At 31.2% G+C, this 139,012-nt stretch overlaps 5 protein-coding genes and 1 long non-coding RNA gene across 12 annotated transcripts in view; 5 read left to right on the top strand and 1 right to left on the bottom strand.

Annotated features, from left to right (window-relative positions):
• Positions 1 to 60,223: 60,223 nt before the first annotated feature.
• Positions 60,224 to 61,285, top strand: LOC143202027 (uncharacterized). Its single transcript, XM_076413297.1, has 6 exons — positions 60,224 to 60,330; positions 60,391 to 60,439; positions 60,518 to 60,607; positions 60,664 to 60,747; positions 60,806 to 61,084; positions 61,147 to 61,285. The coding sequence occupies exons 1-6, from the start codon at positions 60,325 to 60,327 to the stop codon at positions 61,152 to 61,154; spliced, it is 516 nt and encodes a 171-aa protein (XP_076269412.1). The 5' UTR covers positions 60,224 to 60,324; the 3' UTR covers positions 61,155 to 61,285.
• Positions 61,286 to 65,710: 4,425 nt separating this feature from the next.
• On the top strand, positions 65,711 to 70,275 carry LOC143203150 (uncharacterized). The gene is made up of 6 exons (XM_076415288.1): positions 65,711 to 65,716; positions 65,781 to 65,829; positions 69,646 to 69,747; positions 69,803 to 69,868; positions 69,929 to 70,135; positions 70,194 to 70,275. The coding sequence occupies exons 1-6, from the start codon at positions 65,711 to 65,713 to the stop codon at positions 70,199 to 70,201; spliced, it is 438 nt and encodes a 145-aa protein (XP_076271403.1). The 3' UTR covers positions 70,202 to 70,275.
• Positions 70,276 to 83,820: 13,545 nt separating this feature from the next.
• LOC143202026 (uncharacterized) lies at positions 83,821 to 88,642 on the top strand. Of its 2 annotated transcripts, none has more exons than XM_076413296.1 (6): positions 83,821 to 83,869; positions 83,930 to 83,978; positions 88,010 to 88,090; positions 88,146 to 88,193; positions 88,250 to 88,417; positions 88,472 to 88,642. In XM_076413296.1, the coding sequence occupies exons 1-6, from the start codon at positions 83,864 to 83,866 to the stop codon at positions 88,477 to 88,479; spliced, it is 360 nt and encodes a 119-aa protein (XP_076269411.1). In that variant the 5' UTR covers positions 83,821 to 83,863; the 3' UTR covers positions 88,480 to 88,642. The 2 variants fall into 2 exon arrangements, with proteins under 2 accessions (XP_076269411.1, XP_076269410.1); XM_076413295.1 differs by having other exon boundaries at positions 88,010 to 88,093.
• Positions 88,643 to 98,866: 10,224 nt separating this feature from the next.
• LOC143202025 (uncharacterized) lies at positions 98,867 to 100,805 on the top strand. The gene is made up of 6 exons (XM_076413294.1): positions 98,867 to 99,036; positions 99,095 to 99,143; positions 100,120 to 100,224; positions 100,280 to 100,327; positions 100,382 to 100,594; positions 100,657 to 100,805. Exons 1-6 carry the CDS (start codon positions 99,031 to 99,033, stop codon positions 100,668 to 100,670), a joined length of 435 nt encoding a protein of 144 aa, XP_076269409.1. The 5' UTR covers positions 98,867 to 99,030; the 3' UTR covers positions 100,671 to 100,805.
• A 6,998-nt stretch (positions 100,806 to 107,803) lies between these two features.
• On the top strand, positions 107,804 to 122,994 carry LOC143203207 (uncharacterized). Its single transcript, XR_013007290.1, has 3 exons — positions 107,804 to 107,914; positions 117,165 to 117,245; positions 122,870 to 122,994. It is a non-coding gene; the product is annotated as an uncharacterized LOC143203207 (long non-coding RNA).
• A 6,127-nt stretch (positions 122,995 to 129,121) lies between these two features.
• The window catches only part of LOC143203254 (uncharacterized), a 12,673-nt gene continuing 2,782 nt past the window's right edge, over positions 129,122 to 139,012 (bottom strand). The window contains exons 2-17 of one of the 6 annotated variants that reach the window (XM_076415413.1): positions 137,493 to 137,543; positions 135,649 to 135,678; positions 135,042 to 135,263; positions 134,704 to 134,943; positions 133,936 to 134,643; positions 133,654 to 133,878; positions 133,478 to 133,600; positions 133,266 to 133,418; positions 133,003 to 133,203; positions 132,737 to 132,928; positions 132,039 to 132,671; positions 131,696 to 131,932; positions 131,422 to 131,592; positions 131,249 to 131,356; positions 131,066 to 131,191; positions 129,122 to 129,959 (exon numbers count right to left, since the gene is read on the bottom strand). In XM_076415413.1, the coding sequence (XP_076271528.1) occupies positions 129,214 to 129,959; positions 131,066 to 131,191; positions 131,249 to 131,356; positions 131,422 to 131,592; positions 131,696 to 131,932; positions 132,039 to 132,671; positions 132,737 to 132,928; positions 133,003 to 133,203; positions 133,266 to 133,418; positions 133,478 to 133,600; positions 133,654 to 133,878; positions 133,936 to 134,643; positions 134,704 to 134,943; positions 135,042 to 135,263; positions 135,649 to 135,678; positions 137,493 to 137,543 (4,166 nt within the window). In that variant the 3' untranslated portion in view covers positions 129,122 to 129,213. The remainder of the gene's footprint in view (positions 129,960 to 131,065; positions 131,192 to 131,248; positions 131,357 to 131,421; positions 131,593 to 131,695; positions 131,933 to 132,038; positions 132,672 to 132,736; positions 132,929 to 133,002; positions 133,204 to 133,265; positions 133,419 to 133,477; positions 133,601 to 133,653; positions 133,879 to 133,935; positions 134,644 to 134,703; positions 134,944 to 135,041; positions 135,264 to 135,648; positions 135,679 to 137,492; positions 137,544 to 139,012) is intronic. The other 5 variants (XM_076415417.1, XM_076415414.1, XM_076415416.1 and 2 more) reach the window with 5 other exon arrangements.

Here is a 139,012-nt window from a genome sequence, read left to right as displayed (position 1 = left end):
TTCTTGTTTTCTTCGATTACTTTTCAAATCATTTTGATATCTCTGTATTTTATATTTCTTCTGCTACTACCTGTGTACACCATTTTTGATAAAATTAATCGCTGAATTCTACCTAATGTATGTTCCACTCTCAAAACTCTATCCCAGGATTTTTAGCATTGTACAACATTATCACTGAATTCAATTCTGAATGTTTCCTTTAGTACTCACTTTCTGAGTCACTGCCAATGTCAATCACTAAACTGTTAATTTCCAATCTATCTAAAACATGTTCACGATTCCACCATTTATCAATTTCTTCCTCTGTTTGTCTTACCGAGTTCATCTAAACCGAAGGTGTTATAGTCGACAATGCTTCTTTCCACATATTCAAACAGTTCTTTATTGAATATTCTTCTCGACCAGCATGTCTATTATAATAATTTTTTGCTACCACCCATATCAAATCGATTGGATTGAATATACAGATATATACATTGTATATATTATATATTGTGATATATAAATATATATATAAATATATATATATAAATATATATATAAATATATAGGAAATCGTAATACTATGCGAGCATATTTTTCAGCCGTCTGATCTACTGTATATCTGTTTTCGAGCTTATTTTTAAAAAAGTAAATTGCAAAAAACGCAATGAAACATTTCGTTTATATTTGCCTAGTAACAATTTAAAATGTTCATTCTTTAACATGGTTTCATCAAGACTTATTTTTGTACTGTATTTATGTACTTTAAGCCATTTCTTAATTGCAGCCTTTGTTGGTGCACTTGTTGGGATTTTCTTCACCAGTGTACTATGATATGGTGAATTGTTCATAACAATAACTGATGGTTCCTCCAGGTTCTTCAACAATTGATTTTCAAACCACAACCGAAATATGTTATGCTTCATTTCTCCATGGTAGTCGCCCTTGGATGTGAAGAAAAACACCAATTCTGCACCAGGAATAAAACCATTCTTATTCCCTGAATAAATAGCAATATATCTGCAATTATTATTTTATTATTCTAACGGAGTTTGCGGGGAAAAGGGGGCCTCCATTATCTCGTTCGAAATAAACTATTAGAGACGCAATCAGTTTGTGATCCTGACTATTCATTGTTTTCGGCATTTTCAAACAAAGTCGTATGATATATTACCCAGTGATTTAATATTTATCAAAACAATCAAAGGGCTAAAACAATGTTTGCCGGTTTATAACCTGTAGTAATTACAACTAATATTTTGAATAATTTTTCATACGTTCGACAACTGGACGTCTTTCACAGGCTAATTCGGTGTCACGTTCAAACTTATGAGACAGCATTATGTCTCTTTTTAACTAGAATAAAATGAGAACAAAAATATTGTCTGATTCTGAAAAGAATTTACAAATTGCGGCAGGCAATACATTATACATCTTGATGACGTATGTATAAAAAAATTTTTGTTAGACTATATATATTTTATCGATAATTGACTTCTGCAGATATATTAAAATTACTCAAGACTTCTTTCACTTAGTTTCAAAGTCAGCTTTACCATATATTTCTAAAAACGTTGTATATGTTTACATATATTATTAAATAAAAGAATGATTAGTCAAGTTATATTGTTTATAACTACATACATATTTTCACTTACATTTCTTCTTTTATTGTATTAGAAACACATTTTCCTCAAAATTGTAATTTTACTAATTCATTTTACATAAATAAAATAAACATATGTTTATTGACAGCCTTAGTGTAAATTTGCGTCTATACTGTTTTTTCGGTAGACAAAATTCGTTTATCATTTTAAAGACGTATAAGGATATATTTAAGTGTGTTTAATATTTGCTATTTGTACTTTAGCTTAATAAGAGGCAACTTTAATTATTATTCAGTAGTTTATATGAGAATCGAGTGAAGAAATATAGTAATAAATTGAAACAGAAATGTATTTTTATATAAACATATATAAGATAACAAATTGCTTATTAATTATTTTTAGATTATTTCTTATACATTACTTAAGCAGTCGTGGAAATATATTTATATTTTAGAACGACTAATGGATATGTAATTTGTAATCACATTTTGAATTAAAAATTATTACCAAGGTATATTCAATTTATAACAAACAGAATATAATTTAGTCAGATCTTTTTTAACTATTGTTCATATGAAACATAAACTATTTCAGAGTAATGAGAAAAATAACACACAGTTCATTACCAAATAAGCACAGGTTTATTTTAATATGATATAATCAATTTATGTTATTTATTATTAAATTACATGTAAATTATATCTATATATTTATTTTTTCTTTGCTTCTAACTCCATTCGATACTATGTATATACTAGTTTGTTTGTTTTTAATGTAGATGATCTAATATATGATTCCTATAATCCTCGTTCAGAGAGTTGGTTGTATTATATATGACTACAATGCAGAATAAATCTCAAAAACTGAAACAAAGGAAAACAATGTTTTTATAATAATAAATATGAATAAAAATATAAAATGGTCAATGAATTCGTACATTTAGAACATTAACTTTTATATTATATTTTTATAAACTAAATATATTAATTAATAATTTTATATCATCTTATTAATAATGTTATATCTACTGCATATTCTTTTGGTTTATATTTTTGAATTCAATCGCGTACTTGCATGCATATTGTTAGGTTATAATAGTGAGAAATATCAAAGTAGGAACCACACCTACCTGTTAAATTAGGTGGTTATAATACTTCTTTATATGAAATATATTTCTGTTTAGTATTATTGCTTTATTTAGTGCAGACAAACACTAATCGAGGAATGTTCTACACAGCAATTAATAACTTCTATTTTTTGATCTAAAGATATATTTTCGCCAAGCCCATCAAATAATTTCATCAAGAAACTTTTGGTTTGGTTATTGTTTGCCATATGTTGGCTTTATGTTGCCCATATATGAGTTGTCAGTTCTAGCTTCAACGATTAAAAATTGGGGTACATTAATACTAAATAGAAAACCGTTCTTACATTTCTGTTACACCGTCGACACATTGATTTTAATATTTTTACATATAGAATATAAATATTTTGAAGTTGATGTGAACATATTTAAAAATTACTGATTTGATTGGATATATCTCCATAAATATTAAATTAGGTTATTACAATAAGAAAGTGGCAAAATATATTTATGATATTCTATACATAAATGCATATTTAATGATGTAAACAAACCGAACTGATTTCGTGATCCAAACAGAAGAATTGTTATTGTTTATAAACTAAGTAATTAGTGGAAAGAAAAAGTGTATCAAAAACAAATAGAATTTGAACGAAACCGCAAGCCAATTAACAATGTATAAAACGGTAATTTGCAATGATTACTCTGCAGTAATTTAGCCGTCTAGTTTTATTTTATAAATAAAAAAGTGTTTGAACGAATATCCTTCTGTATGTTAATTATAGAATGAGGTGATCTAATCGTCTAAGAAAATAAAACAACTAATTGATTATTCTGAACACAGATGGTAGTAGAAATAGTTAAAATATACTCAATGAGTCTCAATAAAATAATTATGTAATAAGCCAGCTTTTTAGCCACACTGGTTAAGGCGGCAGGACGGTCCTCCTACAGTAACAGTAATCACTAGTTCAAACCCCGGCAGGGCCTTGATGTACTTCATATTTGTGATTGTAATTATAATTTATTAATTAATCAGATTTATTAAGTTAAAAAATTTAAAGATAATTTTCAACTTTGAACTTAGTTTGTGGTAGTAACAAAAGAAGAATCAAACCAAAATAAAACTGCATAGTGGCATGAATAAATTAAAATATTAATAAAATTAAAGAAGGAAGCTTAGAAAAAACTAGTTGAACTAATAAATAACTCAGCTATAAAATTGGAGCAGATCAACTATAAAACGAATGATGTGTGAGGCAAAGAAGAGAATCTCTATAGTATTTCTGCAGTAGACAGCAGGATAGAGACAAACGATAATAAAATTATTGCACAATTTAAAAAAATACAGGACCTTAAAACATTTTGCAGGAGGAGATATAGACATAAAAGATAAAAAAAGAGACCATGAGGAAACAACAGGGTGATGGGAGAAATGTTTTCAGAATATGCTCTATAAATAAATCTCCAGAAATATCAATTAAGGGCAAAAATAAGAGCAGAGAACAGATTAAAACAAAAGAATTAGAGTATGTGGAAAAAACTGCTGAACAAAAAAAAGCCAGGAGAAAATAGTACCTGAAGTTTTTTTTTAGATAGATCAGAAGGCAACAAAGATATTATTGGGAACCTATAATATAGTTTGAGAAGAAGAGCGAATCTCTCAGGATTAGCGAATGATACACGTTTTTCGAATATATAAAAAGTAAGACAAAGGAGACTGCATTAATTATAGGAGAATTGCACTTCTGTGTGCTTCTACGAAGTTCTATAAACAAATAATAAAATAACTCTAAAAGACAACACTAACAGAAAAACATAGAGGATTTCGAAAAGCAAAAATATAGTATATTCAAGTTAACACAACGAGTAGAAAAAAATAACTCCAAGAAACAAATACGTTTATCAATCATAAATTTGAAAAAGGCATTTGACAGTGTGAATAAGGCATATTTAATCAGTTATACTGAAACCAAGAAGAGTAAGTAATAAACTTAGAAGAGTAATTCGAGAAATTAATGGGATAATTCCAAATGGTGTAGTTTCATACAATGTAGTACTATCAGTACTTATAGGAAACAATACCTATAGGAAAATCTAAGCAGATGGAACCCGGTATTGAGGAAATATGTAATTATACTGAACAAAAGTAAAACCAAAATTATTGTAATGCGTTATGTAGAAAAAATTAATGTTCAAATTGATCTAATAAAAATAAAGTAAATTGAACTAACAAAATTAAAATGGAAGTATAAAAATGAAAGGGAAAATCAAAATCAAAGCCTTTGAGGGGCGATATGAGTAACAAAGATGGACATCAATGAGAAACGCAGAAGTAAGAAAAGACTTCAATGAGAATAATTAGAAGAGTATGTAGAAAAGAGATAAGAGTAGATGGGGGCCAATTACAGCGCGTATATAATTAAAAACATTAAAGGAAAATAATTTTTGTCACATCAATAATACGCTAGGGACAACTTATAAGGAAGAACGTATTAACATTTATAAAAGAAGATAATATACATATATAACAACCGTTGTACAACTTTTTTAGTATCTTATTGATGTTAGAATCCAGGGATGGTATGATTTTAGATTTGTGATCTGTAAGAAAGATGAAATATTATATATCTATATATAGCTAATACACTATTTAAGATATTTAGAAATAATATCTTAATGTTAATATTGTTCGATACGGTAGCGCCTTTTACTTTCTGTTTTAATTTTAGAAAGTATTTTTATGTATTTAAATAAAGAATTATTATTACACACTTAATTATTATTTATTATTATTATTTATTATTTATTATTTATTATTTATTATATTGCAATCAGAAAACTCCTCGTCCCCATTTATAGTATCAGTATATTCTATAGTATATTCTATCAGTATAGTCTATTCCAATTATTGAACCACCTTTAATCTAGACGTTAAACCTATAACATTAAACTATAAAAAAAACTAAAATAATAGGAAATAATAAAAATAACGACATTTACTGATAAAGAATATAACGAAAATTATGATTGTGAATGACCAATGAGTTTGTCCAATGGATACATGTAGAGAGGACCTATAAAACTCGTCTGAAAGATAAGGATTACTTGTCTAATTAGATTGTTATAATAATATTATTAAATACTGTGTACTTTATTGACTATTGTGTTCTTAATATCGCCCCCGGGATGGAATTAGGTGAGCATAAAATATTTTTAGATTTCCTAATTTGTTGTTAAAAGATTCTTTAGAGAATTTGTAGGTAAGTTAATGAGTTTTTGTTTATTGTTTGAGGTTTTATTTTATTTCACCTGTTTTTCTGTTTTCATTTTGACAACTGTACCTTATTTATTATACACATAATTATGTTATGTAATACGGCTTAAACTATCCGGCCATCTGTCTTTTTGTCTTCCTGAATGGTAACCGAATGAGAGGGGTTAGTCTGTTTTCTAATAGACCCTCACTGTCAGAAGACATTAAAGGGACCCAACATGCTGATTAGCCAGAACTGCTCATGCGCATTTATCTTAAACTAGCTTGACATATTTCACAGCCACACGTTGTTGTTACAAGAGTTATAATTTTAATTTCACAAAAGTTTATTAAGGGAATATAATTATTTATTATTTAGTAGAGAAAATGAACAACAAATAATGCGAAAATAAGTGTATACGGTATTAGTAAAATGTTATGTTTTAATTAAATTTTAATCTTATAATAATTGTAATACTAGATAAAACTTATAGCAACCAAGCCAAAAAGGCGCTTATGTTCATTGCATGATATAAAGAGCATTCAAGTCAAAAGAAAAATAACAAATCTGGGACTTAGAGTGTAAATGAAAGAAGAAATGAGAAAAATTGTTAATAAAATAGACAAAAATAAATTTATGCAGCTGGAGGATGTGTATATTACAAAATTACCAGAGCTGACGAAGCTGAATTTTCAAATTACTTGTACAAGTATGTGCTACTATTACTACATAAACAGTTACTTTTTGGTAATATTATTTTTGCAAGTATTACTTATAAGATAAAGAGAGAATAAAAATATGGGCTCATTGTTTCCGAAAGAATGCTGGTATCAATAAAATAATGGCCACGGAGTATGTATGGATGGAAAAGTATTTGTAGTATGGAAAGGGAATTTAGATGTTGAACGATAAAATGTTTATAACTATGAAAGTGCAATAATTATCAGAATTAAACTCAGTTTTATAGCATTCTGTCAAATTTGAAGTAAAACTTCGGAAAGAAACGATAAAATATATGTTAAAGCATAATATGTCAAAATAAATATTTAATTTATATAGTTTTGGCATGTATCTTACTTAGATTATTTTTGTTTGTTTTATTCCATTGATTCCAATAAAATATACGATGTATTATTTAAATTTTTCTGCACTATATATCTGCTCAGGAAAGTTACACAAACCGAAATAAATAATAAATCACAAAACTTCAAACCTTATGTTTTCAATTTATTTCATACTTTCTATTAAATACATCTTATATTTACACTATCCTAAAAATGTCTGACATATAATTTAAACAATTAAATAACTATTACCTTTACTATAATCTTCAAATTCTGTTTTTATATTATTAACATAAATGGCCCTGTGTTCCCTAGCAATCTAAAATATTGTTAATATTTTACTGAAAATTTAAGGTGCTAGATTTAAATTTTAATATGGCCAGCAAGCGTACATATGAACAGAATTTTCTCTGATAAATGACTAATGTGTGTAAATAGTGTGACTAAAATAGTGTAAATGATTGTATTCAAGGACAAGATTTGTACTCATAGATGCAATTACAATTAAGAAAGGACATGTTTGTAGTCGTTCATATTGTTTTACCCTCGTAAATATTGATTTATGCGTCCCTAGCGATACAATTTCGCACGCCGAACAGGGAAAAACCAGACGACATTCGAACGATTGCGCACCGACAATTATAATTACCATAAGAGCTAAAAGGGGCCGAATTTCGACATCGTTTATGCTGAACATCAGCGGCTAAGCAAAGAGAGTGAAAAAAGCCGATTATCTATTCTTAGTTCTTAAGTCGCCGCCGATGCCCGCTGGTGCCAGTTTTACCGCAATTATTAACCAACACGTAATCTAGAATCTGACCAAATCTAGTTGCTACATCATGATTCAGATTTCTTAAACATAATAAAGCTGAATGCATAAGAGCCAAGTTAATGAAAGTATATGCGCGTTTGATTAAGAACAGGTTCGATTGAATTTTAAATGGCGCATAACCCAAAAAACTGGCGATATTCGAAAAACGGGTTAGTGAAATATTTAGGACAGGTAGTTATAATATCATGGCAATGCACTTGTACGGAAAAATAATTTGCAAATGCCTTTACTTCAAAATCTTTACTTAAAAGGAAAATATATTTTTTATTTTCTATTAAAATTAGCAAACGTTACAATCAATTCAATGAGTAACATTATTACATCCTAACAGGTTAATTGAAAAGTCTGCGGCCTATCATAATAAAACACATTTTTTTGGCAAAATTAGTTTTTTATTCAACATAATTCCCTTCAAGGATGATAACACTAATTATAACGACCCTCCAACTTTTCGATACCATTTTTGTAGTACGATTTGTCCTTCGCTTCAAAATTGGCTTTCGTTTCGGCGATCACCTCTTCATTCGACGAAAATTTCTTCCCAGCGAGCATTCTTGTGAGATATGAGAATATGAAATAGTAGCTGATGGCTACATCTGTAGAATACGGTGGATGAGGAAGCAATTCGAAACCCAATTCATGGATTTTTGTCATCGTATTCACTGATTTGTGACACGTGGCGAACCAGCACTTTCTTTTTATTCAAATGCGTCGTTTTCGGCGATTTCGTCCTTCAAACAGTCTAATAACGCTATGCAATAGTCGCTGTTGATGGTCTTTCCTTTTTCAAGGAAGGTCAGTGAAAATAATCAATGAAAATTATTCCCAAAATACAGACGCCATAACTTTGTCAGCCGACTGTTGCGTTTTCCTACGCTTTTTGAGCGGGTTCATCGTATGCAGTCCACTCGGATGATCTTCGGAGTGAAATGATGGAGCCAAAAGTGAGCTCGCGCGGCACCCATTTTGCACAGAGCTTTCTCATACCCAAATATTCGTGAATGATATGATGTGCACGTTCAGTTGATATCTATCATCTATCATTCAAGATAATTTTGTCGATTTTTTAAATGTTTTCGTCGATAACAACCAATTTTGGGCGTCCACTGCGTTCACCGCCTTCGGTACTCACTTCACCACATCTAAACTTAGCATACCAATCCTTGGTGGTCGATTTTCCTGGGGCAGTGTCCGTAAACTCGGCATCAAGATAAAATTTTGTTTCATTTCAAAGTATATTTTCCTTTCAAAAAGCAATATTTTATCAACACGCGAAATTCCTTTTTATCCATTTTTTTACAGTACCAAAAGTTGCTTCACTCAAAATGCTATAATTTGATCTAATTCTATATATTGACTGCATATATAATCTATATTTTGACTAATAATCCGACAGCTGTTTACACACGCATCTTTTGAGGGTTAGGGCTAACTAAAAAACATATGGATTTAATTCTAGTAGCGCCATCTATGTGTTAGGCCGGGGAGGTTTCAATTATTTTTGTAGGTATATATACCAGTTTATAGGAAAAAATATTTTCATTCATGGTTCCATCAGCTTGTATATTAACGTCTACATTACTATTGTGACGGACTTGCTGTATATGGGCATGTTTTTTTTATTAGTTACATTTTACATTAGATACGGTTAGCACAATATTAATTTACAAATTAATTTATTACTACTGTTCTATTGTACTTGGATTAATACACAAGCAAGGGGAGTCGGGATTAATGTACCAATATGTATTTCCCACATTAAAATAAAACTAAGCTACTTAAGTTAAAATTAAGAATACACTTATACATTAAACAGGTTCGTGTGGTTTGGTTCGCTTCAATTTTCTGATTTCTTGCGCGTTGTCCATGCGATTAGCAACCTTATTTCATGTTTTAAAATGAAATCTTGGACCACTTCGTATATCCATTTGATTTGAAGGTCATCATGCAACTTTTCGTTGGTTACATAGCGATAAGCAATGGTAATTAATATTATAACTTTGTTTTCCTTGGCGACTAACCAGTACAGTAGCTTGACTTTGAGTTTAATCTTCTCTGCTTTTTGTCTAACATGATGCCGAGGTATTTTATATGGTATATGGAATATCGCAGTGTTTGGTAGAAATAGGTTAGTGATTGTACTGTTACTATAAGGGATAATAGTATTATTCATATTTATTGGTATATAAATAGTTTCGTTGTAGGTGAATTCAACATGGAATACTTTACTTGACTTTTGTTCTCCATGCCTGGGTCAACTTATTTATATTATTACTTGCCTGTTGCTATTTTTTGGTTGTTTGTTCACTATAATCTCTAATAGCAAGATCGCAGTGCCATCAGAAAATGAAATAATAGTCTATTTGTCACATGTATAGAGTAGAATAGAACCCAAAACATACTGTTTTACGTTACATATGCTTTTATATCTTTCGTTGTTTAGTAAGGTCGTTCTTGTTTAACTCTAAACATCCTGACTGAGATGTAGTAGATTATATATGAGTCGCTTTTTCTAGATTTTATCGAGGATTTACGTTACGTCCAAGGAATGGATTAACCTTTATATATAAGTAACTTTTTTCTCTTCGTATAGACCAATAACTCTTGATTTTTCATCATGATAATACAGCTTGTCATACACCATTAGTCCTGAAGTCATCATTTTGTGTTTGTTTTGATAACTACACTTGAAGACTCACAGAAATATTGAAATTTGTGTCTAAATAGGATTACTTCGAAAGTGCACAAAATAAATTAAGAAATAATAATGCCGGTTCGTTTTCGTAGCATTTTAAATTCAACCATCAACTTTAAGAGAATTCAACTTCAATAAATTACGAAGCTCATCAAGTAATCAACAAATCAAATATAAGTCAGAAAAAGCAAGATAATATCGAAAATATTATAGTTTATTTATTCATGATTGTAATTCTACTGTCAGGGGATTTTTCCCACTGCACGATCTAAATCATTAAAAATCAGACTTTATTATATTTATTACTTATTAAACTATTTGTGTACTTATGTTTTTCTATATTACAATTAAACAAATTATTGCAAAGTTATAATTATAAATTAGAAAATAATTTAGCACTACCCTAAAACCAAAACTGTTTAACTTAGATCCTTCAGGCGATAATATTCTGGCATGTTATTTTGAAATAAAATTTGCATTTTCTGCATATTGGTGCAAATACATATAAAAAAAGAAAGCGCCCAATTTAAAATTATTATTAATTAATGTTAAGTTCTAATGGATTATGTGTTATTTTTTTGTGCCTGGGAGAATTACGTAAAACCTTTTCGTGCAGAAAAGCCAGTCGGTTCAGACAGCGTTATAGTGACTAAATACGAATGCAACCATAGCTTATTAGGATTAGAAACATTATTTAAGGACTTACAAAATATATCGGGTGAAAACGCTGTTCAATTGTAACATTTAATTTCTCTTAAATTCTATAGAACACTTTTTAAAACAGGTATTTTAAAATAATTAACAATAACTATTATGAATATCTCTACTACAATAAGTCTATCTATAATTTGGCTAAATTTTTGGTATCTATTGGAGTTCGTAAACATGAACATATCAACTAAAATGTGTAACGATCTCGTACGATAGTTTTGCTGGATTTAAACAGCGTTTTCAATACAACAGAGAAGTTAACAAGATCGAGTATGTGACTGGATTGTGCTGCATATACGCATTACGATAATCTACATCTGTTTATGTGTAAAATTTTCTAGCTATTTCTCGGGATACTTTTTTTATATACTGCTCTGAAAATTCAAATTTTAGATTATTTTCTTTTTGTTTCTGAAACAAAACACTAGTTTTTTATTGGCAATCAAAGAAATAAACTAATTATAGCGAATATATATTAAAACTAAACTAAAATTAAAATGTTACAAAAAAGTTAAAATGACAATTTCAGAAAAAAATAACAACATGAGGTAATATTCGAAACTAATGTAATGGCAGAAAACTAGCTATAGGAAACTAGTTACGGTAGGGTATATTAAATTTGAATATATCAATATCATAGTTTCCAATGGTTATATTATTAAGAAATATTATGTGTAGGCAGGTACATTTGATATGAATACGTAAGGACACTGTTGTTAGAGTTTAGAGTATGCAAAGTCTAAATCCAAACATTCAAGATTCATTTAAAACACAATGATAGTGTGAAAAAAACAAATATAATGAAAATACAGCAATAGTATAGTGAATATACATATACATATGTTCAAATATATCATATTTAACATCAACTTTATTTTATTTCCTTTGTTTTCGTAAATGTTTTCAGCACCTCATTTAAAAACCTTTATTTGAATTATTTTTAAGTTATTTAGTGAAGAAAAAATATATACTAGTACATTTGAGTAACATATTAGGTACTTAAAAAATTCAATTTTAATTTTATTTTGAGTCTGAATGAAGTTTTTTAACTTGTAATTCCACTAATTGTTCTAAAATATTGATAATACTAATCGCATTGTGATGAATTATTTTTCCAAAAATAGTGGAAACGTCATACATAACCAAACTACATCGGGTTGTTATAAATGCGTATTGTGTGTATTAATATATATCTATTATAACTGCCATGTCTATTGCAAACATATTCATAATTCAGCAACACCAAAGTCAATCAATTATTTTGTGTTTTATTTAAGTATTTTAATGTGCATCGATGGTATGAAATTACCCAGTGCAATTATACACTGACAAAAACTGGAAACAAATTGTTTATTTTCTTTCATTTTATAAGCCATTAGGCTTAACATACATTTTATGCGACATTTTTTTGTTTGGCTAAATATTACTGATTCAAACTAAAAGCTCAAACTAAGAGCAATATATCGATGACCATAGATCACTAGATTGAAAAAAAGTTAAGTGAAAGAAACAAATGTAACAGTATTGTTATATAATATAAGCAGAAATGAACAAACGTTTAAATAGTAGTATTTCCGTGCGTCGTATTCTACTGATATTTGTTCAGATTATCATTTATTCTAGTCGATATCATATTGTCTGAAATCAAATTACATCTTCATTAAACCAGCCTTAAGAGGCATACTATTCTATATAAATGTACTCTTACTTAAAAACTTTCTTATATAAGCCACCATTAATACCAATCAAATATTCAGATAATTCGAGTTCCATATCAGTTTATAGATTTTATTTTTAACTCTTATTAACTTCTTTCAGCGACAACATAATGGATGATTTTGCGATTAAATCTAAACTAATAAAATCACTATATTAACATTAATTATTAAGAACTTTCCATAGCGCTTTCTATATTTAGAATTGAGATTAAAATCTGTATTGAAAACAATTATGTTAACCATTTGGTACATTTTTATGATAATTGAACGCAAAATAAATTGTTTCAGAAATATTCCATAACGGAACAATAATATTATTTTACCCTGTTTAAATTGTAGCTTCTGGGTACGAAAATTATTTTATTTTATTCAGAAATGATTATAGCTCGTTCGCTGTATTGAAAATTGTATAATATCTCATGATTAGATATGTTAATCGGTTAAATAATTGTTGGTTTAAATCAATCCTTTCACAAATAGCTGCTTTCGACGGAACAGAAATATTTTATTTATCTAAATATTGAATTAATATTCATAAGAATTTTTTTTGTTATGTTGCATCTTCCAAGGCTGCATCTTGTAACCTTTCACATTTAATGAATGGATTTTTCTTTTTCGTGAATCAGTAAAGATCTGTTTTTATAGGCTAACGGCGTTATAATAATATTCATCACTTAGAGAATTCAAGTTGGCAATCGAGACAAGTATTTGTATTGGACCAGATGGTTTTTGTGGGAGATTAATTTAGATATTTGTATGTTAAATACGTTCGACTAGTTAGGTTTTGTGATATGACATTGATTTAAGATTTATTATGAAGCTAAACTCATTTTTCACACCTTTGTGTTGGGTGTTCATGAATATGGTAATTGTTTTTGACGGTTTTTAATATAAACTAAACGAAACAATAAAATAATTGTACATCTGTTTTATAACAAAAGTGAAGAAATATGTTCTTTTCATATATATGTCAGTTAGAAACCTGTTTATATATTAGTATTTTGCTAACGACAAGTAATCTTGACTAACAATTCAGATTTAGAGTTAGTAGATACAAGTTCATTTCTTTGTAGACCTCATAAAAGCCTTTGACTAAGTTTATCATAAAGATCTGACTTTGAAGACAATAAACACTGGTATGCTTTGAGAACTTGGCAATGTAAATTAAAGATCTTTCTTTAAAAAAATTGGGCAAAAATTAAAAATTGTTTCAAACATTTTAAAAATATTAAAAATAAATTTGGATTTTTTTCAAAATATCTATATAGGATAGAAAGAGAATTGTGGAAACAGCCTTTTCAATTATTTTTTTATAAAACGTTTTTTATAAATATATAATTGAAATTTATATTAAACCAGTAAAGATGATGTTATGTAAAAACCCAGTCTAGAACACGTGGTCAAGCGCTCCAAATGTGACGTCGTTGTTTTTGTAGCAATGGACGATTTGTATGAGTAATATATTTTTTTAAGTCTCATTTTACCAACTATGTATTTATCTGGACTGGGCCTAAAGTTTAACGTGGGCTCCGAACCACAGCCCTCAGTATTAAGCCTACCGACTGGCGAGTGACCAACTTTAGAAATCAGCCCAGAAGACATCCGGTCTTATTCAGCCTGGTTACTGGCGTGACTGGGATCATTTTCCTTGTCCGAATTAACACTCTTGCCTAAAACATTCACAAATTTTAAACAATAACAAACATACACTTACGACCATGTCCCAGCAGGATTCGAACCTGCGGCTATCGCAACAGTAGGAGGACCGTCCCATCGCCTTTACCACTGCGCCACCAAGCCGGCTAGAAATTTTATTTAAATATTAATTTAATAATTTTGTGTTTTATTTAGGTAATTTAAAGTGCATCGATGGTGTGGGGTTTCCCAATGTAATCATATATGGGTAAACTCGAAACAAATTGTGTATGTTCTTTCCAAGACAGAAAAATGTTAAGGGAAATGTAGTTAAATCCTGCAAGGAGAAAAGAAGCCGATATAACTTGAACATCGATGTTTTATTTTTTCAATACTATTCTAATGTTAAAATCTACGTACTGTTCTTAAACTACCATTATCTAAAAATTATATTTAAATTCTGTTTATTACCAACCATGATTGTTTATCTGGATTCCACCTACTGCTCTACGTCGGCTCTAATCCACGACCCTCGAAATATTGGCATAAGCTTACCTATTGAACGGTAACTAACTTAGAAACCATACCAGATAACATCCGGTCTTAGCTAGCCTGATTACTATCGTGACTGGGATAGTTATTCCTCGTCGGATTATAGACTATTGCTTAGAGCTATTTGCACTTACAATTACAAAGATAAAGTTCAAGATATTTTTATATTTGGTCTTTGTTTAAAAACAAATAAAAGAAATAAAAGAAACAAGCATAAAAAATTATATTTTAATGACCATTTTAAATGTATTTTAAAATAAGGACCCTATGTTTGGAACTATCACTCTAACTTCTGCAACCAACATAGTCGAACTTTAGGGATGTGTTTAATAAATATTAACAACATCTATACATAATAATATATATTATAGAAAGAAGTGATAGTTGAAGAAGTGAAAATAGAGAATTGCCCTTTTTATAACACATATTAGCATACATAGAAATCTAGTGACTCCATTTGAAAGTGATGAGCTTATGATCATAAGCTATTTTTTAATTATCTATGTAGTTATATTATTTTTCGACGATATCTACACATGGCATATATGTATACAAAAATCGCTTTAATAACGTATTATTTTGTTAAACAAAGGTAATTGTTATTAAAAGTTGAAGATAAACTTAAAACATTGCAACCCAATAATCATAAAAATTTTACATGTATAACTACACAGATTTTATAAAAATTACGTTTATTACGTAACCAATAAAATATTGAAAGAAAAAAGAATTCATATTACTGCATGTTTTATTGACAACTACATCAAATTAACAATTACATTGACAAAGAATTATTTTAAAATTTATGGAACTATCTAACAATATTTAACATTATCGCCATGCAAATTACGGAAATATTTTCTTTAATTTTTATTTAAATTTTAGTGCCTTCTTTATTGGTAGGCAGTAAATTGCAGCTGATATAGTTTTATACATACCTGTATTAATTGCTACCGCTGTTAGTAGGTTTTTTATTAATCTGATTCCTATTTCTTCATAGTGAGAAATATCTTTAAATTATCATTGAACTTCCTCCTCTTGCGGTATTAGCTGAATGTGTCGTATGGCAAAAAGCTAAATTTAGAGAAGGAATCCTTTGTCAGGTGCGTTCCAGATATTAAACAAACAGCTATTTTTTGTAATTCCAAGAATGCCTGTAATTCATTTTGCTGTTGTTAAAACCCACTAGTATTCCAAATTCTAATTGTAATATATCTTTATTTGACATTTCTGCTACTTGAGACTAGGGTAGTCTTAATTTTGGAGCCTAGAGAATGATGCGATAATTTGTTCTTGTTTACCCACTTTTGCTAGTAATGTTATTAATAATTCGTTGGTTGTAGCTTCTGGTATTTATATCTCTATATACTCAGGCTTTTTCATGCTTTAGGCATAACTAAAATGTTATTAACTTAACTAAATTTGTTTAGCTGAATTTTTAATCACTTGCAGTTTAACTTATGTAACTTTATTTCTTCTTTCTTGGAACTTCTTTCTTGGATGTTGTTCACGGTAGTTTGTACATTTTGATTGTGTTCCTTGTAGTTCCTGGTAGTGTTTATTTAGTTATTTGCCTGAGCATTTTACCTATTTCGGTTCTCTGTAGAAAATTTGTGTGTGTGTGTGTGACCATTTAGTTGGCATCGCTTTCATTATGGTACAAGATTGACTTTCGGCCAATATTAAATAGTTCAATTTTGACTTCGAATCCTAGTATTCTTTCGATTCTATAAATAGCCTTTATATCCGTACCATGTCGGAATGATAACATAAACAAATGTAGGGGCTTCTTATGGACTATTACCCCGCTATTATTTTTGTTGAATCTCTTTTTTCAGAATCTTTACTGCATTGGCACCTGTAAGTTCAATTTGCTGTAATTCGTAGATTATATTTGTAAATTTGACTGTTGATGGGGGCCATAATTGTAATGTCTCTAGTCTATTTATATTCATATGACTGCCACTGTTCTAAAAATTCTAGACACTCTGCTATTTTGGTGAATGTTCGGATGCATTTGGCGTTTAATTTAATCGTTGTTCAAAACTGTTATTTTGAACAAGATATTATTCTTCCTCATGGTTTCGTAAAGTAAGTGACAAAATGAGTGACATTACTATAATTGTTCTATTTCATTTTTGACAGTTCAAGGGTATTTATTTATTTTTCCATATTTGCCAGAAGGATATTAAGGTTCTCCTGCATCAACTTCCCGCTCATTTACGAATTGTGTAGTTGTTGTTCATTTTGAGTTCTAATTGAAGTCTGAATTGATTTTTGTTGTACTAAGAATGCTTCACCCGATGTTGATGTGTACATTATATCGGTTTTTTTGTCGGTATTATTCATATTTGAGTTTATATTTAAATCGATTGTTAATATTTTAAACTAACAAGTTGCTTGATCTTTTCTTACTAAGCATTTGTAGTCCATGTTTCATTTTTGACTCTTAACGTTTTCTGACCTTTCTGTTTCTCCGATCGTGCTTTCATTTTTTAACACTCAGACAACAAAACTGTTATTGTTGCGTCTGTAGCGATCTTGAGGCATGTCGAATTTTGCATCATGGAATAACGGTCTACAATATACCCAAAAATATAATCCCAGATATTGAACACGGGCGGGATGCCAGCAGCTCCAACTAGTATATGATAACGAATATTTGGCAAACCGGAGACGTTTATCTGGGAAATTATTGAAGGGTACTTTAATGCATTCAGTCGCTCACCAATGTTCAGTTCACACGTGTCACCATCGATCGCCCAAACCTCGTCTATAGGTAAATCCAGCGCCGATCTCTTTTATCTATTGTTATTTCTATATCTTTATATCATTAATATATAACAGTAACATCATATAAGAATAACCGTTTTACCTCAATTCACCGAGCCATATATACTTACCCTAAAGGTCCGTAGAGTAACGGAAGTCAAACGGCGACCTATATCCTTAACTGAAAATTCATTAAGGTTGCCAACTGCTAATCTGTCTAAAAGTTCTTTGACATATAGTTTAAGCTGCTTTTCATTGAATAAGCTATGACATAGACATGACAATTTACACGACATGACATATATACAATTTGTCATTGAAAACAATTTTATTATTTTGAAAAATATACTGCTTCGTGATATATTCTTCGTTTCACTTTTCTTCCGCCAGATTCTATTAAAGCTAAATCGTATTTATGTAATAAATATTTTGATCATAAAAAATGATTAAGTTTCATTTATACCATTTTTTTGTTCTGGCCTTAAGGCGGTGGAATGCATGACGCATACTTGGTCGCGGAGACTTGCCCTGGTGTGACAAGTTCGACCGGGTTATGTGGCACTGCCTCTGGGCTTACCAATACACTAAACCGAAACCGCCTCATAGTTGACCCCTGTGGATCGCCACTGCCACTGCATTAAATTTGGGGGTATGGCACCTGCTGATCGGGCAGCCCTTATTGGGCACGAGGACCCGGCGATTCTATTGATTCGCGAACCTGCGTTAACACACAACTGGATACTGTTGTATGGGGGCAATAGTTATGACTGTAGCGACGGATGAGGTCGCTTCAGCCTGGAAAAGGGGGGGAGCTTAGCGGTGACGCGGTGCTAAGTCTCAGCATACCGACCAGCTCGCGAACAAGCGCGTTTTGAATTATTGCTATATGAAGTGCTTGATTTCTGGATTCTGACAAACCATGGAGCGTTTAATATTCTCCTGAGGAGCTTATTTTGGAAAACTTGACGCCGTTTGATCTGGTTGGGTGTAACAAATTTGAAGTAGAAATTAGATTCGTAGAGGAGTACAGACCGAGTTAACATCTTGTAAAATAAGCATTTGATGGAGATGGGTAGTCTGCTAGAAGGGCAGATCAGATAAAATAACAGCTTTGCTATCACCGAACCTTTCTGGATTGCTTTTTGGATTTGGGAATACCAACCGAACCGCCGGTCGAAGTTGAGACCTAGGTACGTGACGTTATCCAGCCATGGAATTACTGCGGCGTCGATCTTAAGTTTCGAGACGCACAGTGCGTAACGCTTCTTATGGAAAATGATGCCTGGGTTTTCAGGGGGTTGATTTGCAACCTCCAAAATTTGAACCGTTTGACCGCATGATCGAGCTGCTTCTGTAAACGTTCATGAATTCATTTATACCGTCGATCCGTATAACCGTATAACAGTCGATCCGAACTAGACCTACTGCTTAACGTGGGCTCGGTATTATACCCAGCCTAGTTACTGGCCTGAGTGGGATGGGTTCCTTGTTGGATTTTACAGTGTTGTCTAAAGATATATACAATTACATACATCCATATCCAGCGGGTTTAGAACCCGCGACTATCGCAGCAGTAGGGGAATGGCCTTTTGGCTTTACTACTGTGGCTGTCAAGCTGGTAAAATTCAGGATTTTGTTAAACTATTAATTAAGTTAACAACAATGACTTTTTCTTTAATAATTTTATTCTTAGAAGGGAACTATGTACTATTTTAATTGTATTTAATTATTAGCCATATTTATATATTTATATCATTTTTGTTAAATTGTTTTAATAACCTTTTTGCGCTCTTCAACAGCACATATTAACACATCATTTAACACACACATTATATCATAATTTTATGTAGTCATATTTGACCTGCAATTGTAAAAAGTATTTAGTCAAGAGTTTGTGTTGGATGGATTTTGCATATATCTGTTTTGAAACCGAATAGGTTGAACTAAGTTTAAATAGACGTTTTTCACTGTCTTACCGACAAGTTTTAAAAGTATATTTAGCCAACAATTGCATTACCAAATATTATCAGATTGATCGAAAAAGATTCTTAAACAAGGCACATATTAGCAATAATTAGTAACTATCATTTTGTGTAATTGCTTCGCAAATCAGTTCAAGATTGTATGTTAATTTGTAGTCACCTTCAAGCTGAGAAGACTGCATTGGTATTTTAGGTGCAGATATAGCGGAACGCTATAAAAGTTTTGTAATAATCATGAATATTCCGATTATATTATGATTATTTTTACGATTAATATTAGGAAATTATAATTTAATCATATTATTTCTTCATTTTAAAATATGGTGTGTTATTATGCATAAGACTTAATATATAATACTAATATATCTGGCTATTTTTTGTCCATGTCCTATTAAACTTATTTCCTTATTATTATACTCTTTTTCCTACCTTTAATATATTTTCCAATTAATTACATATTGCATTGCTATTGTGTCTACTTATTAAAGAAATTTTCATGAAATGCATTATGAAAAATAATGAGATTATCAAATCTGATTTTAGAAAGTGAATTAATTAAATTAATAAACAATATGAACATATTTCCCTATTGAAAAAGAAGAAAATAAATTTGTAAAAAAATAAATATAAATAATTAATATGATTAGTGATCTTTGGAATATGTGAATTGAGTTTGAGGGAAATTATACTCAAAAATAAAATATTATTTACAACTATATATACTTTTTCTCTTTTACCAACTCCCACTTAATTAGCATATATATTTAGATAGCAAATTTTTAACTATAGTTTATTCAAAACAGTAGTGAAGCGGGAGATCTTTCAAAACGTCGCAATGTTGCCGCAGCAACTCTGAGTTTTAATATAGTTTGGCTCTGACGTATAACAAAATTTATTATACAGCTACAATAATTTATAGGTTGCTTTACTATATATACATTGAACTTTTTTCCACACTAGTATAGGAGGGTTCTACGCGCGTTTTTTTTTATGTAGTGGTATCACCCCGAAAGCCTAATCCACCTAATTAACAATTGTATATCTGTTTTTTACTTTCATTAGAGAGCATACTTATGTTTTAATCTTATTTCTTGTTTCTTTCAATGCAATGTATCCTTGTAAAGTCATTATGGTATTACTATATTTCTCTTTAGTTTGTCCTGTTACTGCCTTTTTTGCTTTGGCTTTTTATGAATAATTTCCATCTTTCTTGATAAAACAACATTTAATCACTGCAGGCACTTTAATGCCTTTGCCATATCTGCAAAACAGTTAATATTATTTCTCTCCTCATACATTTTATCCAAATGTTCATGTATATTCTGAACAATATATGCATATAAATATATGCATACATAACATATATGCTCATAAAGCTTTCACACTCTATAATACAATTTCCTACAATCAAAGTATATTAATTGTCTTTGGTTGTTTCCTCTTTCATCACTCTGTCTTAGTACTTGTCAGCATTGAATCATAAGCCAAACTTCATTAAGATTTACTCAATCACTGTCACTTTCAGAAACACTAATCAAGTTAATAGCTAAGCTGTTTATTTCCAATCTAACAAAAACGTGCTCAAGATTCTACCATTTGTCAATTTCTTCTTCAATGTGTCTGATCGAGCTCATACAAACCAAAGGTGTTGTTTTCGACAATGCCTCTTTCCATAAATCCAGACACTTCTGGTTTGAATATCCTTCTCGACCTGAATGTCTTTTGCAATACCCCATATCAACTCAATTTGATTAAATATGCAGTAATAGGGAGGAAGACATAATACTCTGTGGCCATAACGTTCATGCTTCAGGCTTATTTCTAAAAAAGTAAATTACATAAAATGCAATTAAATATTTCGTATATATTTACCGAGTAAGAATTTGAAATAGTTCATTCTTTAACATGATTTCCTCGAAACTTATTTTATGTACTTAAAGCTATTCCTTAATTGCAGCCTTTGTGGATGCACTTGTTGGGATTTTGCTCACCAGTTTACTATATGTATGGTAGATATGGTGCATTGTACATAAAAATAACTGATGGTTCCTCCAAGTTCTGTAAAAGCTATTTTTCAAACTACTGCAAAACTAAGTTATGGCTCATTTCTCCATGGTAGTCACCCTTGGACGTAAAGGAAAACACTAATTCTACACCAGAAACAAAAGCATTCCTTTTTCCAGCCTGAAGAACTATATGTCTACCATGAATTATTAATAAATGCTATGACTAACAAAACCTAATTGACAGTTTTTCCAACGTTTAGCTTTTTCCATCAACTTTTGTTGTCTTTACACTATATTTATTGTATTATTGTTAAATATATAAATTGATACAATAACTCTTCCCTGATTTTGTTATATGTTTTTAAAAACTGTATTCTTTTAAAAGCAATCTCTGGAAATTCCATTAAACCCTTTCGTGAGTTATCTTTACACCACTTAAATACTATATTACCCAACAGTGTTTGAAGGGATGTTCTACATCCCTCAGATAGCTGTATATGTTTTGGCTTTTTATGAATAATTTCCATACTAACGATAATATTGATAACTGCATTAAACTGCGATAGACAGATAAGTATTAATTCTATGAAATATTAAGGTGCTGGGGATTATATTGCAATTATTTTTAGTGTGTTGCAACTGCATTGAATATATGCACTGAAAGTCACAGTCACAATTATAAAGACAGGGCAATTAAAGCGGAAATATTTCGACGTGTTGACGTCCTATATTTTGATGATACCAATGCCTGTTTTATTCCACGTCCACATCCATAATGATAATGATAATGATAATGATAAGGAAAAAGATAACGATAACGATAACGATAACGATAACGATAACGATAACGATAACGATAACGATAACGATAACGATAACGATAACGATCACGATCACGATGAAGATGAAGATGAAGATGGAGATGAAAATGAAGATGAAGATAACGATAAATATAACGATTACGATAACGATAACGATAACGATAACGATAACGATAACGATAACGATAACGATAACGATAACGATAACGATAACGATAATGATAATGATAACACATAAGTAAAGGAAGATATGTTATTTTATTTTCAGGTATAACAAGTCAATTGAAAAGTTCCCGGCATACCATGGTAAAACACATTTCTTTGGCAAAATTAGTTATTTTTATTCAACATAATTCTCTTCAAGGGTGATACATTGATTATAGCGACCCTCCAACTTTTCGGTACCATTTTTGTAGTACGATTTGTCCTTCATTCGAAGAAAATATCCAGCGAGCATTCATTTGAGATCTGAGAACAGGAAATAGTCATTGGGGGCCAGATCTGGAGAGTACGCTGGATGAGGAAGTAATTCGAAGTCCAATTCATGGATTTTTACCAACATTTTCACTGACTTGTGACACGGTGCATTGTCTTGGTGAAGCAGCACCTTCTTTTCCTTCAAATGCGGCCGTTTTTTTCCTATCTGGAGTATCATCAACCTTACAGTGTTTTTTTTGGTTACTTTAAATATAGGAGATGATATTTTATGTATTTTCTCTTTATGCTTCAGGGAAGTTCTACGGTCGGGATAATATCTACATAATACAAGTATTTCAAAATAAATTCCTGAGAAATGTTGTAGATTCGCCCAGATATTATCGAAACAACTTACACTGATACATTCGAATTACAACTGTCAAAGAGAAAATCAAAGAGATTCGCAACAAGGCATGAAAATAAAATCGGCTTCCATGTTTACACTGAAGTACCGCAACTCTTGAGCAGTTCTGCATTAAGGCGTAGAATCAAGATAATCAAACCGTGTGATCTTGTGTAGTTGTGTAGTGAAGTGTAATAAATGGTAAATATACTGAAAAGCTTTTGTTTTATTATATACTACGTAAAGACCAACTGGTTCTCCTAGATTAATGGGTCAAATTGTAAGTTAGTCGATAACGACTAGAATTAACATTTTAATAAATATATTTTAGATTGTATTGTTTTTATTCTTGTCACTCGTGACCTTCATTACAAAGAAGCTCATTATTGTCTTTTACTGCTGTTACCTTAAAAAACGAACAAATAATTCAAATTACGAATTAAATTAACGAACTTTTTTTATATGTTACATTGGTAACAAGATAATTAAGCAACGATTCTGATTTTATATAAAAAATTAAGAACAAACTGTACAAGAAAAAAATGAGAACCGATCGTTGTGATGACCTTGTTTAAAAATATATTTTAATTGAATGGATTATCTATACAACGATCGTTGTTCATTCATACACCTTCCGGAATATTTTGATCATCCTTGAATCAATATCATTCAATACATTTCGTTAAATTTTACAATAATAATAATAATGAACCAGTGTGCTCGTATATATAAAAAATCAGTCAAGGATTGGAGTGGGGATAATTACTTACCATTTGGTAACACCATAAACAAAAGTTAACGTTCTTAAAACGCCCGTCGATTTTAATGCGATAAAAAAGAGCCTATTAGCGGATTTTCCCATCACCTTAACTTAGGTTTGGTAACAGTTGAAATGACCTAATACTGAAAGTCGCCAAGAGCAAAGAACAAAGACGCGCTAAGAAATATTATTAATTAACATCTCTAGCCTTTGTTTAGTATAATGAGTTTAACACATAGTACTAGTTTATTCAAGTTTATATTATGGTTTGAAATACGTTACAAATATATTTATTCAACATAATCTGGCTAACATGAAACACTATTGTGCAAATGATCATTTTAAATGCAAACATTAAAACAAAAGAGTTTTCGCCAGTGAAGTTTTTAATTTTATTAAATACACAAATCAACATTCATAATACAGTTGTGAACACAAAACTCTAAATAAGGTAAACAATGTTAAAATTATAGAAACACAATTTTTCACAAATATTCGTCCCAATGTTTCCTTCACTTTATTGTCTCTGGTGGCATTGCCTAAAATTATTTTATTCCCTGATTAAATTTTATTATCTGATATTCCACAGTTTAATATCAATGTAAATAACAACAGCAAACTTATTTCTACCGGTAAACTAAAAAAAAAAATTAGTCATGAGAAAAAAACACAACACCGACACTGTTAGTATTAGGAACAAGATTGAAACAAAAAGTATAGGGCCTAATCATGCTCATATTTATTCTTTGATAATTCATAACTAATACGAGGATTGAGCTTAATAATTAAAAATCAGAGGTTTATTAACGAAAATGGTTTTATTGTTTTGTCAAATATTCTTCATGATGATCAATTCAATTTTGCACGGTATTTAACCAATGTTTATATTTTTTCCGCTCAGATTAAGATACCTAAAAACATGGAGTTTCCTGGAAAACATGGATCTCCTTTGAATTTATTCAATTAACCGGAATAAAATTAATTATCAAGAAAAGAAGTCAGGTGCAAGCATTCGTTGGTGTATTGAAGAGGAGTTCTTGCAAAAGTATTGCAGTTCAAGCTGTGAGATTACTAAAGGTACACTGAAAGTATTTAAAATACTCTAGTCATAACCCTTAGAATTAGGAAACATTCATGCTTTGGAAAACATCCGTAATTCATGGATTTCTGTCATAAACAGTTTAAGGTGTAAGGTCAGCAAAGCCAGACCGAACTTGCTGTAAATTAACATAGTCTACTGGAATCTGGACAAGAGCTTGATACTTAGGATGAACGGCCACTAAAACCGGATTATATTACCTCAGTTTTTCAGCTGTAGACTATTGGAATTTGGAATTGGAACACCAAAACATGAGAAACTATTTCAACAGGGATACGATGGAAATTTGAGTAGAAACAGTGTGATTTAGAAAATGAACACAAGCAAACTCTCGGACGAAGTTACCGATAGTATTCAAAATAATTGTACAGCAACTATTATATATGATTTTTTTTCTCTATTCTTGATTCGACTCGAAGGACCCACAAAGTTAATAAATTGTGTTCTTCTGTTGATATTGGAGAACCTCTTTAATAACTCCTTAGTGTAACTACCTTTGAAGCCATTTTGTTTGTCTTATTTGCATCAGTGATCTACAAACTGACGCTAAATTCAATTTAATTTCATTACTCACAGTTAACATATCACACAGTTAATATAATAGCTGTAAAATTAGAAAGATATAAATATAATAACAAATAGACAGGAAACGTATACAAACATGATCATATTTCATTCTTACCTTTACAATAATCTTCAAATAAGTTCTGTTTCCATATTATTTAACATATCCTTTGTTCCATAACAATTTACAAAATTAATGTTATAAAACTTTATAGACTTATTTTCATTATTATTAGAAATAAAACTTAAAAGAAATATTTTGAGCACTTTAACTCAAAAACCTTCAGCTTAGCAGTTGATGAATCAATTGTTTATCAACGTTTATAAATAATGGGAAAGATCCAAAAGTGATGAAATTAACTAGTTCAATAAATGACTGTTCACTGTGGTTCTATTTCTATCGTAGTTCAACTAATAAAAAAACCGTTTTCTATTGCGTATTGTTACTGAAAATGGAAAATGGATCTACTACGACAATCCCAAGTGTAAAAAAATGTGTGTTAGTCTAAGACAACCTGGGAGACTGAATAAAATCTATAAGCCATAAAGCTTGCTTGCTGTGAATATAACAGGTCAATTGAAAAGTCCCCGGCCTGACACATAGATGGCGCTACTAGAGTTAAATCCATATGCTTTTTAGTTAACCCTAACCCTCAAAAGATGCGTGTATAAATTAGACAGCTGTCGGATCATTAGTTTGTGAATTATAGCATTTTAAGTGAAGCAACTTTTGTTATGGTGAAAAAATGGATAAAAAGGAATTTCGCGTGTTGATAAAATATTGCTTATTGAAGAGAAAAACTACAGTTGAAGCAAAAATTTGGCTTGATGCCGAGTTTTCGGACAGTGACCCATAAAAATCAACCATCAAGGATTGGTATGCTAAGCTTAGAAGTGGTGAAATGAGCACCGAAAACGATGAACGCAATGGACGCCTAAAAGAGGTTGTTACTGACGATAACACTAAAAAATCCACAAAATGATTTTGAATGACCGTAAATTGAAATTGAATGAAATAGCAGACACTCTATATATATCAACTGAACGTGTACATCAAATCAAAATCAAAATGATCAAATGTAATAAACCCTAGTTTTGCGTCGATATGTGATAATGAATGAAACATGGCTCCATTATTTCACTCCGAATTCAAATCGACAGTCATCCGAGTGGACTGCACACGATGAACCAGTTAAAAAGCGTGGGAAAACTCCACAGTCAGCCGGCAAGTTTATGGCGTCTCTATTTTGGGATGTGCATGGAATAATTTTCATTGCCCACCTTGAAAAAGGAAGGACCATCAACAGAGGCTATTATATAGCGTTATTGGACCGTTTGAAGGATCGCTGAAAAACAGCCGCATACGAAGAAAAAGAAAGTGCTGCTTTACCAAGACAATGCACCGTGTCACAAGTCATTGAAAACGATGGTAAAAATCCATGAATTAGGCTTCAAATTGCTTCCGCATCCACCATATTCTGCAGATCTGGCCCCCAGCGACTATTTCCTGTTCTCAGATCTCAAAAGAATGCTCGCTGTGAAGACATTTTTGTTAAATGAAGTGATCGCCAGAAATGAGGCCTATTTTAAAGCAAAGGACAAATCGTGCTACAAAAATGGCATCAAAAAGTTGGAGGGTCGCTATAATCAGTGTATCACCCTTGAAGGGAATTATGTTGAATAAAAAAAATAATCTTGGCAAAAAAGTGTGTTTTACTATGGTAGGCAGTGGACTTTTCAATTCACCTGTTATGGTGTGTAGAGTATAACTGCAAAAAGTGAATGTTTCTATAGTGTCTACCAAGCAACCAAATCGAATTACGTATTGTTGTTACGTATAGACATAGCGCCTACAGATTATCACTGTTCAGATCTATGCAGCGTGGCTTAGTTTACCCAAACCAACATTGGTCTTCCATTTTCCACAGACTAGAAGGTAGCTCTTAAAGTGAAAAATTAATCAGAATACATACATTGCGATAACAATCTTATTGCTTGATGTTTTCAGGCTTATCGTCCGACTCTTTGAAAACAACACAATAAAGCAAAATTGAGGAAGGTACAAGTGTAATAACTGAACTAATAATTGAGCTAGGATTAATAAAAAAACTGAAGCTTTATCAATTAAGTGTATCTCATGTAACTTGATATTATTTTAAAATGATTATTGCTATCTCCTGGTCGAATTTTATATCTATATATGAACTTGTACGCCAAAAACTATATTGCTTTATATAGATTTTGATATAAAATAGTTGCATAATTAATTAAAATACCTTAACAGTCAGTTTAAAACATATCCAATTTAAATATTAAATTTGTTTGATACATCCACTTAAACACGAACCTTAATCACTAATTAATAACAAAAAGTAAGCGTTTAATTAGTTTTAAATAACGCTTATCGTTCAGATATGCTAAATAATCGTCAATTGGGCAACGAACCTGATTCTATGCAAGCGCTGAAAATATACAGGATGTGAGATTTCGTGAAAGGATGTACGAAACGACGTTTAAATCTAGCGTAATTGCAGTTCGTGTCTTCGAGCGTCTTGTCTGCATGGCTGGCGGCTAATTGTAACACCGCAAGAGATAAAAGTTACTATACGAATCTGGGAGACGCGGTAATGAGGAGGGAGTTAATTCTGACTAGACATCGAACTGTATCTTGCATCTTGAATATATCGAATGTTAGATCTTATATAATATATTGGTCTTTAGTAAGTTGAATCTGTATATAGGCTATCCTAAAATTTACGGTTGGGCTATTGCTAAGAGAACATTTAATTTATAATCATAAACATAAAATATAATACATCTATTCTCTGACGAGAATTAAACCCACAACTGTCACAGCAGTTGAAGGCTCGTCCTGTACCTTTGCCACTGCGATTGTCAAGTCAACTTAGTTTTAAATTTGTATCCATTTATATAATAAACTGTTGGCGACCCACAAACATTTTTTTAATATTATTTAATACATTGGTACTAGTGGTTGCCGACTAACATACAATGTATATTTTCACTAACTTAACTCTAGGTATTTACCAAGGAGGACCCATCGGCCCTATCTCAGTCTCTAATAATATTTTCTATTCGATAGACATCACAAAACTATACTACACAAGATCAAATGGTTTGATTATTTTAAGTCTGTGTCCTGTCCTGGTGTTCCATCTCTTACTCATTCATCTCATACTTTTTACGGAACGCCCCATAATTGACTTCCGTATGTCCATAGAGATTTCAATACTTGCTTGTATAATAGAAATTTATTATGATTAACCAATACCTTTTCCTATACTTGAATTCCAGTCTTATCCTTTTCTTTTTCTTATGCTCCTTCCAGCGAAGATTTGCATCAAGATTTATTCGGAGATATGAGCGTTGTTACTATATAGAATTATTTATTATTTTAAACGATTTTAGAAATTCAGGTATTGGACCAATTAATTGTGACTTTCCTGTCGTAATTTTCATGTGATTTCTTCGCTACCGTTTCCGACAACAATAATCGCAGTATCAGCAACTGTAGCCATCGTGATATTTTCCATATAACAGGTCAATTGAAAAGTCGCCGGTCTACCGTAGTAAAACACACTTTTTTGCCAAAATTAGTTTTTTTATTCAACATAATTCCCTTCAAGGATTATATACTGATTATAGCGATAGATTTCTGTCAAAAACAGTTTAAGGTGTAAGGTCAGCAATATAATCGAAGTCAGTAATACGATGGAAATTTGAGTAGAAACAGTGTGATTTACAAAATGAACACAGGCAAACTCTCGGACGAAGTTACCGATAGTATTCAAAATAATTGTACAGCAACTATTATATATGATTTTTTTTCTCTATTCTTAATTCGACTCGAAGGACTCACAAAGTTAATAAATTGTGTTCTTCTGTTGATATTGGAGAACCTCTTTAATAACTCCTTAGTGTAACTAACTTTGAAGCTCTTTTGTTTGTCTTATTCGCATCAGTGATCTACAGACTGACGCTAACTTCAATTTAATTTCATTACTCACAGTTAATATAATATTTGTAAAATTAGAAAGATATAAATATAATAACAAATAGACAGGAAACATATACAAACATGATCATATTTCATTCTTACCTTTACAATAATCTTAAAATAAGTTCTGTTTCCATATTATTTAACATACCCTTTGTTCCATAACAATTTACAAAATTAATGTTATAAAATCATATTTTACTAATAATTAATACCTTATAGACTTATTTTCATTATCTGCTGCTAATTTTGCCTACTGAATAATTATATAACCTCAACAAAATGTAAATACAAAATTAACCTAAAAATGACATCTAACCACGCTAAGACTGTTGTACGAAAGGCGTGGTAGTAAACAACGCTAGTTGTGAAATTCAGGTATTGGTCCAATTAATTGTGACTTTCCTGTCGTAATTTTCATGTGACTTCTTCGCTACCGTTTCCGACAACAATAATCGCAGTATCAGCAACTGTAGCCATCGTGATATTTTCCCTATAACAGGTCAATTGAAAAGTCCCCGGTCTACCGTAGTAAAACACACTTTTTTTGGCAAAATTAGTTTTTTTATTCAACATAATTCCCTTCAAGGATTATATACTGATTATAGCAACTGTCCAACTTTTTGTTACCATATTTGTAGGACGATTTGTCCTCTGTTTCAAAATAGGCCTCAGTTTCGTCGATCACCTCTTCATTCGACAAAAATTTCTTCCCAGTGAGCATTCTTTCGAGATCTGAGAACAGAAAATAGTCGCTGGGCGCCAGATCTGAAAAATACGATGATTGAGGAAACAAATCGAAGCCTAATTCATGGATTTTTGCCATCATTTTCACAGGCTTGCGACACAGTGCATTGTCTTGGTGAAGCAGCACTTCCTTTTTCCTCAAATGCGACCGTTTTTCGTCCTTCAAACGATCCAATAACGCTATGTAATAGTCGCTGTTGATGGTCCTTCTTTTTTCAAGGTAGTCAATAAAAATTATTCCATGCGCATTCCAAAATACAGACGCCATAAACTTGCCAGCCGACTGTTGCGCTTTTCCACGCTTTGGAGCGGGTTCATCGTGTGCAGTCCACTCACATGACTGTCGATTGGAGTTCGGAGTGAAATGATGGAGCCATGTTTCATTAATTGTCACATATCGACGCAAAAACTTGTGTTTATTAGGCTTGGTAATTTTCAAACACTGCTCCGAATCATCAACTCGTCGTTGTTTTTGGCCAAATATTCGTGAATGATATGATGTACACGTTCAGTGGATATCTTTAGAGCGTCTACCATTTCATGCAGTTTCAATTTACGGCCAATCAAATTATTTTGTGGATATTTTAAATGTTTTCATCAGCAACAACCTCTTTTGGGCGTCCACTTACTTCACAGTCTTCGGTGCTCATTTCACCACATCTAAACTTAGCATACCAATCCTTGATGGTTGATTTTCCTGGGGTAGTGTCCGGAAACTCGACATCAAGCCTAGTTTTTGCTTCAACTGTATTTTTTCCTTCAAAAGCTAATATTTTATCAACACGTGAAATTCCTTTTCATGCATTTTTTCTCAATAACAAAAGTTGTTTCGCTCAAAATGCTATAATTCACAAAGTAATGCTTCGACAGCTGTCAAATTTATACACGCATCTTTTGAGGATTTGGACTAACTTGAAAACGCATGGACGTAATTCTAGTAGCGCCATCTATGTGTCAGGCCGGGGACTTTTTAATTGACCTGTTACACTTCCTTATAGTACCTGCTTAGCAGCTGACAACTTAATAGTAAGTAAAAATGGCACACTGTATGGGAGAAAAATATTTTTTCTTTAAAAACTAGCTGACCTGACAGAAGTCCTGTCTGAACTATTAATATTCCATTCGAACTAGAATAAATATGTATTAATAAAAAATTTTAAAATAAATATATATATAAATATGTATAAAAAAACAAGAACCTAGTGTTTGTTGTAATGTTGATGGTTTTCCTACCTGGGAACAGGGGACATGCAAATGTTTATGTAAAAAGCATGATTTAATTGACATTTTACATGACATAATTTTGAGCAATGATTAGGAAGACCATTTCGGTGAGATCGGTCTTTGATCCATAAAATGAACAAAATTGACAGGAAATATAATATATTAAGACCATTCGGGAATTTTGTCATTACAAATGGCAAGCAATTATTTAAAAAGCTGTTCCAGATCTGTCTTCTGCAACTGAAATCGTATGTTCATATTTAACTTGAATATTGATGTATTTCTATAAAATAAACGATTTCAGACACGCATTAAGTTCGTTGGCTGGCGTTAATAGTGGAATCACTGGCAATGTTTGTTGAAAATCACCTACAAATAGAATCATAACCAACCCAAACCGGAAGTATAATCCATTGCCATGTTATAATTGAATAGAGCAAGATACCTAATATTTCCACGTTCTTGATTCCGATTCCATCGATTCCGTTCAACTTCATTTCGCGCTTCGCATTGCCCGTCAGTTTAACTTGCTCGTATATATATTTGACTTGCAGCATTGCGAATTTTGCGAGCCAATTTGGTAGGTCTTATTGGTAGTATTTTGAATTACCAAATTTGTATGATAATAAAAAATTGACTGTATAACCACATTTACTACGTGTTAGTCTATCTAAACTTATCAAAAAATTATATTACAATACTTTTAACATAAAGCGTGATATCGATGAAAGATCTAAGAGATCTAAGATCTAATAATGAATAAATGCATATTTTGATTAATCGATGCTGACCGATGCAGCTTTTAGACATTTAACATTTGTTATCTTCAACGAACTGTTAAACGCACAAGGGTTTCAATATTCTCCTCAATTTTCTTAGTTGTCCTAACCGTAAGAACCTAAGTATTCAAGCAAAATTTAACAAACCTTCTGTAGCATACTCTCTAAAGATCTTCCCCATGCGTAAAAAGTTTAATAACACAAGAACTGGAATCTAGCGACCATAAATAGCGAGGAGAATTGGTTGAATAATGCAAGTTCAGTAATAATAATTGATAATACTTCAAGTTGGTTTTTAATTCAAACGAAATCATCTTAAGCAAGGAAGCTCATCTATTTTCTTTAATTTTCGAATTTTCCGCATTTGCGGTTCGAAGAACTTGTTAAATAATAATTGAAACTCCAACGTATCACTGATTCGTGTGTATCTAGGCCTAGAGAAATTCTTGAAGCTTATTATTATTATTATTAAATTAAATTTGTCTGTTCATTGCATTATTCTATTAAGCTCTAGTACTGGCCTTTATCCATGATTGTAGTACTCCACTGGCCACTCATATATTACACTAGCAATGTTTTGGTTTCTTTTGGAATTCATCAAGTTGGAAATTACAGAAAAGTATAAATAAGCATTCTATTCCACTTGCTCAGCATCCATCATAAACTATGGAAATTTTTCGAACTATGAATGATCGACTGATAATTGGATTAAGACTTGTCTGTTTTTTATAGCGACTGAAGCAGAACTTCTATTTTAATGCTACATAGTGTAAAATTACTTCACAAGTTTGCTTTGATTTATTGAGCAAATTTTCAAAATTTTTAACTATGTCGCTTGTATTTTGCTTACGCAATATTATTAACTATTTTTGGCAGGTAATTTATATTTTATACGAAAGCTTTATTTTAAAAAGATAATTTAAAATTTGCGCTTAGTTTATTTTCAATGAATCCTTGTTCGATTGAAATTCAGAATATTAATATAGCTAATTTTGATGAAGGTTTACGACTTTCATTATTAGAATCTAAAATTCCCATTTATTTTGTCGAAATAGTGGATAAAAGTATTCACTAATGTAAAGAAAGGTGTAGAAAAGCTACATTCCTTCTTTGTTTAATGTGTCTTATATAACATTCTTAATATAATTCTTAATTGACAGGAATTTCCTATTATATATCAAAATTTCAAATGTTAAAGTTATTGTTGATATTTGCGAACCAATATTTATTAAAGCATAACGTTTCTATAGGCTTACAAATTCTGCTGAACCCTTGAACCTTTTCAGTGACAAATCTTTACGTATATTTGCAGTTTAAGGCGAAAATGTTATATGTTTTTCTCCAAGATTATGTTAAGCTTATTCGTTAAGTATATCATATTAACAACTCGAATAATCCAATATAAAAATATTTGGACACTCACAACTTCACCTACCGTTTTCTCCAGATGTGTTTTTCGTCCGATTACTATTATATAAGAGCATAAGCATATTGAATATGGTCGATGGACGACGTAAGGTCTACCGCTAAAGAGGTCAACCCCTGTTATCACCTTCAAAGGTTATGTTTTGTTTAATAATTTTATGGTTTTGTATATCCTGATGATTTTAGATCTGAAAAAGTTGACCGTTCAAACAATATTTAATAAACATTTAACTCAAAAACTTATAAATTAATAACATAGAATCATGTATTCCAAATTACACGAAGTAAGTTTCTCCACACTGAAAAATAAACACATTACAAATAGTACTTATTACATCTGAGAAAGGTGTTAATTCTCGTTATTCCTTTTATATGCATGATATATCAAAGATCGAGATCAATAGTAAATGTCATCAATTACTGCTTCTAACAGATATTATATATTTAAGAACAACCATTTAATAGGTTATTTCATCGATTATATTTAATATTAAGCGTAGTTATAGTGGCATATAGAATGTAAAGATAATAAAATATTTAGGTCAAAGTCCATCTACAGATCCAACGTTGTCGCACACAATATTTCGTAAGAGAATTGAAGAATATGGTTAAATGACCACAATTTGCTTTGTCGACATCTACCGCAATGTATATTTATTTCTAGCAACTAACATAAATAACAATATGACTACTATGTTGCTAGTAATTTGTTATTGCATCAATTTACGGACTAAATTTGATTTATTCTAGTAAGGTTCATGGATATTTTTTATGAATGGTGAATGATTTAGCCTTTTTGTAGCATTTTTGCCTTTTCTTTTATATAAAATATATTCTCAGTACTTATATTTGCTTGTCAAATTTTAAAAAGCCATAATTTTGTGACATATTAACTTATATACAGATATTTATAGAAACTGTTTTTGCCTAAACTGAATCGATTACCCACTTACCTTGCTCACTCTATCATTTGGAAATTTAACTATTTGTTTTAACAATTGATTATATTAAACAAAATGCTTGACTTCATGTTGAAAGCTTAATGTCACATTAAAATTAAATTGTTCTAAAAATATACATGGTTATAGTAAAAATCAGTGTTAATGAATAAATTAATATATTTGCGTAGAAATATTGATTTTATTTGTTAAAATATGGCAATTTTGAACAAACAAGAGTCTTAAGATACATCAAACTTTAAAAAACGTTTACCATCATTTTGGTAACCTGGTAATACTGTACCAAAACAGCTATGTTGATTTGGCATTCATTTTTTAGTCGTTTTTTACAACAATACGTCACAGAACTTGTTCAGTTGATGCAATAATACATTTTTTTGAACCGATATCTGAAATACTCAAAGAATACTTATGTAATTAATTAATATTTCACTTCGGTGTCTATGTAAATGGCTCTCCTAGATTTACTCATGAATGTATGCGCTTAGGATTGTTGTGATATCTACTTATATGGTATTTTCATCGCCAGTCACAATACGCAACCTAACATTTGTTTTTTTTCTGACAAGCAATTAAATGGATATTTTCAATGTTATTTCATGCGATAGCCATTTCCCCCTATTCATTCCCCCAACCTGTTTGGTTCTCCAGGCCTTTCGTGTGATTGATATCAAAATTACCACTTTTAAATCGTTGAAATTGTAACAGATAATAATAGAAAGCAATAGCTCATTCAAATGTTTTAGTTTAATATTAAACGTTTATAATCTAGAGAAACCTTATATGCTGATATACTAAGAATATATTAATTAAAGAACAAATTCAGAGAGACAGATTATAATGGTTTGGACATCAGACTCACAGACTTCTGTGGTAAAATCTTTCCTTTGGTCGGATGATATAGTGAACAGCTCCGAAAAATATATGGGCCAAGATCATAGAAAGTCATCTGAAAAATAGATAAGGGGTGGTAAGTTACAAAAGAAGTTAGAAGGTGGTAGGGTCAGACTTACTGTGTGAAAACCGAGCCCAAAGTCTCAAGGAACTTTCAGAAAACTTAGTAACTGGTGAATAAAATAAGGAGCTGAAATGTGGAAACATTGTGGTTTCATCGGTTGCCATATAGAAACGATTCATTTTCTATAACTTAGTGTATCTGGTGATGAAAAATGGATCTACTACGACAATCTCAAATGGAAAAACCATACGTTAGTCCAACAACCATCCACATCGATATCGAAGCAGAATATTCATAGCCATAAAGTATTGTTACGCACATGGTGAGATCAGCAAGATGTAATGTATTGGAAACTACTAAAGCAAGATGGACATGTTATTGCTGATTCGTACCGACGTCTTTTACCGACGACTTTAGGGATATTATATGGCTCTATGATAGAGGTAGGATGAAATAAAACTTTGGTGGTTATATAATGTAACCATTATTTATTAACGTTACAAAATATTAAAAAATACATATATATAAAAAGGCGAGCAGCTTTACCTTTACTTGGATGATATTCCAGATAAACATTTCGGTGTTGCCAGATCTTTGTTATCGTTTACTGGTCGTCGTTGCTGGCACCCCGCACATGTTCAACATTTGTAATAATATTTCTAGGCATATTATAGACCGTTATTGAATCATGTAAAATTCGTCATGCCTCAAGATACTCCCCTATTAGCATTTTACATAAAATTATTAACTGAAAAAAACAGATACAAAAGAGAGTATGAATAATCTACAAGGTGATACAAACTGTTACAGAATACACTGACGTCTGTGAACATTCTCGGATGCCGGTACGGTTCTCAATATCTTTCGGTTGTACAGATACTGCTGCTTCATCCTTGCTTTGTCACTTGAATGTAGTCTACGGACGACGTTGAAAATAAACTAATTTTCGAACAGGACTCCCGTAATCGACGCTGTGGGCTTCGATGTTTCGATGCCGGGGTAGCTCATTTTCTTCAATGGCGAGAAGTTAACAATTCTGGTTACAATAGGAACCTAGTTTATAGAGCTGCTCTGTAACAAATCCGTAACCACATATGTTACGGTATTCCAGAAAAATAAGTAATGACGGCATCCGACGGAATATGTTCAAGGCCTTTCAAATCCAAATATCTGCCGATAAGACTAAGACTTCGAGTGAAGGAAAACATTCTGATTTAAACATAGCGCCGCAAGTGATGGCGTGATAGTCGAAATGCAGATAATAAGACAACCAAAAATTAGAAAGATTTCAAAAGATTATCGGAATGATAACATTTGGAAAATAATTAAAAAATGAAATGAAATTTATGAAAGTTCTTTGTTTTAGTACTAAAATTAAATTTAATGAGACACTACTTCTTGTAAGAATTTTTAAATTAAAAGAAAAAAGTAATTGGAAAAAATGTTGACGTTACACGACATTACTGCAAGCGAATGAAGAATTTCTGATTTAAATATAGCGCTGAAATAACCGTCTAGTCGAAATTATGATAATTAGATGCAGAAAATTAGATATTAGTTAAAAGCTTTGGGTTTAAAAAACATTGTCGAAAAAATAAAATTTGTAAAAGAAATGAAACAAAGAAGTGAAATTTATGAAAGTTATTTGTTCCAGTACTAAAATTGAATTTAATGTGGAACGTAATTTTATAGGAATGAAATTGTTAAAAGAAAAAGTAAAATGAAAAACGAATTGAAAATGTATTAAAATCCTACAAAATTTTGAATGGGAGAAAAAATATAATAGTCACATAAAATAAAGCATGTTGCAGGAAACCTCCATTCGCGAGTACAAATCTCATTTTGCAAAAGATCACTTCAGGGTCACCATGTTGGGGGTTATAAAGTTCGATGAATGGAGGTAGGACAACATAAAAAGCTCTGATTGTTACATGATGTGTCCGTTATTTATTGAGTTAAATAAAAGTATAGTAAATACAATAGAGAAAAAGGAAGAGCAGCGCAATATTACCTAAGGTCACTTGGGCAATCGATGCTGATCCAATGTACCGTTCAAAGATATCCGAGATCAAGGTTTTGAAGTTGACGATCTTCGTTATTATTTCCTGGTCATCGTTACAGGCACCCAGGTGTTCAAAATCTGAGATAATATTCTCTGAGTATTTTGTAGGCCGCTACTCTAAGATGTAAAATTCGACATGCCTCAAGATCAGCGTACTCAAACAGACATAAAGCCCTCTGATTGCCACTTACTCAAGTCGATGTAACATGGCTGCCACACGGCTCCAAATACCATGAAAGTGCGAAAACGAATGAATGATTGTTATGGTATATGTATATATTACACGATATCAGTCTATTGCCAGGAGGATGGGAGAAAATGTAGAAAAAGATGGAAAATATTTTGATTAATATGGTTATATTGAACCAATTTATATTTTTTTTAAGTCTCCATTTACCAACTATGGGTTTATCTGGACTGGGCCTAAAGTTTAACGTGGGCTACGAACCACAGTCCTCAGCATTAGGCCTACCGACTGGCGAGTGACCAACTTTAGATATCATCCCAGAAGACATCCGGTCTTAACCAGCCTGGTTACTGGCGTGACTGGGATCATTTTCATTGTCGGATTTTACACTCTTGCCTAGAACATTCACTAATTTTAAACAATCAGAAACATAAATTTACGACCATGCCCCAGCAGGATTCGATCCCGCGGCAATCGCAATACTAGGAGGACCGTCCCATCGCCTTTACCACTGCGCCAACAAGCCTGCGCACTTTGTATTTCTAAAGTGAAAAAATGACCGAAGTACATGCAAACAACTAATATATTACATGGCATCTAAGAACAGATTTTTGTTGTCAGAAACACCATAGTAATTTTAGTTTCATTAATTTAATTTTTTTATTATTTCATTGTTTCTCATTAGGATACACAAAAGAAACAAAATAATACGTAATAACCATAAAATAAAAAATATTAAAAAATTATATTTATATTTAATATACATATTTAAAAAGTTTATTAGATATATATATATATATATATATATATATATAATGATATACTCACTAATATTTAAGAGAGACACATAGTTTAAAAATATTGAAAATATTACATGCCTAGTTCAAATTAAAACCTAGAAAAAAATATAAATCATCTGGCTACTTACTAAGTAGTATGCTAATAGTATGTTATTTTTCTATTGGCAATCGAATATAAGCAAGGAAAGTAGATACAATTTATCCCTCAAACATATTGCTTCTCACGGAATAGATCACTATGTACAAGTGGTTCAAATTTGTTTCCTTAACATCCTTGAACTAGGAAACAATAAAGGAATCCATTAATTACATATGATCAATTCCATTTACATTCATTCTATAGTTGCGACTTAAGTATTATATTTCCAATTATTTTATCTATACATATTTGTGTTCTGTTTTATCCACTTTTTATTCTATACAAACGGTCCCCTGTATTTTACCATGTTCTTGTACATTGTAATCAATTATTTTATCTATACATATTTATGTTCAATTTGCCTACTTTTTATTATACGGAAATAGTCCCTTTGTATTTTAGTACTTACGCATTCTTTTTGTGCGTTGTAGACACCAAATAACATTGATATTAAAGACTTTAAAAAATAAAATAAAAATAAGGAAAGTATATCCCTTTTTGTTCATAAAATTAGATTGTTTATGTCCAAGTATTTCAAATGATCGATCCCCGTAAATACTTAGTCTCCAGGAAGAACAACTTCGAAACGGGCGATTTCTCGCAATTAATTTGTTCGATTTTATACCTAAACGAGACAGACGAGCTACTCGAAGCGCTACACATTTTCTGTTGCTAATAACGAATCGGTAATTGTGATATATCGTGTAGAAAAAATATTAGGAAGTGTTGATCGCAGATGTGGTGATTTCATAACGTCGCTATATAGCTGCTAGTAAATAACCGATATTAAAATCGGTTAGGCAACCGTCGTTACACTGATTACTGGCTAGAATCGGAGCAGATTATATTTTGCAGGCTTGATTTAACCCGAGAACATTTGAAGTCTTTCACATTTCGTCGATATTCAGCCGTTACCCGGCTATAAAACCCGACTTAATTATCTGAAACACGGGTATCGGGTGTTTTTCGAGGAAATATGTGACATTAAGATTAATAGCATGTTGCCAAACTGTTTGCTTGTTTATTTTCAAATGGTGAACCATTTACTATAGTAAATCAGAACGCTATCAATCAATTTTCCATGTTAGAAATATTGTTTATCGGTAGATTTCTGACTATTCCCGTAAATAGCAACGAGCCCCTTTTGTGGTATTTATGATATATGAACTATTGTTTTCTTAACTCAAAATACGCAGTATAATAATATTTCTTTAAGTTAGTGTACAATAAACTATAAAATGAAAGTTGTTAACTAACTGTGTTGTCTTCTTTCTATGGACCCTTCCACTTATTTAATATTGTGGTCTCTTTATTTCTTTACTTCCCATTATGTCCAACTTACACCCTTGATTCTTCGGAGGTATTTAATTTATAAGGTTTGTATCTTGTTTTTATCCCTCTTTAATTTACCCACGAATGTCAGGGTTGATCTGCAAATTTTAAATCTCTGCATACTTCCATTTTAGTTTTCATTGATATTTCCTTCTTGCTAATTAATTTATTATTTATAGCGACGTACAAATTTATGGTTATTCCAATACTTACATTAATTTCCTTCTTCCGGCTTTCATTAACTTCTATTTCTATACCCAGGTGTTTAAGTGCATTTATTTATTCTATTTTTAATTCAATATTTAAGAATATTTTTTCAAAAATTATATAAAAAAATATTTTTTTATCTATATATCCAACATCATTGTTTTGAATATTACATTTATACATTAAATTTGATTAATGTTATGATTATTTTATAAATAATATAAGTCTCCTTTTACCTCCGAGGGTTTATCTGGACTGGGCCTACAGTTTTTCGTGGGTTCCGAACCACGGTTCTCGGCATTAAGCCTACCGACTGGCGAGTGACCAACTTAGAAATCATCCCAGAAGACATCCGGTCTTTCCCAGCCTGGTTACTGGCGTGATTGGGGTCATTTTTCTTGTCGGTTTTTGCACTTTTGCCTAAGAACAATCACAAATGTTAAACAATCACAAACATAAATTTTTCAGCTGGAGGTGGACAGTAGAAGGACCGTCCTGTCGCCTTTACCACTGCACCAGCCAAGCCGACTTATATAAAATATTATTGGTAGATGTTATTGTAAAATATTATTGGTAAATCTTCGTAAAATGTCAAATAGAAAGGTTTTAGATAAATTTTTGTAATGAGTCAAATTTTAATTGATTAGGACTGATTAGGATTGATTAGGAAGATGTAAAAGTGCAGAAAACAAGGGAACATTTTGAAATGCGAAAATTTTTACTTTTGAAAATACCAGAAAAAATAAAAGTCTAAACGAAAGATAAGTTGCGGGTAGATTTTTAAACCTACTATCCCATAACCAGATTGTGAACTTTTTCGTCAATTAAGGCAGAGGGTTGTATAGATTAGGCTCAAAATTATTTCTGATACTTCCAACCTAACGTAAGATTAAAAAGCTGGTCTATAAGTCCATATTAAATCCTATTTGAAACTAGATAAAAAGAGATATAAACATGAGATACCAAGATGGGAAAACTACTTAAAATCAAACTGCTACTACTACAATCTCCTTACCAACGCTGCAAGAGCAAATCTCTTTACAGACAGATTACTAATTATAACCTCTTCGTCAATAGAATGGTCGTTCATGCTATAACAAAACATTAAATATTATCGTGTCAGTATTAATTTTGATTTTGAGAAAAGCATTGGCTTAGCATTTAACGCACCATCATTTTGCTTGTTATCCCACCCATATGCCAATTAACATTAGCTTTATTAAATATAGAATATAATAATTATACAGATGCAGGGTTTCTAAATAATATATTATATATTAGTCTTATTGCAATGAAGAAGCATTAATATAAATGAACGTGTACTCTGTAAATTTCATGGTTCATCCTGCAGTGCGTTATTAAAAATCCTGAAATATACACGTATAAAGTAATGTTTTAAAATATATGTTGCCGTGAAGCTAAAACTTCTAATAAACACACTTTACATACAATATAACATAATTATTTGTTTACATCGATCGATTATGTTAATGCTTGAATATTAAGTGTCATGCATCGATGTCATTCCCCATCCTGATTTTTTAACAATATTTGTTATGATAACATCCTATAATTTACTCCATAAATTCGTAAACAGTGAGAACTGGAGCAAGATATTGCTAGTAATATACATAACACTTTGCTTTACATTAAAATTAATGTTATGTACGTATATCAAGATTAACCACAAACTTCATCAAAGTGATACATGAAAAATTTGGGTACTATTTTTATAGAAGCGTATGCGGATAAAACGGATTTGCTGGCTCTTTGGATGTATTGAGAACATATTTGTATATGTATTTGGATATATTAGATATATTAGAATATATCAGGTTCTATTTTATAATAATAGAATATACATTATTATAAACTTGTGATTAGACCTGGTTCTTCCAACTTTAGGGAGTTACTTGCGACTCTAAAACTAATCTTTGTAAAACCTAGAATATGCCCAAATTTCATAATACAGTAGAGTAATATACAGTATATATATATATATATATATATATATAATAAATACAAATATACAAATGTGTCTTTTTATTAATAAGCTTCAGCACTTTATTATATTAAGATTTATTATCTTACATGTAGACTATTCTAATGCACTCTAATAATTTGCAATTCTACTGTGTCCATAATGACCATATGATTTCATATTCCATATTGAATCTCCAGTTACCAAAAAACCAGCTTAATATCGTTGAAAATAAACTAAATGAATTACATGTATCTCTTTAAAGTCTAAAGTTTAGATAGTCAGCCAGAAATTGGAAACGTTGGATTTTGATGCGAATAATTTCCATGTGGATTTGTATTACACTTTGGCTAATATAAACTTTAATTCTGAAAAGAGGTCAAAAATAAGACTGATATTTTCTTAACTCTTATTTATAAAAGATCCCGTGCACATGTACCTACCGGATTTTAGAATGAATTTTCTCCATGAATTTGATCACCAAACTCAAACAACTGTTTCAGTAAAATATCAGATAAAAATAAATGCCAGATTAATAGAGAATATTGTTGCTGTGAGAAAGTGTACAAAATATCTCGATGTCATTTATTCCCCTGAAAACTTTACATTGCTAAATTATGCATCAGAACTTGATATATGACCATAGAAAAAGCCGCTTGCTGTAGAGACTGAGCTTTGGAGTAGTTAAAAGTGGATCCAAAAATTAAGTTTATCAGGCAGCAATTACACAACTAAAAGTTACATTTTCGATAGCAACGCTAATAGAACCACCACCGTCAACAAAGTACAGTATAGAACGATAATAAACAATTAATTTTAGTACAAAATTAACGATATGGACGAGAACGAGACATGCCTTGCTCGAGACATATCTCGTTCATATCACATGAGGCTATTTTACACCGCTATACGTTTTCTCATCGGGATTTATGAAGTTGGGGCTCTATCCCAGCAAGTCAAAATTAACCGGTTCTATTAAATATAACTTAATTAATAATCACAACCATATTGATTTATAATAGTAATATACTATAGAAAGACTGTTAAAAATACATTTATTATAAAATTGGTGGGATTAAACTATACCAGAAATAAAAGCAGAACATATAAAAATTCATCGTTTTAAATCAAACACCTATCAGAAGCGCGACGAAACATTGACGTCACTTATCGTTTCCTAACCAATTTCCGCAATCTAATATTTCAAGTTTTTAGCACGCCTCGATTTTAGTCAATTTATTTATCTGATATTTCACAGTTAAAAAATGATTTTGTGCAACCAAAGAGAGAAAGATAAATGAAAGAAGAAAGATAAACGAACAAAAAAAAGAAGAATACAGAAACAAAATTGAAGGGTATATATTGAGGGCTATATCAAGGAAAATAAACTAAATTTGTCTACAATCAGTTCATCAATATGACTTCTCTGTAAACGTAACTGAAATACTAATTTTAAACCGAATACTATATACTATATAGTTTAGTAAATCTAGACATACTAACTATGAAATGTGTTAGAATACTAAAGAACATTAAGTAAAAATGCTCTCATTATACCACTTGGGAAGAAAATTAATAAACGCAGGTAATAATCCTAAAGAGTGGCCAATGATAGCACAGTTGCCACTTTTGAACTGTGAGAATAGTATTATTAAAATCAAGTGCTCTATATTTCCTAAGTCAATTTTACTGCTCTACATTTCCTACTGAACAATTTTATGACCTTAATTTGAAAATACAGATGGAAATGTATTTGACAGGGCTACCATAATATACATTCTACACAGTTGAATAAAATTATTAGAGACTCATATGAACAATAAACAACAAACATTCGGAATATTCTAGAATGTAATTACTTGTAGGATATAGACCATCATGATCATACACATCTAATGAATTATTCAGCCGTAAAAAACTCCTAATAAACATATTCAATATTCAGTAGCTGAAGTTAAACTTAATACAAAATTACATGGATATAAGATTGAATCGTGTTTATGGCTCGAAATTACTTGATATAAAAACTTCACGTCATTTACAAGTCTCGAACTTGCTACTTTCACAAAATTGGTAATCACACACCACTACTTTAATTACAAAACAAAACTAGATTATACGCCCATAATTGTTTTTAACATTACTAATGTTTTTGAAATAAGCCTTATGTATATTCATATATTATATTTCTAGCCGTTTTTTGAACACTTCTTAAAAATGATCGCTTATGTAATTCATATTTTTTTCAAGCATATTAATAAGTAAATATATGCCGCACTTCTCATGCGATATATTACTTCAATTAGAATATTACTTATGAAGAAATTGCAATTTTAAAATGCATAAATCAGAGCGGACCGGGTATTGTGCAAGATCGGGATTGAAAAGTAACGATTTTTGTAAAAGTCGATGATGAAACCGATACGCTAGCAGCTGTAGGTTTATCATAATGATTTGGCGAAATTATAATAGATTATTTCTTTTAGTTTAGGCGATATGCCAAGCGTTAGAGAGTAGTGGAGATACGAATAATTCGCATTATGATTCGAAAGGGAATGAAGAATTTTTGACGAGATCGAAATTGGATTAGCTGCTATGTTGTTGTTATCTTCTGTTTTAAAAATATTATTTGAATTGGCACTGTTCGATGTCTATCCGTACCCGATTTTAGCAATAGAGAGATCTTTTTAATTGATTTACGATATCAACGTGAAGTAATAAATATTTGACGAAAACTTATGTAAATATTAGATTCTTACAGGTTCAATTATTCTTTCACTTTAAAACGATATTTATTAATAAAAATTAATAATATAATTGATCTGTAATTTTTTGCTGAAAAAGAGCTTCAGCGAGAAGTAGGCTGGATAATTGTTAAAAATAAAAAGAGTATGGTAAAATAATTCATCAGTAACTTCTAACATTTAAGCTAAACAAATACTTCCTACTATCGTAATGTCACTGATTTTGACTTACTTTACAAAACAATGAGGAAGAATTAAAAAGAAGAAAGAAGAAACAGAGAAGGCTTAAATAAATGCTGAAAGTCGTAAAACATTCACTAAAACAGCAGAGTGCCCAGAGTTTCTAAAACTTCAATAGCACTCTAATAAAGACAAGCGGATATATTAAGTTATGGCAAAAGGACTCTAAACAAAATAGCGGCACAAAAGGAATAAAAAGGAGAAATAGTTATCTAAATAAGGCTCTACCTCTGTTGTTCTCATCATTTCATTATAACTTTGACATAACGCGCTATTTATGGAACTAAACAAATTCTAGGAGTCGAAGTTAAAATGAGATACTTAATGCGAATTTCGAAGTACAATGCAGTTAATTACATCGTCACAAAAAGAAATTTTGCAATCGAGAACTGAGATGTGTAAAATGTTTAGGCAAACAACCAACTAAATGCTGGAGGAAACCACAATTAACGGAATCAAAATGTGCATATTTTGTTATATGTGTGCATAAATATAGTCGACAAAAACTTCCAACAAAGGAGAAATAAAATTGGTCAAGCTAAACTGCAATGAATAGCGAAAGTAGTAGTCAAAAATATTTATATTTAATTTATAATAACGTATAAATATTTATAAGCTAATGTAAAAATTATCTGTGCTCAATGTATATATAAAACAAGGCTGAGCACGTGAAGACAAAAAACTTAGAAACTACAACCAACGAATTATTATCAACATTCAACATTATTATCAAAAATAGATTAACAAAAATAAATTATAGCGGCATTTTCTGAAAGACTTCAAATTATCAACTCCAAGTATCAACTCACTGAAATGGTAAATAAGCATATTAGAGTTATAATTCTAATGAGGTCCAACAGCAGCAAAAAGTATTCAATGAGATAAGAATTAAAAAACTTCAGTTCGAAGAAAAGATAATAATAACACAGAAAAATAAACCATCATTGGTATATTTTATTTATATTTAAAATATATTGCAGCATATTTTTAAATACATTTATTGTAACCTATGAGAAGAGCTAAAATATCAGAGGTGAATCATTGACCTTATCGAATAGCTTTTAGCTTTGTGAGCAATTTTGTTATATTGATGGAAATTATTATTTTCTTCTGAAATTGCTTTTTTCACAAAACATTACATTCAAGTGGTCCAAAAGGTAATGTAATGTGAGTTTATTGTTCTACCAATTTTACCAATTTTTGTACTGGTGTTAGTGAATAGGGCATCTGTTGTGACACAAAATTTGTAAGAGTAAATTTTATGCAAGTTATATTTAATTATTAAATCTTGGTTGTTTTTTACGAAAGAAGATATATTAAAATGACGTAAAATTTTTAAATGTTTTAACTATTGTACCTGGTACCCAAATCAAATCAAAAGATGATTGAGTAAACAAGAAATGTTAATAGCCCCAAAGAGAAACAGTTCACCGGAAATGTTATGGCCTTCGATTTTTTCACCAAAATTAAGTAGAAAAGCGATAGCATATACGAAAGAAAAAATAACTTTCTCTTTTTCGTTTAAGAAGACAGTACCACATCACAAAAAGTTTTGGTGAGAAAATTGAATGAATGATGTTTAAATTGCTTACCTATCCATCACGCTCCTTTGTTATACCCTCCAACGATTATTAACCTAGAGAAATAACTTTAACATAATTAAATAATAATTTTGACAAGAGATATACATAATTTTATACAACCTAACTGGATCTGAAAAACATATTAGAGAATCTTTTTTCAACTTTTTGATGTTGATTTGATATTTGCTTAAAAAATTATTTAAATGTATAATCAACCGAGGACTTTTCAATCGACTTGATTCTATATATATAGCTCCCATTTATATACCGTAGTTTAAATAGTTGGAAACTCTCTGCCTGTTACTTAATGATAGGCAATCAGAGCTAATACGACAGGTTTTCATCAGTCCTTTTTGGTACTTCCTATTTTCAATTAAAAATAAAACAGAGTGTGTCAAGTTTGTTTGTCTAATTGAGTATATAGTGAAATAGTGAAGTTTGACATATCCCGAAATTATATGTTGAGGTGCCATTATTCGGATATTTAAAGCACCGATTTGATTTTCATAATATGCACCGAACAATAGAATATATGGGCAGAATGGTAAATAAATTATATAGTTGAATGCTGAAAAATATTGTTCGAAAGTTCTCCATTATTATCACTTTCATTTCCTAAAATATAGACATTATAAATAAAGAAATACGACGAAGACACTGAATCACACCTAATATTTTCAAGGTTTCCAGAAAGCAGTACTGTCTTTTATATCCTATATACAATTGATATACCGACCACAAAAACAACAGATCATTACTCTGAGGACATGTGTACACGACATGCTAATCTTAACGTTATTAAAGGCATCTCAATGCAATACCGATTGACAAACATGGAAAACATAGCATGTTGCAGCAAACGAAACAAAATCAACCCGTGTAACTTTTATTCTGCTTTTATTAACTATAAGTGATCATACTCATGAGATATTGTCATATTGTCAAATCCCTCAGCTAGAGGATGCTACATGTCTTAGGAAGAATGTAGATCAACGCCTAATTTAGAAGAAATACATGTTACCTAAATGAAAACAACTCGGATAACTGTATCAAAAGCATTGACTCATCGGACGCCAACCCAAGTAACAGATCAATTGGAAAGTCCCCGGCCTGACACATAGATGGTAATACTAGAATTAAATACATATATTTTTTGGTTAGCCCTAACCCTCAAATGATGCGTGTATAAATTTGACAGCTCTCGGATCATTAGTTTGTGAATTATAGCATTTTGGGTGAAGTAACTTTTGTAATTGTGAAAAAAATTGATAAAAAGGATTTTCGCGTATTGATAAAATATTGCTTTTTGAAGGGAAGAAATACAGTTGAAGCAAAAACTTTTTAAATTTACGGACACTGCCCCAGGAAAATCAACCATCAAGGATTGGTATGCTAAGTTTAGACGTGGTGAAATGAGCATCGAAGACGTTGAATGCAGTGGACACCCAAAAGGGGTTGTTACCGACGAAAATATTTTGAAAATCCACAAAATGATTTTGAATGACCGCAAATTGAAATTGAGTGAAATAGCAGACACTCTAAAGATAACAACTGAACGTGTAAATCATATCTTTCACGAATATTTGGGTACGAGAAAGCTCTGTGTAAGGTGCGTGCCGCGCGAGCTCAATTTTGACCTTAAAAAAGACTTTACAGTAAAATTTAGATAAAATATTCTACGTGGAAAGTCTATTAATGAAGTTCCATGCCATGCATATAATAGTTATAAGAAATACTTCAATGCCCACTGGGCAAATTGTTGTGCTATAAAGAGGATTGTATTAGAAATTGGATACTATATATCAGAAATTGGATACAAAATAACAAAAAAAAACTGAATTTTCTCATAAAGTACCGAAAAAATTCTGATGACAAGAACAGAAATACAAAAAAAACAACTTTACAAAATTTTAAAAATCTCAGATGTTTCCATTATGCAAAATTTTCATTTAACCCTATAAGCTCAGCTTGTTGTATTTACTCTTCAATAATTATCTGGTACTTAACATTATAATTATCGATAAAATTAATATTCTTGCCGTCTGATATACACAGCCTGATAGTTAATTTTTTTTCATAACTAAAAATTACCACGATGGTACATTGTTAACCTGTATCAGCAGCTGAGCTTCTTCAGTATAATTTTCATAAATTTCACTAAAGAGGCACTTAATTTACATTCTATATTTTAAAATAAAACCTAATTATCATTTACTCCAGACTGTCATCTTTTTAACCATCCCAATGTTATAACCGTTGTTATAAACCCGCTCTATAAAGTTTCACACACTAAGAGTTTTATACTTAAATCTCAAACGTATAACTGCAACTCACTCTCCAGGTGTGGTTATATGATTTTATAGTTCAATTATATTTTATATATTCAAAGATTACGTGTTACTTTGATTATCTAATTTATTTTATCAAGTTTCAGAGGTTAGTTTTTACTTTGGTTCTTTAGTTTACTTTATCAAGTTTCAATTGCCTTGTATTTATTAATTTACCTAGTATAACGTTCTATTTACCACTTCATCCACAACAGGGAAGGAGTATTGAGAAAATGTAGAATTATATTCAACGGACATCAATTCATATAATTAGCTTCGTTAAATTGTATGCATTAACTTCTTCTCATTAGGACCTTCTTTAACATAGATTCCATCGCGATAACAAATAAAAATGAAAATGTTGCATTACATTGACGCACTAATTACAATATATCTAATTATTAATTCACTGTAGCAAAAATATGTTCTTCGAAATAAGTTTTATGAAACAATCTAAACAATTAAACAACTAAAATAACTAGGCGTATGAGTAAATTTCTAAAGATTTTTCAACAAAATTAAATGAGAAAATGAAAAACGAAAACTGCGGAAAATGGCAGAAAATAGAACACTGGAAAACAAAAATAACTTAAATACATGATATGAAAGGAGAAATATTGGAAGTTAAAAACAAATCCATAAATAATTGTCTGATCTGTGAGATCAAATAGGTAACAAGGGAAAAATGTACTAACTCTGGAAAACTACGAGGAAATATTATATTTGCATAGTTCACCCATAAGAAATCTAGGTCGAAAGTGTACTCACAATAGTAAATAGAAACAAATAAAAACTAACAAAAACCTTCGTTATGGTTGGGCATGTGGAATTGACAAACGCCAGAAAATATTTCCAAAACAGCACATGAACTCCAAAACTCTTATCTCTTAAGCAGAAAGTTTAGAATCAATTAAGAGAAACCTTGGTCTACATGTGAGAAACACAGATGAGAAAGTGTGTACCAATATTTACCTATTTTAGACATATGATCATACGACACAAGAAATAGAAAATATCACCATGACTACATTTGCTGGCGCTATTTTTATACTTCCTGTTCGAAAAAATAGCGAGAAGCAATGAGAGAATTCAATGCATATGCCAATTTAAATAACTGTACTCAGACCCAGGATGAAAATTAACGAAAGCAAATGAATGCACTTTGGGTTTACAGATAATCAAACTGCACATACACCAACAATACCATAGGGCAACCTATATAGCAACAACAATATTCTTGGGATAAATCTCAATGCAAAACTTTGTCAGAAGAAGCACATTAAAAATACAAGAAGTGAAAAGAATTTAAGAGAATCGCAAAGAGACATGATGAAAGACTCCACTCTCATCATATTCAAAATATTGGGAAATATATACTGATGTATTAATCCCGTACTCGCCTTGTTTGTGTATTAGTGCAAGTACAACAGAACAGTAGTAATAAATTCATTATAAATTACGATTGTACAGTATATCTTAATGTAAGATGTAATTAATCTAAAAAATATTCAAAACAATCATGCCATTTAATATCGTAGTATAGTGAAGTGCAATTAACATACAATAAAACGACAATATATACACACTACTACTGTAGAGAATAACTAAGGACCAATGGTTATATACCTAGTTTTTAAGTTTTTATAAAAACAAATTATAATCTAGTCGGCATTGTTGAACATCTAGCATAGTTATATTGCAATATGATTTTCCAACCATCTTGTTCGGCAAATATTTTTTTCTGGTCAAGCTCTTGACTTATTAAAATATTGGCTGTGGTATTCCATGGTCACTATTTGACGACTTTTTTGAAGTTGTATTAAGGCATTCATTAAGGTTCAGATCTATATAAAATAGCTTGACCGGCATAGGGTTTCGAAGTGAATCGCTGTCAAATCAAAGTGGTTATATATGCTATGGTATAACCATGTTGCCAGAAATCTGGGATAAAGCTGTATAAAATTATATGAGAATATTAAGTTTAATATATAATGTGGCAATTTTTCTCAATAAATGCTTTTTCAAAGTGAAAAAATGTTCAACATAAATGCAAGAATCTAATAGAAAATAACAATATAGAATATACAAATAAGGGATTGACAACAGATTGCCTAACATGTTTACCATATCTTTATATTTATCGATATGTCATCTCATATGTCAATTGGAAACACCATAATTTTGTAAACACATTGTTTCTTTTTTATGCTCTATGTACCATGCTTAATCTTACATGGACAAACAGTATACAATTTTCTGGAAGCAATACTTTTTACATTTTGTTCACTTCAGTTTGAAGGCTACAAGCAAGATACAAAAATAAAGAAATTATTTTTTGAACTAGCCAAGAAGAAACGCCATTTTCGCACATGCCAGTTGCTGTTCCAAAAGCAAAAATTACAAGAAAACTTTGGACGTGTTGCAACAGAATGCCCTTCCCGCTCCACAAGCTACTTACCATGAACAATTCGTGTACGTATTTCTTTGAATAAATCCTCAAAGCTAATTCACATTGGTTTTTAAGTTATTGAAATATATTAAGACATTAAAACTGATATGGATATATCCGCTAATTCTGCAAGCGTTTCGAGGTTTCCACACCTTGTTACCTGGTGACTTTCGAATTATGTCTACCAACTCGTCCTAGACATCATGGTTGAGACTAGCAATGGCGTAGTCGACGTTGGTTACATCTGCCATAATTCCTGCCGCCCTGAATTAGGCCTATACTCTGTAGAATCATGTTTCTGATACTGACATCCAAAATTCGTGGGGCTTGAAGATTACCTAGCTTACGTGGCTTGTCTCACTTGCAGTTGTGTTGTCCTCTATTTTGCACATTGACCTCTTTCTTGTCGGGGTAACTACTTATGGAAAACTTTGTTGTTGAATTGATCGATTCTTGTTTTCCTTAACTCTACATTACTAATAATAAACTAATAAACTAAACTTTATTACTAACATTAATTACTTCAATGATAATTTGTTGATGGAAATCATTGAATATCCTGCTGTTAATATGTTGTAGGAAAACGTACATATAATACTATCTTCCTTTTTCCTGTATTTCCCTTTTACTCGAATTTTACTCTGTTGCCAGTTCGCGAGATGAAGAAGAAACCTTGACGTCACCACAATTAATCAGTCACCATTGCCACCAACTTTATGAAAAACTTTTTGCAAAACTAATGAATTTTCTATAATTTAACCCAGTTATAGTTTTTCATGTTTTCTGAGATATTGAAAATTGGAAAATATTACACACACCTTGTTTCATTCCATATCAACATCGACCTATCGTTATTGAAAACCCCTGAATTTTTTATCTAGGAATACTATTATGTGTATTTATTTGTCGTATTTAAAACACCTGTTAGAAAAAACAATACATATCGTTAACTATATGTTTTGTGCATTTTGGTGATATTTTGTGGCTTATTAAAAATAAAAAATTAAAAAGTTAAAATTATTTACCAATCAACTTAGTCAAATCATGCAATTTCATATATGATTTAAAAATTTCAATCAATATATTTTAATTCCAACTAATTACAGGTAGGTAAAAATTGAACAGTACATCATTATTACTGATATATGCCGATTGAATTTCCAAAAAACATAAATAAACTTATTATTTACTTCATAAAAAAGCTATTAAACTATGTAGAACGTAAAGTACTAGATAGATGTTCCCCAAAAAAATACATTAAAGCATAAAAAACCCAATACGGTTGTACGAAGTTCAAAATGTCAAGACCAATAACAATTTTACAGAAGAAACTGTCAAGGCTGTACTAAATTACCAGCCATATAAAGTCACGGTAATCTCTGAAGATGCCTTTTCTTCACTTTTTTACCAATTACCATTTGCAATTATGCCGATAAAAATAAAAGCTATAGCCCAGGAAATGTTCGCTTTAACTCTATAAATCTGATCAACGCCAAGGATATTAAATAATTTTTATTTTAATTAACCAAGAGCGTTATTACTCAAGAATAACAAATTAACGACTTGAGATCTTGATCGCATCTGGGTTTATATATTCTTGTAATGATCTATTAGCTTGGTTTCTTGTAACATTTGGGAATCAATATAGTATTATTTCATAATTTGACGTATCTTCGACAATTATTTTATTTCATCGGAACTATTATATTTTAGAATTGATACGATTACCACAGCACAGGTACATTTGGCAAATGTTGAAATTCGATGATTCTGTCGATTTGTAATAATAGTGTTATTAATATTAGTCTATCCAATAAAACAGTTAACTTTAATCTAATTTTATGACGTCAGAACGTTGCAACTTATTCGCATTTAACTTTAACTTTTAGGTTATTTTTACTTTGACATAACAGGTCAATTGAAAAGTCCCCGGCCTACCATAATACATACATACATAACATTTTTTGGAAAAATTATTTTTTTCTTTATTCAACATAATTCCCTTCTAGGGTGATACACTGATTATAAAGACCCTCCAACTTTTCAATACCATTTTTGTAGTACGATTTGTCCTTCAAAATAAGCCTCAGTTTCATCGATCACCTCTTCATTGGATGAAAATTTCTCACAGCGAGCATTCTTGAACAGGAGACACTCTGAGAACAGGAAATAATCGCTGGGGGGCAAATCTGGAAAATACGGTAAATGAGGAAGCAATTCGAAGCCCAATTTATGGATTTTAGCCATCGCTTTCACTGACCTGTGAAACGGTACATTGTCTTGTTGAAGCCGCACATTCTTTTCCTTGAAATGCGGCCGTTTTTTCGGCGATTTCATCCTTCAAACGGTTCAATAACGCTATATAATAGTCGCTATTGATGGTCTTTCCTTTTTGAAGGTAGTCAATGAAAATTATTCCAGACTATTCTAATTAATTATTTAATTCCATACGCATCCCAAAATACAGACGCCATAACCTTGCCAGCCGACTGCTGCGTTTTCCTACGCTTTGGAGCGGGATCATCGTGTGCAGTCCACTCGGATGACTGTCGATTGGACTTCGTAGTGAATTGATGGAGACATGTTTCATCCATTGCTACATATCGACCTAAGAACTCGGGTTTATTACGCTTGATCATCTTCAAACACTGCTCCGAATCATCAACTTGTCGTTGTTTTTGGTCAAAAGTGAGCTCGCGCGGCACCCACTTTGTACAGAGCTTCCTGATACTCAAATATTTGAGAATGATATGATGTACAAGTTCAGTTGATATCTTTAGAGTAGCTGCTGTTTCATTCAGTTTTAATTTCCAAAAGTTGTTGCTTGTATATCTTTCTCGACCCTCATGCCTATTATGGTCATTTTATAATTCCTTAATTACAGCATTTGCCAGTTTACATGTTTGGATCTTTTCCACTATGGTATAGTGCATTATCCATAAAAATAGGTGATGGTTCCTCCTAGTGCTTTAACAACAAATTTTCAAACTAAAGTAAAAAAATGTCTGCTTGTTGTTTTTACATTACTTTTAGTAACATAAAAGGTAGCTTAAGGGTAGCATACTGTTCTACTTTTAAATATCTTTTTATATACACAAATTCAAATAACAAATCGTCCTTAATTTTATTATATGCTTATTAACATTATATTATTTTAAAAGCAATGTCTGAAAGTTTTGTTAGGCCTCTTCGTAGGTTATCCTTACATTATTTACCTTACATTATTTACATACGCCCCTCAAAGAACTCTATAGAGTCGTCCTAAATATTCTATGGATACCTGATGTTGTCTAATAACTAACAGTTGTCTTTGAAATAATTCTATTAAACTATGTTTTATTGATACAACTGCTCACTGTTTTTTTACATTTCATAAATTTAATTTGCGCTATTTTAAATTTATCAAAAGAAGCAAAGCGCCAAAACAACGTATGTCGTTTTATAACCTCCTATTATCTCTTTTTAGCCAAAATAATATGTAAAGCAAAATATTGTCTCGAATGAAAACGAATTTACAAACCGCTATATATATATATATATATATGTATATATATATATATATATATACATATATATAGGTATATATATGTACGTATATATATATATATATATATATATATATATATACCAGTATCTCTTCTGTAATAAAGTATAACGTCAATGGTATCATTACTTACGTTAAGCCGTTAACGTAATCATCATTAACATTGACTTTATTTAGTTATTTGTGTAAATGAATACCATTGATGAATAAAAAAATCTTATTAAATATTGACTCAATGTTTAAGAATCAAGATACTGGTTGTCTTACGTAGATATAAAACAAAGTGTGTAAGCATATAAAACAGAAGCGGTGAGTACCCGAAGTGCTATTAAGTTCCACATCATTTTCCTGTCTGTTCACGATAAACTGAAAAACTAATAAACGGATTTTCATGCGGTTTTCATAAGTAGACAAAGCAATGCATGAGGAAAGTTTGGGTGTACGACTTCTTAAGATTTGGTCTAAGTCAGTTGAAGTATGACCATATTATAAAAAAACCCACGCCTTGAAAATCTGTCTGTCTGCTAAACACTAAAAGCTAAAAAAATACTAAATGGATTTCTACGCAGTTGTCACCAACAGAGAGAATAATTTATGGAAAAGGTTTAGCTGTATTATTTGTTACAGTTTTAAATTCAAACACTTGTTGCGATCATCTCTACGCTGTGCCACCTGTAGCTCACTATTACTACCCGTGCTTAGCCAAGATGGTTGGCAATTACAATATACCAGGTGTATCGGAAAGTCATTACCGTTTTTTTTTGTTTCGGAAAAACTACATAGTTTTCAAGAAAAATGGAAAAATGTTTTTATTCGAAGTATTGACCTATGATTCTATACATCTTGATCATCTTTCAGGCAATTTATGGATGCCGTGCAAAAAAACTGTTAGTCCTTTGAGCAATTAAATTTTAATTTAAATTAAACATTTAAATTTTAAACCTACCCTTCATCCCTTTGATTAACAACCCAAGAAGATAGCCCGAGAAGCCGGACTCTAAGCGGATTACACTGCTTTATTCACGAGATCCATAAGCTAATGTAGGCTACATTAAGAAAATGCTACAAAACTCACTGGAGAGTACAAAAATAGGCCAGGACCTAGGTCTACTTTTTGAGAGAAGGCTCAATTAGTGTCAAATTCAGCTCCCTATAGAAAAAGGTTGAGTTAGGTTAGTCAATGCGCTCTTCCCACTCCAGGGTTTATAAGATATTAATCCGATCTGCAATTCTTTACTGAGTTTTTTCTGAGTTAAAACTCTACTTTAAGTTTTGTCTCATCTTCTGAGGAGAAACGACATCAAATTTTCCAAAGCAACCTTCTCAGGCGACTTCTAAATGTTCCATGGTTCGTCGGGAACTTTCATGTTTATCGGTCCAGACGTTCAATTCCCAATTCCCAAAAAAAAACGAGACTCTCGGAAAACAGACATATATTTATAATGGTACTGACGGACCTGGTTAACATAGGAATTTTTCCATTAGCTTAGGAACTTCCGTTCGGGTTCTCGTATTCTCCCACGGTTATGCGAGTACCTTTCAATCAAGCAATCAAGAAGGAAATCAGCAAGTCCACCTGATACTAGCTATTTATGATTTTGTTAAATGTTGATTAATTAATGTTAATTGCCTAAATATATTTACAAACACGCCCGCATTTACCCAACAACGGACTATTAGATTTACCAGATATTTGATACCTCTTTCTTCATGAGCTCCATGAGCTAATGTAGGCTACATTCAGGAAACATTATGCCTTCAAAGAGTAAGATTATCTTTTTGCACCTGCATTAATTCTATTAACCAGTGTATTTTAAAGTTTACAAATATATTGAAATTGAAAGGTGTAATGTGAATAATAACCGAGATTATGCTGTAGCAGTAAAACAACAGAATGAGCATGACTAATTTTGAAAAACTACTTTATGACAATGACGGATTTGGAAGAAAAATTGACATTTGAAATAAAGTAATTTTAAATTAGTGTTAAAACGCCCCAAATATGTGCGTGACGTAGTTGTTTTGGTCGCACTGAACGCTTTGTATGGTTACGAGCTTTAAATATGTGTTCTAATACGTATCGATGATGTGAGTTTCTTAATGTAATTATGGACCGGTAAAAACTACAAACAAGTTGTGTATTTTGAAATAAAGTAGAAAAAATTGGTAAATGTGGTAAAATCTTGCAAGGTTCAGATATCCGCATCGATAATTTATTTCTGTATAATTCTAACTTTATAATATTTCTCATAACAGTAACAATATACACTGTTGACAAAATTTGATATTAGGCTTCATTTATGTTGCTATTATGTATATTTTTTTTATTATTTAATTAATACATTGTTACTAGTCGTTTCCGTCTAACCTACAATTTGTCTTTATGCTAACTTAAATCTAGGTATATAACTAAGAGGACCCATCGGCCCTAACTCAGTCTCTGGTGAAATAATGTTTATACATGTCACTGCTGAATTTTTGTAATATATGCACCTCACTACACAACACTGCACAAGATCAGATGGTTTGTTCCTTTTGAGTCTCTATCCTGTTCTGGTGGTATCCAAAAGTTGCAATATTTCAATATTAGTATGAGAATGGAGTCTTTCCTCGTGCCTCCTTGCAATTCTCTTGAATTCTTGACTGACTGTGGGTATCTGAAGGTCTCGATGTAGGTAATCAGTCCTATAGTATTTGGGTGCACCCACAATACATCTCAGGACTTTGTTCTGAAAAATTTGTATTTTATTCATGTTACTCTTTGCAGAACATCCTTATAATTGAACTCTGTATGTCCATATAGGTTTCAATATTTGCTTATATAATAGCAATTTATTATGTACTGATAATTGTGATTTTCTTCCAATTAGTCAGTACATTTTCCTATATTTCAATTCCAGTTCTTTTCTTTTCTTCTTTATATGTTCCTTCTAGCGAAGTTTATTATATATATGATTAACAATTTTAACCTTATCTCATTTAGCAAATAATATGGAAGGTTATATTTAATATCTGTAATAGATTTAGTATTACAAGTGAGCATATAATTCGTATAAGATTTGAATACCATTAAAAGAATTTGATTTGTTAAAACATTTCTAAACACAAAATTTACTACTAAACACAATACTTTAAGAAGTATTGTAATACATCTACATCCGCTACGCTTAGTATACCTACCACCATCGCTGCCATCATGCCAACACATTTATAATTTGTGTCTTGATCTAGCGCTCCCACATAACAACAGATGCATCGACCTGTATTTTTTTAAATTGTGAAAACCAATTGAATTAATATTCACGTACCATATCGTATTAAATATTTAAGTGTGATCTAAAACGCTTAACCGTATTCTGCATCAAATTAGCATTGAACCAATTCGACGTAATAATTGACAATATAAACAGAATATTGTACTAAAAACAATTTAAATTAAAAATACTGTGATTTCACTTCATTGTGTACTTACAAATATTTATTTTTAAGTGTATCGTCATGGCAAATTAAAAGAAATCCGACTCTCATTGACAAGTAAGCTTAAATATGATCAACATTCTGGATGTTTAAATCGTTGTTTCTTTATTCGAAAAAAATTTACCTAAAATTTTTGGCTTACAATTTTCTTTTAAATTGTTGTAGTAACACCAGTGGTATTTAATAAATCCAAAAAAAAACTAATTGCGCCTATCAGCAAACATTGTAAATGAAAATTCCCAGAGGAAAGTTTTTTTTACTTTTTATATTTGCTCTATCTTGGTAAAATCGAAACTAGTGAAAGTTCAAATAATCTGATGTAAAAGGCTGGCTGATACAGAGATAATTATAAAAATCTTTAATATAAAACCTTTTTAGTTAATTAAATCATATAATATGAATAATAACATATAACAAAGGCTTTCATATATTCACCAGACTGGATACTTCATGTACTAGTTTACATTCATAATCTGATGGTGGTTATGAAATATATGTTTTTCTTTATATAATGTCTTATTAAGAAAGGTTTAATTCAAATGTCTCGAAGGTTTAATAAAAAATTAAACGAATTGAAGACATATTGATTCAATAACTTTGTCATTCTATTATTTATATATAAAACTATGACTTATGATATGAATATGATAACAAATTCCGAATATAATATTTTTAATAACTGGACCAGTGAATTTTCAGACGATATGCAATAAATCGCCTAATTATAAATAAACAAACCCATAAATTCTAATATAGAAGAAAATTAATAACACATACATATTATATAAAAAAAATATAATGAAAATAAATTATATCAATTATAAACCCATATTAGGCTTATTCCGCTGTTCTTTTATCTAAGCCCATAAACTAGATAGACGTTTTTTATAACAAGTTTATTATTGTGGAAGTCTAAACACGGACTAAGGAAAAGTTAACCGTAGTTACGTGTTGTGTAAAGAAGCATTAGAACGTAAAATGAAAAAGATTCGGCCGACAAATTACCCAAACGGTACCGTACCCATTGCGATAATTGCCGTTGTTATTTGATGGAAGATGGGGGGATGAACTGGCCGATGCGAGAGGGATTTTGGAAAGGGGGATTGGCGAGCACGATATTCTCGGTATAAAAACTCGACGGACATCACTCACCACAAGTCAGTCACTCCCTGAACTTGAACATGAAGGTAAAACAGCCAAGAAGAAGCCCCATAAAATACGTATTATTTTATTTTACCTTTTTTCAGGCTTTCGTCTGTCTATTGATCGTAGCTGCTGCAGCCAACTACGCCCAAGGTGAGAGATACTGAAAGCCTTAACGAAAAAATATGTCCATCACCGTACATACTAATTAAAAATATTGTTATTTTTCAGCTGGATTTCTCGGTGGCGGCGGTGGCGGTGGCGGATATGGAGGCGGCGGATTCGGAGGAGGTAGTTATGGAGGTGGCAGCTTAGGCGGCGGTACGGTTACGTTAAATTTGATCCGCCTTATAATCGAACGACAATTTTCTTTTTAGGATTCAAATCCGGTGGTGGATTTGGAGGTGGCAGCTATGGCGGCGGCAGTTTCGGAGGTGGCAGCTTCGGCGGTGGTGGCTATGGTAACCCAACTGAGTAAACAACCAGCAACTTGATTCGTTACACACCGATTATTTACAGGAGGTGGATTGAAATCCGGTGGATTTGGAGGCGGCGGTTTCGGAGGTGGTGGCTTCGGAGGCGGCGGCCACGGAGGCGGTTTCGGAGGTGGCAGTTTCGGAGGCGGTAGCGGCGGTTTCGGAGGTGGTAGCGGAGGCGGAGTCAAGATCATCAAGATCATCAGCAGCGGAGGCGGTGGATTCGGAGGCGGCGGTATCGGTGGCGGCAGTTACGGTGGTGGCGGCTATGGAGGCGGTGGTTACGGTGGTGGAATCGGAGGTGGATATGGAGGTGGAAAAGGTAAGACCAGTTCTATTTGTTATAGAATGAAACCGCTAAAAACGTGTTATTTTATTTTTCAGGGTGGTAAACAAGTTTATCATTAATCACTTCAAAACAATCAGCATTTCAAAAAACAAATGTATAAAAAATGTTCCCACTGTTATATACATAAGAAACTGTACATAATTTGTAAAATTTTCTGTAATTCTATTTTGTAATATATAATTTTTATATATAAAAACGTGTATCTCACTTATACCTAAATATTATACTGGAGTATACTGGAGAAAAATATACAGAACTCATCTTAACTAATCATCCAAAGCTTATAGTTTACCTATAAGAAATTAGTTAATCTTAATACAAACAATATTTTTTAAGTTACTAAGGCAAACGTGTTCAAAATAACAATTATATATTTAGTTTGATGATATCTGTTTACTGTATATGAATTTAATTAACATGATAAAAATTATGATACTAAAATAATAGTGTAGCAGATGAGTTTTATACCAGACCAGTTGTCACTAATAGTATTAACAAATCGATTTCATTTTAACATTTCATCATTTATGAAATAACAATTTATATTTGCAAAGAATAGAAGAAAACATTAAAAATTTCGAAAGGATTTTGTACACCATTGTATTACTACGAATGAGAATGGGGTTAAAGAAACCAATAGGCTGACACTGTATTGTGAGACTCCCAAAATAATTCGTCTTCAGATATTAATCAAGCAATAACCAGTGTCTATTTTGGTACATAAAAGGAAATTTGTTTGTGGATTATTAATACTAAACTAGTCAAATCATATAGTAAGATTATTAACGTAACTTTTAAATCTATTGGATGCAAACGTTCGTTCAAAACATACACCATTAAAAGTAATTTTATTTAATTACGGATTCTTTATTTAATTTATTAACTAAAATTAGCTCCTTCTGATAATTTTTTTTTATCAATAACTATTTTCATTAAATACAAACGTAAAGAAATAAATTAGTTTTTTATGGTTATGTTCAGGATCCGAGAAAATCGCTACAGTGATGGCTGTAATCTATAAAATAATTTTTGCTAATATAATTCTATTTTTAGGAAATCTCTATTCTGTTAAACACAAACATATAATATAAATATCTTTTTTAAAGTTGTTATAATAATGATTACTGATATTGTAATGACTAAACACTATTAATTCCTAACGTTAATGCAATTAACCATAAATGGTGGTTTTCTATATTTTATTTTATATGTTTATGTGTCTTTTATACTTTGAATAGTTATTGATCACCGGGATTTGATCAATTTCGATGAGAACGAAAGATGTAGCCTTCACATTTTGTATATTACAAAATAAACTAATGTTTCATTGAAAGGTTTTTACTTTCTGAACAGATTACCTACAAGAGATGGCAAATGTGTGATTGATCATGATACAATCAACAGGGTGGATGTTGTTGAAATTAAATATCACTTTTTATATATTACATTCAAATCTTAATAGTAGATAACAGAATTAAGCAGGATTAATATATGATAATATAGAATAGCATCTTAGGTTTCAGACTAATAAATTAAATAAAATTTGTAAGCAAATATATATTTATTTTTCCTTTAAAAAAGTCACAATATTTATACAATCTTCTAATATTTCCACGTTTTTTTGTATTCAGCTTGTTTCCATTAGTCGTGTATTTTGCCACTATGGTTCATTTGGTTCAAATAAAAAATATCGGACCTAATTTTCCTGTAAAATATAAATAACTAGCGTATTCGAAGCATTTAGAGTTGGGCTAACTCCTTAAAATGGATTCCAAATCACGGTGCTCGTTTTCCCGACTGGCCCGTTCACAGAGGCCATCCTAGAAGGCAACCAAACTGGAATCTTTAGTCCTTGTCGGATTTTACACCATTGCTTAGAGATATTTACAAATGCAGTCAGAAACATGTTGTCAATTTCTAATTATAATCAATTAAGAGGCGTTAAAATAACTAATACTACTTATTTTTTAACATCAAAAAAATTAATCGGAGAAAACTTCTTCTTTTATTACTATATATAGCGTTGATAGATAATTATAATACCCTCACTACCTGTCACTTATACAATAATAAATCTCTAAATATTAGAAAGTATTTTTCTGTAGTTTATTTTTTCTTAAGAAACTTTAATTGTTCTCTTTAATTACTCAGGAATATGTAGTTTAATAACTATATAAATTATAACATAATATTATTATATGAAAAATTATAATTATATACATTATTTCATTATTATTTACTAAATTTTGATGGATTCATAATGTTTTAATAATAAAAATATGGTTTAAATCATGAAACTTTTGACTCCTAAAATATTCAGTCCTAAATTATATATGGTAAAATGAGTTAATTTAATATACATATTTTGATAACCTCTGAACTTTTATATTATAGCACTTTTACTTTTAACTAGCATTCTGTACTTCTGTACTGAAAATAATAATTAATGTGTCAGTCAATTGCACACTTTAACTGTTTCTCTATTAGTGATAACTGACGGAGATCCTTCCCGTACTAATTTTGAGGGAGAACAGGATGGATATAATTAATTTCAAATAATTTTAAATTGGCAAGTGGCAGTGTGAAAACAGGAATTGACTAATGATCCCGAATATATTTAATAATTTAGTCGTACATTCGGAAAGTAACAATGACATATTATAATAAAAATAACTGGTTTATTTCTATTCCATTTCAATATGTGCTTATTATTTTTTTCAAATGTGCCATAAGTAAGACGATACGTAGTTCTTTTCGAACTTTTTTAAAAAAAAGGGAAACAGATAATTGCTGTAATGTATTAGCTTCAAAATATTTCATCAATTTTATTTTGAATGTTATAAAATTATTTTTACATTTTATATATTTGACTTGATTGTATAGAGAAATGGAGTAATGACCACTAAATATTTGTATCGTATCTTCTCAATCAATCTTTATTAACTATATAACCATTGCACGCCTTTTAAATACAGTAATAACTTTTATCGTTAATAATAAATATTTTATTATTAAGAATATTATTACTCGTGGAAATTTAAATGAAAGAAGTTTTAACATTCAAAAGGCTTGAATAAACAATGAGAGACCTAGAAAGTCGAAAAAGTCATTAAAAAAAAGACCCAATAGTTTTCAACATAACATGATTTGAAGTAAAAATTATTTCTCTATTTATCGATCAAAATGTAATAATTTTTCTTCTTACACTAATAAATAATCTTGAAATATAGTTCCAAGATGCTCCTACGTTAATATGCAATATATTGCTATTTCCAATAATACTACAAACAAAATGTAAAATCATATATATTACATATAAAACTATGTAAGCTTAAATTCGGCACATTACTAGAACATTATGAAGAATTTTAAAAATCAGTCGAATGAAAATCATAGGTCCGAAAATAGTAACTGAAAATACATAACTGAAACAATCGATAGTAAAAAGTAGTCAAATCAGTTGATCCAAAAATAGCGACTGAAAGTAGTTCACTGAAATAGTCGATAGTAAATTACTAATTAATCGATAGCCGTTTTCAGTCGATAGTTCCCAACGCTATTTTTAACAATTCTGTTTTCTCATATATAACTGATATGGTAGCTTTGTCATACTCTAACTAATACCTAATAATTCGAACAATAATTTTCAAAATCTCTTTACAGAAATTTCAGTAATTAATATTTGCAATAAATTGTGACACAGAATAAAAAAAGGGATTACTCGAATATAGTTTTTGAGTATTAATAATTTGAATTTGCACAAACGTTAACACAATTGTTGAATATTAATTGAATAGTATGTAAAAAGTGCATTCTGGGATAAGAAGCGTTTTTAGGACTTTTCATACAACATAAGAATATATGTTACGAAAAAATGTATATATATATACATATATATATATATATATATATATATATATATATATATATATATATATATATATATATATTATTAATTTATTTTATATATAACATATATTATATTAGTAATTAGTATTAGTAGTACTATATAAATTCAATTTAAAAACAAACATGCAAAACGTGATAAATAAATAATATTTGGATGAATAACTAATTAATTGTTTTAAAATTTTTATTAAGGAATATATAAAAATTAGTTTTGAATCATTTGGTTTAACTACAAATTCAGTGCTTTACACAATACAGTACATTATTATATTATTTTAGGTATCGGCATTTTATATTAGAATTCACTTTTACTTACAAAAATACATTAGCAATTCCAAAAACCATTTAAATAATATCTAAAATATACACCATTAATATTGCTCAAAAACCAAACTGCAATCGTCTTGTTAATATGTTACTAGATTCAATGCGAAATAAAAAAAACCGCGACCAGGTGTTGTGTAAAGATGCATTAGAATGTAAACCGAAAAAGATTCGGCTGCCAAATTACCAAAACTGTACCGCACCAATTAAAATAATTATTGTTATTGTTCGATGATGAAGGATGGGGGGATGAACGGATCGATGCGAGAGGGATTTTGAAAATGGGGGTAACAGATCACGATCTGGCCGGTATAAAAAGCTGACGGATCAGGGATTCATCAAGTCAGTCATCATCTGAACTTGAACATGAAGGTACAATAAAAACAATTTAAAGTATATCTTCTAGTAGTGATAACAAACTATTCATCTTTTTCAGGTATTCGCTTGTTTGTTGATCGTAGCAGCTGCCGCCAGCTACACTCAAGGTAAGTAAATTGTACTTTTGAATTATACGGAATTATGTAATATATTTTATTAAACATCATATATCCGTTTCTCTTCTTTCGTTTTGATACATTTTATAGCTCATAGGCGTTTATCCGTAACGTTTCAATGAACACTTTAATATATATACTTTGGTTCTCCCCAAATATACTCTCGTTGGATACAATGTTCCAAATAGTTCCTTAATTATATTTCTAGAATACTCTTAAAAACCTTCTTCAGTGCTGTTTGAATATACTCTATCAAATTGAAATAATGCCCTCGAAGCGTTTTTTAGCCAAATAAGGCGAATACCCTGTTTACTGTCGAGTGTTTCTTGTTGACTTTTTTTAATTTAAAAATGGATAAAAGTTAACAATTTTATTCAAATATGACAAAACACACAGAATTATATTATTTGTGATTTCGCCAATGCCGTAAATTTCAATAATTATTCTTTTTATATTATATGTTTACATGAATTATAATAATTTTTCACACTAAAGAAGCGTTTACTGAGAAAATATGAAGCAATGTATATTAATCAAAATATTGTCGTGACAATACCGTGTCGAAAGAAATAGGTTGGTTTGCCAACGACCCAATCATCGATCTATTTTCGCACTCTTCAGCATTTCGAAACCGAATAATACTACATCGATCTGATCAAATGCTAATCAGAAGTTGCTATGTTTTATGGATATACTAGGTGCAGCAGAACTATCCATCCGAGCTGCATAAGTGTATCCACATCTTTTACAATGTGTGGCTGAACTTTGTCATGGAAGACAAGAAATTTGCATAGGTTAGTCGCTATTGTTGACATTTTTTTGCACCAAAAGTAGTGGACAGTGTGCAGTAACAGTTCGGTTCAGTTTAGTAGCTTAAAGTACCATAAATGTTCCTTTCCTGAACTAACCGTACGACACAATACAACTACTTTCTTACCAGGCAATTACTTAACACTGAATCTATGATCTTGAAACGGTTCGAGATGGCATTTTTGGTCAATTTGTGTGGCAGCTATTTTCTTTACCTTCTGATCTTTTTCACCGTATATAAATATCTGATTCACTGCTAAACTACCTGAATATTCTTTGAGAATTTAAGTTGGGTTTTCGTTCAATAATATTTGATTTTATTCGTTATTTTCGAAGTTGCTTAGTATTCCAAACCGTTTTTTTTTACTGTTTTATTTTTATATATCTAATATGAATATTGAAACCGAAACATGAATTTTAGAGAAGTATACTTAAGAGGAAAATTATACATTAGAGAAATCAAGAGACAAAAATCAAATAAGTAAGAGTAACTCAAGAAATATTAATATAGATATTTTAAAGACAACATTACAGCGTATAAAATGTATTTAAATAGCAACCATATTTTTAGTGACCACAAATTACTATTTTAATATATACAGCAACTTAGATAATTTTGAATGTAAAATATATTGAAATCCAGTTATGTTATGTTTTATTATGTGTATTTACCAGTTTACTACATTCATTTCTTGAAACTGAAGGTAATTTATTATCATATTTGTCATTTATTATCACCAACAGTAATTTATTAATATCTGTTATAAAATCATTGAATTGAGAAAAGGCAACGAAATTGATTTTTGGTATTATTAACCAAATTTATATAGTTGTCGTGATATTTTAAAATGATATATTGCAATATAATTCCTAAAAGCAAAGACAATATTTAATTTGATACATACTATCAGTTGTTTATTACAATATATTAAAAAGTTCTCCTTAGATTTACGGAGTTTATAACATAATTGAACATATATTAAAATTATAACAAAGTATTTTTATTTCGATAGATTCGATCTAACTTATAACTTTACGCGAATTAATGTAGTTATATATGTTCTATTTTTCTCAGTTTCAGTCCTCAGTTGGTGCAATAAAGCTGGGCAATACTAGATATTAATATTAGGCACTTCTGTGTCATGCGGAAAGTTCACATTTTACTCATTTTATCTAAATTTTTCATCGTCGGGTTTTCAAGTCTGTTGTCCATCAATAATACAGAAATGTTTGTTCGTTCTCTTACAAGATGCCAAACATTTCTGATTGACTATGAGCAAATACTCTCTAGAAAAATTCCCGCATAGCCAAATTTTATTCAAAAATCTTCCTTCCAATACTTTGTGAATTTAAACTGCCTCATGTTCATCCATACGCCTTCTCGAGTGAAATTAAATGGCAACTTAAAGTTATGATCGTTATCGGTGTTCATGTTTAACCCAGTATATCGGTAGATGACCTTCATCATTTTTATGAATCATAATAACCGAAATTTAAATCGAGCCATTTCTTTGTTTAGCCTGTATTGTTTTCACCAAATGCTTTTTCTCAGTTAACGATTTTCGGATATGTAGTAGTGGACTCATTTTTCCTCCATTTTCATAAACCAGTATAAAAAATCCTTTTTATTTCGCCTTGACAATACCAAGCATTCTGGGAGATCCCGTGTTGTTGCCTTCGGTCGAATTTTTATACAAAATTGTAAACAACTTCTGATTTTGGCTCATTAATTTGGATTTAGAAATAAACGGAAGGAAATTTGTTCGGCTATATCTATAGACGTGACCCAATCAGTTATAACATTAGTGCGAATGTAGGTGGTTCTCTTGGAGAAATTGTATTGGTACATTATACCAGAGATATTCCTATGAAGGAATAACGATGATAATTTCTGATGATATTGCACTATTCGTTACAGGCAATAACAATAAAACAACTGTAAATAGATCATGATATATTTATATATGTGAATTTCACATAAATAACATAAAGTCATTTCGTATACGAATACAGAAAAAAACGTGGGTCAATTGATGCCAAACACAAATGGAAGGAGAATTTAAAAAAAGAGCAGAATTTTGTAAGAGGTTCAAAAATGTGTGGTAGTTGCTTGAACGACAATCAAAATTATCACCCTCCAACAATTGATTGTTAAATTAATTTTTATGTGGGAACCTATGGTGTACAACTATTGGGATGCACAAAGAAATTAAAGATCAATATTATCTAAATTTATCAAAACAAAGTTCTTTGCAGCATTATTCCATGTCTCTATTAGAAAGAAGTACGTACCCAAAGGCTTAAGGATATGCTTAAGGTTAACGAAACGATTTGCAAAAGAAACGATTGAAGAGTGAAGAACAAAAACCATTTAAAATTAATTATAATTGCTATATGTGAAAAGTGTGCAGTGTTTTAAACTTATGTGGAGTGCACAAGCAGGAGTATATCTATCAAGCGCTAATTCTGGGTCAAAAACCTCAGATATTAACTTTAAGATTAATATGAATTACTTAATGAAATTACATAGTGGATAACTAGTCGTAATGTACCATGTGCTTTGTTAAATTAAAACTTTTGGTATCCTTACGGTGTCAGATCTCTCACGAAACTTCACATAAGGTTTTTTAAGACTACTTTATATACTTTTTAATGATTCTTGAAACAACGATAGGAAACAGTAATAATAACCATTGCTGTTTGTTCCATATCTGTTGTCAAATACCTGTTTAATTTCAACCATCAAAAAAAATCCTAATTAATACACGAAATTACTATCCAATGCTTTTAAAAGATATTTACTCTCCTAATATTACGATAAATGAATTGTTGACAAGGCAAGTATTCTATAAAGATTAGTGTTAACCACAAATAATATGAGAATATTATTAGTAGTAACCCGGCGAGTGCCAAACACAACATTTATTGAGTAACATGTAATATAACATATTAATTTAATAATGCGTTATTTCTATATTAATATTATTATCATTTCAGCTGGATTACTTAGAGGAGGCGGCGGCGGTGGATATGGAGGAGGCGGATATGGAGGCGGCGGTTTCGGAGGTGGTGGATTTGGCGGCGGTGGTCTAGGAGGAGGTACAACCTAAAATTATTATATCAATATCAGAATAACAATATTTTCAATTCCTAGGATTCAAATCCGGCGGATTCGGAGGTGGTGGCTTCGGTGGAGGCGGTTTTGGCGGTGGCGGCTATGGTGAGTCAATACATTTTCTAAAAATATCAAACAGTTTTAACGATACTTAATTTCATACAGGAGGAGGACTGAAATCCGGAGGATTTGGCGGTGGCGGTCTTGGAGGAGGCGGTTTCGGAGGTGGTGGTTATGGCGGCGGCATCGGAGGAGGTACCAGAGTGATCAAAGTAATCAGCAGCGGAGGTGGTGGATACGGAGGCGGTGGATTCGGAGGCGGTCTCGGAGGTGGTTACGGTGGTGGTATCGGAGGTGGATATGGCGGAAAAGGTAAGGGTTAAAACAGGTTTTCATTAATAATGCTACAACCATTTTTGATTAATTTTAGGATGGTAAATTAATGAGCAACCAGCAAAAAGAAAATCGATGAAAGCAATTAACTATTAAGAAAAAATTGTTCCTCATTCTTGCAAGTATAAGAAATTGTAAATATTTTTTCTAAATTGTCAATATTTCTATAATGTTATGAAATAAAATTTATTTTTATTAAAATATACTTTTATTTATCATTATTGTGTAGAGCAAGAAAAAACAAAAACGTAAAGCAACAAAGCTGATTATCATTTGAGAAAATTATATTAAATAAACTGAGTTAACAACGTAAATCAAAAATTTGAATTGCGAAAATATGCGAATGCTTTTTACTCTCCACTACTAATATTTACTCTCCACTAATGATATCTCAAAATGAGAAGGTATAACAATGGCTGATATTATATAATTACCCACTACAATAATAATATTGAGACAACTGTAAATAGAACTGAGTGGACTGAGTGGACCATGGAATGGCGAATATAATTGTATGCTACAATGCCTATACAGTCTGCCGGTTATAGTTGGTTCTAGAATAATTCCACCACAGCTAACTACTCGGGCGTGACACTTCAGCCAATCCAATGCCAATCTTAAGTGGAAAGATCATGTTAAAAATAAACGAGAGGAACTTTGTATAGAAACAAATTTTGAAACCAGTGAGACATACGGTATGAAATTAGGGAGTTCCACAAAGAAATCTAACATTATCCAAACTTATCAAACCAAAGTTCGGCAAAACATTGTTAGTGCCTCATGATGCGTTAGAAATGACGGCATCCAGAAAGATGCAAGGGTATTAACAGATAGCGGAAAAAGTAAAAGATTTGCGAAAAAAATATCAAGAAAGATCGCGTGATCATAAAAACGTCAAAATACTACAACTGACATACAAGAATAGCCTCACCAGAAGGCTGAAGAGACAAAAATCTATTTATAACTTCGAACTACCAACATATGAACTAACGAACTAACAGTTCTGTGTGAAAAAGGTGTCATGTTTTTAAAATATATGGAGTACACCAATACATCAAGGGTTAATTAGGTTAATTAAGTTTATTTCACAAATCTTAGATTTTTAGAAACAATATAAAGGAAAATTAGAAATATAAAATTACTAGAAAGATGTAGCCAATAAATAGTTTGAAAAAACAATTTATCCATACAGTTAAGAAATTTTTCATTTCGTCAGTGAAAAATGTTTTTCTTTTATAATGTTCAGGATTTGATGTTTATTTTTAAGGCTTCGCAGTATTCCAACTGACGTTATTTAGTCTTTGATGCGGCGTAGCATCTAATCAGTGATCAGACATCCAGTTTCAACGAAAATTATAAAATTTTCAAACTTGTAACTAACTCAAAATTTTATTCACCGATTTGCAGTATATCCATCAATAAAACTGTCCTCGCCTCCTGAATGTACTCACTAGTAGTACAGTGAAAGAATACATTTCATATATTATTTTTAATTTTCCTTTCAATAAATAATAATGTATGACGAAATCTTGTAACAAATATTTTTATTCATAATATGGCCCTTTTAAATTGCCACTAGATAATTACTTCATTATATATTAAAAATTAAGATTATGCAGATTAATGAAAAGAAAATATAGGATAACATAGCGATACACATCTATTCATCTAACAAAAAAAACATTTCTAAATGCTCAACTATAAAATGTGAATTTACTAAGTTCTAAGAATTTCTAAGAATTGAATAATGAATTTGTACTAAGTGTAATAGATGTTGTGAAATAAAATAAATATATGCAAAAGAATTAAACTAAAAGTTTTGGGGACTTATGCAGTACCGTTCTGTTATATCCAGATTATCGGTTATAGAATTAGTAATTTAAAAGTGGTGATTTTGATGATAATGACAAATAACAGCCTGGAGGACCAAAAAAGTTTGAAGACAACTATTGTTACATGTTTATATGTGATTAGAAAGATCCAAAAGCAGCGTAAATAGATAACACACAAATTATCTGAAAATGCCATTTTGACAAGTTGCAATATTTTCGCTATTCTTCAGGTAAAAGAAGAACTTTTTTTTTCTGTAGCGAATTGTGGCTAACGATGAAAAATTTACCACGACAATCTCAAGTGTAAAAAATCATAGGTTAATCCATATTTAATTTATTTAGTTAATTTAATTAATTTAGTTAATCCCAAGACATTCATATTAACACCGAGGCGGAATATTATTTGAAATAAAACTTTGCTGTGCACATGAGAAGAATACACAGTAGCAGTTGAAATGGAAAGTTTTACAGCACCCAACGTACTAACCAAATATAGTGACTTCTGAATGTAATTTGTTCAAAGCGGTGCAACATTACTTGGCTGGCATATTGGCTCAAAATGTTAATAAAGAGTGAAAACATCTCTGTGATCGGATTGCTGGCAAACCAACATCATTCGTTTAACACTGTATCGCCAGCTGCCAGAAATATTCAAAAAATTATAGAAAATCATGCGAGATACTTTGAATTAATATATATTGTGCCAAATTGTACTTTTCTCAATAAATGCAAAAAGCGTTTATACGTTTAACAATAAAATCATAAAGTTTTGTGAAGCATTTGAGAGAATATATATTAATAATTGTTGAAATAAATTGAAAAAATATATCAGAACACATGCGAGCTCCTAATAATTGATGAATAATCACATCAGATAAATTAAATTTGTAAATTAATTTGTTGAATTGAATAACTCGAAATACCATTAGCTTTAATATGTTGCGCTAGATTTGCATTTATTATTTTATAAATCCCTATTAAAATGTATATGTTATATCGCATAATTTAACGTATGAATAGAGCTAAACTGGTTCTTTAATTATTAATAAAGTAAGCAATGTTATGTATATAAAACTAATCATTTAACTTGGGAGATGTATCGTGATTATGTTGTTCTATTGATGACTTAATTGCTTTTAAGTCATATTTGTTAAAAGGAATACAGGAATAGTACAAAATTAAAAGGGAAAAAACTATTTCTAATATTCAGCTTGTTTCCTTGATTTTATTGTGCTTTGCTGATTATCTTACTTTTATAATGTTTCTTCCCAAAGTTGTGATATTTCCAAATCTTCCCTCAGAAGACGTGTTTTAATTATGTTAAATGTTTCTGCGATGCTATAGACAAGTTAATCTACTTTAACACTGTTTAACAGATTGATGATTCAGATGATTTAATTCATTTTATGTTGTGCTCAATTAATGCTCAATTTTATGCTGTGAAGGGTTCTGATTTTATTTTCCATTTTTGTAATATTATATATAATGAATCGACATGATTCTTAGAATGACATTTTTGTACTAGTTTCTTCGACATTATATACATTTCTGCACAATTACTGCAATAAACAATAAACTCTGATAATGTGTGTATAATTGAAAGGAAGAAAGGTAAATGTTGAAATGGAATGCCGAGATGTTAAAAAAATAATAAGGCGATATAATTGCGTAGTTTTAACTTAACGCCTCAACTTTTTGCTCCAGTATTGCTTATTTCATTAATAATTACTTATTGGTTGTTGCTAAACTTTGAAACTTTAGCAAATGTTGTGTGGCGCTAAAGTGCTTATTATTTAAACTATAAATCCTAACCCAATAAGCTGCCGATATTCACTTGTTCCTGGCTAAACAATTATCATCACGATTGATGAAGCATCCATCTTTTTAAAGAATATCACAAGTCTTATCGGTTCTTATGTATCCAGAAACGACGTATCAATTTTTCAGCGGCGGGATTAGATATCGGGTCTGCTTCTTAAATTACGCTGCTGATTGGGTCGTAAAAATTCAAATCCTCTGCACGATATCTTGACACTGTTGACGATCGGTCACAACGATTCTAGTCCCTAACAGTATTAATCACCTATTATTCAGATGCTCGTTGAGTCGTTCGCTGCAAATTTGTTCACCCTTCATTCGACAGGTACCAAACTATTGTAATCGGCGTGTCTGGACTTGTTCCTCAACTGTACACTTATTGTCTTATCTCAATGGTATGACTTCATTCTTCATATACGGGGTTGGAGAAAAACATGAAGAATTTGCCTTGGCATTTGAATGAAGTCAAACTAACCAATGCAGACTGTAACAGCATCCAAATCATAAAAAAAATGTAGAGTAGGAACTTAAATAGGCACACCCGTAACCATGTTTTCGGCGTGCAGCTCAAGTGTGTATATATATATATATAAGAAATAAAAAGAAGTAAGTACTTTTTTAGGAAATTGAGAAGAACAAATAAATGTGTCTAATATCGTTTTATTATTATGATATTTTTACGGTTCTGTTTCCAAAGACAAAGAAAGAAAGTTTATGTAGGATGATAAGGTATTGACGTTAAGTCTATGAGAAAAGCCTTAACAACCCTATTGAGTAAAGTTCATTTCCAAGCAGGAATAAACATTGCAACATTTCGTTCATTAAGCATTTCGCAGCAGTAGATAAACCAGCCGTTTTCATATTTTAAGTATATTTTGAACAAAGGATTCTTTAATTTCTAGTTTTTTACTTCATAATATTTAAGGAAATAATAATGTACAATTAGAAAATTAGTTATCGATTCTTCAGATTAGATATTGTGTTTTTATGTATTTCGAAATTATTTTATATAAATGTTAACTAGTATTTAAAACAAATATTTTATTAAAATTCTATTTTTTAATTTTCTCTAGTAATATAAATATATTTTAATCGTATTTCCCTCTGTAGTAAATAAAGCCATTTGACGTGCCTTCAGATAGTTTAGATGAATAAAACTTAGCAACAATTTTATACATGGGAGATAATTCTCTTTATTTTACGATCCAAATATTGAAGCCATATAGGACTGGTATACAGAAGGAATATAAGAGTTGGAAAGAGTTTAATAATATTATATGTACTGCTCGAAGTATCAACATACGTATCAGCGAATGCACCATATATTACTTCATATCCTCTAAAAAAATCTACATAAATGAATTAACTCAGATATCAAATCAATTTGACAGACGCAGCTAATGGAACCATCGTAAGATGCCCAAAGAAGTTTTTTATGAGAACACGGTCAGGACTACCCAAAGTTAGTGCCTGCATATACGGTCAAAATCAAACAGAATATTAATGAAAACAACAAAGACACACATGTAACACTTTCACTCCACAAAGCGATGTCACAACACTTTTCTACACAACCGTAATTCATTCTAAATCACGTCAGCTCTTCTCGGGTTGTTTTTTCGCGAACTCCCTAAAGCCTCATTTGAACAATTTCTATAAATACTTTTCCGATTATTGACATTGTCATTTATTTCTCGATAGTTTTTACATTACTAATATCACCCCATTATGAAGCCATTGAAATAACGTTGCCCCATCAATTTCTACTATCTGCATTGTTAGACCCTTATTAGAAAATTAAGTTTCTGTAATACTAATTTGTGGCAGAATTGCTAAACCCTATGGTATGCCATAACGGTAGAACTGAATGAATGATTTAATGTATTCCCAAGGATAATAGTAATCGTGCGGCTTCAATCCACTTCTTTGAATTTTTTTTTTCATTGAATTTCCATCTCGATTCAGATCATTTTAAATTGGCCGCTACACTACACCAACAGTATTGTCTTTCTAACATAATTTGTGTAACATCTCCACTTATATTTTTGTATTTATTGAAATAACTGAGCTTGCTATAAACCCGGCAAATATACTTGAGTCCTTTCAATTTGAAGTCTCTGTTTACATATCGGTTTCCACGCGTAGCTCTAATCGCGATTGTGTGTAACTTCCTACACTTAAAGCATACCGCTGAACTAATTTTCTTCAAAGCTGTTGCCACATAAATGTATTTAATAAAATATTACTGACAATAGGCGTAAACTATTGTTATTAATAACTCCAAGCCTTCCCTAAAAAATATGTCTGGTCCTAGAACTCGCCGTATGATAGGTGTACGTTGAGTTAGTCAACAAGAATCCATTCTAGGTCAATTATAAAATAGATAACAGGCAGAGACAATATTTATTAAGTTTAAATAATTCTTCACCAACACGATTAACGCAGCGTTCCGACTAAATCATGTCCCAGATGTCTGGAAAATGGCCTAAGTTATTATGATTCCAAAACAATATACAAAGCATTTAAAAAACTCTTGAAGAAAAAACTAAAACTAGTGATAGATAGAAAAAATCTAATGCCTGTACATCACTATGGTTTTATGAACAAACATTATTACATTACATTATTAGAAACATTATTATTGAAAACACCTACGAAGAGAAAAAAATTACTCATCTATATTCTTGGACGTAGCCCGAGCCTTCGATAAATTAGGCTTATATACCTGTTACGGAGACAGAACGAAGAAGCAACCGGAAAACTGGTACACAGTAATAATCGAAATAAGCATAACCAGACAGGGAGAATAAAAGTCAACAAAACCAAACAGTGTAAATTAAATTCAGCTACAACCAAATTGTTTATATAACAATAAATATGAATAATAGTATTGTCCCATACAGTAACAATGCTAAGTACTTTGGTATGAATCTTAACGCAAAACTTTTTCGATGGAGCATATCTAAAAGAATTAAATTACTCGAATTAAAATACAAAGAAATATATTGGTTATTTGGAAGAAAATCTAAATTGTTTATATATAATAAATTGCTGCCGTATCAGCCAGTACTAAAATCCGTATGGACCTACGGAATACAGTTATGGGGATGTTCTACGAGAAATAATATCAACAAGATACAAGTATTGTAAAATAAAATGTAGAAATGTATTGTGGATGCACCCACATACTACAGGAATAATTACTTACATCAAGTCTTCCAATTGTCAGAGAGGAAATTAAGAGATTCACAACAAGACACGACGAAAATCTCCATTTCTATGTAAACACTAAAGTGCTTCAACTCTTGGACAACACTGACTAAGACGCATTCTCAAAAGAACCAAACCGTGTGATATTGTGTAGTTGTGTAGTAAAGTGTAATAAATGGTAAAAACACTGAAAAGTGCTACTAACTTTCATTTTATTAGAGACTAAGTAAGAGCAAACTGGATCTTCCTAGATAAGTACCTAGTTTTAAGTCACTATAGAGACAAATTGTAAGTTAGTCGGCAGTAAGTCGTCGACAAACAACCATACATTACATAAGGATGATAGAAATACTAGGTTTCCAGATGCATTTTTTAACCAATCAAATAGACCAGCAAGTTATGGAAATATTTTTAGGTATTCTTTAACATAGTCATAGTCAAGTCATACATAGTCAAGTTCCTAACATAAGCCATTACCTCTCTTAGACGATCTTCAAATTACATATTCAAAAAAAAAATATACATATACATATATATATATATATATATATATATATATATATACATATATACACATATATATATACGTATATATACATATACATATATATATATATATACGCAAAATATAGCAAAAATATTCAACAAAAGTTGGAAATTTGGTTAAAGTGTAAGAATGTCTAATGTTCGCATCTATTTTCGACCCACCAGCTAACACTAATACTTTTCACAATAAAGCTAACGATTTTAGTGGCATGTAATTATTAAACCAGTCTTAATTGAGGAACTCACGGTAATGCAATCATTGGGATATTACAACGAAATTCAAAGACAAAGACTTCAAAGGGTATATCAATTTTGTATTCAATTATGCCCGGTAATATAAAAAATTTTCCATGTTAATAGTCCTATATGTAAAAGTTATCCTATATGTTGAGAATATGCAATGTCTATACGCAATCGATCAAGCAATCGCTTTGAATATGCGACAAGATATAATATTTTCTCAATAACAATCTCGCCATTTATTGGGAAATCGATTATCGATGTGTCCGATATTACCCGCTTTCTTCGCTAGGCCTCAATTGCTCTCAGAATCATTTGCTTTGTTCAGTAACGTTAACAGTTTTAGCCTTAAATAGAAGTCTAACTTTTTAAGAACTTTGTTTTTATTAAGAAGATGTATTCTTACATTTTTCTAATTATAGTTAATGGTTTGGTGATTCCTGAAACTCATAAGGATTCCTAATATATTATAAATAAAATGTAATTTTATTACATATTATTACAACGTATGCAAAAAATCCCCGTCTTATTCATCTGACTTCGATACTAAATAAATACTTTACACAATAAATAACAAACATATATATTGTATAGCTTTTGTTAAATCAAATTACTTATACTTCCATCGTAATACTAATTAAAATTTGTTAATTACTACAAACAAAAGTTTGATTATAGTGAACCATAAAATATGAAGAATTGTTATATTATACATTGTTCATTGGTATATTATTACATCATTGGTAGATTAACAATTTCGTTTTTGTTGTTTGAAACAAAACTAATATATAAAATTACCAGCTGATAACCGCCCGCTTCGCTGAGCACATGAAAAAATTTGATTGTAGAATCTAGGTGAAAAATACGAACTAAATGCTTAATTTAAAAATAATAATAAAGATAAATTTAAAATTTGAATGCACTGATTACATGTAATATAGTTGACGCCTGTTTAGCTGGGCGTAACATTAATAAAGTATTACTCTTAAAATTGAGACTTTAAACTGGAATTTTAAGTATTTACTTCTTACCTACATTATACTTACGAATCGTACTTAAAATAATATAAGAAAAAATTCAAAGATACTCTAAGAATAGATCCTGATTTATAAGGATATAATTCCAAACACTGCAACACATTTCTAAAGGCCCGTCCTTCCACTTCAATTAAAAACACCAAATACAATAAAAATTCTATTTCCTATACTTACAATTTTATAGTTTGCATAGTATTAAATAACTTCAGAATGGCTTTGATTATATTTTATAAAAGCTTATCTATGTCCTGCCGATGATTCTGTAGTGTATACATTTTAGCAGTTCCTCCGGGTTCTTCAGTATGATTTTAATAATATTCTCATTAGCTTGTTTTATAGCAACAATTAGCACGTACCATAGAAAAAATAGAAATTTCACGGTATAGGCGACCTTGGGGAAATGTTTTCTTTAGTTCAATCAACGGTAACGCTGCAATCGCAAATTGTGATTGGCTAGTTTAAATTCCTGGTGCCGCCTCTAACATGGAACGTGATTGATAGATCAAATGTACATTTTAGTGAAAAATTTAGAATTACCCCTCCTCCAGGAACAGATATTAGGGTAAACGCATATCAAACGCCAACATTGTTTTTATCAGGTACATATAAAATTATCTATCTACTACATGTCTGTTTACATATTGTTTGTTTACAGAAAATCAAAACCTACTTATTTAAATTTTTATTTTCATTTATTAATGGTTATAAAATTCATTTAACCTACCAAGTTGTTCGTATGCTATCAGTTTGATGTCTCTACATAAAGAAGTCTTATAAGAAGGTAATAATTAAGATAACTGGATAATTAGTAGTAATAAATACTATTTTTAATTGTAAAATATCTTTAAAATAGTTGTAATACTTTAACTTTTTAGAACAATCAGTGTTCAATCATTGTATAGTAGAGGAATTATATATTTAAATTTTATTGCCTTGTTAAGAAAATATTTGTTACGGTGCCATCAATAAATTTAATTGCTACATTTAGGGATTTATTACCTTAAAGAAATCTATTGTGTTTAAATTTACAAATAACTACATTTATTTAACAAATCTTAACCAAGATTGCTTAAAGAATTTTGTTGGATCTATTAGAGGTCATGAAGGTAGAAACAGCATCTTTCACCTAGTATGTTCGAGTAATCTTTAAAAGGGCTCATCACCACTTCAGTGTTTTCACATCATTATCCCGGAGAAAATTGTGAAGATGATGAACATGTTAGATAACTTATATTCTTTTTTAACGGGAGATCTAGTACCACTTCCAGAGAACTTTGCTCTGGCGAAAACAAGAGTCTAATATTGTGTTTTAGTCTTATTTCAGGCTATTTAACAAAACTTCTGAAAAAGAGACAACATGCAATATTTGTCTACATTCTATATTAAGTAGTTCCACAGACTAAATACTCTAAAATCTAAATATCAATTAAAAAAGACATACATTTTTAGTGTTTCAACTGTCCAATCCATAGTGATTTCCAAGACCAAATTTTAAAAGTTATTATGAGGTGTGATTATATTTTTAGTTTAATGAAGTTAATGCAATATCAAGAGGGAAGGATTTAAAGTTTACCCTCAATATATCAAGATAAGTTAGAACTCTAATAGATCCCATAAAATTGATGGCACTAAACATATATGGGAAGGCATTATAGAACAATTATTGATATTTTAATTTTGCCTAGAATAGAGTTCATAATTGTTTTTTTGTTGCTTTTTGTTTATATATATTTATATTATTTACACTTATGTATATTTGTGTAGGACTTTATTTTAATAAATTAATTTTAGAAATTAAATTTGGATTTTTATTCAAATACTATTGTCGAATAAATGTGACGTCACAAAATAATCAGGCGAAATGGCAGACCAATCAAAGCAAAGTATTTTCCATACAGGTTTCTACATAACTATTTTAAACTAACCAATCAAATTCACGTTGTCAGCGCCGCCAATAATTGAAATAAGCAACATTTTGCCCCACTACTTACCATTGGAGTTGCACACCCCTGGCACGTACTCATAACTATTTTGACTTACAGCAATTGACATAAAACGCATTATGCATTAAACATCAAATTTTGACAACTGTCTCATATCTCAGTTAGTCTCTTCATATTATAATATTTATATGTAAAAAAAATTCTGTAAGGTTTTCTTAATTTTTTATTACAAAATTTTATCTTGAGAATAACGAACACATCAGCCAAGAATTATCCTATTTAGTAGCATTTAGCAGTGGTTTTGAACCTATGCCCATACATAGATTTCGACAATTTTTATTTATATAGTTTAACTATTATATACAAAAAGTAGACCTTAATATATCAAATATTTTTCATGCTGCTGGTATTCGATTGTAAATTATTGACATAAATTCCAAAAAAAAAAACTGATACAAAACTTAGTTGGAAGAAGCATATCAAAAATAAATGAAAAGAGCTCAAATTAGAATACACCAAATTTTATTGGTTATTTACCAACAGGAATGACTGTATGTTAATGGAGATGTATGTGGGTAACAATATCAATATAACGACATATATTAACAACAGAACACTGTGATATTGTGTGGTGAAGTGCACTAAATGCCAAAAACATTGAAAAGTGCTACCAATTTTATTTTATTAGAGACTAAGTAATGTTAATGAGTCTTTTTAAAGTAGTACCTAGTTTTATGTCATTTTAGAGACAAATTGAAAGTTAGTCAACAACGACTAGTAGTGGCATATTAATAATTAAAAAAATTAAAATGTTTCTATACCATTATAATCCTACCAGAATAATACTCAGACGATTAAAACTAATTCCAGCTAAAAGCGACGTGCTAGAAAAGATTCGTGCGTGAAAAACTTGTGAAGTGGTGATTATACTATAAATGATAAAAAGTTAATAATAACACGAAAATTCAAGTCAACTAACAGATCATTTGTAAAGTCGCCGGCCTACCATAGTAAAACATATTTTTTGCAAAATTAGTTTTTTTTTATTCAACATAATAAGTGTGGTACACAGATTATAGCGACCCACCAACTTTTCGATACCATTTTTGTAATACGATTTGTCTTTTGCCTTTTCAAAATAAGCATCAGTTTCGGCGATCACCTATTCATTCGACGAAAATGTCTTGCCAGCGAGAATTATTTTCAGATCTGAGCACAGGAAATAGTCGATGGGGGCCAGATCTGGAGAATACGGTGGATGAGGAAGCAATTCATGGATTTTTTGCCATCTTTTTCACTGACTTGTGACACGTTGCATTGTCTTTGTGAAGCAGCACTTCCTTTTTAGCTAGTGTCTGTTGCGATAGAGTCCAGAAAAATTCAAAAGTTTCCAAATCGGACGATCTTTGTGGCCAAGTTGTTATCCAAACTTATATATAGGATGGTTTTCTTCTTGGTGCGATAATCTAATGGATCTCTTCACGTTCCTGACAGATATGTTTACTTGATAATAATAAGAGTGTAAAATTAGGAAGGATAAAGATTCAGATACTTTTCAGTTGGCCAAAGTACCAGCTAACCCACAACAAACACTAGGTCTAGTCAAAAAAATTTTAGTTGATAAAAAGGAAAGAGAGAAGAATACAAAATTAATGTTCCAGCACTATTTTATCTAAATTAAGGCAATGTCAGTAGTAATTTCTATATCAAATTAAATAAATACAGACAATAAAATATGAAACATCGAATTTATTATAAATATTAATTAAAAAATGTATGTGTTTTTAATGTTTTTGCTAATGAAAATCATCATTGCTTAAACAATATTTTATAACTTTATATCCACAATATAATTTTAAATATATAATTCTTTCAAAAATATATACAAAAGAAACATGCTTGATGAACAAGTCTGTTATTTATCTTATCTGAAAAAAAGTAAATCTAAGATTGATAAAACATAATTTTCCAAATAAACCCCAACCAACAGTTCAAAACTTTTTAACCAAAATATTATAAATGTATAACACTAGCCTGTGAATTCATTTAATTTTGATATCTAATACTATATTGCTGTATTATAGAAACTTGTATTATCGGTTTCGACGCTTTCAAGTAGCTATGAAGATAGATGACGCCCTGATAAACTGAGAAAGTTGAAACATGAAAAATTGGAAGATTAATCGAAACGGAAGAATAATACTAGGCCGATTGTAAAGAAATTTGTCAAATAGAAACGACGCGAAGATATTTTACATTATGACAACGCTCTATAACATATCCAACTCAAAACTCCAATTTAAAAATTTATTTTTATTAGGATACATTATTTAATTTTTTATATAATTTCTAAAATCCTAAATATACTGATATTTTTTAAATATTATTTCAATAGTAGTGTGTAATGTAACAAAATTTTGTTGTACTCCGTAACACAATAAAAATATTTATTTCACATTTTAAGAATATAGAGTAAATTACAAAATTCTATTCAATGAAATATGAGCTTCAATATAATGATTTAGGTTATTTATTAAAATATTCTAATTAAAGATAATTAAGTTAGACATTATTATCAGATCTGTATTATAGTATACTAATAATATTGAAAATAAACTTACTAATAATATTGAAGTAAAAGCACGCAAACGTCAAAACAAGTTAATAACATGATAAATATATTTTATAGACTGATCACACTCCATAAGGAAGCAGATTTGCTTAAATCTAATTACGTAGAGTAAATACTGATATTTCTACCTGATTTATTACCAAGGAACACCAACAAAAGGAAAGTTTTTGTTCGCAAATCGCATAAAGAAGCGTTAGAATGCGTTATAAAACGACCAAATCATAAATGAAAAAGATTCGCCTCTTCAATTACAGAAACTGTACCGTAAATATTGTAACAATTATTTTTATTGTTCGAGTGGTGAATGAAAAAAATGGGGGGATGCACTGATCGGCACTAGAGGGATTTTAGAAAGTGGGTAGGGGCAGATATCCAAGGCTCGATTTGAATGGTATATAAGCCATTTGGGCTTTGGCTTCAGCAAGTCAGTCACTTCCCAAGCTTAAGACATGAAGGTAAATACGAGAATAATTTAGAGTCCTTATTAGTAATCGAGGAAGACTTGTTCTTTTCAGGCATTCATTTGTTTGTTAATCGTGGTTGCTGCAGCCAACTACGTACAAGGTAAGTTGAAATACATTTTCTTAGCATCTACGTATCAGGAAGACATTATATCTAGCCTTTTTCCATATAAATTGTTTTCACTATAGTTTACTTTGTATAAAAATAAATACATTTATTTTATTATATAACTATTTTTTAAATAAAGCAAATATAATACTATGCAGTACCATTAAACAAGATATACAGAAAAGCAAGATTAATAATATATTTTAACTTAATAAAATGTTTATAGTTAAAAGTTAAAATGTTGATCTCATTATGCATATATTTAAATGCATTGTGACAAATTTGTATAAGTATCCAAAATTTCATATAAAAAATGTGCACTCCTTCACTGCAACACACAGCAACTTTATTATATATAAATATATAAATTTTTTCATCAGTAAATTTGAAATACTTATTTAAGTAATATATTCAAAAGTATTTAACATTTTTTTTTATAATAACCTTTGTTCGTCAATTTTTATTAAGTAATAAAAGCTTAATTTAAATAATCACTGTTGAGCGGCAAAAAAAAACATGTTATCTTACTTAAAAAATATGAAGTTAAGGAATTAAACTAACTTAAATTTGAATTTGATTGATTCTAAAATTGTTTATATTATTCAAAAACAAGTAAACCTAATAAACATTTTAAATCCTTACATTTTAATCTTGAATCGTTAATATTCAGCTTTCTTTAGCTCCATTGGTGTTTAACAATAATAATTATTTTATTAAAATGCAGAAATTTGAATTCATTTAAATAATGTCTATATTTCAACATGATATTTCAATAAAACTAGAATTATTCTATATATATTATTCTATATAAATAGTATTTGATATATTTTTACGGCTATTAAAATATTACTAAAAATAATTATTAATTAAACTGAATTACACATAATATATTTAATATTTTCATCAAGTTTGCAGATTTTATAAACATAGTACATTAATAAAATATATAATAATAATAAATTATATATTCGCATTTTGTTAAATATTTATTATTGATATCAAAACATTTAAATATTTATAGTATTTTAAAAATTTAATAAACAAAAATATTTTGAGGCTAAGGCTATAAGTCATCACCCGAAATAATTGATAATCAGAAGAACTAATGTTTTCCTTTTTAGAAATACCTATATAACGACTATTTCTTTTCACTGCTTGAATGATTCAATTCTTCTATGATATTATGATGTTTTAGTTAGGTTTGATCGTTTAATTCCGTCTTTTCACTAAGTGTTTGCCTTAAAAGTAGAATTCGCCGTCCTTCAATTTTAAGAAAACATTGCTGACAGAGCTCAACAGATACTATGACATTACTAAGTGCTTCTTAAATTAATCTATGTAGTATAATTTATAGATTTTTCGCTGGAATGATGGTTACTGAAATACTTCAATATAACTGATCCTTTCTTACTGACACCTTATATTTAAAATATCTGTAATATATTATCAATAATCCAATTCATTAAAATGATTAGCTGAAAAATATTAAACTAATATAGAATTAAACAGGTTTACGCTTTTTCTCAGGCTGTAAATAAATATCTTGCCATCAAATTACTATTATAACACTAGCATAGGTCATTAAATTTTATATTATGATATAGCGCGGAGTAGGAGTTTTCGATGATGCTAAATAAAAACTAAACTGCAAAGTCATTGTCGAATGATGTGTAGCTAAATATATATAACTAATTTAATAACGTTAAACCTATTAATTATTTTTAGGAATGTTATTTCGGGCACTATGATTTATCTTATTTTGATTGATTTTGTAATTTACTTTTCTTTTATTAATGTAATTTTAATTTTAACATGAAAAAATCATCTTTATATCATGTATATATAATATATATATATATATATATATATATATATATATATATATATATATATATATATATATATATATATTAGTTTATAATAGTTAATGTCCAATGAGTTCCCGGTCTAAATAACAAAATATTTTTCAGTTTAAATATTATGTATTTATTTTTTAATAAAATTTGAGACTGACAGAATTTGAGATTTGAGAATTTGAGATTTTGTGTAACCATAATTTCTTAAAAATATAACAGATATCGTTTAATAATACCATAAATTTGATCTATTTCTGGCAACTTGAAAAGGATGCCACTAAAATCACTGCAAAATAACGTTTAATGATGAAATTTCAAATTCATTTCATAATTAATATTTTCAATTATCTTTTTATAATATTAATATTGTCTCAACATATCCTTAATTAATTTTGCGAATTTTTATGTCATAGTTGTCTTCAGATATGTATGTTGCATATTTTGAAATGCGTATGATATATATTTTAGGTATTGTTTTTATTTTAATATACATAGTTGTAAATACCAGACCTACGGAAAATGTATTAACTTTCTATTATAATTCAACCGCAATCTAGCAATTAATAGATAAATTAATATTACAGCATATATGCTAATACTGCTATAAATGTTATATCTTTATTTTATTGGGCTGGTACATCATAATTAAGGACTATATAATCCCAGCAATAATAATATATTCAATCAATTTCAAGTTAATATTCAACTTTATTGTTGATAAATTTGTATAAATAAAATCAAAGAAGTTATGTGATATATCTGACATCTTTTTTCAAAATACTACTATATTCTAATAACCACTAATTATTGTTTTATTCAGTTTTTTTATGTTAAATGCTAATTCTACATTTTTTAATTTTATATTAAATTGATTTATATTATTTTATTTTATTTACGTGATTATTATTATTTTTGTTTATTAACATCGATTTATTTTAACACTTCTTCACTATTTCGGAACCGTGTACCAGCCAAGTCATCTGATTAGTACGCTGAGTACACCGGGACTTCTCATTCGAGCTGCAGCAGTATATCTGTATCTTTTCCATCGCATGTAAACTTCTGGGGACATTTGCTTCATCAACTGTAAAAATCAATCAACTAAAAAAAACTTGCAATTCATTGTATTCGAATTCGATTGATCCTCCAAGCCGTTTTTTCTGATTGACATAAAAACCACCACTTATGACTCGTTGAAACCAAAGCCAATCGTTGGGATATTACGAAAAGTCATCACCATGAGCTTCATACATAAAATTGAAGACTCAATTTCAACCCCATCTAGGTAATTTATAAGGTATATATAATATGATGGTATATAACAAATATACCACCATCTCCAATTCTAGGTGCCTTCCACTTCAGAACCTTTCATTGAACCTCTTGCGTCTATTAGGTTTTAAGAAGTGTATGCATCTCTTACTATAAAAAATACTATTGAGTTTTTTAGATTACTACAAATGACTACAACAATTTTATCTTCAACAATATTTACTCGACTATCAAGTCAATATCAATATAATCTGAGTATTTATGTAATATGTTCAACAACAGCTAAATCATTTAGAGAACTATTCTAACTATTGTAAAAGAAAATAAAATTGTAACACCGATTCGTCTAACAGTACATTTTTCTCCCAAGTGGTATGGTTAAATATCCTCAATTTTTAAGGCTGTTCTTTGGTGAGTAGTCATAAATATTTTAATGTATTCAGATAAACGTCAAACAATGCAAGAGAAATTTTGGAAATAACTGATCTAGTATTTAAATATTGAATTAAAATTAAAAAAGTGTGCATTATATATACTTGCTAGTATTTTGAAAGTATACTTTCAATCAACTAGGATTTATATGAATTATTCTTTAATGTGCCCAGCGAACCACAGTTATAAGCATTAAATCAGCCGTTAGAAGAATGTAGATAAGTGACCAACTTATGTTACAGTCCATTCCAAAAGACATTCAATCTTAGTCCGCTTAGTTACTGGAGTAATTTTGGTAGTTGTTCTTTTTTTTTGTTGGATTTTACATTATTTTCTATAAATTTCATTGGCATGGCAAGACACAATATATTTTCACAATATATTTCACACAATATATTTTGGTTTAGAAACTATTTATTGACTGATCATATCCTATACAGTTTTTAAAATATATTTTGTTTTTAGCTGGATTCCTTGGAGGAGGCGGAGGCGGAGGCGGATACGGAGGTGGAGGCGGTGGATATGGCGGCGGCGGATTCGGTGGAGGTGGTAAGAATAGTTCTGTATCCATCGACACCGATAATCAAATTTATTTTTGCAGGATTTAAATCTGGAGGAGGTGGTGGTGGCTTTGGAGGAGGCGGCTATGGTACATTCGACCAAAACTCAATCACCTGAATCAATACTAATACAATTTATTTACAGGAGGCGGATTCAAATCTGGAGGAGGTGGTGGAGGCGGCTACGGTGGTGGCGGAAGCAGCGGAGGCGGCGGAGTGAAGATCATCAAAATTATTACCAGCGGAGGAGGAGGAGGAGGCGGCGGTGGTGGATACGGTGGTGGCGGTGGCGGATACGGAGGAGGCGGTAAAGGTAAGAAAATATATGTATTCAGATTTGAATGCGTTATTAACCAGACCATTTCAGGATGGTAATCTGTCAACTGTTGCCGTTAGCATGCCAAGGATTCGACAGAAATTGTTCTTCATTCACTGTGTATAAAAAAACTGTAGATATTTTGTAAAATTTGTTTATTTTTTTATAATGTTTGAATATATTTTTATCTAAAAATCTATATTAATAAATGATTTATTAATAGTTGTGTATTTAATTATGTATTCAATACAGAACATAAACTTACACCAATATATATAATAGTTAAGTCTACTGACATAACGATTTTATAATATTTTATTTGATATATATTTTATAAGAATGAATTTCAAAATCAACTAATAGGGTGCCTATATATTACAAAAAGTCGACGAAAATCGTTTTATATATGTTATAAAATGGAAAAGGGCTTTAAGCATAGAAACTGTTGATTAACTTGAAAAACTGTTGTATTTAAAAGAAAGAAGACACAACTTGTTGAACGGCGATACAAAGCGACACTGAAGGTTTATCTATTAGAACACAAACTAGCCTGTCTCACTCACTGGTTCACCATTCTGAAAAATTTCAGTGCCTTAACCAGCATTATATAATACCTTCGTCCTAAAGAAAGGGCTACAGTATACGTGATCATTATTCCATCTGAACCGCTAATAGTTGTAAAAATTGTTTTTTAATATCGATTGTACCTTTTCTTCCCCAGTTTGACTATCGAAATAGCACTGTTTGTACCTAAATGTCCACTCTCTATGAAATGGCTGTCCAAGTTTTGATGATTTCAGATTCCAATAGTCTATGACAAAGAAACTATAATCCGCCTTTGGTGGCCGTTCAACATGAACTGTAAGTGTCTGTCCAAATTCCAGCATATTATGTTAATTCACAGCAACTCTAGTCTGCCTTTGGTGAACTTACACATTAAACTATGATGTATGTGCCTAAAATCGGTGAACTAGGGGTGTTTTTAAAGCTTGAATGTTTCTTATTTCGAATAGTTTATGGTTAGCTTCAATCCGCCTATTGTGACTTTATAGCTTCAGCTGCGATACTATTGTTCGACTTCAGTTAACTGTATCAAAAATGCCTGAATAACTGCAGAACAATCAAGTAGTTTAAATAAAGTGTTGAAAAATTCTGACTGTTAGGAATATGTAAATGCAAATAGAAATCAGCTGTTGGACCGATTTTGATGGATTTTTTTATCACATTTAGACCCGGTAGGTGACTGCGATAAGATTCCAGCAATTTTTTAAAATATTATTGATTTAACCACCGAAATACTGGCAGTTGATATGTGTAGAATAAAATTACATATATTATAAGTAAAAGGTGCTGTCTTCAACACTAATCATCTTGCCTCGCGGATATGTACTGACTGATACCTTCCATGATATATAGTGTATGTTACATTATACAGTGTGTGTTAATTTACAGTAACATACTGAATAATAAGAGTAGCATTGTCAACATATTGCCATATTTTAAAATATTGTCATTGTTAGTTTTATTCCCAATGTGTTTAGTTATATTAGTGGAGTTATTGTCTATATTATTTTCGTCTATATAATTTTAACTTGAAAATATACCTATATTTATTTGTCACCTTTACACTCTGATCACTTGACATCACATTGTCATGTATTTAAGTAAAAAGTAAATTGTATGTGTTTGTTGAAATGCATGTTGCTATTTTATAGATGACGAGGCCCAATAAATTAATAAACGTTGTCCATACAACCACATCTAGTAGGTGAAGGACAGAGACATTGTAACAACTTTGGGGATATTTTTACAAAATCATAACCACTTGGTCCAGTTGTCCAATACCGTTTTCAAAATAATGTAAAACAACAACTAGGTTACTATCATTAAACCAAATAAAGTAATCCTGTTGAATTTTTGACTTCACTGGATTTACCCGGAATGCGATCACATAATTTGCTATTTAAAATTGGTCCACTAATCATTTTGATTCGAAATATGAATTCACCAAAGTTATGCAATCACACGCAATTGATTATAAAATTATTATGAGTGATGATCTACAGCTACTATTTTGAGAGGCATATTTCAAGGTGAAGCTAAACAGAGAAGAGCTGAACGTAAAAGAACTTCTACCACGGATTCCGATGATCGCTTCCTCTACTCATCCATCCAGTCCAAATGTTTACAATTTCCAATTCTCTTGGCGTTTGCAATGGCTATTACATAAGTCACAAATCCAAACAATGCCAATGTTGCTTGGATTTACTCACACATTCATACTAGGTCAAGTTTTGATAATGATAAGAATGATGGACTTAGTTAATAATAGAAATTAATAAAATAAATAATTTTTAAATTAATTCAATGAAAAATTTAATAATAAATCTAGCCAAAAGGTACTAAACTGATATTCATTTTCTCTACACCCAAGTACTTGGTCAAAATTCAGCTATTACTTTTGAATTAATGGTCATGACTATGACTATCTGCGAGAATATAAAATAAAACCAAGCCGTACGAACAATGCAACAGGTCTTCTCAAGTTTGGAAAACAAGTACTTGACGACAGAAGACCCATATTACCGTGATTCACAACTCACAACACATATTACCGATTAAGTGCTATTAACCATTTGATAAAAGTGTCGATTAGATTTAAGAACTCAGTTACTAATTTTCTGGTTTTAGCACCTTCGCCATATTATAAATAATAACTACTGTCCACTATTTTGAAAAAGACTCTTATCGGACTGGAATAATTATCACTGATGTATGATGTGTGTGACAACATTCCACTGTGGTGATTAATGAGGTAGAGCATACCATGTTACTTACATGCCGGCAAATGACTTTCCAGGAGCAAGATTCACTAATATCTTTCTCCATACAACTCTACAAAATTGAGCAACAAAATAAAATTAAATGAACTAAAATGCCAATACTCGCGGATTCTTAAAGAAAATTTGAAAGTGGGTGAAAAAAATAGCAGAGGGTAAAATAAATTACTGAGCACGTAATGTAACAGAGCATCAAACACTTTCCAATCTCACCCTGTTGACGGATGTGATACATAACCCAAATAGAAATAAAGATAATGTTATAAGCCCAATAACTGCAAACGCAATTGTCAACGAATTTCAGACAAATTTGCGAAATTCAGACAACAGATGCCAAGAAACAGCATAATAAAACTTAAATATTTATTCAACGCTACTCAACTACTATTTGTAATATGTTCCTATGCAGTGCAGAAATTATAATCCCTAAAAGAGGCGAATCGTCAAAGGCTAAAAATTAACTGCTACCAATCATTTAAATTTTTCGAGAAATTCTTCTTAAAATACCTTAATTAATGAAAAAATACTCATCTTGGCTTGTCAATTTGTATTCAGAAATAAACATACAACAGTTGATCAGGTACATAGTATTTCAGTAAGCTATCTATGTAAATTTCGCTTGTCAATGATAATTGGTAGTAGAATAATTCCATATGCGAAAACAACAAAATAATTGGGCATGACGCTGGATAAGCAGAACTTTATTTGTTTGTTATTGTTAAACTTTGTTGTTGAACAGTTTTAAAAAATTGAGGTGGTTGCTTGGACGACAATCTGAAGTATTACCCTACAACAAATCGTTGTTATGTAAACACATTTTATCTAGGGTAAACCATGATCCGAACATATTAAAACATGCACAAGCATTATTATCCCAATAGTATATTAGATATGAGGACACCCGAGGAGATCTAAGAGTGTCAATGGTCAACAAGCGAAACATGTGGTTTGAAAAAGCACCAAGTTATATTGTGTGAACATCAACCACGCATAACGAATTATCGACAACAATGGACAACGGGGAGGTTTAAGAGACAAAGTCGCTTAGAAATAATATTGTTAAGATAAGTATAACAAATATTCTGTATTATAAACTTATGTAGGGTGCACTAGTACATCCTAGTATATCCATAAAATACTATTAACTTTGGATCTGAAATCTTAGATCTGGGCTTTATGAATAATACAAAGGAAATATCGCTAATTGCTGAATAAATAGTCGTAATATATAATATAAAAAAACGTTGAAAAAAAATTGCAAAACTTTCTAAGAGGGTGTAGTCTCTTAAACTTGCTCAGGTTCGCTTTCACTGATATTTAGATTTTAATACTACGAATCTTCATGAAGACACATATTACTAAGTTACAGCATCTGGAGCTTTGTCAATAATTCAGTACACGACGAAATTTTATTTCATAGTTACAATAGTTACTATAATATACCAATATTAATTATATAAGACGAACTTCTGAACAGCTACTTAGAATAATGTGAATAAGTATCGAGATTTTTACCCTGATCTAAAATTAACATCATATAGGAACTAGCATCTTCTGAGGAAATTGACTCAATTTTTAAGACAGCCATCATATGTATTGAATGTATATTGGCCAATCGGTGTAATTACTTCAAATATCAAAATTCAGGAAAAAACAAGCATTTGTTTATTAACAAATCACCTTAACCAATGGGAAAAAAATAGTTAGTTAACTCATTAGTAAAATATCTTCAATCAGAAAAGCCACATGAACGTCTCTCAAACATTAAAAAGAATGATCGGCAAAATATTTTCCCGAATGCATGAACAGCGTTTCGTATCTTCCTGACTATATCTGTAATTGTGAACAAAGGGAAACGAAGGGAGCCGGTAAATTAAAATAGATATACGTTCTATATATATTTCTTATAGAAGATACGTTCTACTGTATGTCACGATTGTTATATCTTGAAATCTTTTTCATAGGAAATTCTGTTTACCAGAAAGTAATTAATTCCGAATTAATAAAAACTACTACAAAGGCAAAAACCTAGAAGGTGGCCATAAATGGCAATGAATTGACTGTTGGAGTTATTTTAACTATTTCAAGCAAAGCAGTTTGAATAAATGTTATCAAGCAAACTTATTTGCCGTTGATATTTCTCATCAGGATTAGTTTTAGTAGTAAATATACTTATTAACATATTTGTACATATTTAGTAAGATACGCATTCCGTATATTTTGTAAAAATGTATTAAACTATTTATAACAATAATTATTTAATTTTGGATATGCATTCTGTATACTGCTGTTTTCAAAGTTAACAAGTTTTCAAAGCTTAACTAACAGGTGAATTGAAAAGTCCATATGCGCTTTAGTTAGCACTAACCTTCAAAAGATGCATGTATAAATTTGACAGCTGTCGGATTATTAGTTTGTGAATGCATTTTAAGTGAAGCAACTTTTGTTATTGTGAAAAAAATGGATAAAAAAAAATTTCGCGTGTTGATAAAATATTGCTTTTTGAAGGGAAAAAATACAGTTGAAGCAAAAACTTGGTTTGCTGGCGAGTTTCCGGACACTGCCCGAGGAAAATCAATCATCAAGGATTGGTATTCTAAGTTTAGACGTGGCGAAATGAGCACCAAAGCTGGTGAACGCAGTGAACGCTCAAAAGAGGTTGTTACCGAGGAAAACATTGAAAAAATCGACAAAATGATTTTGAATGATCATAAATTGAAATTGAATGAAATAGGAGATACTCTAAAGATATCAATTGAACGTGTACGTTATATCATTCACGAATATTTGGATATGAGAGAGCTCTGGGCAAAGTCCATGACGCGCGAGCTCACTTTTGACCAAAAACAATGACGAGTTAATGATTCGGAGCGGTGTTTGAAGATGATCAAGAGTAATAAACCCGAGTTTTTGTGTCGATATGTTACAATGGATGAAACATGGCTCCATCGTTTCACTCTGAAGTCCAATCGACATTTATCCGAGTGGACTGCACACGATGAACCCGCTCCAAAGCGTGGAAAAACACAACAGTCGGCTGGCAAGGTTATGGCGTCTGTAATTTGGGATGCGCATGGAATAATTTTCATTGACTACGTTGAAAAAGGAAGGACCATTAACAGCGACTATTATATTGCGTCATTGGACCGTATTCTCAAGATTTGGCCCCCAGCGACTATTTAGTCTTCTCAGATCTCAAAAGAAAGCTCGCCGGGAAGAAATTTTCGTCGAATGAAGAGGTGATCGCCGAAACTGAGCCCTATTTTGAAGCAAAGGACAAATAGTATTACAATAATGGAATCGAAAAGTTGGAGGGTCGCTATAATCAGTTTATAACACTTGAAGGGAATTATGTTGAATAAAAAAATTTGCCAAAAAATGTGTTTCACTATGGTGGACCAGGGACTTTTCAATTGACCTGTTATATCTATAAGCCCCATTTGTGCTAATGTAATAATAATTCATTTTGAAATATTAACCAAACTTCAAAAGACCAAAGCATTTAACTTTTACTAAACCGAAAAAGACATCTCACTTATATATTTCCAGATTTTGGTATATAACAACCATTCCATGAACAATCGTTCAATGCTCTTTTGAAATAAACAAATTGTAATTGATATAGGTGACCCCGATTTCGTTTCAATTTCTTGTTGTTGTGAAACATAGCGTTAACAAATATATTTATATAAATTTACACTTTTTTCATACGTCTTTATTATTTTTTTGGATTGTCCGGGTATATTTTTGAACTAATATATATTAAACAGAAAATATAAAATTTTAAATAAAACTAAATATAATAAAAATTTAGGCTATATTTAATCTAATTAACAAAAATTACGCTACTTATAAAGTTTCTGATGTTATCTAACAGTTAAAGAAGAACCTACTGTTATAACTGGTATTTAATATTTTATTTATAATGCTAGGGTATTTAAGAAATTCATGGATAAGAAAAGGAAATGAAAAAAAACGAATTTGTAGTTGTTAAAATGACTTTATTTTTAATATTTAATTTCACTCAGCTTCAATGCACATATTCCGAAGATCAGTTGTTTTCAGGAAGATCTAAATGGTTCAGTTATTCGTTTAATGGATATCGTTTTTTAGCAAAGGATTTCTTGAGGCGCTAGAGGGCCTAAATATCTAATTTTTAGAGATGGTTTTTGGGCTCTCTAAGCTCCGTAAGTAAGAAATTATTTATTTATGTAAACCGGGATATTGTTTTTTTTGCCACCAGTTAGTACAAAGATTTACCAAAAAATTAAAAACAAATTTAAGTTAATTCCAGAATTTTGTCTATATTATTTTGAATGAAAATGACGTCAAAATTTAATTCTTCTAAGTATTTGTTACATCCACAATATAAAAGTGTATATATATATATATATATATATATATATATATATATATATATATATATATATATATATATATATATATATATATATATTACATAACGATACAGTTCCTATATAGTCTATATCCAACACAAAAGAACATAATAATGAAAGTGAAAATATTTGTCCTTATTTTATTAGAAAGTTTTAAAATATATTGTTACATTAATGATTCCTATGTGACACATTTTAAAAGAATATCTAAATGATAACGGATATTGCAGATCAACATTTATCTAAACAACGAAACAACGCTACTAAGATCACACATCTGTTGTTTATCTATAAAAATGAAGAATGTGTCTTAATTACACGTGTATGCAGATGACAGGAACCAGTTAAAGTCTATTATATGAAAGTATCGAAAGAACTAAAAAAAACTTATATAAGAACAAACAGCCAATCCCAAACATTCAATTATTTCTATCAGTAATCTGTCTCATAAACATTTTCTAAAATATCTCACTTCTTAGAATATGATAAAAAAAATATAAAATATATATTATAATTTATAATTTATATATATATATATATATATATATATATATATATATATATATATATGCCTATAATGTTATATATATATATATATATATATATATATATATATATATATATATATATCGGTTAATATTATTTTTTCTTGCTACTTATTTATTTTTGCGTAACAATATATTTCACTATTAATCATTATTTTATTAAAAGAAAGACAACATTAATATGGAATATTTTTTTAATGTATTGCGTTTGAGTTCCAATATATATTTTCATTAATATTAAACGCTTTCTAATAATTAATATACAAATAAGTAATAAAAAATAAGAAATAGATAGAGGGAATATATTGTTTAGAAATATATCTTATGCAATAATAGTAAATAACAATAATAGTCTAATAATAGTGAAATTAAAGTTTTAAATAGAATTTATCATATTCTAAAAAAAAGAGGAATAACACATAGATTGTAGTATTTTTGGGTAAAATTAAGTTACTATAGCGTTCGTACCATGATTCAAATATCTACACTTTAAAGAGGAAGTTCCCTTTAAAAAATATATTGATGTGCAATGTAAAAATGTTTTTAACTAGGTAAAATATTTATCAATTGACTTTCTTGGCGGTTGTTATATATTCCGCTTTGTTGCTTCCGCTTTGTTATATATTTTGAGAATTTACCCTTTGTTAAAAACCTAAAAAATAAGTCCATAAATTTGAAAAAAATCATTAAACACGACAATACCGGGTAATTCAGGGTTTAACACTCTGAAGTACGAGTTTGTAACGCTCCAAAAGGTGCCAGAATGATTCATTTGAAAGAAGGAAAATTGCTCGTTTAAGTAGAGGAGGGCCCAATTATATAACAGGAATTGTATATTGAAATAAATTGAAAGTAAGACTATAATAAAATTACGATTTTTACTATTTTTGAAAAATTCGGAATAATCAAAAATTTTTTTCGAACAAGCCTAATTTGTCGAAAGAAGTTGTTTGACTCTCGCTCGATACCACTTCTCAGATTATTATTTTTTTTAATTCCAGATTACTAAACTGATTACTGAATGTTGTAATCCTGTATTTTGAAACCGCCCACTGTAAGTTTCTGGAATCTTCATTTAATTTAATATTAGTTTTTAATTATTAATTTTTATTTCGCTAAGTATACCTAATATGCATGCCTCTAGACTAGAATACCCCATTAAGTAACATCTGCTAAACTATTGAATTGTTGAGAATGTTGCATATTTCTTAGGTAAATTATCCCAAGAAACTATGATGATATAATTAATTGATGACAAGAATCCAGTTTGATGCCATCATGTTATTTAGTTCACCATTAGCTTTCAGTTACATAAAAATATGTTTCTTAAGAATAATGTACAATCGGTACCGGAACTAATGGGTTCAATTATAAGAGTTGGTCACTTTAACAAAAAGACAGATAATTGTCAAGCATTGAAAAGTTGTCGTGCTTAGCTTAGGCTATAAATAACAAAATTTTAAATCATCGCAAATTATGTGCATTATATATTGAAAATAGTTCTTAAATTATAATATCATTTATACACTACGTTGTTCAATTATGTTGTGGAGCACCATTAATCAATAATATATAAAAAAAATCGACGGCAATTTAAAAGTTAATCCAGTAAAATATCACTAAAATATTATGATTAAATTTAGTTTCATTTGAAAATTTTAAGAACTCAGGATGTAAAATAGGTTCCACCTTTATTAAGAAAAGAACTCCAAAACGTGATCAAAAATCGGCCAAGAAAATGTTGGCGTCAGACTGGTAAAATCATAAGCTGAGATTATTATTGTAATTGTTTTTAAACCAATTGAATACAGAAACTAAAACTAAAAATAGTTTTTCTCATTTCAATTTCCAAATATTTCTGTTCCCTTTCGAACTACCTAGTATATATAACGTATACGCTTTTATAATATATAATAGCTTATTTAAAAGTGTTTGTAGAAATTACAATGATAAAAAAGCAATGCAAGTAATGTTTTAAGAATCTTGCAGTTCAATTATCCATATAAAGTTTGTTGATAAAAGAAACGTAAAAATAATAAAATAATAAAAACAATAAAAAATGTTAATATCCAATAAAAAGCTTTAGATAAATAATTAAAACAATCAATTTATATCTGTCATTTAAAAGCAATAATATTTAATTCATTAATTTTATGATATGATATCAATATGTAAAATATATACATTTATTGTATTAACTTACCATATAATTACCATTATCAACAATTTTAGATACAAATCAAATAACAATAATATAAGCAAGGAATTTTGAAATAAAATTTAAAACTTGTTCGACACTATGCTACACCACTTTTAAAAACCAACTTTAAACTTTTCAAAATAAATAATTCGGCATTCTCATTTTGTTGTCTGCTGTCTGAACACAATACGTTAAACAACAGGATTGACTGTATTAAATAACAGGTAAATGTTAATGGAAAAAGGAAGAGTGAAAATAATTTATAGCGAGTTATTCGCAAAAAAAAAAACGAACGACCATTCGCATCAAAAACAAACACGAAAATACGTTCTGTTGGGCGAGTGATGAGAAATATTTGGCAGGTCGTTGTGTAAGATTTTCGGGCGTAGTGTAAACAATTTAAATGGTTTATGGGAAACGTTCTGTAATCCTTTTAGGTTAACGAAACTACACTACAAATATTGTGGTAATTATTATAATTGCTGGATGGGACAAGGAAAAAATGGGGGGATGCACGAAGAGCCGAAAGAGGGATTTTTGAAAGGGGGGTCGTCAAGGTTCCTTGTCGACAGTATATAAATCCATCGGACGTCGAGATCTACAAGTCAGTCATCTCCTGAACTTGAACATGAAGGTAAACGAATCACAACATCATTATGGTGTTTGGTGTAATCATCATTAACTTGTTCTAGGCCTTCGCTTGTCTGTTGATATTAGCTGCTGCAGCCAGCTTCACTCAAGGTAAGTTCAATGATTCAGAACCAACTTAAATGAAAAACCTTAATATTTTTTCATTCAGAGCACAAAATATTTCTGAATTGTTCTTAACTAATATTTTTATTTTATCACTATTACATTATAGATTAAGGAATGGACTACTAATAATTAATATAATGAGTTTAACTTTTTCTAAAATTATATATCAAATATGTTTAATAAATCGGTCACCGTTTTAATACGTCCAAAAATTAATAAGTTTCAGCTAGCGTTAATTGTTTTATGCATTTTCCGTTAAGTAACATATAATTATACATTATTAACTGATCATTGTTCTTAGATTAACAACCAATAAACAATCCAATATACATAAGTCGTAAAAGTTTAAACATTTTAAGTTGAATAGTTCACTAAAAAAAATAGTATTTTATTATAAATTAAATTTGAACCATTTTATTATGCTAACATATATTTCAAAGAAAACTGGTGTTTTAATAATTTAAACATAACCAATTATCAGTATTTTATTTTACTAAATAGTATTAGAATTTTATATTTCCATATAAAATGATTATTTTATAGTAAATATTTATCTAATATTACAACAATATTTTCATGTACATACGTATAGACTATTATAATTTACAGACTATCTTCCTATGACAGAGTTTTCTGTGATTTTTTAAAAATATATTTTAAAGTCTCCTTTTTACCAACGATGATTTATCTGGACTCGGCCAACAGTTTAACGTGAGCTCTGATCCACGATTTTCGGCATTAAGCCTACCGACTGGCGAGTGACCATCTTAAAAATTATCCCAGAAGACATCCGGTCTTACCCTGGTTACTGGCGTAACTGGAATCTATTACTATAACTAGCTATTATTTCATATTTTCCGCTATGTTCTATAGGAACCTAGTAGCAAAGAAAATCGATAGAAGATACGCGATTATGAGTTAATTTTGATTACTATTTAATATTACAAAATGACATTTTTAGCCGGTTTCCTTAGTGGAGGATACAGTGGCGGCGGATTCGGTGGTGGCTACGGCGGTGGCTATGGAGGCGGATATGGCGGCGGCCTTGGTGGAATCGGAGGTGGTGGTAAGTCAACAAAAAAAACATATTTTATGCATTACGTAATATTAATTTCACTCAGGTTGGAAAGGAGGTTTTGGAGGTAGCAGAGGATTCGGAGGAGGATATGGTAAGGCTCTCAATCAAACCTTCAAATTCGAAACGTACTAAAGTAAATTTTAAGGTGGACTTGGCGGTGGATATGGAGGAGGACTTGGAGGAGGTTACGGAGGTGGCGTCAAGGTCATTAAAGTAATCAGCAGCGGAGGCGGATACGGAGGCGGTCTTGGAGGTGGTTATGGAGGTGGCTACGGAGGTGGCTACGGAGGCGGTTACGGAGGCGGTTACGGAGGCGGTTACGGAGGTGGTTTCGGAGGCGGATACGGAGGTGGTAAAGGTGAGTTTATAAATGTGTTCTTTTATAAGCAAGAACTAATTATTATTCTTTCTTAATTGCAGGAGGTTGGTGGTAAATTACCATCAACAACTTAAGAATTTAGGTCCAAATTCCAACACTTTAATCCGGTATTTCGTTATATATATGAAACTGTACATATATTGTAAATTTCCAACATTTTTTGTAACTTTTTTTTAATATAAGTTTTATATAAAAACACTGTCTTATTATTCCATATTAATTATGACTTAGTTATAATACTATACATATATAGTTTATAACAAGTGTAATAAGTTGAATAGTACTTTGATACAATGAAAGTGGTTATACATTTAAATCAGCATGTGGTTTCTGCATGAATTTCTTGTATATGAGCTAAATGAACTAATTGATATGCAATTGGTGCTTACCAAATGTCGTATGTAATTGTCACTGCTATTATCATCTATGGATATTTAAAGGTTTATCAACAGATGTGTTAGTTACCACATATATAATTTCTTTTTCATCATTTTAATAGTAATATTCAGGTAATTAATGATATTAATATTCATGAAGTTACCAAAGTAAATAAATAATTTTGAAAATTACGTATTATCCCCTTGACACTCTTTACAGCATCAAGAAATACCCATTGTCATCAGCAAGAAACAGGTCCCATAAGGTTTTTAAATCCTATATAAAAATATTTTTAAATCAATAGGAATTGCTACCGCATTGTTATAACAGGCTTTTTTAATTGAGAAATATTATTTTGCGAGTACAAGAACCAGTTGACGGTCCTATAAGTGTATTAAGTTGCTCATTTTAGGCTGTTCAATCGAACAGAATTACCACCACATTGTTGTAATGGGTCATTTTCCGTATACGTAAAACAGTTGAAAGTCCTTTCAAATATACAAATTTGATTTTTTTTATAGTATTATTTACACTTTCGGTTACTACGTATTAGCATTTGAAATTGGATAAACCTTCATTATCTTGATCCATCAATTTAATTACTGTAGCAAAAATTTGCAGTGTTCAGAATTATTCGATTTGCAATCGTGTTGTGATCAAAATATAATAATATAATTTTAGTAAATGGTTTATCATTTTAAGCCTGATGTCCATCACTACCTGTTATTTTAATAAAAAATTTAATTATTTCAGAGAGAGGCCTGGTAAACTAGACTAAATTTACTACAACGCTTGAAAGATATTCAAGACATTCTTTATTTCATTATTTTGGCCTTCAAAAAAGGATACCACTAAAGGTCTTCCTCTTAATAATTTTTGCTCTATTCAAACCATTGATTTGATGAGCCATAATAAATTGTAACGTTTTTCACTATCTGAACAGACAAAAGCGAACTTTAATTATACAGTCTATTAATATTAATATTTTAGGGTAAATGATGTGGCTCGGTGAATGGAGGTAAATCGAAATGAAACAGTGGTGTTTACATGATGTGACCGTTATTTATTGACAATATAAAAAATGAGAAAAATACAAAGATAAAAAGGATGGCAGCGGAGTTACCTGTTGACGAGGCTTGGGCAGTCGATGGTGGCACGTCTTAACCGAACGAGGGTTGAGCACTGAATGACCGAAATACCCTTCAATAATATCCCAGATAAACGTCTCGGGGTTGCCGCCAGCTATTCGGTGTCGGGTTCCAATTGGCACCCCGCCCGTGTTCAACATCTGGGATTATATTTCTGGGTATTTCGTAGACCGTTATTCCACGATGTAAAATTCGACATGCCTCAATTCGCTACAATACTCCCCTGCCAGAATTTTACATAAAATTACTTCAACAAAAATACAAAAATGTTTGCAAAAAAATATCAAATACAAAAAAAAAACATATACCAAACAAAATGTGCTGTGTAAACTGGGCTTTGAAAAAATATGATAGTTCGAAACGGTTGTGATCTGGTACGGCTGTTGATATCTTCCGGTCCTACAGATACCGTTGCATCATCGTCGCTTTGGCACTTGAATGTGGTCCATCGACGACGTTGAAAACAAGCTATTCTTCAGACAGGGCTCCCGTAATCGACGCTGTGGGAGGATCGACTGTTCGACGACGTGGTAGCTTATTTTCTTCGACGACGAGACGTTAGCAATTCTGGTACTTCGGCGAAGACATAACGAGTCTACGGTGACTGCAATCGGTACCTAGCTTCTGGAGCTGCTCTGTGACTAATCCGTAGTCACATACGTTAGGTTAATTCATAAAAAACAAATAACGACGGTATCCGACCGAAGCTGCCCAAAGCCTTTTAAATCAAAATATCTGCCATTATGACGGAGACGGCGAGCGAAGGAAGACATTATGATTTAAACATAGCGCCGAAAGAAATGTTTAGCCGAGACGCTGATGATTAAGCAGTGACGTAAAAATATTCCAAAAGATTGTGAAATAAAATTTTGACAAAAAAAAATTTAAAAAAATGAATTGGAAATAATGAAATTAATCGGAATAAAATGAAAATGAATCTAGAAGGTAAAATTGAAAAGGAGTCGAATTAAAAATATTTAAAATTTTGAAACAAAAAAAATATAACGGCCACGTAAAATACACCATTTTCTACGTACCCTCCATTCACGAGTCCAAACCCAATTTTGCGAAAGATCACGTCGGGGTCACCACTTTAGGGTAAATGATGTGGCTCGGTGAATGGAGGTAAATCGAAATGAAACAGTGGTGTTTACATGATGTGACCGTTATTTATAGACAATATAAAAAATGAGAAAAATACAAAGATAAAAAGGATGGCAGCGGAGTTACCTGTTGACGAGGCTTGGGCAGTCGATGGTGGCACGTCTTAACCGAACGAGGGTTGAGCACTGAATGACCGAAATACCCTTCAATAATATCCCAGATAAACGTCTCGGGGTTGCCGCCAGCTATTCGGTGTCGGGTTCCAATTGGCACCCCGCCCGTGTTCAACATCTGGGATTATATTTCTGGGTATTTCGTAGACCGTTATTCCACGATGTAAAATTCGACATGCCTCAATTCGCTACAATATCAATTGATAGGTATGGTATTATTCTGATGGTTTGATGGTATTTATTCCTACTATATAAATAATAAATATTAATATTATTTTTGTAAATATTTCTCTATAATTTTTAAATGGTGGGTTTCTGATGGTTTTTAATATCAATCTCTAATTTGTGATTGTACTTAAGCTGGAATTTTAATTTGTAAAGAACATTGATTTATTTACTAGCGAAAATAATTTAAGTGTAATGATAAAAATATTAATTATGTCAAATATAAGTCTACATTGCTACTGAGATATTTAATGAATATCCCAGTAGTTTAATCCAATATCCAATCAAACATAAAAAATAGAAATATTGAAAAAAATGAGGAGAAAGGAGGAGGAAGATCTACCATAAAGATTTACCTGAAGTTTTTAAAGTATATTCTAGTCTGAACTGAGTTTAAAAAAATCTTTAAAAAACAGTTTTTCGCCAAATTACGGCTATTCAAAAAAAAAATGTTTAAACCATTTCTGTTTACATTTTCGATTTTTTTTTAATAGCAAAAATACAAATTTTGTTATAGTTTTGTTTGATGTGGTAAAAGAATGTATAAAAAAGATTTACACCAAATTTCAGGTAAATCCTTTCAGTAGAATTTGAGATATTAAAGACCTATTTTTAAAGGGTTGAGTTTTAAAAATAGGAAAAAAATCGATTATTTGACTTGAATATCCCCAAGGTATCAGGTTAGTTGCGAATCGGTGAAGATGCCACGTCACTTAAACAGTTGTATATCCAAAAGCAATTTAAATTTTGAAAAATTGTATTAAAAGCATATTTTTTAATACCTAGGCCTTTAAAAAATTAAAAAATATCGGTTTTTCAAATTTCTAAACTAAAATATCCCCTGCCAGCTTGGCAGGCGACCGATAGTCCTCCCACTATTGCGATAGTGGCGGGTTTGAATTCTGCTGGAACATGATTCTCAATTTATGTTTGCAATTTCGATTGTCAATTAGACAAGAGTACAAAATCCGACATGAAAAGTTATCCGAGTGAAAATAAACAGGTTAGGTCAGAATGGATGGATGGAAGGATGTCTTCTGGGATTATCTTTAAATTGGTCGATCATCAGTTGGTATACTTAATACGGAGGACCATGTTTCAGATCTCGCATTAAGCAGTACGTCCAATATATATACCAAGAATTGCCTCTAAAAATTTCCTGAAAATATTTTTTTGAGATGAAAATCATTGTAAAAATAGTTAATATTCTGAACACTTTATAACATTTCACTTAATTTCCAATTTTATATTTTTTTATTATTTTGTTCTACAACTTTCAGTAATATAAACTTCTTTATTTGATATCTGAGCTATAGAAACAATACGAAAAATGCATGAATAAGAATTTTCATCAAAATAAAGCTATTTCTAATTCAAACTATCACAATTGTTAGTAGTAGGAATACCAGTCCAAATGTCTAAACAATATAATAAATTCTTAGGCACCATTATTGTAATATACCTCAAAATTAAGTCATAATCTTAATAACATTTTCATTTTGCCAAAAGCTGAACCAAATATTCTTTATAGAACAAACTTTATACTATATATATATATAGTATATATAGTGTGTGTGTGTCGAGGATTGAATCCGACAATCTACGTACGCTACGAGAATTTTTCTCACTTTGATTAATTACAATTTACGATGCCGAGGAGAAGACGACCTGACTAAGGTCGTCGCAATCAATCAAATATGCGAAGAGCTACCTCACGTGCTAACTGCACTGATGACCAGTCGTATTGCTATATCAGAACTGCGTTCTTTAGAGAGTGACAATGAAGTAGATAGGCTTAGAATGCAACGAGTTCATGCACATCAAACACAACAACAGCGAACATCACATAATGAAATTGAGCGATTCCGCAGACACAGGGCTTCTGTGATCCTGGAACGAGCTGCATTCCACTATGATGCGGCAATAGATTATTGTGCCGACAAATCGTTAACAATTGGGAAAATGACAATAATCTGTAAATATTGCAAGGCATTAAAATACAGTAGTGACTCACATAGTTATACTTTTGAGACTCACATCAATGTGAAATAATGTAACTCTGTGAAGTCGATAAAGTACATATGTAAATATGTTAACAAAGGTAGCGAGATGGCCGTCTTCGCTGTAACCAATGCAAATGACGAAATATCACAGTACTATATTGGTCGCTATGTAAGTAGCAACGAAACAATTTGGAGTATCTTTTCATTTGCGATCCGTGAGAAAGACATCCTACAGTAGTCCATTTGGCAGTACATTTAGAAAATGGTCAGGAGGGAAAAAGTCGAGGATTCGAGATTGTCCAGGATCTCAATACAGCCATTCAGAATTTTCTTCTGGGACAGTTGGTTTCCTTTAAATCAGTTAACTATCCCATGCAGTTTTTAAATTCAGTGGAATTGCCTGGATCACCACCTCACAATTTGAAGTTAAAAGTAGGATCAGTTGTCATCATGCTGCGTAACATCATGCTGTGAAAAATATGATAAATAACGTCATTGAGGTAACAATCATAAAGAGAAAATACAAAGGAGAGGATGTCTTGATCGCGCGTATACCGATGATTCCAACGGTTTTAGCATTCGATTTTAAACCTTTACAATTTCCAGTACGTTTGGCCTTTGCGATGACCATAAATAAATCTCAAGGCCAGTCGTTGGAAGTTGAAGAAGTTGCGGAATCAACTTCGAGTTTCCCTGTTTCGCGCATGGACAATTATAGGTTGCGTGCTCGCGCGTCGAAGACAAAACAAAAAATATAGTCTATCAGAAAGCTTTACATTGATTAACAAACTGTATCATAACTGTGTGTGTGTCTGTAAATATCTAATTGAAACCTTATATATAGCCAGTATTTCAGGAAAACTCTTTTTTTTATGTATGAAACATCATGTGTTATTAATCGAAAATTATAAAAATTCAATCATACCGAGCATTTTTTTATTAATTACGGATTATTAGGTCTTTCATTTATCGATTGAGGCAGTACGAAGTCTGCCGGGTTGTTTGAGCTAGCTGTTTATACATTTTTAAGTTCAATATAAAATACAACAGGCAAAATTCCATTTTTGCTACACAGTTACTAGACATAATCAATATAAAATTACACTGATCTTAACATACAATTAATTAAATTAATGTGATATATTACTTGCCATGAAGTAACGTTATACGCGATTACATTCACTAATTATATTAACATAAATAAGTGTTTTTAAATCAATGACTTATGCAAGAGCAGTGGCGACAGAGGCAACAAATAGAATTCTGACACCAAAATCTTAATTACGTATTTTTCGCATTGATTTTATTGCAAAAACGCATCATACGCATTTTCAAATTTACGGTTGAGTGCATGCCTTCCACACACGAGTTGATTCTTCGGAATATTTGAATATATTTAATATCGCAATTAGGACAATAATTAGGATAATAATAAAATTAGTTAATAAAATAATATAACATACAATAGTGCATTAAAATTTGTAAAAATCCCTACGGTCTTCCGTTGCATCTTGCATCCATTTTAATTCGCTGGCTATGAGACGGAATATTTTTACCGCAATGAAATGGCTAAAATATACATTAATTTTCGCCCTATCTTGTACTCTTCTTATGCTTAATATATTTCTATTTCACTGAAATATTTCTGTGCTCCTGCTAAATCCTGCAAACATTCGGATGACGGTGGCCACGCGTTATTATTTACAGCAGTAGTCGTTAGGTGGCGTTTTTAGATTAATGTTATATTTGCATTATTTTCCAATTAATTTATATAATTATTTGTTAATTAATAAAGAAAATTAGCAGGCAATACGAAAATAATAATTTAATTATAATAATAATAGTATTATAGTATTATTATTTCTAATTAATATTTTGTAGTTTGTTATGGGACTAATATGACATTTATGTCAAATAAGCGAAAAATATAATTTATTTGGAGACTATAGGAAAGGTAATAATAAAAAATGGTTATATTTGTATGGGTCTATACTTATACATTTCTGATATTGCAGATATTTAAAAGAATTAACAAAATGTAGATGATGTCTAAAGGTAGAGTGTTGCGACACAATTATTAGATTTAATTTCAAATATTTGTTAGATTTTAAAGAAAACTATCATATTTTTTTATGTATTTGTTTATTCTAGATAGGTCAAAAGAATCAGTCAAGAATAAGAGCTAAGAGTTAACCAACAATAAAAACAGTCAACGACAAAAAACGGACGATTTTCGTCAGAGGCCAACAAAACCAGACCTACGATTTGGTAAGTCAATTTAAAATTTAATAATTCTGTTCATCATATATATATCAATTTTTTTATACATTTTCTGTTTTTCTTTTTTGTCTTTTTTTCCTATTTATTATATTATTAATTATTTTTATAAACTGGTCTTTAGGCATCAATTTATTTAATATTTACAATTATTAATTATTAACACTTAATCTGGAGGTCAGATATTATTTTTTAGGTTAATTTTATGTTTTCATAATTTTTTAGTTAGTTTATATAATTTATTAATTAATAGAGAAAATTAACAGCAAAGAATACGAAAATACGTGTATAAGGTAAGAATTATTAGTAAAATGTTAGGAGCAACTCAACTATTTTTTAACAGAACCTTTCTATAAACTAGTAATTTAACTATATTTATTTAACTGAAATATTTTGCAATTGTTATCTGAGCCTGAATAGTTACATCGATAACATCTGCTGACAGACTATACAGAATAGACAGACTGAAATTGATTCAAGATGCATGTGGAAGAAACTATCAACCTACTTGTTCGCCTGAAAGCAACTTAAAAACAATATACGGAATCAAAATTGTTTATGGTCATTTTACAAAAGGCAGTATGGAACAATACATGAACATCAATAAAACAAGGATAAACTGCCCAAGAGAAATTAGAGAGCTTTTAGCAACAAAAAAAAAAGAAATTGAAATATATCACTGGCCTGCCAGTTCCCCCAACGCGTTAGAATTTTTGGAGAGTATCAACACAGACCAAGAAATGTGCATGAAAACTGAGAGGCTAGAACCCATCTTCTGTTGCGCGTTAGAAAAATCTCCAAAGCAATAAGGCAACAATCCATTGACAGTTATAATGGTCAGAATTTAAAATATAAATAAACAAAAATTTTAGCCAATCTTACACAATACATATTGAAACAGAACAAATATTTAGCAGGATATAATTAATTAAATAAATAAATCCTTAAGGAAATCAAATAATTTGTGCAGGTTTTGATGCAAGAAGATATGCGTCGATAAACCAAACCAGTAAGGACATCTTAAGAGTTATTATTTTGCATTTTGTTAAAATATGACACTTGCATTGTTTCTTCAATATTGAAACACAGAGTATCTGTCTCTCAATCTCAGTCAGGCAATGACCAATCAGCAGCCTGTTTAGTTTTATTTGTAAATCTATTTTTTCTAAAGGAAGTATAAACTTTAAGCGAGAAAAAAATGACAGCAAAGAAGACCACCAGCTGATAAATCTGTTCCAAAAATTCAAACAAAAAATCGGAATCTCGTAAAATAAAATGCTTTTTGATAAGAGTATCTTATCAAAAAGCATTTTGCATCTTATCAAAAAGCATTTTGCATCAGTTGCATGGTGTCCCTATTATTGTATCTATCTCCTGTACCACAGCTAATTAAACCAGTTTCAACAAGTGTTTTAAAACTGAACCGCGTTGATTTTATTTCCGGACAATTGTTCTTTCTTAGTACTCCTGATGAATTTTGATGCATCTACCGCTTGGTATAGTTAATTAATAAAATTAAAGTGGTAATAACATCGATGTTGCTTCGTCAGGAATTACAGCTATAGTCTATTTCAGTTGTTTAATGTATTACGCCGCGATTTGTAAATTCATTTTAGAATCAAACAATATTTTCCTTCTCATTTTATTCTAGCTAAAAATAGATACTATGCTATCTGACACATTTGAATGTGTAACCGAATCAGCCTACAAAAGTCGTCCAGATATCAACGTCTGCAAAATTCTTCAAAATATTAGTTATATTAACTACAGGTTATAAACCGGCAAACAATGTTTTAACACTTTGCTTATGTTATTATTATTCTGAGTAGTTTTTTCTTTGAGGGATGTAGAACACTGTTGCGTAATATAGGATTTAAATTGTGTAAAGATAACCTACGAAGAGTTCTAATGGAACTTTTAGATATTTCTTTTAAAACAATACAAATTTTATATGCATACAATCAAATTAAGAAAGAGTTATTACTTCAATTTGTATATTTAGATGAGACATGGATGTTTCAGAATGAGACATTAGATCACTCATGGAATGATGATAATAAAAATGGTGTTGAGACAATAAAAATTGATGGAAAAAGGTAAACATTGGAATAACAACTGATTAGGTTTTGTTAGTCATCACATTTATTAATAATTCATTGCACATATATATTGTACTTTATACTGAATGTTATATTGTGATTTCCTGAGTCCAAGGATTACTACCATAAAGAAATTAGCCATAACCATAACATGTTTTTGCTGCGGCTTAAACATCTTGGAGGAACCATCAGTTATTGTTATGGACAAGAGACCACAGTACATTGGTGGAAAAGATCCCAACAAGTACATACGATAAAAGCTGCCATTAAGGAATACCTACAGGAAATAAATTAAGTTTTGAAGAAACCGTGCTAAAGAGTGAACTATTTCAAATTATAACTCAGTAAATATAAATGAAACTGCGTTTAGGGTCATTTACTTTTTTAAAAATAAGCCTGAAAAGAGATACATGGTAGATCAGATTGCTGAACAATATAGCCATAGAGTATTGTGTCTTCCTCCCTATCACTGCATATTCAATCCAATCGAATTGATATAGGAAGCGGCAAAAAATCATTACAATAGACATGCAGGTTGAGAAAGATATACAAGCATAGACTCTCTAAGAATTCACTTAATAGCGATTCCCAAAGTGACAGTGATTGAATGAAACTTTCTAAATGTGGGATTATGATCCAATTCTGACAGTTACCAAGACAGGGTGAGTGGAAACTACTAAAGCTGAGTATATAATTAATATATGATAACTGTAGGAAGTCATATTGAAGAATTTGAAATATGTATGTCCATAGATATAAGCATTTGGTGAAAATATATGAGGACAACAAGAATACAATGATATCAAAATGCCTGTAGAAGGAAACATTGCACCGAAGGAAACAAGTACTAAACATTAAAGATAAATATGCTCTCTAATAAAAGTAAAATACATTACTTTATAGTTTAAGTCCATCAATAATATATGCATTAGCTATATTATAAAGTTAAAACAAATTATATATGATAACATGTTTATTTCATTACTTTATTTAAATTTAGATTAGAATGTTGTAATATCGAATCCAAAATGAATTAAAGTGTAAGTGAGTCAATGCAATCTTTTGAAGTCATCAATTAAATGACGTGAGTTCACTGTTTTATTGCACGGTCTATGGGTTGATTAATAATAGCTAAATGATTCACTCAGCAACATTGTAAAATCTAGAAACAAAAATAATTGTGTGAGACAAGTAAACGAAGTAGTAATCGCAAATTGTCTAAAAAATTAGTACACTAATAATGTTGCGTAATTTGAACCCTCCAAGGGCACCAGATATTAGATAAAAGCTCTGCAGAAAAATATAATTGAAAATACCTTTGATTCTATTAGATTATCACCTCAAATTTATAGGTTCATTTTGTACTTTGTAATAGGTCAGTTTGTAATTTCCGAATAGCATAGATTTACATGTTATGTTACACATTATATAATCAAGAGTCGTCAAGATCACCGGATATCAGTATATAATGTTATATTTACTTCATATTCAATAATTATTATAAGTAAAATGCAAATGAAGGATTAGGTATGAGGAGTCATCTTTTCGTGACAGCTCTTTCGATAACCTAGGTAAAATATCATAGGAGCCATTTTAGGATTGAGGTTGTTGTTAAATTATATGGCAACTTCCATTGAAGAAATCAGATTTACAGCTACATCGGGCAGATAAATAGGATTTATATCTATTGTAGATTCTGTATTATTCGGTTGAATGAATTCGGAATAATTCAACTTTTCCATCATTGCGTCGAACCCATTTATTTCGATAAGTGTTAACGGGCGTTACTCTAATAAATGGTATTTTAAATCTGCGAGTTAAAGCAACTCTACAACATTGTCTTGTCTACAATATTTCTGCTTTGGTGTCATACTCTTCTAACTTTTCGTATTTCTTTTATGAATTCCCTAATTTCCTCTACATTGGGGGACTTCTTTTGCAACAGACCGAATTTGTTCATTTATATTTCGGGTTTGCTGCTCAAGATCGTCTATACTTTTGAGTCTTATGTTTAAACTGGTTTGTTCCTGTATTTTAAATCTAAATGTGCCCCAGTTAATAAATTTGTTAGTAAGATGGGGCTCCTTTATTTTCTTTTATTCTCACACCTAGTGTTAACACTGCTGGAATGTGATCAGATGTTAGTTCGCAGAAGCTCCGGATTTTTATTTTATTTGATAAGATGCCTTTCGAAGTGTAATAATCCAGTAGATCTGAAACTAACTGTCGGTGGGCCAATAAGTAGATTTGTGCCCTGAATGATAATGTTTGTTTATTGAATGTAATATTTATCTCAGAGCCGCCCTTTTCAATGTCAGCTATAACATAGTAGCCTGTATTTGTTCTTTTCTAATTTCGTCTTGTTAGAAATTCTGTATATTTTATTTTATAATTAGAACTGTTCCTCCTCGAGCACGTTCGCTGGGGTGTGTGTCCAGTAGGCATCATAGCCCCGTAATTTAATGTAATTCTTTTTAGAAAAATTAGTTTCTGATATGAGAGCTATATCTGTATAATGATATGTGATCCATAAGTCATTTTACTTTTTTCATATTACTCATTTTTGTTTTTCTTTGTCTTGTTTTAGAATTGTTTCAATTTCTCTACCCTGTTTGCTAATTAACTGAAATTGTGTATCATTTCAGTCTGAAATTCAATGAGCAACTTCAACATGTTGACGATCGCTGGCACATTGGTTACAGTTGGTTATTTCAATTTGTTTATCGCCGAATCTTTTATTGTCTTTTGTAATTTTAGGGGATGGTATTGCTGTTTCTTCAGGTTTTTTATTTTAAATAGCAGATGGCTTTGCACAGTCTTGAGCTTTGTTGAGTTGTCTTATTCGTTGTAATTTTATTTCGCTGATGTTCTTTGATTTTCTGTTAGTCTACTACACACCCTTTATAATTGGCAGGCTGTCCTTTTTTATTACATTAGGCACAAATTTCAAGCTATTCTGCTGCTTTCTATATTGCTTTGTATAATGTTTACCAACTCACTTCACACATAAAGGTTTCGTACTGCAGATATTTTAATATGCCCAAGTTGTTGGCAATTTGTGCGCTGGATAATACCATTTTTTTCAAAGACACATATTTAATAAATACTCTGCTAAATGTTGTGTTTCTTTTTAAATTCAACTATTGGAACCTCATCTCACTTGACCCGTGAAAAACAGTTCTCTCGATTCTACTGGTTCAGGGGCAATTAAGAAAAACAAACATTTTCTATTAATGCATAAACAAAGATTGTTCTTGAATGAAATTGTGAATAGAAATTAAGATTTTTGGAGGAGTCGTGAACAAAAAGTCCCATTTTCTTATTTTTCAAATCTTCACCACATAATTTCACATGAGGATTTTTTTCAAACTTACATAGAATGTGAAGAGCAGATAAAGGACTTTCCAAAGTCCCAATACACTTCCCTTTGGAATACCTACTTGTATTTTCTCAAATTCTTATTGACATATTATTTGACTCTGAAGTATGGATCAATTATATATGCTCTAACATTTTTATATATTTGTCAGGAAGAAACAATTTAACCTTATGTTTAAACCTTCATGCAAAACCTTATCGAAAGCTAAAGCAGAGTATAATAAGAAAGTAAAGTAAGACAAAATTATTTAAATGAAATATTATATGGGTTTCGATCGCATATATGTACACTGAATAACTCAATAATATTAAATGGAAAACTATTGTTTTATATAGAGAAATCTTAAAACATTCGAATTTAATAGTTGCTTCATTTTGACTTCAGTTAGCCATCACTTAAGAAGACAAGTTTTCGGTAGTATTGTTACTCTATTACTAATCTTACTAACGATATATTTCCGTTTAAAAAATCTAATAAGACTAGTATACTAACCAAAACTTCTAGCGCCTAGTTCTATTTATTGATCGATGGGATATAGCTTGATTGAAGAAGGAAGTTATTTAACGACATACATATGTGCTATATGGAAAATTTTTAATTAAATGAGTATGTTGAAACCAATCAGGAAGTACGTCTGATTGGTTTTTTTACATCAGTTCTCATAACCATCAGCGGTCTCCCCGAAATTATACCAACACAATCCCCTACATATCATCCTTTCACTTTACCTTCCATCATCGCACTACATCAAAGGAATGAAACACCTCGCGTAAGAATAATCGATTGCATAACGTATTTTGGACAGTTCGTCGAACCCAGCAGTACAGAATCTGATCTACATGGAAACGAAAACAAATCGCCCGGCCCTGGGCTTTCCTGCCCGGACCACAACCATCGAAAATGAGAAAGGTCACAGTAAATTGCGCCTGTTCCTACTCGATTTCGTGTAAAGTTCAACTGTAATTCAACTGTGACCGTTTAGCATTTTCAAAATGTGTAGATAAATTGGTTGTTACCAAAGTGGTCAGGATAGCTGGTCATTCGTTTTAAATTGTGTCTTGGTGTGGTAAAGATTTCTTTACATGGAATATTAATCATCCTTAAATTATAATAAAGATCCTAATCGTTTCCTTTGAATTATGAGGACTAAGAAAAAGTCTGACGGTTTTTGAACAATATATTTTTATGCATGTTTTTTTAGTTAAAATCACTTGAATATAATACTTTCATAATAAAATAAAACTAGATTACAGAAAGTTACATTATATTGTGTGTTATTCACTTATTATAACTTTCTCTTTATTATTATTACAATTATTAAAATTTTCCTATTAAGTTTGATCCGACTGAAAGAACCCTGTTAAAAATGTCTTATATTATTTAAACGTTGAAGCGCTTACCGTCTTATTACAAATTAACACCGGAGTTTATATTGCCAATCCTTTTGCATGACTCCGAGAATACTGTCTCCGAGTCTGACATCGGTAAGGTTGAGGTCTTTCAAATACGACGTTTCAGACATTTTCCTTATCTATCTCTCCGATACAGAACTAAAAATTAATTCATCCGTTTAGGATGCGACAATAAGGGAATATTTAACAGGTCAATTGAAAAGTCCCCGGCCTACCATAGTAAAACACATTTTTTGGCAAACTTACTTTTTTTTATTCAACATAATTCCCTTCAAGGGTGATACACTGATTATAGCGACCCTCCAACTGTTCGATACCATTTTTGTAGTACGATTTGCCCTTTGCTTAAAAATAGGCCTTTAGGAAATTTCAGGACGAAAAATTTTTCCCAGGGAGCAATCTTTTGAGATCTGAGAACAGGAAATAGTCGCTGGGGCCCAAATCTGGAGAATACGGTGGATGAGACTTGTGACACGGTGCATTGTCTTGGTGAAGCGGCACCTTCTTTTTCTTCAAATGCGGCCGTTTTTCGGCGATTTCGTCCTTCAAACGGTGCGGTGCAATAACGCTATGTAATCTATGTAATAGTCGCTGTTGATGGTCCTTCGTTTTTCAGGGTTGTCAATTAAAAGTATTCCATTCCAAAATACAGACACCATAACCTTTCCAGCCGACTGTTGCGTATTCCCACGCTTTGAAATGGGTTCATCGTGTGCAGTCCACTCGGATGACTGTCGGTTGGACTTCAGAGTGAAATGATGGAGCCATGCTTCATCCATCGTCACATATCGACGCAAAACTCGGGTTTATTACACTTGATCATCTTTAAAATTGAGCTCGCGCGGCACCCACTTTGCACAGAGCTTTCTCCTACTCAAATATTCGTGAATGATATGATGTACACGTTCAGTTGATATCTTTAGAGTGTCTGCTATTTCATTTAATTTCAATTTACGGTCATTCAAAATCATTTTTTAAATGTTATCGTCGGTAACAACATCTTTTGGGCGTCCACTGCGTTCGTCGTCTTCGGTGCTCATTTCACCATGTCTAAACTTAGCATACCATTCATTGATGGTTGATTTTCCTGGCACAGTATCCAGAAACTCGGCATCAAGCCAAGTTTTTGCTTCAACTGTATTTTTCCCTTCAAAAAGCAATATTTTATCAATACGCGAAAGTCCATTTTTTTATTTTTATTTTTATCCATTTTTTTCAGAATAACAAAAGTTACTTCACTGAAAATACTATAATTCACAAACTGTCAAATTTATACAGGCATCTTTTGAGGGTTAGGGCTAACTAAAGAAAACTATTGGGTCTTCTGGACTAATTGGGTTTCTACATAAAACCGATAAAAGTCGAATAATAAATTGGAGTACAAGTATTCGAGTTTTTCCCGCAGAAATCTATTTACCAGGATTAGAATTTAGGCTGACAGTTTTAGAAGACAATGTCATTCGAAATAATTATTTATTTTTATTGTTAGGATCAGCATTCAGTACCCAGCGGTATCGTACAATACACTACTAGTCGTACTATATTAACATGGAGTATTAGAAAATCGTTTTACTAACAAGATATTTTTCATTTGAACTTGGAATGACCTGAATCACCTATCATCTATGGAAAATGTTATATATAACAAATATTCTTAGATGAACATATGCCATGTGACTGAAACGCCGCTGATATTTTAATCACACTTTCTAAACTCCTCTTTCAATTTATAGTGACAAATGTTAATATTATAAGCTTACATTTAAATTAAAATAGGAACACGTCAGCAGTATCGTTAGTAACTAATTTCAGAGTACTTGTATATGTACCATAAACCAATGAACTACATTTCTCATTATACCTGTACACAAAAGAAACGTTGATATATATTTCGGCCGCACAGCTCAACCACAATCAAAATTTCGACACCATATCATATCAAATTCCAATATCCAAATATTCACTATAAATCCTCGCATCGATTTGCTAAAGTCATATTAAGGCAGAGTTCTTATAAGTTAAAAACAGAGCTCAACAATATGAAGGTAAATTATTGTCTTTAAAATTAGAGCTACTCTATTTTTATCCTTTATTGTTTAGATCATATTTCTGGTACTATCGATTCTTTTTTCTATTGTTTCGGGTAAGTTTATGAACAACTTTTGCAATTTGTTAAAATTACATTTTTAGGAGGGTATCTACATGGGCGCTCTCACGGTGTAATCACTAGTGGAAGAAGCAACTATGGTAGTAGGTTTTAAAGATATTTCTAAAATAATATATTATAAAATAAAATAATATACATGTTTAGATATTAATATTAACATTAACATTATAAATTTTATTAAAAGGTGGACATTCAGGAGGTGTAAGTGTATCTTCAAGTCACATTGCAAGTGGTAGATCCAGTGGAATTGGAAGCTCCTCACTTGGTAAGTTCATAAATTTTTCGAGTAATATATCTTTTATTTATATATATTTTTATTTATTACTATATTATTAATGATATTTATTCAAGCAAGATTATTAAATAATGTTTCTATATGACTATATTATATATATATTACATATATTAGAAATATCCACATAAGTGAAGTGAAAAGGACATGACTAATCACTTGTGGAGCTCTTCACAATTTTACCCGCTATATATCCGCAGAGCCCATACTAATCTTTCGTGTATTGTTCTGATTTAAGTACCGCCGAACGTTTACTGCTAACAATTATTATTACAATTTACACATATTTATTGACACACTTTCCAACAACAATCTACACTGCTCTCACACCTTATAATCCTTCACTCACGCATTATCACACAAGTTTCCAGAGTTTCATACTGTATAATATGCAAACAGAGTGTCCATGTAGTAGTGCAGGACAGATTTCAGACATTACTTGGATTTTCTTTACATCGCTATGCCGGGTACAACACCACTCTATACCATATAGCCATATTGGTTTGAGCACATATTGGTAGATTGTGACATTTGGACAATTAGAATTTTCAATTTTCTTCCAAAGAGCATATATAGATATATTTTATTTTGAGTTCAGCTAATTTATTTTTGACGTGCTCCTTCGATCGTAATTTGACATCCAATGCCATGCCTAAATACTTAGATTTTAGCTCATTTAATTTTATCCTCTATTGTTTGGTCCACTCTATTAGTTTATCGCTAGCTGCCTGTATTCTAACAGTTTTGTATCATCCGCAAATATAGATATCATAATTCCCTCGAGTTTTGGTATGTCACTAGTATAAAACAGATAGAGCATAGATCTCAGAACACTTGACTGAGGCACTCCCACTTGTAATTCTTTTAATATTCTTCTTGTTTAATTCTGAAAAGTCTATTGGACGTATATGATGTTAATATCTTTACATATTGCTTTGGCAGACTGGCTTTATCAAACTTTATCGAAGGCTTATGGTAGGTCTAGGAAAACTGCAGCGCATATGAGTGATATCCGTTATTCTATGGATTTGGTCGATTGTTGAATGTTTTTTTCGGAAATCAAATTAGTTCGAAATTAGATAAAACGAGTACTGATTTCTATCTTTCACAAATTAATCTTTCCATTTAATGGAGTTTACTAAAATATTTGTCTATGAATTAACATAAAGATTATTATAAAGTTAATTTTAAATGGAATTTTAAGTTTGTAAAATTTCTCATATAAAAGCTCTTTTTAATATCGGTTACTAATTTAAGCACCAAAGCTTATTAAAAAATAAGCATTTATTGTAAAAGGATGGAAATTTTATTCAAAATATTCAAAATAATTGAAAATATCTATTACTGTGAATTACTTTTTCCTATATTTCTGGCAACCTACAATTTTATTATACACGAATTGAGTCAAGTTGGTATCTTTACTTGATAATCAACCGAATTGTAAGTAGCTCGAAGTAATATTAGATCATCTTATTTATATTGATCATTTAATAACTTTAAAAAGGCATTTATTCAGATAAATTAGTACAATATATTTTGATCAACGCATGTTCTATAATTTTTTATAGCTAGTCGTAATACTCCACAAAAAACTCATTTTTTTTATCTAGCAAGTAGTTTGGTATAGTATCGCATGGTAGCCATTTTAACTCCATTCGGATTTTTCTAATGACATTTAAACGTCTGGAATCACTTGGTTTATCTACTCCTAAGTCTTATTAGGTTTATAAGCTCTAAAAGTGTTTGATTGAAGACTGTTTTGATGAAGACTGATTTAAACTGTTATGTCGAAACTAACAATTAGGTTAGTAAGTCTAGTTAATATAATAAGTTGGGATATCTTCCTACCTATTATTCATTCGTCATATTTAAAAGTGTCCATACAATTTTTTACAAATCTTACAACACAGGATGTTACCAAATCATCAAACAACGTTTCGGCTAAGAAAAATTTGTATTTCCTTTAGTGCTCAAAACAAACGCATCAGCACTATTTTAGCAGCATTTTCGTACACTTCAATCCACCTACCTGGTTTTCTTTCTTTTGTTCATCATTAAGTCATTGGGTTAGTGTTATAAGTATCATTAATTTTGTTTATAAAGCTCTGTCATTGGAACATGCTGCTTAGTAGTTTAGATTGAATTGTGATTTCACATAAATGACGGTTAAATGCACGCCGCCAAAATAGCATGGTAACTAAAGCTGGAATCTACCCGTCGTTATTGAAAACCCCTACACGTTGATAGAAAATTGCTAATAGGTCTGAATTATGCTGTTGAAAGGAGTTGCGTTTGAAGTCATATTTAACATATTTATCGACGATAAATACTAATTATTTTAAAGTGATTCTTAAAATATTTGGTGGTAAAGTTATAATGGAAAAAGTATATATATTATGAAAAATATATATTTTTCTTGTAGTATGGGAATGCCGTGGCGTAAAACGTGAACATGTCAGTAAAACTTATGCTACTAGCTGCTTAGTTAAATCATATTGTAAAATATCACGTATATGAATTTTCCATAAATATTTAATTCTAATTTATAATATTTAAATAATTTGAGCTATATTTAATTCACCACATCGAAACCACCACAGTTGAAAACATTCACCACCTTTTCCTTTGAATTAAAGTAGCAGAAGCATTCCATTTTACATATTTATAATACTTAATAGAAATAGAAAATAATCCCCTCCATACGGTTACAATAATGTACGAGTTATTGCTGATATTTATCTTTTATAAATAGCATAATAAAATTAAATAATTGAAGTCGTATAGCACATGTCTGTAAAAAAATTCTAAAAGCTCTTTTATGACATAATCTTAATGTTTGACTTTCTTTTTGTTATAAAACGACACTTGTGGGAAGAATCTGAATAGTCATTATAATATCATTGAGATTTTTCGTTTTCCTTGGTATCTTTTCTCCATCTCTTTAGTATCTTGGTGAAGTCGTTCATCTAGTAGTAGGGAAAAAGTAGTCGAGGTGGAAATAAAGAGAATATATGTTTAGACTCATTAACCTGAGCTTGAAATGCTTTTAGCATTCTATTGACTATTTATTTATAGTGTCTTTATGATAAACTAAAAATGTCTCTATGACCTCATTAAAAGCAATCCACCTTTCTTTTTGATGATTCGTCAGGGTGGTGATGAATTGTAGGTAAGCCGTCCAATGTATGTTTCGACGAAAACATCTTCCTTCCCCTTTGTTTCTTGGATGCTGAGATATTTTGAAACTATGTATTTGAAATAATCTCCATCTTTGGGAAATGATGTTACAAACTGCTTCATCAATCTAAACTTCATGTGCAGTTGTAATAAAGGAATTATATGTAGAGGTATTAATCTTTCTTGGAGTACATTCTTTTCACCAACTTTAAGTTCGCTCGGTAGCCAGCTCTTTTTGATCCATTGATTTGCTCGGTATCGGCTATCCCATAGATACAAAAATCAAGGAAATTTAGTAAACCCAACTTGTTGTCCAAATAAAATGCACAAAATCTTAAAATTGCCGCACCTCTGCCAACCACCATCTTCGTATTTTAATTTTCAAAGAACCTATTCAAAGTTCTTGTAGGTTTCTTTGGGGTGCGCGGAATGACCTTCAGGAATAAACGAACAAAAATTGTCGTTATGAAACAGAACTGTTTAAAGCTTCCTTTTGAAGAATGTTTAAATAAACGCCATTCATATTAGATAAAATATAAATATGATAAAAGCCAAGAAATATGAATGAATAAATTCCTTATTATAGCATATAATATAGTGTAAACATTAAATCCAAACATACATTCTAATATATTCTTATTATATATTAATAACATCATCAGTAGCCAAACTAGGTTAATACAATTAGCAATGATCATGACCATCACGCTGATGATCCAAACAAAATATCTTCATTCATTAAAACGCTAAAATTACGTCAATAAATAGAAAGGTATTATCAAAAACTGTCTGATATCAAGTAAAAATGATTATTATATTGTGAAAACTAGACACATAATTCGATTCATTTTTATATTTAACTACTAACATTAGACAGCATAATTTGAGCTTAACTTGATCTATTTCAATAAAATTAACGACTAAATAATAACTGACTTACGTAATGATATATCTTAATGCTTCAAAAAAGTACCATTAACATTAAGCACAGAAACGCCATGAATGCAATTTACTATGAAGCATATGAATTTGTCCATTAGTTATGAAGCTATTATTAATTATACTATAATTGTCGTTTATATTTCAAGATTTATGATTAAGAGAAATTGTTTAGTAACATTATAAATTACTATACAATTTTATATATTTTTTTTAAATTTTTCTGTCGATTTTTGAGGTACGTTTTTGAGGAGGAACACTGCTCTTGCGCGTGGTCTATTAAATTGGCATCTTGATTTACGAAGCGACATTGTTCTTCTGAAAATTAATCCGTCTTAAATTAACAATTGATTGTTTAATTCAGATTGGTTCACTCAATATTATATATGGTAATCCTCAATCACACCTAGCAGATTGGGCAGCATGTGTTAATATACCAACGACAACATTCAAAAAGCAAATGGAACCTTCGTAAAGTCACATGGTGGGAGTCACGAACGATGGAGGGAGTTCTTCATACAGTTCTTTAATCATAACCCACCACCAGGTTTAGCAACTCCATTAGCAATTAAGATTCAAGAAACTTTATTTCGTGATGACGAGCCAACAATTTTAGTGATTGGAAAGAGTACCGTGAGTATGGAAGAAGGCAATAATTATGGCTATAATGAAAAATGGCAGCATTTTCATAACACGAAAATGTCCTCTTTTGGATTTTTCCCATCGGACAAAACTCTTTGGAATGATTGACTAAATCGCATTTGAGGGAAGTTTTACTTTTTTATTTAAATTTGAAGAAAAGGCAGCTGAAGGTTTTGAATGCTGTTCGAAGATTATGGCAACCGTGCTCTACCGATTTCAATATGTAAATACTGGTTTAGACGTTTTAAAAGTGGTAATTTTAACACAATAACGTTTTACAAGAATCATTTACCATCGCTGGAGGAACATGAGAATAATCAGTAATAATCAGGAATAATCAATAATAAATATCAAAATCGTCGAATTTAACTGTTAAGTTGTTTACCAATAGATATCGCTGATCAAACAAACAAGCAAACACCTAATAATTGTAACATAACTAATAAATGTAATGTCTTGAAACACTGATTTTAATCATAACACATAATACGACAAGATATTAATTACACGCAAATTAATAATGTATACTCAGACTTAAACCTTGAAGAATGGTCATATTTATGTTTCTGATTATATTCAATAAATCTTGTACTTCGTATGCAATTACGGCGAGATATAATAAGCGTTCATCTCATATAGTAATATAAAACCCTGGTTATTTTCGACATAGTTATGAAAATAATCCTCAGTCAATGTAGGATTTCAACAACGACATTTTCTCGGCCGAACCTTGTTTCGGCTTGGACCTTACACAATTCAGACTGGTGCGTTTTCGTTGAGATCGTGATGTTCCAATTATACGGGCTCGAGTGGCGGATGAAGTTTATTATTTTTTTCAGGTCACGGGCATTTCGGCTAGGCATCGGACGAAGAGCCGCAGCGCAGTCATTCGGGCCGCTTACATGTAATATCGCGCAAGTACATCACTGTTCTAAATGTATCTATGCCTTTTATCGCTATTAAAATGACGCTTCTAGAATACCTCTCTTTGTTTTTATTTCACCATTATTTATGGTATTTATAATGTTGCAAGTTGAGTTACGTTTGCGAGTCTAAATAGAACATTTTGAGAGATTTAAAATAAATGTGTTCCTAATAATTGACTAAAAATAAAAGTAAATGCGTTTGCATAAATTATAACGAACAAAATCAAATTTCAAATAAACAGTACAAAGTTAAAATTGGTATAAAAAAATTAATTTAGATTCAGTTCAAGCAAACAGCCCATCATCTCATTTTCTTCAACAGTCGCTGTCGTCAGATTGCTTTTTAAATCCAGAAACGTTACTGTACTGTATTGAAGTAGACATAAATCAATTGTACCACGATAAAGTCTAAAGTATCACAAGAACAATAAATAATCGTAGGAACTTTATTGTCAGTTTGTCATATTTTGCACACAAATGTAATTTAGACTAGCGGTATTTCTAAAGACAGATGGTTAAATGCTTTGAACTGTGAAAATATTTAAATAAATTTAAAAATAAATTTAAACCATGTATTTCTACTATCAGCGATAGTAGATCTACTACCGATTTTAAACGAATAACTTTTTTTATTTACTCATATAAAATATATGCAATGTCTGAAAGACAATTTTATATTTCATTTCACAATTTTTTATTTTTTTACTGTATCATAATATATATGTGGGAGAAAAAAAAAAACAGCTTTCTAATCAAATAATAATATTAAATATGAAAACACCAAATTCTAATAATACCCAAGAAAAATAAAATAAAATACCCAGAAAATATTATCCGAGGTATTGGACACGTGCAAGGTGCCAGCATCGACGTCCCGTAATCGATAACGAATATCTGGTAACCCCAAGACGTTGATCTGGGATATTGTTGAAGGATGCTTTAGACATTCAGTCACTGACCATGGTCGAGTTGAGATATGCCACGATCGATTATCCAAGCGTCTCTTCAAGAAAAAATCAGTACCGCTCAATTTTATCTATTTGTTATTTCTACATTTTTATTACATCAATAAATAACGGTCATATCACGTACCGTCTTATTTCGTCTAAACTCCATTCATCGAGCCATCGAAACCTTCAAGAATTCCGACGAAATTTTTGGAAGATGGGGGTTGGATTTGGGAATGGAGGTTTCATGCAATATGGTGTATTTTAGTGACCGTTAACTTCTTTTATCTAACGCCAAATTTTCTCGAATTTTCAAACATATTTTCCACTTATTTTTTCTTTCAATTTCAACATTATTACAAGAAGTAATGTCTCATTAAATTTAATTTTAGTACTGGAACAAAGCACTTTCATAAATTTCATTTAAGTTTTTAATTTCTTTTCCACATGTTATCATTCCTATAATCTTTTGAAATCCCAGAGCTTTTAACTTCTAATTTTTGGTTATCTTATTAGCAGCATCTCGACTAGACTTCACTCGCAGTCTCAGTTATCGGCAGACATTTTGATCTGAAACGTTTTGGACAGCTTCGGTCGGATACAGTTGCTACTTGTTTTCCTTTGAAAACCGTAACATATGTGGCTACGGACTAATCACAGAGCAGTCCTAGAAGATAGGTACCGATTGCAGTCAGCGTCGACTCGTCATGTTTTGGCCCGGTACCAGAAATGGTAACGTCTCGCCATCGAGGAAAATGAGCTATGACGTCATCGAAAACCTCACAGCGTCGATTACGAGAGTCTAAGTCATTATAATAAATCTTCGTTAGTTCATTTTCAAATAGTTCTCTCAGTTTCATTCATTAGTTTATTTTCAACGTCGCCCATTGGCCACATTCAAGTGCTAAACCAACCATAAAGCAACGGTATCTATAAGACCAAAAGACATCGACAACCGTACCAGCATCGGAAACTTTTACATATGTCAGTATATTCCGTTATAAAATATTAAATTATAAATCAATTTTGTTTTCTCATATCGCTTTATCTTTGTATTTAATATTTTGTCTCCATATTTTTTTTGTATTTTTTGTTAATAAATGTATGTAAAAGTCTAGCAGGGGAGTATTATAGCGACCTTGAGGCATGTCGAAATTTACATCTTAGAATAAGAGTCTACAAAATACCCATAAAATATTACCACAGATGTTGAACAGGTGCGGGGTGCCAGCAGTGACTTCTAGTAAATGATAACTAAGATCTGGCAAACGTTTATCAGCGATATCATTGAAGAGTACTCTAAGATCATTCAGTCACTGACCATCGTTCAGTTCAGATGTGCCTCCATCGGCTGCCCAAGCGTCTCTACGGATAAAACAGCGCCGCTCCCTTTAATCCGTTTGTTTTTCCTTAAAATTTTATAACGTTAATTAATAATGGTGACATAATGACATTACAGGTTTGTATCTTCTTACCTTCATTCACCGAGCTATATAATTCCTTAAAGTATTATCAAATCAAGAAACATCTAGATCACTATTTCGAGCTATATAATCATATATTCAATTACTTATCGAGTATCACATATAAGTTATAACCAATACATGGTAATCAAAAATGCATTAAATCTGAAATACGTGATCTTATTAATTAAATCTGTTATCAGGTAAATAACAGAAAAGCAAGGACCCAAATAAAACCGGATTTTTACCGGCCTAAAAATTAATCTTAAAGAATATATGAACAGATGGTGTCTCTGTGTACTAAATGGCTTCGGTTTTATTTGTAAACAATTTCATGTTGAAACCTCACTGACAGACCTCACTTTTCAGTAAGTTATTTTGTCGAAGTGTGAACAAAAGTCAGTCAAATTTGTTTCAGTATGTTGAAAATATCTGAGTTTGTACCGAGACTCGAAAGTCGAATTTGCGGGAAGATTTACTTTTCTACTTCACTTTCAAGAAAAGGGGGGTTGAAGGTCATCGAATGCTATGTGAAACCTTGTTATAAGTTCGATGCTGCATCGATTTCAATAGCATTCTAATCCGTGTAAAATGAAATAAGAGCTTACACAATTGTCAAGAGTAACACAAAAAACCATTTCCAATCGCTCGAAAAACATTGAAATGATCCAGTAGCTACGATATTTTGTGCTGTGCAAATTGAAGCCCAGACACATTGAAAAGTGTTTGTTCATGTGTGAGATGCTGCTTCAATAGTAAAATCGGAAATATTTATGCATCGTATTGTTACGGATGATGAAAAATGCATCCAATATCTATGGTTTCAGGCTAATGCTCCTTATTTGGTGGGATCAGATTGATGTAGTATTCTGTGAACTTCTAAAACCTAATAAAACCATCAATGGGAATCATTATCAACTACAATTGACATGTTTAAGCTGAACACATATGTGTATTCTGACCAATACTAGCAAAGATACAATAATATTATTCTTCAACATGACGACGCCCGACCACATATTGCAAAACGAGTGAAAACATACTTGGAAACATTAAAATAGGAAGTGCTACCCCATCCACCGTATTCTCCAGACCTCGCTACTTCTGATTACTACTTGTTCCGACATGAGTCACGACCTATCTCAACAATGCTTCACTTTTTATGAAGATACCAAATAATTCGTTGGTTGATTGAATCCGCAAATTACCTGAAAGATGGGAAAAAGTAAAGGCTAGTGATAAACTTTACATAAATATATACTATAAATTATACTTGAATAAAATAAATTCTACCGATTTTTCGTGAAATTTGAATTAATTTGTAGCACATATAATATAACATATAAAATAAAAATGTTGTTTATTATTTTTTACAAAAACCTTCAATAACATTGAAAATAATATCCATTAAAGGCATTAAATTTCATCTTCACTATTTAAAGCACCTACAATCTGTGATATAATACGAACCCTACAACCCTGATATAAGCCGGTGCTCTTTACCAATCAGGTTTTTACCGTTACTACATCATCAAACGGTTTTACTTTTGAATTATTCTTCATTTATGAGAACAGAAAAAGTCAAGCTGGACTAAGCTTGGTGAAGACGGAAAGTGGGGAAGGACAGATAACCCCTAAAAATTTAAATAGTACTTCATTCACAAAACCGTACCTGGTAAAAACTAAAGTTCTGGTCTTTTTTTCTTCATGCTCTATCGCATTAATTAATGAAATGCCTGACAATCCAGACCTGAAATCAATATAACTGGTTTTCCTTTATTTAATCTGGGGAATTTGAATGTCACACTTACTATCTTTAAACCTTTGGCAGTATTCCGGTTACAGCTAATAAGTTCACCAGCAACTCCAAGTTCTGTAACTGAAGAAGCTGTTCCATCGTCTTTCACAAGTTGAATAATCGCCTCTACGAGCTATACCTTCGATACTCAATTGAGTTTGTAATGACTAATTAGTACATATCTAACGGTCAGGGATGATCCTCACTCCTTACATAGCGGTGGATTCTCTCCAGTGAGGAAAAATGCATATGTCGATTTGCAGACGTGAAAATATGCATAGCTTACATCTGCTAATACTGCCAGTGTAAGGGCCCTGATAGAACTCTTTCTTCACCTCCCATAGCTTAATTCTCCATCAGGTACCATCCGAGTTTAGTTGCCTAAAAAAGTAGACTAGTAGAGGATTTCTCATTGTCCCTGATTCCTGCGTGAGAGCGGAACCACATGTATGTGACAGTTTCACCGCTTATTTTCAGATTAGTAGTTAATTCGCGGATAGGTGTCATTAATGGGTGTGGGGGTTGAACTGTTCTAAGGCTTCCCAAAAAGCTCATTTAATCAGAAGCGATCACTATTAGTTTTTCTCATAGGTTTTGTACAATTTTCAGGCTTTTATAGATGGCTAGCAGTTTAACTGTCAATATACCCGATGAAGAGGGGAGTTCTGATAGCTCTGAATTAAAAGCAGTGCCCACATAATCATTACTCTGGAAAATCAAAGAAGTTCTGATTTGATCAAAAAGAGAGCAAACACTGTGAGAACTAAAATTTCTCTTAGAAATTGGCGATAGTTGCATGGGAGTTAATCTATCACCGAAAATGTAAGTAGGTGGAAATTCTAGTGATAGGCAACTGCATACTACATGGAATTTATTTGTGGTAGAAGCCTTAATGTCGATAAAGCGCTCACTCTAAGGCAATTCCTTCCTGCCAACATTCATGTTGTTGTATTTGTAGGGAGAATACGATAATCTATTTGTTTTTGCCCATAAAAGAAAGGAATAGAAACATTTCTGCAATAGCTGATTCCTGTGTTGACTTCGTAAAATGATCATGTCGGCCACAAAAAGTCGAACCTTGATCTGTTTCGGTATCATTATGTTGATCGACCTAAAAGAAAGAGGAAAATTATGCCGATCGAGTCAGTAGCCAAGCTAGGTAGGTCTTCGGAAATTATCTTTAAGTTGATCCCTCTCCACCTGGTATCCCTAATTCATGTTTTTTAATTTCCCCTAATATTTTCGTTTTTTATAAACATGTTTATAATAATAAATTTAAATCGTATAAGGAATACATAATAATATAAATATACGTGAAGCATTAAAGTGTTATTCTTTATATATAATAAAATTAATTTTAAGTGATTTAAAATGAACATGTATCAATAAACAATATACGAATGCTGGATAGAAGTAAATAATTATGATTAATAATATAAAATCAATTTTATTAGATACGTTTAACTTGCAATTTCCAAGGAAAAAACTTTAACAAAACTCAGCTTAATTGAGAATTTAATATTTTGACTAATAATACCATTATTGGACATATCTATATTTAGTCGAAGCAAAGGGAAGTATTCGGCATCTTGTTGACCTAACACCAACATTATTGGACTATATATAATATTATTTTGTATGTAGATAGGTGTAGAATAAATAATAATATAATAACAAACATACTCATCATCAGTAATTATAATTTCTTACATAATATGTCAAAATTATGAATAATAATAACAGCACTGAAGTGCTGAAATTTTAACAAAGTGGGAAATAATACACGAAAATCCCTTTTATGTCGTTGACCAAAATTCATTTACCTATTGCTATGGTTATAACAGTTGGTTGATTTAAATAAATATTGATATTGGTATAAAATGCTATAAAGTTTTATAGTACCATTCATTGTTAATGTTGTATTCAAAAAAAGTTATATGTAAATAAAACATAGAGAGTATCTTAAAGTATCTATTCTTAACACATACAGTACTGAATCACAAATAATATGGCTTATAAATTATTGTCACAGATGCCTTAATAAATTATTTAAAAGCTACTGGAATAAGATCGCGAATGCGAACTGGCACCAGAGTAACTTCCTGAACTGGCAAATGAACCAGATGAAGCAAAGGCTGCGCTACCCGATCCAGCAAGTGCTCCGGATCCTCCCTGTTTATAATTGGCACCAGACAGGCCGCCAGATCCGAACAGGTTTTGTATAATTCCGTTTCCTCCGAGGGCACTCAATCCAGGTCCGGAACAGAGACCGTATTTACATCCTGAACCGAAACCGGAACCGCCGGAACTACTGTATGATCCGGCTTGAGCACCAGAAAATGAGCCGGATGGTTGTGCGTTGGTTATATCGTACGCGGCACCACTACCTTTTTGTACCACCACTTGACCGGTAGCAAAACCGGCTGCCGATGCTCCGGACCCGAAACCGTTGGATCCGCAACCACCACTATCACAGCCAGATCCGCCATATCCAGAACCAGATCCAGAGGAAGCTCCTGACGTAGCACCGCTTCCGAAGCCACTAGAACAACCCGACCCTCCGGTACATCCGGATCCCGGACCTCCATGTACGTATACGGTGTCATCACCAGATCCGGCAGCATTCGCGCCAGCACTTGCGGCTCCTTGAGCACCGGATTGAACCGGTGAGACAATGCTTCCGTCTAATTTTTGGATGACTACATCTCCTGTAGCATATCCACTTCCGCTTCCGCTTCCAGATACAGAGCATGTGCTTGAAGTGCATGGTGCGTATTCTTTCGTTTTATAACCACCTGTAAAATAAACCATTAATAATTACTGGATAAATTCTATAGCATATAAGTTTTCATAGATTATCATGTGATATACATGGTTGTACAGAAATATGTTATTAAGAGAGTAAATTTTGTCATTTCATTCGAATTGATTCTTCAAAATGCCAAGAACTAGATGTGATAAGGCCGCGAACTCGCAAAATTAACAATGTAGAAATGTTTTAATCCACATCGAGCTATAATCAATTTTAACGCTGCAATCGATTACAGTTGACAGAATATCGTTGTTAGTATACCAATGAATGTTGTGCCTACACATTGCAGGGCATTTAAATTTAGAAATGAAGCCGCTAGATTGTTGCACTGCGACTAACTTCATTGGTTTATGTTAAAACTTATCTTGAAACACAACTGTTAATTTATACTAAATACCTATTATTATTAGAATTATAGCATTATAAATTCTACGTTCTCGTTTCTCTATGCATCCAAAGACATTTTTGGCTATTACATAACTCCTCGAAAGGTTGCTAGATTGAGTTTCATTACCCTTCACGTTCAACGGCAGCTCAAATGCTGAATAATCTGTTCAACCGCTTCTCAACAACGTAGCTGCAATACCTGATAAAGCAAATGAAACTGCAATTCGATTTTGCGATCGAATTATTGGCAAAATCATTGATATTAAAAACGTTTTTCCAAAAATTACGCCAGTTCCATCGTTCACTACCTTCGTGAGCATATTATAAGTATATCGTATCATACTTATATTAATCATTTGCTGGTAACCATCAAACAAAAATTTAAATTATTGATTCATTGTGAAAGTTTTCGTTTAAAAGATAAAAAACCATCAACATTATTTATTTCAGCGCCAGAACACAAAACGAACAATGTTGTGAATCAAAAAAGTTTTGCAATAAATACTGTTTTATTAATTAATAAATTATTTGTTTCAGCTCGAATTGAATATTCGTAGCTCAGACAGAACAGCATCTGTCTGGTCAGGTAGTATTTTATATAAACTAAGCTCAATCCCTTTTTGATTTATATTATAATAACCTTGGTATCACAAACTGTGATACTGTTTTTCCTGATCATTTCGTAAGAAATAAGGTACTAACCTTTTACGCCTTTTACTCCAGAACTTTCTTTTACAGCTGGGCCTTTAACGAATGCGTTTGAACCTCCAAAAGCTCCCTGACTACCGAAATGATTATCTTCAAGAGACAAGTGACCGGTTCCGGGACCTACAAGTGACGCAAAGTTTTTTCCTGTTCAATGTATTACTATATATCCATAATTACCAACAACAACTCCTTTATTGTCGGCTGAGTTGCTACTGATTGCGTATCCACCGCTTTCGGCATTTTTGTATATTGGTTTTGGTGCTACTACTCCAGCAGAACTACCAGCTACCAAAAATTATAAAACCATGTTAATTTGACACTATAAACAAATTTTAGAACTGAGTATATACCTTGGCTTGAACTTCCAGTGCCACAAGTCACTCCTGAACAAGGGATTTGACCAGTAAAACTAGGCGATCCGTGAACTAATGGTACCTTGTTAACCTCAGATGGTTTATTTACGTAATAAGAGCCGCTTGAGGGAACTTGGGGATGAATTGATGGAACTGATACAGTCGAACCTTAAAAATTATTAGATTATCAAATGTGGATGACATTCTTAATTGTTATAATTAATACATGAAATAAAATAAAATAGAATAACATAGAAGAGAATAGAATTACCAAATATTGACGAAGAAGAAGAAGAAGAAGAGGAGGAGGAGGAAGCTGAAGATGATTCGCTTTTTGAGATAGTGTGAGAGCTAGCTCCATTATTAGCAGTAGTTATACTTTGTGAACTGGAACTTGCATGGGCAGACGCGGCGGCACTGGCTTCACTTTTAGAAATCGTCGAGACTAACTTAAAATCGTGAATACTTCCGCTGGGACCTGGATAAGGACCTTTACATGTTACACAACCTAAAGTGAAAGGAAAAGAGACATAGCAGAAAAAAGGTGTACATAAAAAGTGTGCACAAAAAGTTGAAGAAATAGTATAACAGAAATATTATGCGTATTTCGTTACCTGATCCTTGATAACTTCCTACACCAGAAACACCATTAGATGCTGAACTTGATCCTGCGGAAGAACCTGATCCGGTCGTGGCTCCTTGATAATAACCCGATCCTGTGCTAGACCCTTGATAAGAGCCTGCTCCAGTAGAAGCTCCTGTATAAGAACCTGCTCCAGTGGTAGCTCCTGGATAAGTGCCTGCTCCAGTAGTAGCTCCTGGATAAGAGCTTGCTCCGGTGGTAGCTCCTGGATAAGAACCTGAACCTATGGTAGATCCTTGATATGATCCTGATCCTATGACGGAACCTTGATGAGAACTTGATCCAATAGTGTTTTGAGCCCCAGCCGCAGATCCAGCCGAAGAACCTGTTACGCTTGTACTGCCATGAGTTCCAGAGGTATAACCAGCACTAGATCCTTGGTAGGATCCAAATCCAGATGTAGCTCCAGCGGATACACCCGCAGATGGAATGGCGGGTTTAGAATCATAGATACTACCAGAAGGTCCCGGTAAGATAGGAATAACGTTGCTTGGAGCCGCTGGAGATCCCTTACAATAATTTGGAGAACCTGGGGTGTAGCTACACGCTGGGCCAGCCGATCCAGAGGCAGCGCCAGATCCAGCTCCGGCATAACTTCCGGAACCTATAATAATAAATAGCATGTGAAGTAAAAATATAACCGATTTTATAGATCATAATTAATAGTACCAGTTGAGGTGCTACCGCCATGTCCAGAAACTGATGTTGCCGGTTTGCTGTCATAGATACTTCCAGACGGTCCCGGTAAAACTGGAATTCCACTACCACTGGAACCTGATGGTCTGCCGCAATAGTTTGTAGAACCTGGAGTATAACTGCATGATGGTCCTACTGATCCAGAGCCAGATCCAACATAAGTTCCTGATGATACAAGAATTATTTTATGTATTTTCAACCATAAATTACATTATTAAATATTAAATGATATTTCTTACCGCTTGATGAACTGCTGCCATGTCCAGAAATCGAAGAAGCTGGCTTGCTATCATAAATACTTCCAGAAGGCCCTGGTAAAACTGGAACAACGCCACCACTAGGAATTGATGAAGATCCGCCACAATAATTTGGTGCGCCCGGAGTGTAACTGCATGATGGTGCTACTGATCCGGATCCAGATCCACTGTAACTTCCTGATCCTACAATTATTTCGAAAATAGCATACCATAAATTACATTAAGTATTAAATAATCTTTCTTACCGCTTGACGAACTGCTACCCTGTCCTGAAACCGATGATGCTGGCTTGCTATCATAAATGCTACCGGATGGCCCTGGAAAAATTGGAGCTGCATTGCCACTGGAAGACGATCCTGCTACTGCTCCTGCGCTAGATCCACTATAGCTTCCGGATCCTGAAACAAATTTCGAGAATTATGTGTATGTAGAAATCCTACTAAAAGATACAACTTACCACTGGAAGAGCTGATACCATGTGCTGAACCTGATGGTTTACCGGGGTGGACGTTTCCAACAGATCCGGAAGGTACAACTGGGACAGTGTTAACCGAGCTTCCGTATGAATTTGTGCTTGAGCCTGATTACGAATGAGAATTAATAAACATAATGATTATTTTAAAAACTTCTTACCACTCGCAGCGCCGTGTCCACTAGCAGATCCTGACAAAGCAGGTTTACTATCGTAGATACTTCCCGAAGGTCCTGGAAGTACTGGTACACCAACTACTCCAGAGCTGCCCGATGATGCGGAACCACATTTATTTGGGGAACCGGGATTGTAGGAACATGCAGGTCCAACAACTGGATGAGAAACGGGAGTATTTGTAATCGTGCCAGATCCTGTGTAACCAGATCCTGAACATGCAAAGCATTAAGTACATGTAGATAATCACAAATAATAGCGTTCCATACCTGTACTATGAACTGGAACTACCGAAACAACAGGTACGAGCGGTACAACTACAACGTTACCGCCTGCGACTGGTACTTGTGACGAAGAAGTGCATTTATTTGGTGATCCAGGTGTATAACTACATGCTGGACCAACGACGGGGTGAGAAGATGGGATGTTGGAAACACCGCTGGAACCAGAATTGTACGATCCAGATCCGACATTTGCCACGCTACCGCCACTAGCACCTGCTCCAGCTCCAGCAGAAGCATGTACTGAGCTTGCAGGTTTACTGTCGTAAATGCTGCCAGACGATCCAGGAAAACTAGAAATTAGAGCTGGAGAAACATATCCTGATTCAGATCCAGATCCAGATGTAGAGCCAGTGACAGCAGATGCACCAGAATTATGTGAAATTCCTGTTGCAGGTTTGCTACTGTAAATACTACCAGCCGAACCTGGTAAGGTTGGTGTTACTCCTGATTGATAAATAGTTGACCCAGATGAACCAGTAGTAGCACCGCTCGAGGCGGTACTAACTGCAGATGCCAATTTATAATCGTGAATGCTGCCACTTGGTCCCGGAAACGGTCCTTTACACGAAATACAACCGCCAGGGGAATATGATCCTTGGAAATAATTGCCCTTGTTACCACTATTATATGAAGATCCACTTCCACAGCCGGCACTACCCGAGCAACCTGAGCCTACAGCGTTGCCGCCACTTCCTAAAAATTTCAAATAAACACGTTATAAATCTAAAACACAGTAAAATTAAAAATAATTACCTGAGTAACCTACACCAGATACATAGTTTCCACTTGGAGCAGCTCCAGCGCCATTAATTCCAGCCTGATAACCAGTTTGGTATTTTCCGGAGTTTATAACTTTGTATGATCCGTCATTGCCAGATCCAACTGGAGCGGAAGAACCGCTGATCGCATTCGAATCGTAAGAACCACTTCCCCCACAGCCTGATACTCCCGAACATCCGAAACCTCCTACTTCAGAGGCACCTCCTTTTATAGCTAAAAAATAAATATAATTTTCATTTAATTATAATCGTTTTTAATGTAAGAAACTCTAATTATTAATATTAGTTCATTTTAATCATTGATAATAGTACCTGCTCCAGACTGTGCTCCAGCGCTGCTTCCTGCGAGAGATCCAGCACCACTTGCTACGCCAGATGAAGCACCGGCTACAGCATGACTTCCTGCAATTGTTCCAGCATTTGCGCCAGCTACGGCTTGACTACCAGCTCCGGCATGAAGAAAGTCCTGCAACTTTCCCAGGTGGTCGCCATTATAACTACCAGAGAAGGAACTCGAACTTGCATGACTGAAAGCTAAATTATCGATATTAAACATGATGTTAATTGGTTGTTAATTAATAAAGATCAGTGATAAATCATTAAACAATGTTACATAAAGAAACATATATTTCGATGAACTCATCCTTCTCACAGACATAAATAAAAAGTGTACAAAACAATGAACAATCGAATATCTAAAGGTAACTGCTCTTTGACTAGTTTATAAATTTGATTAAATTAAGGTGACTTTTAAAACTTAACAGGCAAACATAAAGTGCTGTCAGACGGAACGAGTTTGATAAATAGCATCTTGTACTAACACAAAATAAAACAAGCGATTACAATCTAACATTATAAAATTTAACAGATGTTGTCAGACTTTTTTAAATTGGTACTAAGAAATATTGATGGGACTCACCTGCTGCCGAAGATGAAGAATGCGAGGAACCTGTAAAAACAATAAGTGTTAATTTCGAAGGTATTGAAAAATGTAAATTGAAATCTCATTACAACCCAATAAGGACTATGAATTAATTTTAGCTAATTATACAGGTCTGCAACTAAAAAGCTGTTGGAGAACTGATTACTATGTATTTTGGCGTGCGGAAATAATATGAAAAAGTATGCCAGGAATTGTTTATTGTTGGTTTTATGTTTACATGCCTGTGGGTCATTACGTACCTCTCAAAAAAAACCTACAGGAACTTGGAATTAATTCCCTCAGACAACATGGTGGAGCAGAAAACGTGCAAATCGTTAGACAAAAACGAATTAGCCGCCGGGAGAGTTTAAAGTTAATGAAAAGAACGTCTCAAGAAAAATTGGTACCTCCACATAAAGTTCTTTTATCATCGCTATCAACTATATGTGTAGTTGAGATTGATGAAGTAATTTATAAAATAACTTCCCAAAGATGAAATGTGCCAATATATAGTTACTTATAGTACCTAGACCCTCGGAAGCAAAGATGAAGGAAGGTGTTTTTGTTGACAAATATCATCACGCTTTTAGAAACATTGTCAGGCAATCATAAAAAACCTAACTACAAATTAATCATCAAAAGAAGGCTAAACTAATTTCAAGCTTTAAGTTGCCTAATGTTCATTTCCATCTCAACTAATTTCCGGGATTTTTGAGAAATATAAGTGAAAATCAAGGTGAACGATTTCAGTAAATCATTAAAGACATAAAGAAGAGATACCGAGGAAAACAGAGCATCTCAATAATATCAGAGTACTGTTGAAACCTTCAAAGATTTGTTTCAGATGCTTCCTACATGCGAAAATGAAAAAAGAGGAGTATATATCCTTAACTATTTGTAAATAAAATAATATTTTTTTAGTTTATTCTCTTTAATTTTAATGTAATAAATCATAGTTACCCAAATTGTCAAGAAACGTGTCGTTGAAAAAAGGAAGTCATCTTAGGATTCAATACGTCCAAACATAAAGATAGCGCCACAAAATGTAAACAGCCCTTAGGTTTTTTGTCAGACCTGTGTTATCAAATTTTGCTATTTTGCTCATATTTATTCTTTTTTTTAAGTGCGACTGACCAGTAATATTTAAAGTAGTTTTGTTGTGATATTCGAAACACCATTTTTGTTTAAACTATAAAAAAATCCTTTCTACTTTTTAAAACTATGAATACAAACTTGTTTATATATTTACATATTAGATTTTACTTAATTTTTACAGATATATTCTTCCAGATTAAGGCATTATTAACAATGGAATTTAAAAGTTAATTTTTGGTGTCTTTAGTAAGAAGTGTTTACTTCTCAACTAATACGCTGCTGTTGGTAACGCATTCTTCACCAAATTTCTTCACAGTGGGCTATCGTCCGCAACCGTTCTGATTTCAGACAATGTTAGTCTTCTATTTTTTTAGAATTATTTATATGATCTTTATGATGATGATCGGAACAGATCGGTCAAACTAGCAGTGGAAAGAAGCATCCTCTTGCCGAAGTCTGGCTCAGATCCAAAAAGAATTTGACAAGTCATATTGCACTCGCTTCTAATGAAACTTTCGTAATATTTACACTTTTACACTTTCAGCTAGTGGAATGGAAGAAAAATATTTTGTGTTATATAATAAAACCTGCCAAAATTTTGTAATAGCTTCCCAGCAGATACACTGTATAAACACTTTTTCATTAAAAAAGTTGTAGAATTTTTGAAAAATACGTCAAAATCGATATACAGCCTTTATACATTGTTTATTATGATTATAAAAAAAATAATTTAAAGAGATACTTACTAAAAGAACCACTGACAGCTCCAGCGCCACCTTTTACACTATAACCGGATGCTGAAAAAATTAAATACTCATATAAATTCAACTCAAAATCGTTAAATTATCATTAAATTTGCATCTGAGGTACTGGTTCTGTGGGTAGTTGGACAACTAATTTTTATTGCATGTAAATTTCCTGAGAGATGACTAAAAAAATGAACGCGATTCGATATTCTACGCTAAATAAAATACATAGTATGCGGCGACCGAATCCCAATAAACTAGTTTGTCGAATCCGGTTCGATGAGACACGTTTATTATGGTAGAAAGGTTTAAAATTAATCTGACGTTAATTTACATAGCCTGATTTGTTTATCATCAAGTTTTTCATTAAAATAAAAAAAAACATCTCCATAAATATAATCTATTAGATTCGTAGTTTCTTAATAAAAAAAACTGATTTGAATATACAACACAATGTCATTATACCTATTTGTCTACCTATAACGCGTTGAGATTACAGGCTTAGACATATAAAAGAAGTAATATATAAGAGACAAACTAAAAACAAGCTTAAATTTAAAAATAAACAGTTAAAAAATTAATTAAACCGCCATCTGTTAAGGTTTTTATATACTAAATATTACGTATTAAAAAAAACGACAGACAGAGGGCGCAGATAGTAAAGTTATCAACATTTAATAACTATGTAAATTTTATGTAAATCTTAATACCTTTAATGCACATACTTCCTGTAGATATTTTTACAATATTTAATCTATCCACCCTGTTGTTTATGAAAATTAAATTACTAATGGATTACAAAATATCCACCGTAAATATTGAAATAATCATCGATTCTGTTATGAAGTGAAATTGAATAAACATTCAAATTAGTGTTAAATACTTTCTGGCGTTTACGTGTTAAAAACACATTTCTCTTCCAGTTTGGAAAATAACCTTTGGTGTTTTAATTAATATTTTTAAATTTATTTTCATTGCTAGCTAGTACAACATGTGTTAGTCTATATCTAGTCTATATTGGACTTCCAGAGTTTCTAATAAAACAATTGGAATTATTAAACCATTTTAGTATAGAACGACTTCACTGTTGAAAAAAGCAAAATTCCTAATTCATTTTACATATTTTCATATGGATCTTGTAACAGAAAGCTGTTTTGTTCATATTTAAAATAATAATTTAATATTATTACATAATTTGTTATTATATTTATAAATCATTTTTATATATACATATAAATTTATATATAATCTCCTGTTTCATGTGGGTTCCAAACCACTATTTCCGGCATTATAATATAAATTAAATATTTAATATAAAAGTTTTATTCAATTTCATTCAATAGTATTTTAATCAAAAAGTGGTGGTTACCAACCACTAAAACTATGAACTATATTATTTTCTTATATGATTTATTTAAAAGGGTAAAGTAACCTTCAAATTGTTATATCACTAATCCGTAAATTACATAGATTCAATTAATTATAATAAAATAAAACCTTTGTTGGATAAATAGTAAATT

This window comes from Rhynchophorus ferrugineus, unplaced genomic scaffold (genome assembly GCF_030347505.1).
Source record: "Rhynchophorus ferrugineus isolate W39M unplaced genomic scaffold, kcgeb_rfMv2 rfM9, whole genome shotgun sequence".
NCBI lineage: Eukaryota > Metazoa > Arthropoda > Insecta > Coleoptera > Curculionidae > Rhynchophorus > Rhynchophorus ferrugineus.
Note: the sequence above shows the minus strand (reverse complement) of the source record. Positions and strands in the feature narration are given on the sequence as shown.

What these genes read in the sequence shown, in the direction of transcription:
- LOC143203150 (XM_076415288.1), top strand. An exon ending in TGCCGCCAGCTACACTCAAG is followed by an intron (nt 65,830 to 69,645) that starts GTAAGTAAATTG and finishes TTATCATTTCAG; the next exon opens with CTGGATTACTTAGAGGAGGC. An exon ending in TTTTGGCGGTGGCGGCTATG is followed by an intron (nt 69,869 to 69,928) that starts GTGAGTCAATAC and finishes AATTTCATACAG; the next exon opens with GAGGAGGACTGAAATCCGGA.
- LOC143202025 (XM_076413294.1), top strand. An exon ending in TGGTGGAATCGGAGGTGGTG is followed by an intron (nt 100,225 to 100,279) that starts GTAAGTCAACAA and finishes AATTTCACTCAG; the next exon opens with GTTGGAAAGGAGGTTTTGGA. An exon ending in AGGATTCGGAGGAGGATATG is followed by an intron (nt 100,328 to 100,381) that starts GTAAGGCTCTCA and finishes GTAAATTTTAAG; the next exon opens with GTGGACTTGGCGGTGGATAT.
- LOC143202026 (XM_076413295.1), top strand. An exon ending in TGCAGCCAACTACGTACAAG is followed by an intron (nt 83,979 to 88,009) that starts GTAAGTTGAAAT and finishes TTTTGTTTTTAG; the next exon opens with CTGGATTCCTTGGAGGAGGC. An exon ending in CTTTGGAGGAGGCGGCTATG is followed by an intron (nt 88,194 to 88,249) that starts GTACATTCGACC and finishes ATTTATTTACAG; the next exon opens with GAGGCGGATTCAAATCTGGA.
- LOC143202027 (XM_076413297.1), top strand. An exon ending in TGCAGCCAACTACGCCCAAG is followed by an intron (nt 60,440 to 60,517) that starts GTGAGAGATACT and finishes GTTATTTTTCAG; the next exon opens with CTGGATTTCTCGGTGGCGGC. An exon ending in AGGTGGCAGCTTAGGCGGCG is followed by an intron (nt 60,608 to 60,663) that starts GTACGGTTACGT and finishes TTTTCTTTTTAG; the next exon opens with GATTCAAATCCGGTGGTGGA.